This window comes from Lontra canadensis, unplaced genomic scaffold, assembly GCF_010015895.1.
Source record: "Lontra canadensis isolate GAN:19392208 unplaced genomic scaffold, GSC_riverotter_1.0 scaffold18, whole genome shotgun sequence".
Taxonomy (NCBI): Eukaryota; Metazoa; Chordata; class Mammalia; order Carnivora; family Mustelidae; genus Lontra; species Lontra canadensis.
This window is the reverse complement of record NW_022631012.1, coordinates 16,953,858-17,091,260: the sequence shown is the minus strand read 5'-3', so window position 1 is coordinate 17,091,260 and position 137,403 is coordinate 16,953,858. Positions and strand designations below refer to the sequence as shown.

At 36.6% G+C, this 137,403-nt stretch overlaps 2 protein-coding genes across 3 annotated transcripts; one reads left to right on the top strand and one right to left on the bottom strand.

Annotated features, from left to right (window-relative positions):
* Positions 1-30,685: 30,685 nt before the first annotated feature.
* Positions 30,686-109,211, bottom strand: PGAP1 (post-GPI attachment to proteins inositol deacylase 1). Of its 2 annotated transcripts, XM_032860176.1 has the most exons (27): positions 108,935-109,211; positions 102,497-102,650; positions 96,736-96,911; positions 87,227-87,398; positions 84,660-84,817; positions 81,940-81,992; positions 81,030-81,096; positions 77,124-77,229; positions 75,803-75,858; positions 74,159-74,242; positions 70,437-70,483; positions 69,788-69,839; positions 65,319-65,396; positions 56,596-56,671; positions 54,183-54,256; positions 54,020-54,071; positions 53,433-53,499; positions 52,887-52,995; positions 51,004-51,042; positions 41,661-41,754; positions 39,626-39,716; positions 38,571-38,768; positions 37,212-37,347; positions 35,727-35,777; positions 34,874-35,061; positions 33,505-33,609; positions 30,686-32,361 (listed from the first exon to the last, which is right to left on the bottom strand). In XM_032860176.1, exons 1-27 carry the CDS (start codon positions 109,079-109,081, stop codon positions 32,223-32,225), a joined length of 2,769 nt encoding a protein of 922 aa, XP_032716067.1. In that variant the 5' UTR covers positions 109,082-109,211; the 3' UTR covers positions 30,686-32,222. The 2 variants fall into 2 exon arrangements, with proteins under 2 accessions (XP_032716067.1, XP_032716068.1); XM_032860177.1 differs by lacking the exons at positions 30,686-32,361; positions 33,505-33,609; positions 34,874-35,061; positions 35,727-35,777 and having other exon boundaries at positions 37,218-37,347; positions 38,695-38,768; positions 108,935-109,158.
* A 16,677-nt stretch (positions 109,212-125,888) lies between these two features.
* Positions 125,889-126,542, top strand: LOC116869173 (60S ribosomal protein L9-like). Its single transcript, XM_032860175.1, has one exon. It carries the CDS (start codon positions 125,901-125,903, stop codon positions 126,477-126,479), a length of 579 nt encoding a protein of 192 aa, XP_032716066.1. The 5' UTR covers positions 125,889-125,900; the 3' UTR covers positions 126,480-126,542.
* The last annotated feature ends 10,861 nt before the right edge of the window (positions 126,543-137,403 follow it).

Sequence of the window (137,403 nt, the reverse complement as noted above, 5' to 3'; positions counted from 1 at the left end):
ATAACCAGTGGACCGGCTGCAAGTGGGAGTCAATGACGTGAGCAGGGACAATCGAAAAATAATGATTCCATTCTCATGCCTGGCACCAAAGACCCTTGAGATTCATGTCTTCAAGCTTCCTCAGGGTGACAGTGAACTTATATGTCTTATAAATACAGTGGCCACTCCTCTAATCTCTGAACATTTTATGTGGTTTTTTATGAAACACACAAGGCACTTCTACACAGTAAAGTGGCTTTTTACTTTTTCACTCTTAAGGGAAGGGTATACACAGCAGCTGGCAATATGATGATGATTACCCACCTAATAGAAGGCTCCTTTAGAGATACCAGCTTTTTAAATTAACATCATTTTTGAACAGGAAATTCTATTGCAAGAGATAAAATTGTTCTTTGTGACCTACACCTTATAGTTCTTCTGAGAATCTCAAAAAGCATTACAGGTTTTAAATAGCAGCATGGTTTATCATAAAAACCCCTTCAAAATAGAGCAAAAAGAGAGCATGTGTTTCTTGGAAAAAAAGAACAGTTGCTATACCCATTCTTGCTGTATAAATGCCATCCGAAGAAAATGGTAGGGTAGAGAAATGGGATTTGAGTTGCGAGTTGCTTCGGTTGCAATAATTCAGAACAACCCAGGACAAGGTCTTTGTGAGAAGGCTAGTAATCTGGACTAGAAATTAGAATACTCGGCTGTGGTCTGTCTTGCGTATTGACCCTGGGCTAGTCACAATGACCTACATTTGTTCATTCCTTTCTTCATTCATGCAGCAAACTTTTTAAAAAGATTTATTTATTTACTTGAGAGAGAAAGAATGTGAAGTTTGGGTGGGGGGAGGGGCAGAGGGAGAGGGAGAGGGAATCTCAAGGAGACTCCCCGCTGGGCTGAGCACAGAGCCCGATGTGGGGCTTGATCTCAAGACCCTGAGATCATGCATGACCTGAGCTGAAATCAAGAGTCAAACCTTCATCCAATGAACCACTCAGATTCCGCTGGGGAACAAAATTTTATTGAGTGCCTACTATAGGCCAGGCACTGCTTTGAGGATAAAATGTTAGGAATAATAGGTTCTGCCTTCAATAAATTAATAGATTAGTGGGCAAGACAGAGATAAATCAAATCATTATACAACAAAATGTATAAATACAAATGAAGAGAATATCTACGAAGAGAAATTGGGCGCTGTGAGAGGTAGAAGAGGGGGCTTTGATTCCGTCTCAAGAGTCAGGAAAGGCTTCTGTGAAGAAATGACCTTACATCTTTTAGGTGAGGAGGAGTTACCGAGGCAACCTAGGGAGACAGAGGGCGAGAGTTTCAAACAAGGTGAACAGCTGCGCTAGATTCTGTGGCCGAAAGCAGTATGGCACACCAGAGCGACGGAAGATGAATTATTGTGCTGGGAAGAGCGGGGGAGTCTGCTGAGACATGGGGCTGGAGAGGTCGTCAGATTATGATCTGTCTGCTGCGAGCAATGCTGACTGAAGGGTTGTAGTATCCAAGCAGCTTGATCAGACTTGCAGTTTTGAAATACTTTTCTGGTTCCAGTAAGGAGGAGAGATTGAGGTAGGAAAGAGGGATGTAGAGGACCAGTTAGGTGTCTACTGCAGTGATTCAGGCAGGGAGATGGTAAACGGGATGAGGACGGTAACACAGATGTAAAGACGTGGGAAGACCTGAGAGATATTTAGAAGGTCTGAATGCGATGGACTAAATGCTATGGAAGGCCAAGCTGGGCGGAAGAGAATTTCAAGAACAATCCCTGGGTGTCGGGATTGTGCCGCTGAGTGGACGACAGGGCCATCCTCTGAGATGTCCAACACTGGCGTGGAGGGAAGAAGATCACGAGGTCCACTCTGGACGTGCGTTTGAAGAGCCTTTAAGATCTTCATGAGGTGGAGAGTACCTTGTTGGATACACAGTTCTGGAGACCAGAGGGGAGATCTGGGGGGAAAATGTAAATATGGGAATCGTTAGCATGTAAATGGGTGAGATTACCTCAGCAAAGATTAGAAAATGAGAAGAAAATTCGGCCTAGGACTTGAGTTTTGAGACTTTTTACTACGTCATCTCTCCTTAAAACTCCCAGAGTTTGAAGTTCAAGTACTTCACGATAGGAAATATGAAACTGTTAATAAGATTACAGCCAAGTCGTTATACTATAAACTCCTTAGACAGTGCTCAACCTTATACTTCCTGTGCCAAGCACACGGAGCCCAACACATAAATGATACATTCTCTAAAATGGGAAAGACGGAGTAAGTAAGGATAGATTTTCACAGCCATTTATCTGTGAATATTTTCTAACTTTATCCCCATGTATATAAAAAACACAGCTCATTTTTTCCCATTTAAGAGCTCCCCATTTATGAAATATTTATAGGCATACCTCAACGATATTGTGGGTTATGTTCCAGACCTCCTCAATAAAGTGAATACCACAAAAAAGAGAGTCAAACGAATTGTTTGGTTTTCCAGTGCATATAAAAGTTATGGTTGCACTATACTACAGTATAGTAAGTGTGCAAGATCACTGTGTCTAAAAAAAACAAGGTACATACCTTAATTTAAAAATGCTTTGTTACTAAAAGAAAAAAAAGAAAGCTAACCATCAGTGAGCTAACCTCTTTTTGCCGGTGGAAGGTCTTGCTTTGATGTTGATGGCTGCTGACTGTTGGTGGTTGCTGAAGGTTGGGGTGGCTCTGGCAGTTTCTTAAAATAAGATAAGTGAAGTTTATCACATCAATTGACTCTTCCTTTCAGGAACGATTTCTCTGTAGCATGCAATGCCATTTGATAACATTTTACCCACCTCTCAAGTTTTGCCATGAGGTTGCAGCAACTCAATCCCATCTTCAGGGTCCACTTCTAACTCCGGTTCTCATGCTATCTCCATCACATCTGCAGTAATTTCCTCCATCGACATCTTGAACTCCTCAAAGTCATCTACGAGAGTTGGAATCAACTTCTTCTTCCAAACTCTGTGAATGTTGCCATTTTGACCTCTTCCCATGAATCACAAATATTCTTAATGGGATCTAGAACGGTGAATCCTTTCCAGAAAGTTTTCCATGTATTTTGCCGAGATCCATCAGAGAAATCGCAGTCTATGGCAACTATAGCCTTATGAAATGTCTTTCCTTGACCCATGGGCTACAGAATGGATGTCGTGTTTGTAGGCACGAAAACATTAATCTTATTGTACATCTCTATCAGGGCTCTTGGGAGATCAAGTGCATTGCTAATGAGCAGTAATATTTTCAAAAGAATATTTTTTCTGAGGAGTGGGTCTCAACAGTGGGCTTAAAGTATTCAGTAAGTCATGTTATAAACAGATGTGCTCCCATCAGTCTTTGTTGTTCCATTTTTAGAGCACAGGCCGAGTAGATTTAGCATAATTTCTAAAGGCTCTGGGATTTCCAGGACGGTCACTGAGCACTGCTTTCATTTACAGTCACCAGCTGTATTAGCCACTAGCAAGAGAGTCAGCCCGTCCTTGCAACTTTGAAAGCAGGCACTGACTTCTAGGATCGAGTTTGAAAGTCCGGATGGCATCTTCTCCCTATGGAAGGCTGTTTTGTCTACATGGAAAATCCGTTGCTTAGTGTGGCCACCTTGATCAGTTATCTTAGCTGGATCTTCTGGACAATCTGCGGTTTCTACATTAACTCTTGCAGCTGTACTTTGCAGTTTGATGTACTAAAGGTGGCTTCTTCCCTAAAACATCACAAAGTCACCTCTGCAAGCTTCCGACTTCTCATTCAGCTCCCTCACCCATCTCAGCCTACATAAAATTGAAGAGAATTAGGGTCCTGCTCTGGATTAGACTTTGGCTTAAGGGCATGTTGTGGCTGGTTTGATCTTCTATCCAGACCACTAAAACTTTCTCCATATCAGCAACAAGGCTATTTTGCTTTCTTTTCATTTGTGTGTTCACTGGAGTGATAGTTCTGATTTCCTTTGAGAACTTTTCTTTTGCCTTTACAACTTGGCTAACCGGCACATAGCTTTTGGCCAATCTCAGCTTTCAACATGCCTTCTTCACTAACTTAATCATTTTTAGCTTTTGATTTCTCTTCCTTTTTTCCTTCCCTCTCTCCCTCCCTCCCTTCCCTCTTTCACACTTACTTCCTTCCTTCCTTCCTTCCTTCCTTCCTTCCTTCTGGAGAGATAGAGCAAGAGTGAGAGAAAGGGGAGGAGTATAAGGAGAGGGAGAGAGAGACTCTTAAGCAGGCTCCATGCCCAGTGCAGAGCCTGATATGGAGCCGGTTGTAGGGCTTGATCTCACGACCGTGAAATCATGACCTGAGCCAAAAATCAAGAGTCGGTCACTTAACAGACTGGTCACCCAGCCTTTTGATTTAAAGTGAGAAACATGCAACTCTTCCTTTCACTTGAGCACTTAGAAACCATTGCAGGTAATTAATTGGCCTCATTTCAATAGAGTGTCTTGTGGAATAGGGAGGCCTGAGAAAAAGGAGAGAGACGGGAGCAGTCGGAGCACACACAACATTTATTGAATTTTCTGTCTTAAGTGGCTGTGGTTCATGGTGCCCCAAAACAACTACATGGTAACATCAAAGGTCACTGATCACAGATCACCGTAACAGATATAATAATAATGAAAAAGTTTGAAATGTTGTGAGAATTACCAAAATGTGACTCAAAGACATGAAGTGAACAAATGTGTCAGGAAAATGGTGCTGACAGACTAGCTAGATGCAAGGTTGACATGCACCTTCGGTTTATAAAAAATGCAATATCTGTTAATAGAGGGACATACAGTGGAAGAAAGTTTGCCTGTACAGTTTCTCCACAGAGCCACAGACTAACGGTAACACACACCTTACCTGTTCACTGAGACTGCGGTTCCCCTGACTATTGAAAGAAACTATATATTTAAATAAAACAAGATTCTAAATTCTTCTAATTATTTATGAATCTTAAATTTCTGTTTTAAAGAGCAGAATGGATTATTGACAAAGCTGATGATGACATTTTCTTCAGAACGTATCAGCATGGCACTAAGTAGATATTTTGCAAGAATTTGGTCAATGAGTTCCATCAGGAGAAAACAAAAAAACCCAAATAGTTTAGATTCCCAAACCGTTCATTTCAGGTTTAAATGATCCTCTTCGGGCTCTCCGTTAAGCAGAGCCTTTGTGAAAGTAGTGGTTGGGGTATTCTAGGCAAAAAGGCTCTTCCACATGCAGAGGCATATGAATGAGGGTCTTTGATGGTGTTTCTCAATTAAAAATTGAAAAGAAAACAGAGTGCTCGGCTCAAGGCTCCACACGTAAAAGAAACCCAATAAACGAGCTGATTGAATTACAAACTTAGACAATAAATTCGATGTGCCGATAAAGGCTAGGAAAGGATGGTAAATGAAGAGGTATTGTGAGAGGCAGAGAGAGGTTTTAAGACGATCTCTGTCAGACTCTACACCCTTTTCAAGTCCTTCCTGTCTCTATTAGGCAGAAAAAGAGCTGATGATAGCTATTTAGCTGTATTGTGAACAGGGACAAGAATTTAATTTCCTTTTTCTTTAGCCTGTTCCGAATGAGGGAAAGGGGAAATTACTGTCTATCGACTGCTTCCTCAGCCACGATGAGAACTTCAAAGCCGGTGGGAAGAGGGCTCAGACGAGTAGCAGGGCAAGCCAGGCAGCTCTCGGCTCATGGCGACCAGGACTGTTTTTCCTGGTAGCGGGCAGATCGCTGCTTGAAGGTAGTGTAAAGAGAAGAGGGGAGAAGAGGCACATAGGCCTCTTGCCAGACACAGAACAGAAGCCAAGAGCCGTGGCAGTGGCCATGATGCATGAGAGGGGAGAGGCTCACCCCTCATGTCCTGGGGCCCCAGAACAGTTCCAGACCCTGTGAGACCTTGGGGAGGTGTGGGAAGGCTCAGAAACCACTGAAACTGGATTCCTTTCCTCTCCCATTCGGATGGGGGAGATGAAACTAGTTTTTTTAAAAAATCCGACATTCTCGAACACCTCCGCAATATGGTTAACCCTTTGTACACTTTGGCAATACTGACACCACGGAAAGTATCTCCAGTTCTGTGGAGTCGGTCCTCAGAATTCTCTAGTCATTCACCAGGCAGAAATCTCTTGAATTCTTTGCTGGCCTCTGTTTTGTTTAGAATGTCTTTAAAATGTTGAAGGGGTATATTGAAGAAGAAAAAAAGATCTTCCACTTTTTAGAACATTTTACAGCTGTTGATACCTCTTAAGGGCCAGAGTATGAGCCAATTCTAGAAGCCTGAATGTATAAAGGAAGGAGGAAAACAGCCACGTGGACTGACCATCTTTCTCCTTAAGAGCGTTTGCCCTCACTTCCTGGCCTCATCAGGTGTCCCTGGTCACCAGCGGGGGCCTCAGCAGCAGCCTTCCTTTCTCCCAGGGTCCCTCCTCTGGTCACCTTTCGTGCCACCAGCTTTCCTGAGCCACCAATGCTAGTCACAGGGCCAGGGAGCGTGTACTTTTTAATCCTGCCCTAAGTTCAAGCTTGCTGTCCTACAACTAAGCTGAAGGAGTGGAGGCAACACAAGGTAAAAATCACGATAACGATTCTTGATCTGAACCAGCTTGGAGAAACAGCAAGAGAACACAGTGTCTGAGATAAAAAAACCAGACTCTCTCAACCTGGATTTGAGACTCAGGTTCCCAGTTCCCCGTCATGCCGGGCCATCCAAAGTCATAATAAAGGAGTAAAGGATTTTTCCTAATAGATGGCGAGCCAAAACAATACCTCAGGGCTTTGCCACAGCTTTCCTGTAGTCAGTCTCCTTTTGTAGTGGACAGTCTGAGGTGGTTGGCAATACCTTTGGCTTTGCAACTGACCTCGGGACAGAGGCATCAGAAAAACAAGGTCACGCTGATGAAGAAAACCTTACAAGATCACATCCGCCTCTACTGGCTTCTTGGTGCCTGTAAGATAAAGTCTAGGCTCTTGAGCATGACGTAAAGGCTCCCAACAAAACCGGATCCCACCCTTCCCACCCTTTGTCCTCTCCCGCCAACATCACCCACACTTCTACTTAGGTGCCTTCGCATTGGGCTGTTGCTTCTGCCTAGACACCCCTTGCAAGTCCTCAGGGCGTATCCCTGCCCTTCAGGGCTCACCTCAAACGTCACTTCCTCTCAGAAAAGGAAACCATTTAGTCACTTCAACAGCTCTTCGCCTGTCAACTTAGAATGACTCCGTTTGCTTCCACGTGTTTTATTGTTCCCCAGGTGAGCTTCTCGAAGGCGGCAACGCATCCTTTTCATCCCTGCTTCTTCGGGCTTTTTTATCACTGGCACGATGCCTGGTACACAGTAGCAAGCCTACCACAGGTATCTACGGAGTTAATCATTCTTGAGCTAAAAGTTCAGCGTAGATTCTCGTGAGGCTCTTTTGAAACGTGAGCCGTGTTACATATCTATCTTGTTTTGTTAATCTAAAGATTTACAACCTGTTGGGGCGCCTGGGTGGCTCAGTTAGTTAAACATCTGCCTTTGGCTCAGGTCATGATCCCGAGGTCTTGGGATCAAGCCCCGTATAGGTTTCCCCACTGAGCGGGGAGTCTGCTTCCTCTCCCTCTGTCCCTTTCTGCTCTGCTCTCTCTTTCACTCACTGTCTTTCAAATAAATAAATAAAATCTTAAAAAAAAACCTTACATCTGTCATATTTTAATAAAAAGAGATAACTGTAGGTGGCCAATAATGATTTGTTGATTTGACTTGAATATTCAATGGATCAGTAAAGTATAAATTACTATTCACTCTAGCTGTTGCAAGAAAGAAAGAAAGAAAGAAAGAAAGAAAGAAAGAAAGAAAGAAAGGAAGAAAGAAAGAAAAGGAAAGGAAAGTGAAACGGGCAGAGTGTGGCACTGTTATGACCATACACACCGTCCTAGTTAAGTTGTCCTGGAGTTGTGACCAAAATCCAAGGAACGTGGGCAGCCCCCAGAAGCTCAAAGGAGAAAGGAACATTTTTCCCTAGAGTCTCCAGAGGAAGCATACTCCCGTCCACACCTTGATTTTGGTTCAGAGATACTGATTAGAGACTTCTTGCCTCCAAACCTGAGAGAGGATAATGTTTGCTGTTTTAAGCTACTGACATCTTGTCAACGTGTTGCAGTAGCTACAGGAAACAAACACAAGAGGTGTTGAGGTGCTGGGCCAGTCATGAGGGAGGAAGCCACAGAACTCCCTGTGACGACTTCAGCTTCTGCAGGATATAACGGACTACAAACACACCAAGAAGTGGCCTCTAAATTCTCTGTTCCCTTCTGAGAAATGTGGAGCTTGTTGTCGTCCAATCCACAAGACAAAATGGATTTGGATTGAAAGGTCTATCATGAACCTGAGGTTTTGTGTGAGTAAAACTAGACTTTAAAATGGTTGTGGGTTTTTTTTTTAATATAAAAGGGATGAAAAAACTTTCCACCTTAGACTATTAAATTAGATAAGACCCTAAGCCATGAGTCACATAATTTTGTAATGGACCACATATTTTAGTCCATTAATAAAATTATGTGAGTATGTGGAAGAAATGCCATTCTTAAAATATTACTCAAATTTCCAGGCATATATTTCATATGATAAAGGGAGTAGATTCAGAGAAGGCAGAAGTTGAGAACAATTCAGATGGGCATTTCTTTGGATGTTTTTGGGCATAATGGGCAAATGATTCTCTTTCATGGTGCTATTTATCAATTGTGAGCTCTGACATAGAACTAGTGAGCTTTTATTCCATTTTTTAAAAAGTCAACAAACTGCCCTCCCCCCAAACAAAACTAAAACAGCTCCCGCCACAAAAACAATGCTTAGTTCCTAGTATTTCCAGAGCTCTTGAGTACTCTAGGTGTCTAAGATATTATCCAATTATTTTAAACAAAATTGAATAGCAGACCTTTAGCTTCTCACTTCAAAAGTGCATTCGGTAAGTCTGGCCCTGGGAAAATCCACAAGAAATCTCCGCAGCAGAACTGATTTCCCAAGTGGCAGTGCAGACATTCGAAGTTTCTGCTAAACATATTACCTGCTGACCTTTGAAAAAAATTCCATTTATAAAACTTGGGTTATTGGCACCTGTGTGGCTCAGTGGGTTAAAGCCTCTGCCTTCGGCTCAGGGCTCTCAGCTCAGCGGGAGGCCTGCTTCCTCCTCTCTCTCTGCCTCTCTGCTTACTTGTGATCTCTGTCAAATAAATAAATAAATAAATAAATAAATAAATAAATAAAATCTTTTTTAAAAAAGTTGGGTTATTGAGGTTCTATGATTGAGTTATAGAAGTATTTTATATATTCTGAAAACAAACCCATTGTCAGAGGTATGTTTCTGACATCATGGTTTGCCTGTATATTTTCTTAATGATGTCTTTTGATGAGCAGAAGTCTTTAATTGTGATGAAGTATAATATTTTTTTAAAGATTTTATTTAATTATTTGACAAAGAGAGACACAGCAAGAGAGGGAACACAAGCAGGTAGAGGCAAAGGGAGAAACAAGCTTCCACCGAGCAGAGAACCTGGCACAGGGCTTGATCCCAGGACCCCAGGATCATGATCTGAGCCAAAGGCAGATGCTTAACACCTGAGCCACCCAGGGGCACCTGTGATGAAGTATAATTTACCAAACTTTAAATCATGTTGCTTTATTCTTTATTCTGTCAAAGCACCTTTGCTTACCATCATATCACCAAACATTCTCTTATATTTTCTTCTAGAAGCTTTATAGTTTGGTTTTTACATTTAGATTTTATGATTCCCCTCAGATTAGTTTTGTGTTTGATGTGACGAAGGGTCCAGGTTCATGTTTTTCCCCATGTAACTGTCCATTTATTCCAGCATTACATGTTGAAAAGAATTTTTCCCCCACTGGAATGTTTTGGCACCTTTGTCAAAATCAATTGACAATAAAAATGTTTCTTTTTGGGGCTCCTGGGTGGCTCAGTGGGTTAAGCCTCCACCTTGGGCTCAGGTTCATGGTCCCAGGGTCCTGGGATGGAGCCCCACATCTGGCTCTCTGCTCAGTGGGGAGCCTGCTGCCACCCCACCCCCGGCCTGCCTCTCTGTCTACTTATGATCTCTGTCTGTCAAATAAATAAATAAAATCTTTAAAAAAAATTTAAAAAATAGAAAAAAAAAAGTTTCTTTTTGAACACTCTGTTCTCTCCCATTGATGTACATATTTGTCCTTTTGCCAATACCAAACTGCCATGATTAATGGAGTTTTACAGGAAGTCTTGAAATCAAGTAGTGTGAGTCTTTTTCAAAATTGTTGTGACCATTCAAAATTTTGTTTTTCCAGGTAAATTTTAGAATCAGCTTATAGATGAAACAACAACAACCCAAAAAACCAAAAAATAGCTCACTTGGATTTTGACTGAGATTGCATTTACTCTACATATCATTTTGAAGAAAAATAACACCTTAAAAATAGGGAGTCTTCCCATCAATGAAAATTGTATTTCTCTTTATATTAGGGCTTTAAAATTCTCTCTAAAACAGTATTTTGTAGCTGTTGGTGTATAGGGCTCATACATATTTTAATTTATTCCTCTGTATCTTGTTTTTGTGATATATAAATGGCATTTTATAAAAATTATTTTATAATTGAAGATTTTAAAAAATTTTTTAAAGGTTTTATATTTTTAAGTACTTTCTACACCCAGTGTGGGGCTTGAACTCACAACCTCAAGATCAAGAGTTGCATGCTCTACTGACTAACCCAGCCAGGTACCCCTGATGCTTTTAAAATATATATATATATTTATATATATATATTATATATATATACTTGTATTTGTACCTTGTATTCTGTGATCCTGCTACATCAAATTATTAGTCTTAGTAGATGATTTGTACATTCCTGAGGACTTTTTATATATTTCTGCATTTGATTTGGTAGTATTTTTTAAGGACTGTCGCATCTATGTTAACAGGGATGCTGGTCAGTAATTTTTTTTGTCATGCTTTGGAATCAGGCTATGTTTGCCTTATAAAATGATTTGAAAAGTGGCCCCTTCTCTTTCATTTTCTGAAAGAGTTACACAACACCGGTGATACTCAAAGTTCAATAGAATTGAAAGTTGAACATAGTTTACCATTGAAATAATCTAGTCCTGGAGTTTTCTTTGTGGGAAGTTTTGATTTTTATTTTTAGTCAGGTTTATTAATATGTAACTTCTATATCGCTTTTAGTGAACAGTTCCATGAATTTTGACAAATGTTTATAGTTATGTAACTGCCATCACAATCGAGATTTAGAACATTTCTATCACTCCCCAAAATTCCCTTAAGTCCTTTTGGATCAGTCCCCCTATAACCACTCATATGTTTTCTGTTTCTATAGTTTTCCTTTTACTGTCATAAATGTGGAATCATACAGTATGGAATCTTTTACTTAGCATAATGTGTTTGAGATTCATCAACATTATTTCATGTATCAGCTGTTCACTTACTTTTTTTTGGCAAATAATTTTCCATTTTAGTGGATGTGCCCCAATTTTTCTATCCAAGCACCAGGTGACAGATACCTTGGTTACTTCCAGTCTGAGGAAATTATAACAAAGCTGTTATAAATATCTGCATACAGAGCTTCACGTGGACATGGGTTTTCATTTCTTTTTTTTTTTTTTAAAGAAGAGAGTGAGAGAGAGAGAGCAGAGTGAGAGCATGGTAGGGGAGAGGGGCAGAGGGAGAAGGTGAAGCAGACTCTCTGCTGAGCAGGGAGCCTGATGCTGGGCTGGACCCCAGGACCCTGGGATCATGACCTGAGCTGAAGGCAGACACTTAACGACTGAGGCCCTCAGGCGCCCCTGGGTTTTCATTTCTTTCGAGTGAATAGATAGGAATGGTATTGCTCGTTCATATGGTAAATGCATGTTTAACTTTATAAGAAATCACCAAACTGGGGCACCTGGGTGGCTCAGATGGTTAACTGTCTGCTCAGGTCATGATCCCAGGGTCTTGGGATCGAGCCCCATGCCAGGCTCCCAGCTCAGCGAGGAGCCTGCTTCTCCCTCTCCCTCTGCCTCTCTCCCCTGCTCAAGCTCTCTCTCTCTCTCAAATGAATAAATAAAATCTTAAAAAAAAAAAAAAGAAAGAAGTTGCCAAATTATTTTCCCACAGGGACATAACTTTGCATTCTCACCAGCAACGTATAAGAATTTTTGTTGTTTCAGATCTTCACTAGCACTTTGGTATTGTCAGTTTTTGAAACTTTGTATTTTAGTTATTGTGATTATAATTTGCATTTTTCCAATGACTGTGTTGAGCATCTTTTTGTGTGCTTACTTTGTTATCCATTTATTTTCCCTGTGAAGTCTGCTTAAGTATTTTGCTAGGTTTAAATTGGTTTGTTTTCTTATTATTGCATTTTGAGAGTTCTTTATATATTTTGGATACAAGTTCTTTTTTTTTTTTTTTAAAGATTTTATTTACTTATTTGAGGGAGAATGAGTGAGAGAGAGCATGAGAGAGGAGAAGGTCAGAGGGAGAAGCAGACTCCCCAAGGAGCTGGGAGCCCGATGCGGGACTCGATCCTGGAAGTCTGGGATCATGACCTGAGCTGAAGGCAGTTGCTCAACCAACTGAGCCACCCAGGCGCCCTGGATACAAGTTCTTTATCAGATATGTGTTTTTTTCCCCTCACTTGTGAGTTGTCTTTTCATTTTCTTAACATGGCATTTTGAAGAACAGACATTAAGGGTCTGTTTCTTGGTTTGCCTCCTCCCGCTCTTTTTTCCGCACTTTGCTCATTTGTTTTGTTTCTTAAATTCCACATATAAATGAAGTAATATGGTATTTGTCTTTCTTTGACTGACTTATTTCACTTAGAATTATACTTTCTAGGTCCAAATATGTTGTAAATGTCAAGATTTCATTCTTTTTCATGGCTGAGTAATATTCCACTGCATATGCGTGTGTGTGTGTGTGTATACCTAAATAAACTATTCAGAAATAAATTTTAAAAATAATATCTACAAGTTTTTCTAAATGCATTAATCTACTATGAATATAATATTTGCATAATTGATTTTTCTTCATTATGTAAAACTCCAACATATACAAAAGTAAAGAGAACAGAATAATGCAATTCCGTGTACTTATCACTCAGCTTCAATCCTTATCAACACAAGGCAACTGCAACATAATTGATTTTTATTAAATTAGGCTTTTAAAGTATCTTGGGTCATTGTTACTATCATTCATTCAAAAAATATTTAACAAATTCTACCATGTGAAATATGCATTGCCAAGTGTAGGAACACAAAGCCGTGACCTATGGAAAGAGACACAGTCCCTGGCTGTGAGGAGAAGAAAATCTATTTGGAGAAATAGAATGATGTGGTGGAAAGGGTTTCAGAACCAAATTTAACCATGTTTAAAACTGAGCTCTGCCATTCCCGTGGGCAGTTTTTAATATTTCTGCACCTCAATTTCCTTATCTGTGAAGTAATCTCACTTTGCAGTGTTGTCATAAAAATTAGAAATGGTCCATCTAAAGGGCCTAGCACGCGCCTGACCCGTAGATGTTAACTAAGTATCACTATTACGAACCGCAAATGGAAAGCACACAGACAGAATGTGATGACCCTCTTAGGATATGGAACCAGGACAGTAAGAGCCGGAAGCAGAGACAGGTAGATTAGCCCTGCCTGTGGCAGTTGATAATTTTTGTGAAGAAAATTTTGACAACCGGGCTATTGGAAGGAAGTTTTTAAGCGAGGGCAGAAAAGGAGCAACAGGGAGGACAGAATCACAGAAGATTCCGTGTCCCAGCCTGCTTGTGTGCAGACTACTTGTGGCTTCCTTCTATCCTTTTTGCTATGGACTGAGTTGTGTTCCCCCAAATTCATATGTTGAAGCCTTAACCCCTAGTTGATTTTGGACTGTCCAGTCTCCATAACTGTGAGAAATAAATTTCTGTTGTTTAAGCCACCCAGTCTGTGGTGTTTGGTTATGGTAGCAGAACAGGTTAATACATTTTTCTTCTTAGACGTTGTTTGGGGAGGCAACGTAGCCAGCTTAACACTTGTTTCCATAGCCTCCCTTGTATTTCTTAGCGGCCATGTGAGATCACTCTGGCCAGTGGGCTGCAGACAGAAGTCCCTGAGGTAGGAAAGGGTCAAGAGAGGAAGAGCTCTGCTCTTTCCTCTTCAAATGGAAATATCATGTAGCTACCATTTTGTTAAGAAAGCCACACATTAAGGATGGAGAACTAATGGGCTAGAAGGAATTTTAGTTCTTGATGACCTCAGGGAGACTTATCCTGAATTTTTACTTGAAGAATTGATTGTTTCAGCAACTGTCAGGTTTTTTGTTTCTTGCCAACAAATCCTAAATCAAGTAGTTTGTGTGGGGAGGAGATGGGTGTCTTTGGAAAATAGTAGGAGGACTGGAAATGTTGGTTGATCAAGCTGTCAAAAGAAGGAGTTTGAGCTGTATCTTATAGAACATGAAGGAAGACTAGAAGGTTTTGGAAAAGAGAATGATAATATTAATTTGCTGTTTTAAAAAAGATTAATGGTGTGGATGCCATGGTGTCTCAGTCATTAAATGTCTGCCTTTGGCTCAGGTCATGATCCCAGGGTCCTGGGATCGAGCCCTGCATCAGACTCCCTGCTCAGCAGAAAGCCTGCTTCTCCCTCTCTGACTCCCCCTGCTTGTGTTCCTTCTCGCTGTCTCTTTCTGTCAAATAAATAAATAAAATCTTAAAAAAAAAAAGATTAATGGTAAACTCATGTGCAGGATAGAAGTAAAGTGGGTGAGACAAGGGGAGAGATCATTCACGAAGCTGCTGTAAAATGTGGGATGCTACTAATGATGGTCTAAAGTAGGGTGAGGGCCAGAAAGGAGTGTACCAATGTAAGAGTGACCCTAAGGTGCTGGACTGTTTAGGGCTTAGCAACTGATTGCACGTAGTAAGCAAGGGAGAAATTGCTGCATGTGGCAAGAAAGAAATAAATTGTCTAAGTGGATTTTCAATTTGTGTAATTGGGAGGATTTAATAGAAATTTGGAAACTAAGAAGAATTGTTAATTAAGGAGGGAAAGAAACTGTCAGTTGAAATTCCAACAGTGACTTGAAATTGATGCCTAGTTTAGAGAAAACGAGAGATGGGAGAGCTAAGAAGAAAGCACCTATCGTTTCTCAGGCACCTACTACTATGTACATTTGACCTATTATCCCACTTTGTCCTCATGCCAGGTTTACAAGCTAGTATTACTAGCCATAATTTAGGGATGAAGACTTAGTCTCAGGAAGACTAAAAATACTGCCATTGACTCTGAGATACTCAGATACATAGCCGGGGAGGGAGGGAGAGAGAAATGAGTCTATCTGACTTGGTGAATCATCCACCAAAAATATAACATTAGAGTCATAGAGTTAGATGAAATCTCTAAGGAAAAGTAGAGAAAGAGTAACAATGAAGACTGGGGGAAGATCATTGAAAACTTTTTTTTTCAAGGCAAGAGCAATAACTACTATGGTCAGGAAAGATTTTGACAGAGAGTAGGATGTAAACAAATTTAATTATTATTATTATTGGACATCTTCAGTGGAAAGAACTCTATTTCTTAGATAGACAATCTTCTTTGAATTCTACTATGGGCAAATTGTTTAATTTCTCTAATAGTAGGTCCTTTCTTGTAGTGTGGGAACAATAATCTTTCCTCTAAGGGTTTTTAATGGGGAGTGAAATGAGATGCTGAGTGTGAATGTCTGGCATGGATTCTAGTATGATAGGTACTCAATGAATATCTGCTAAAAGGATAAATTGTAGGTGACAAGGCAGTCTGTCTGGAATGTTTCTAGTAAAATAAATTGCTTATTTTCTGCTTTCCTATAATTTTTTTTCTTTTCTTTTACAGTTGACTTACACACACACACACACACACACACACACACACACATTTTTTAAAGTAGGGTCCATGCCTCGTGTGGAACCCAATGCAGGGTTTGAACTCACAACCCTGAGCTCAAGACCTGAGCTGAGCTCAAGAGTTGGATGCTTAACTGACTGAGCCACCCAGGTACCCCATAGCATATATTTCTGAACACGGATTCCAGTTAGTTGTATTCTGGCACCTAAAGAACTTACTGCATTAGGGTGCCTGGGTGTCTCAGTCAGCCAAGCATCTCCCTTCGGTTCCCTGGGATCAGCCCCACATGGGGCTCCCTGCTTTGCAGGGAACCTGCTTCTCCCTCCTCCTGCTCTTGTGCTCTCAGTCACTCTCTCTCCCTCTCAAATAAATAAAATCTCAAAAAAAAAAAAAACCCCACCAAACTTACTGCATTATAGTCTCATTGTAACAATGGGCTTCTTTTTTTTTTAAAGTTAATTTCGAACTGTATGCTATTGCAACAAGACGAAGAAAGAACAAAATGGAGATTCAAAAACCTACTCTCCATTCCCTCCCTTGTAGTTATGGTACCTAAAATCTTAGGAATATTGAAAATTAAGATAGGTCACTGGCTGGCAGCATCTTACCTTTTACTTGTTTTAATGATATCCTGCACATCATGGGAATCAGTCAAATCTAACACAAAAAGAAACTTGCCTACCGCATCTAATTAGTTGCTAAGCCTTAAAAAGTCCATCATTTTAGGGTCGTACTTACATCGGTACCCTCCTTTCTGCTCCCACTCTATTTAGACCACTATTACTAGCATTCCTAATTTTTAAACTTTTTAAAATATATACATTTTTATTAAGTAATCTCTATACCCGACATGGTGCTTGAACTCACTAACCCATTATCAAGAGCACATGCTCTACTGACTGAGCCAGCCAGGCACCTCACTAGCATTCCAAATTTTAGAGTGGATTCAAAAATGATCTGCCTTTCCTTGCCTCATCCACTTCCCTTCTATCCTGCACATTTTATTACCATTAATATTTAAAAAAAACCCCAAAGATCATTTTTTAATTATGTTGTGTTAGTCACCATACAGTACTTCAATAGTTTTTGATGGTAGTGTTCCATGATTCATTGTTTTCCTACAGCCCCCAGTGCTCAAGGCAGTCCGTGCCATAAACGCCAGTGTTAGAAGAGCTCCCCAATTCTGGCTCTGCCGGTTTCTTTCCTACCTATCCTATGAGCAGAGCACAACCGGGGGATCATATGTCATGACGTTTAAGTTGCTCTACTCAATTCATCTAGTCATTCAGTGTTTCTAAGAGTAATGTCAGGAGTGAGAGGGGCATTATTTCTATACCCCATTAAGACTATTGGCACAACAATGCTTCATGGGTATTTTCATGTTTCCGCATGACTTCATGCCTTTGTTTCCCGTGTAAGGAAACTAACATGCTACAAAGATAATTCCTCCTTTTCCCAGAAACATCTACTTTTCAGTGCTCTGTTTCCTCCTGCCTATTTGCCAGAGTCACGCACTTACGTTTTATGGGGATATAAAACCTGGAGCCATCTGCTTACATCCCAAAGAATTGTAAAACATTTGGGGGCAAAGGCTTCTCTTCCTCTCCCAGGAAGTGAAGAAGGCAGCATGTAGCTCATATAAACTCCCAGATTCATAATTTCAAGGTTCCTCTCCCATGGTTCAAAACAAAACAAAAAACCTCTTTCGCACAAATAGGGTTAACCTGGTTCTCCTGACATTTCCCTGATGGAGAAAAAATGGGGCAAGGGGAACCAACTGCTTTATGTAATAATAATCTGTTCACGATCCAGAAATCTTATTTTTGCTTTCAGGAGAATATAAATAAATATAGCTATTAAAGCTTTTTAAAGACAATGCCAAAGGGTTACAAAATGTATTCTAAGTGAAGTTTCTCCAAAGGGGGTTGTGTGCTTTCTAAGTGGTGTGCAAGACAACATATTAGGATGTGTGAGGAAAATGTAATTCATTTTCATCTTTTAATCAGATTAATACAGATTAATACATGAACATTTTACATATGGATTGATAACAATGCTCTCATATACTCAGCCTTTATCAGAGCTGATTACACAATGTGTGTGGGATACAATCTGGGAGAATTCTATAGCGTGTAGGAAGAGGACAGGGCACAGTAACAGTGGTTTCATTTGTTCACTAAGCATTCCGTAACATTGCAGGATACGTGAGCCAGTTAAAGGATTCATGGGTCATGTTATCAAATATTTATTATAGAATCTCATTTTAACTATCACAAATAAGGAGCTTAAAAATATTTATAAGAAACTACAACTTAGATCCAGGCACTCATCAAACCTCAGCCGGTCTCTAACTCTTGATCTCTCAGCCATTCTTTCTTCTATGCTAACTTCATTTTCAAACAACCTATTTTCATGTCAGAACCGCTGAAATTCCAGGTCTATATCTACAGTTGTACATTTTAGTCGAGAGTTCTTACTTGTAACTACAGACTCTGACTCTGAGGATTAAACAGAATGGAAGTTTCTTATTTGTGGGCTACAGAATTGTTGTAAAGGCTGGAGAACTAGACCCACAGCCAAACTTGCAAAAAGAATGGTATAAAGAGACTCCAACACCAGTTATCCCACCACCACCACCAAGACCATCTTCCCTACCCAGGGACCCTCAGAGTAACTGTCCAGGAGTTACTGGCTTAAATATACAGCCAGTTACTATGTGGACCCCAAAGCATAGTTTTTCTCCAGGCTGCAGAGTCAGAATTTTGGTCTGTGTGAACAAAACAACAAGATAGAAGGATGCCTTCCTTTCCAGGACCTTTCCAGCAGACAAGCTATTTTGTACAACTAACACATTGTAAGCTTTTAGAAAAATGTTCTAAATAAAAGCCATGTGAGAAATGAAGTTAACTTGGCTAATAGTCAAAATATAAATTGCAAATGAGTTGATGGCACTTCATAATTTTAAGCTTTGCTTAATTGAAAAATAATTGAGACTTGGCACTATCTCTTACATGAGACTTTAAGAAAAATAATATGCAGACAATATCATCCAAATAGTTTTTAGTTGACAATAAAGTTTCTTTTATACTCTTAAAAAAATAAAGAAGAAACTACAACTTAGAACAAAAAGTTGAAAATAATACTAGTAATGTAAGACAAACCAACAAAAGGAAATATCAGTGCTAACACTTCTACCCTCTTAACAGGCTCATTAGGAATTAAACACAATAATTTAGTAAGATTTGACAAGAAGTTACTCCTTTCTATGAAAGACACCAACTATTCAAGTCAATCTTGAGAAAGAACAAAGCTGGTGTTACCATGCACCTAGATTTCAAACTATACTATAAAGCTATAGTAATCAAAATAATATGGTACCAGCACAAAAACAACACACAGATTAATATAACAGAATAGAGAGCCCAGAAATAAACCTATGCTTATATGGTGAGTTAATCTATGACAAAGGGGGACAAGGATATGCAATGGGGAAAACCAGACATCTACACACAAAAGAATGAAACTGGACCACTTTCTGGCCCCAGATACAAAAATAAGCTCAAATGAAGACTTAAGACCTGAAGACCATAAAATTCCTAGAAGAAAACAGAAGTAGTAAGCTCTTTGACATCAGTCTTAAAAATATTTTCTTGGATTTGTCTCCTCAGGCAAGGATCACAAAAGCAAAATAAATAAATGGAACTACATCAAACTGCAAAGATTTTGGACAGTGAAGTAAGCTATCAACAAAACAAAAAGGCAACCTAGTGAATGGGAAGAGATACTCACAGATGATATATTCAATAAGAAGTTAACATCCAAAATACTTTAAGACCTCATACAATTAAGTATCAAAAAACAAACAATCCATGGGGTGCCTGGGTGGCTCAGTCAGATGAGAACCCAACTCTTGGTTTTAGCTCAGGTCATGATTTCAGGGTCATGAGATTGAGCCCTGCAACAGGCTCTATGCTCAGTGGGGAATCTGCATCTTTCCCTCCCCCTCTACATTCTCCCTGATTGTGTGTTTTTCTAAAATAAACAAATAAATAAGTCTTTTAAGAAATTCCAACTAAAAAATGGGCAGCAGACTTGAATAGACATCTTTCCAAAGAAGATATACAGATTGTGAACAGGTACATGAGAAGATGGTCAACATCACTAATCATCAGGAAAATGCAAATTCAAACCACAGTGAGATATCACCTCACACCTGTCAGAATGGTTATTATAAAAAAGACAAGAATAACAAGTGTTGGTAAGGATGTGGAGTAAAGGGAACCCTTGTGCACTGTTGGTGGGAATGTAAATTGGTTCAACCACTATGTAAAGACAGTATGAAGGTTCCTAAAAAAAATTAAAATAGAACTACCATATGATCCAGCAATTCCACTTCTAAATATTCAAGGAAAACAAAAACCACAAATTTGAAAAGACATTTGCATCCCTATGTTCATTACAGTTTTACTTACAATAGCCAGGATATGGAAGTAGCCTTTATGTCCACTGACAGATGAATAGATAAAGGAGATGTGATATAAACACATGCATGGGACATTTTTTGTTCAGCCTGTTAGTATAAACATCCTTACAGAACTATTTGATACTGAAGAATAAGCTGGTTTACATATATGAATATTCAAATGAGCAAACAGCTCTATAAAACCAGATGCAATCATTTAGATAGTATACTATGATTTAAGCACACTTAGAAAATTTATAAAACTTAACTCTTATTCTGAACAGACTCAAGAGAAGCAGATCAACTAAAAGTATTTCTAAAAGCTCAACTTGATTTTATAGAATTTTCCTTGAGTTAGCATCATTACTCTACCCATACCCAATATAAAATTATCTATTAAGTATAGTAAAATGCTCCAATTTATTTGATAACCTATTTTTCCTTTATCTCAGGATCATGAGTTCAAGCCTTACATTGGGTTCCATGCTGGGCATGGATCCTAATATTTAAAAAGGAAATAAAAACAAAAAACAAGAACAAAACCATCTCTAATCAAAATCTCTCTCACATGTGTGTGTGTGTGTATGTGTGTGTGTGTGTGTGTGCATGTGAAGTAATCCGGGGATAAGAAATTGCTCTTGTCTCTTTTAAAATTCAATCAGGGGCACCTGGGTGGCTTCATCAGTTAGCATGGGACTCAGTTTTGCATCAGGTCAGGTCATGATCTCACAGATCCTGAGATAAAGTCCAGTGTTGGGACTCCATGCTCAGCAGGGAGTCTGCTTGAAGGTTCTCTCCCTCTGCCCTTACCCCACTCACCCTGGGGGTGCGCTCTTTCTTGCAAATATATAAATTTAGAAAAAAATTTCAGTCAGGGCGCCCAGCTGGCTCAGTCAGTTAAGCGTCCGACTCGTTGAGTTCAGCTCAGGTCACGATCTCAGGGTTATGAGATCAAGCCCCAAGTTAGGCTCTGTGCTCAACAGGGAGTCAGCTTGAGATTCTCTCTCTCCTTCCATCTAGAACAGTGCAGGCATGCGTGCTTTCTCTAAAACAAATCTTTTTTTTTTTTTTTTAAAGATTTTTAATTTATTTGTCAGAGAGAGAGAGCACAAGCAGGGGGAGCAGCAGGGAGAGGCAGAGGGAGAAGCTGGCTCTCCACCGAGCAGAGAGCCCGATGCGGAACTCCATCCCAGGACCCTGGGATCATGACCTGAGCTGAAGGCAGACGCTTAACAGAGTGAGCCACCCAGGCATCCGTCTAAAATAAATCTTAAAAAAAATTTAAATCAAAGAATTGAGGGGCTTTTCTTTCATTGAAACATTTTATATTTATCAACTCCTTCAATTAGATCTCTGAAAGAAAATACTACTTAAGTATAGCCATTATGAAAGACTTCAGTTCTGTGATACGCTTGCTAGGCAGACTGCCAAAATGACCCCAAGATTCTCACCCACTAGCGCACCCATCTTGTATCATCCATGCCCCTTGAGTGTGAATGGAATTTGTGACTATGACTGGAACATGATTATGTTCTCTTATTTGGGAAATGGGACTCTGCAGATGTAATTAAGTTGGGTCTCTAGTTAATCAATAAGGGAGGCAGCTCTTTGTGCCCATGGGTTTTTGTCCCTGTGCATTAATAAAACCACCTTTTTTTTTTTTTGCACCAAAACAAAAACAAAACAACCCCCTCCACACAAAAAACAAAAACAAAAGGGAAATTACCTCAGTGGATCTGCTTTCACAAAAGCCCTCTCTAAATCTGTGTCTAAAGGACAATTAAAAAAAAATTCTAGGTCAGAGAGGAAATTTAAGATTCAAAATGTGAAAATAATTCCGTTGATCTTAAAGGAGCAAATTGTCATTTTGTGAAAGGCCACATAACAGGGAGACTGGGAGCTCAGAAAACAGTCCTCTGTCAACAGCTAGCAAAAAAGGAGGAATCTTAGCCCCTAACCTGGATATCGAGGATAGTAGTCCCAGCTGATACCTTGATTTTAGAAATGTGATTCCGAGCCGAAAACCCAGCTGGTCTATGCTCAGATTTCCAACCTACAAAACTGTGAGCAAATAAACAGGTGTTGTTTAGGGATGCCTGGTGGCTCAGTTGGTTAAGTGAGTGCCTTTGGCTCGGGTCATGATCCCAGGGTCCCGGGATTAAGCCCTGCATCGGGCTCCTTGCTCCGCAGAGAGCCTGCCTCTCCCTCTCCCTGCTGTTCTCCCCACTTGTGCGCTCTGCCAAATAAATAAATAAAATGTTTAAAAAAATAAATAGGTGTTGTTTAAACCTGTTAAATTTTTAATTTGCTATACAGCAATTATATGTATAAAATGGAAAGGCAGTGAAGATGAAGTGAGAATTGAAAAAAGCGAGAAAAACTAGTGGGAATGGTCTATGTGGCTTTCATTTGGATAATCCAGTAGCCTCCATATGGGGGTGTTTTCAGGATAATCTTTATGTATCCAAGGAAACTATTAAAAATTCTAGCTGTGTATCTCTTTTTTAAAAATTTACTTCTGGGGGTATGTTCAGTAATAACATGTACAATGTTAATTCATGCAGATGATTCATAAATGATATAGAGATACTAGTTAAAATAGTTTAGAACACACTTCTTATCAGTGTAAGAAGACACCTGTCCCTCAAAAGTTGTCCTGCCCCACTTTATTTTCACCCACTTTATTTTTAATATTTATATAATTTATTTATATATATTTTATTTATTTAATTTATATATAAATATAAATATATAAAATATATTTATTTATAATTTATTAATTCATTTAATATTCATATAATTTATATAATATATAATTTTTAATATTTATTTTTTAATAATAATATTTTATTTATTTAATGGAGAGAGAGAGTGAGAGCGTGCACACACAAGCAGGGAGAACAGCAGGCAGAGCAGGCAGAGGGAGAAGCAGGCTCCCTGCAGAGCAAGAAGCCCAACGCGGACCGGATCCCAGGACCCTAGGAGAGTGACCTGAGCTGAAGGCAGCCACTTAACTGACTGAACCACCCAGGTGTCCCTACTTTCACCCATTCTTAATGAATTTTAGGTCTGTACTAAATTCTCAATTAGGCAGTGTCTCTTTTGGCATCATGTAATCCTAAGGAGTCTTTTTGGATGCTTCTAGGAGCTCTAGCAAATTAATTTTATTAACTAACGCAAAGTTTGAGAATTACTATTTGCGGCACTTGTCAAAACAGAATCCCAGGCTTGCTTTATTTATTTATTTGACAGAGATCACAAGTAAGCAGAGAGGCAGGCAGAGAGAGTTGGGGGGTGGGGGAAGCAGGCTCCCCGCCCAACAGAGAGCCCGACTTGGGCCTTGATCCCAGGACCCTGAGATCATGACCTGAGCTGAAGGCAGAGGCTTAAACCACTGAGCTACCCAGGCGCCCCAGAATCCCAGGTTTCTTCCCTACTGATCAAATTTAGTAGTTCTAGGACGACCTAGATATCTGTTTACAAACTGTTTAAATTAATCTCAATTTCATGTAATTTCAGAAAGTGGGCACAAAAGAATATATACCAAGTTAGCATAAGAAAAGTGGAAAACAAGATCTTTGGGAGAGACCTGTATTTGAAAGAGATAACTACAATTCCTTAAAAATAGAACTTGAACCATGAGGTGTCCATACAAATGTTATAAAATAACCAAGTTGGGAAATACTAGAATTGATCTTGCTTCCAATATTTACATATGATGTGTCATTTTATTACGGGCCATACTTATCAGGCATTCAAGTTTCTGAACTCCAGATGGGCTGTAAAGAAATCATTTTGAAGGTTTTTTTTTTTTCCTGAGATGGTATTGTGAACTGGTAAGCAAGCAACCTCTGCACCACACGCTCTTGTTCACCAAATTTATTGTTGGACGTTCAGAACACCAGATTACAACAGATTAAAAAGAAAGCACCAAAAACTGCTACACATTAATACCTGAGCAAGGACTGAAGGCAAATATTCATCTATGAAATCCCACACCATAATGCTGAAACACAGATAAAAACATACACAACACTCTACAGAGCATAATAAATAGCACTTTTGTGAGTTACAACCAGTTAAACGTCATGTTACTTATATAAAAAATACACACAAAATCACACATGTGTATTTCATACACCATATATTATACAAAGTACTGGAAAGATCATGCATATTTAAATGGAAAAATCTGCAAGGTGACAATCATTTTTCAGTATACGCTACAGGACAAACTCCTTTGCACTAAGTATTGTTACTATGCACTACATTTTCTGGCTGAGAACAAAAATACCAATTTGCAAATAAAGGATTACTGAGTCTATCTCAGCGTAATACATAGTTTGTCCTTTATAAACTTTTAACTGTAATATGAAAATGGATGCAGGTTGACAGCCACGTATTTTATTCCATTTCCTTGTCCTAACTATTTCCATCCTGATTTTGACGTTTTAAGGAAAGACATGTTTTCTTTATACATATTTGTAGAGAAACCTAGATTTTTGTCTTTGGGGGGAATTAGTGGAGGTGAAATAGAAAGAACTATGTTGGGTTTATGGTCAAAACTGAAAAATATACAACACATTCTGAGTACACAGAGATGTGGGCATCTTTTAGCAGAGATCACAATGTCCTATGAATGGAATAATTTGTCTTAATAGAAATTATATTCATTATTTATTTTTAAAATAAGCACAGTAAAAATGCAAGTCTTTACATTAAAAAAAGTAACAACTGAAACCAGTTCTTTTATACCTTAAAAATTACTAGGAAGGAAAAAGAGGAAAAGGGGAAAATAGTGTTTAAAAATACACTGTATGAATCTGAGTTTAATTACTAAAAAATTATTATTGGGTGAACTAACTTTGATATTCAAATTTGAGTGTCAATAATCTGAGGAAAAATTTAGGGAAGAATTCAAATCTTTGATAGATTATTTATTAAAAAGACAAAAAATGGTATTTGAAGATTTTTCCATGTGTAAATAAGTGCAAAACAGAAGCGCCACCTTTTCCTAAAATAAATTGATTTTCAGAAACTTTAGCTGAACTTACTTTTCTACATCTATGAAATCAATTTTAACTCAAAATGAGAATTCTGGAAATTAAGGGGATCCTCTGGAGCAGAAAAAAGAAATATTGGTCAACTTTAAAAGTTTTACTTTACCAACTTCAAAGAAAAAAATTGGGGACCAATTTGAGAAGACCACCCATAATAAAATATACAGTTATAAAAATTGCAGGGCATTCCTTCATTTTAAGGCACAGTCTATTTTATCCTAAAAAACTATAAGGTCGAGGTCACAGTGATAATATTTTATGCATTCAATTTTGGTCTGGTTTCTCATGGGTATGTTGCTACATTTAGTTAGTCATTAAGTTTAAGAAACCGTAATAGAATCACTTTAAAATAATATATTTAAAGTCATTTTTATATTTTTGAAAAGGTAAGTACACAATACAATTTCTTAAATCACATACACTAAAAATTGGGAGATTTTCCCCCCGTAGAGGAGGAAGAAGTTATTTCTACCAACATCCAAAGAATACATATTTGATTATGTAGATAGCATGGTTATAATAAAATACAGGTACCTCCTACATAGGATAAAATTATTTAACACAAAGGAAAAACACATTCCAAAAAACAATGTTAACTGAATTTTTAGGTCTTGTGCATCATCTTTTTACTAATACCCAGTCACTACCAATTATCTGGATAAACGTCACTAAATCACAGTCAAACATTTTAATATTTCATTTTTTCTTGCCTCTTTATTTCTAAGACCACTTTTGCAAATTGCATCAACTTTACTGGACAGAGAAACAATAAGTGACATTAACTGATGGGAAAAACTACATAATACGAGGGACTGAAATTCCCTTTGGGAATTTCTATAGGGGAGAAATTAAAGAATTTCAATCAGATAAACATATTTGTGAACAGTCTATCATTTTTCTATTTCTACTTTTCTCTCATGAGTATATCACCCTTCAACGTTAATTCAGCATTAACACCATTGATTGTTTATATTTTCTGTTAAAATATGCATTTTAAGATGTTTATTTCATTTAGGATCTAGTTAGATAAATTTAGATAAATCATGTTAGGATCTAGTAGATAAATTTCCCCATGGAAACATGTGCTTTATAAAGGGACTAGACAGAAATACATAGGAAACAAAAGAAATTCCACAGTAAAATCTGTATTAAATAAATGAGAGACACCTGTACTAAAAAATAATCTGCACAACACAATTCTAAGTTTTACACAACAGCATGAATCTGTGATGAATGAAAGATTACTTCAACTAACTAACAAAAGATCATTATTGGGTAAATTAACTTTTAAACCCAATAAAATCGAGAACATTATTCCACAATTCAGATAAAATAGAATATACTATGGTATATTATATATATTCAAAGAAAATTTTGGGTATGGAATATGAGTTTTGATGATTTATATATTTAATATTAAGTCCCAGATGAAAAATACTGAAAATATTTTTCCTATAATCCCAATATGTTAAGAAAAATTCATTGGCACAAATATCTGGAGGTATTTTACAGTTTCACTTAGCTTTGGTGGCAGTGTGTTTTGCTAACCATATGAATACAGTTATATTTTTCAATGCAGAGTTTTATGCTAAAAAAGCTCAAATGTGTTTTTTTTCCTGCAAAAGGGATGTAAAAAGTCCAATATGAAACAAAACAAGTGCAACATGAAATATAAAAGATGCCTATAGTTTTGGCTTATGAACAGTTAACGGTTCTATGCTTTGTCTATAAATCTTTTACTAGTAACACTACTAGAATACAAATACTAAAAACAAAAATAACATTAAAAATAGTATACGAACTTTACAAAACTGGCTACTTTTTTAGCCTTCCTAAATTAAGACTAAAATTCAAATATGCAAACAAATTTACACTAACCAAAATACTTTAACAAATACAGTTTTTTACAAGCATTCAAATCTACAATGTACAGAATTGGTACAGAGGAATTTTGACTCATATATATCAAGTCCTATACAAAGTCACCGGAAATTGGTTATTTGGCATTTCAAACCAAAGGCATTTTTGGCAGCATAACACACCAAACACTATTAGAAAGTCCTGTACTTGATTTAAAATTTTCAACCGTAGACAATATAATCAGGATGTAGCTTAGAGTATCATTTAACTTGTGAAAGACACATATTATTGATTTAGGTGTACTGTTACATTTACACTATTAATGAAATAAATTAGTCTATTCTCACTATTTCCAAACTTTCTTCTGTTCTTAAAACTGCTAATATACAAAGTCAGTCTTCTATATTCATAATATAATTCAACACAAAAATGTGAATTCTTAAACACTTACAGTACACATATGCAGATTTGGATTACTGACTTGACTTTTCTTTCCTATTATCCTTATTAAAAGTAAAGTACACAAGTAGTCTCACAGACTCCCTATTTCTTCAGGCTATTGAAACTTACTGTGAAAGAATGCGTGTATTATGTATAAATAAAAGTTCATTGCAGACTTTGAAATGCTGTCCTTTGTACAAAAAGAGTGAGATAAAATTTCAGCTCCTAATCATCTATTTCATAAAAGTATCTTCTACATTACCTTCTGTGGCAAGGAAGTTTTCTTTTTTCTTTTTTTTTAAAAGGTTTTAAGTAATCTTCACACCCAAAGTGGGGCCTGAATTCACAACTCCCAGATCAAGAGTCACATGCTCCATGGACTGAGCCAGCCAGGCGCCCCACGTAATACAAAAATATGTTTACTACTTCGTGGGAGTGCATCATGCCCTCCAAATTGACTCCCTCCCTGAAAAACCTCACATGGTATCTAGTTTCCTATGATATGTAACACTGAGAAAACAAAAAGTGATGACAAAAAAATAATCAACAGATGCCTAGTCATAGAGAGTCATAACATTAAAAAAAAATTTCCCAACTGATTTTAATAATAGGTTACTAAATTTGCAAGTGCAGCACTGTAAAGTTTTACACTAAACTTCCTAATAAAGACATTACACTAATTTAGACCTAATGCCTAATATGAAAATACAGGTCAGCTAAACTATCTGAGGAGTCAGGAATCAACAGCCCTAGTTCATTCCATAATCTTTGTGTTTCTCCCATTTCCCCTCCTTTTACTTCCCCTGGCCACTACGTGTTAAGAGTTGCTAATGAGCAACGAAGTAAAATAAATATACTATGCTATGAATGACAAGTCTGAAGCATTAGGAAGAATGTAGAACTAGATAATGAACAAATCAGATAATCTGCTTCATTTAAGTATGTGTGTATGGTGGAAATGTGTACCATCTGCACGAGTGATAGGATAATCAACAACGAACATTTACTAGGCCTAGTATATTTCTTTATTTTTCTTTACTATATAATCATGTAGATACTATAGTGTAGTTCAGTCAAGAAAAGGTATTCCATTGGATACATGTGAATTTATCTGACCAAAATATGAAAAAAAATTAAAGATTAATCAATACATGATCAATATATACTGAAGAAACTCCAAATCAATGTGAACCAGGCAAGAATGGCTTTTTGGGAACACTGTTTTAAATATTTTCATTCTAGTGACAACCAAGAAAAGAGTTAGCAGAATCTATTTAATTTCTGGCATGAAAAAGATCCAGAAAAAAGCGGTCAATGTTTGCTACCATATTATCAGTTCCAAATTATACTAGTAACTCCAATTGAGGCTTTAGAAACATTAAAATCACTCAGTATTTTTCCTATTGGATCTAATTATCAACAATAGGGTACAAGAGTAATTTTTATAACACAAAACTCACTCAAAATCCAAATGCTAAATAAAAATGTTACAGCACTCGAGCTCAGAAGTTTGTTGAACTCAATAACCTGTAACTGCCAGTAAATAATTTTTAGTAACATTTCTAATAAAGCTGTACTGTTTTGCCAGCTAATAATATAGGTTGCAAGCATGGTAGAAACAATGTATAATTTAAAGACAGAAGGACTATTTTTTTCCCCAAGTGACAGAAACATCAATTTCCCTAATCTTCAGACAGAGCCTACCTTCTCATATCTGGTAGTTATTTGGGCTTCAAGAGCATCAGGATTTGATAAACACCCTGTCAAAATGTGTATGTGTGAGAGTGTGTGTGTGTGTGTGTGTGTGTGTGTATTTGATGGCTAAAGACCCAACCTACTGTTGTTTATTAAATGTTTAATCTGAATCTTTTTTATAGCCCTAAAATGAAATATTCTGTTGGAACAAATGAGACTTTAGGACTTGATAACTACACTCGTATCAAAATTGTTTAGTGAGAATTAGTGTGCCTAGTCTTCTGCTTTAAAAAGCTAATCTCCTACTCACAAATTAGAAATTTAAGCTTGTTACATTTTATTCAAGAGCAGTACTGACTGAACAAGGAGATTTTAAATCATATAAACACAATGAATGTTTTTGCCATGTGTAATGAAATGGATGGAACTGGAGGGTATTATGCTAAGAGAAGTCAATCAGAGAAAGAAAATTATCATATGATCTCTCTGATATGAGGAATTTGAGAAACAAGACAGGATTATAGGGGAAGAGAGGGAAAATGAAACAAGATGAAACCAGAGAGGGAGACAAACCGTAAGAGACTCTTATTAATCTCAGGAAACAAACTGAGGGTTGCTGGAGGGGAGGGGGGATTAGGAGGGATGGGTGGCTGGGTGATGGGCAGTGGGGAGGGTGTGTGCTATGGTGAGCGCTGTGAATCATCTAAGACTGATGAATCACAGACCCGTACCCCTGAAACAAATAATACATTATATGTTAATTAAAAAAACCCAAAATGACTGTGGCTGCCAATAGAAAAGAGAAATTAATTAATTTTCTAAAGTTCTTTCTTTCTGAATATAAACATAAGTTCAGAAAGAGTTAAACGACACATTTAACCTATAACTTAAAAACATAATGATATCAGTGAAAAAAAAACCAAAGATACAATGTATCTAAAACTTAGTTATGAATATATGAATAGGTAAAATTAAGCAGATACGTCATTTAAATACACATGTGGTATGCCATGGGACAAGTGTATAATAAACTCTCTTTCCTTTCATACACTGAACAAATAAGCATTTTGTATTTTATCCTTGTGCTACCTCACTCAAACAAACAAGAACCTGAACTATCTGCCCTGTCTACTGTGAGGTTATTACTCCCCTTTAATGATCTCCATAAGTGTAAATATAAATACTGAACAACAGGCATGAGGCTGAGAGAGACAACAATGGAATTAAACTTTAATTAATTTAAGTTTAATTAATTTTAAAAAATTAAATTAAAAAAATTAAATTAAACCCTCACAGATAACACGGAGATCCTCTTCAACTCCACAAAAGAGCAAGGGCCTGAGGAGTAACTGAGAAGTAAAGTGAGTTAACCCTCTCCAGGCAGTGAAGTGGGGGTAACCCTCCACAAGCAGTAACAGCTGAGAGGTTGTAATGGAATCCAGATGCAATTGCTGAAAAAATGGATCTGGTACCCAAGGACATTCCTGGGTACTAACAAGGACAAAAGTTCACAAGTATTACTGGGATTTATGGGCTTTACTTAAATGGTTTTGGGTATGTAGAGCATATACATCTAAAGGATAAGCCAAGTATACCTCAGCCTGAGTTTATTCTATCTTAAGGCAGATACCTAGCTCTATTACCTATTCTTCTGTAGCTAAAAGTTAGCTGAAGTTTGAAATGAAATAGAAATATTCCTCTCTTTTCTGTCAAACCAAGCTAATCACCGTGGCAACTTAATATGCCATTGTTAAAACTAGTGGCTAAAACCTCCAAATTATTCAAGTATACTGTTTATACTTATGCTATTAATGTGTAACAGTTGGTTATTCCATTAATAGTATAATTTTACATATCAAACGTGGTCCACCACTTGATCATGCTGACTTTTTTTTCCTACAGAAGACAGAAACTGTGCAAACCTAGAGTTTTTTCTGACCACTGGAATTTAGTTATTTTAAAAATACATCATGATCTGAGGCACTTTTGGCAACCATGCAGTCAATGAATTAAATAAAATGGTATATACTGAACAACTGTACTGCTCCAACAACATTAAGTAAATATCTGGGACAATTTTCTTTAAATTTAACAAAAGATTTCTTTAATAGTCTCCTGATATTCACCCAGAATACAAAATAAGATCTGTATTTGAAAAGTAGTGAGAAAATTTCAGTAAGTTTTGAGTTTAAATTATGTTCACCAATCTTGCATTAGTTACCAAGAAAACATGTCTCCTTAAAATTAAAAGTTGTATTTCACAGATGTAAGAAAACAAAAGATCTGCCTTGTTCACTGTGGCTGCCAAAAACTGGCCAAAGACTCTCTGAGGTTATTTCATTTTTGAGAAACCAAAGAGTTGTGAATTTCATTGATCTTTTCCTTTTTCATTCATCTTTTAAGACTGGTTTCTCAATATGCATGCTGTACCAAATACAAAGTAACCAACTTTTCAGAAAAAGTTTGATGAAATGAGGAGAACGCTTGAGTTGAGATTACAAGCAATGCTACATTTACTGAGTATTTAGAAGATCCCCACTATGGTCAATCAAGCAGAATAGCTGATATGCAGAAATCCTCAAAAAAGTGGCCAAGACCCTTTTTTTCCATTTAAAAAAAAATGACTAGTACGTGGATGCCATACCACAAAACAAAACCATGCTTCAACTTTTCTCAAGCATTATAAAACTAATTTCCTATTTTCAATATTGTAAAAATAGACTGGTCTTCTCCAAAGGATCTTCCTGTCCACATTGATGAATCTGTGCATTCCCTCTTCTTACTGACCCTAAATGTATAAATTATTTTTATCATTCCTTAAATTCAGTCTTATATAAAGTTGCATAATGCATGGAGTAAAAGAGGAATGAAAACAAAGCATGGAACCCTGTATAAATGTGCTGACCCAAAAGCAATTATACCAACAGCCAGAGGAAGTGGAAATTGCGAAGTAGTCTTCAACAATTTACTGTAAAGAAACAGAAAAATATACATTATGTAAACTACATTATAGGCAAAACCAGAATATGTTGATTTTTTTACAGTTTTGAGAAGGTGTTCTAAGTAATGTTAGAATTTTTCATATAATGAATTTAACTGTCCATAATTTTTAAAAAGATCAATACAAGCCACATTTTAGCTAGAGAACAATATTTCTATTAAGTAAATAATCAGCTTTGTTTAGTCTTTTAAATTTTGACAACAGAAAAATGTTAGTTGGACTTTCATTCAGCAATTCTACCACTAAAGATTAATCCTTTTAAAAATAATCAATATTTACTAGGACATAGCTACAGAACTATTTTAACCTTACTTGTAATAGCAAAAAAACAAATGAAACAAAACAAAACAAAAATCTTAACCAAATAAAAAAGGAATCCTTAATTCCTAACACGAATAATATTAGAACAAGACACTAAATCTTTCTAAAAGAAAAATGCTATCAGAAAAGACTATTACCTTTTTACTCAAATAGAGAAACTGAGGATAAGAGGGGTTAAGAAATCTGTCTAAGGACATAGAGTTATTAAAAGGCAGAGCCAAGATTCAAAACCCAGGTCTGCTTCATTTTAGAAAATCTGCAAACATCTGCCAAAATCAACTGAAAACAGGTTCCTAGAGCAAACAACCAAACCAGTCAATGAAAAGTCAAATATTATAGAGAACTTTAAACATATATATAAGTGAACTAACAGTATAATGAACTTCATCACCCTACTTCAAAAAGTATCAAATCATGGCCAATCTTACTTCATTTATAATCCTATTCACTTCACTCCTGTACTTTCTGGAGACAAATTTTATTAGTCATCATATCTTGTAAGAGCTAAATTTTAATAAAAAGTTATTCTATCCTAACAAGTAAAACCCACAATTAAGAAAACAAATAAAATATGCTTCCATATAAATTATACCTGCACACAAACCATACTTACTATACAATTACAGCTTTAGCTTTAGGAATATATCTCAAAATATTTAGACATAATATTTAGTCAAATATTTGGACACAGTCAAAATATTGAGATATAAAGAACACATTTCAGACATAAAAGAAGAGCTATTAAGACTAGGAAAAAATGTGAGAAAAACAAAGATTAAACTATTATACCTGGATCTTATTGAAACAGTGTGAGTATTTCCAAGAACTGCCATAGTTGGAATAAGGATAAATGCCAAAGGTTTACATGGATCAGGATTAAGTTTAAAGTAATACCTATACCAAAGAGAAAAAACCCTCCTAAATCAACAAAGCACACCTAATCATTTTAAATACCAGAATCAAATTAATTTCAAAACATTTCGTAGATAGGAGAGCTCTAAATAGCTCATGAAATCTTTGGCAAATAACTTTGCTACAGATCATCTTTATACCTGAAGTTTTATATGGAGAACTATGTTCAGAAACTACTAAAGGAAATGAAAATATCCAATATGGAAGCACTTCCTTTTAATCACAGGTATATGCCTGAAACCTCATGTAGAAATGTTTTTATTAAAACAAATTATTTAAAATACATTAAGTCTGCTCTAGTAAAAAACAAAACAAAACAAAAAACAATGAAAAAAAAATGAAGGTTTACATAAAGCAACTGTCCCTAGTTTTAAAAAATCCACAAATTCTCATCTCTGGCCTTTATGGACAGTGAGGCATCTATAGCTTTTCAGAATCATAAATTCATACTCCTCAAGTAATTTCTCCCCAAACTTGTGAACAAAAATCTGATCTTGACTAAAATGAGGGACAAAGGAAGGATATTAACATCTCATAATCTGTTGATCTAATTTATCAAACTTACTTGGCTTTTGAAAAAAATATTTCCAGTATTTAGATAATTTGAAATTTTTATATTATTTTTGAAAACCATATTGAGTAGGGGATCAGTTATTACTTGGATAAGGTAGGCTTTTTTAAAAATACTTACCAATAACTAAATATTCTAGAAATAATCTTAGAGGGCATTTTCACACTCTGATTTAACCTAAAACAATTATCACGTGATAAGGCAAAAATGGTTTTCAGTGGTAAAATAGCTGGTCATTTATTTTAGTTCAATGTTTGATATTCAAATAGAAAACTACGTCTTTTTTTTTCCATTACTTCTAATCTTTTTAAATGTAAGCATTTTCTTCCTTCCAAATTTAAGAAAACATAAAATTGAAAAATACCTAAGCACTAAGCATTATGAGTACTTTAAGTCAACAAAACAAAATGCACATTTTCACATAATATCTAGACTCACAGAAGATTAAAGGTAAAATAATAAAATACAACTTCCCTCTTTTAGTCAGATTTTGAGGAAGTTTATATTCTCACAATAAGGGAAAAATGTGCATATATTCAAAATAAATTTCAGGAGCTATATATAGCTTCCTATTCTTGAGCAAGTTTTATGGATCATTAGAAATCTGATAAATTTCTACTTACAGATATTTATTGTTTGAAGCATATAAATTACAATTATACAAATAAAACACACCTGAGATTTTTTAACCAATAAATTAAAGATGGCATGCTGAGTAATACAATCCATGTTAATAAGTTAATCACAGTACTGTGCATGCGAAGACTATCTTCGGCATCATTGGCAGATAAACGAAGATGGTGTACTGTAGAGTCTTTATGATGATTTGATTTTTTTTCACTTCTTCTAGAGTGTTTGGGATTCTATAAAGCAATATAGTAAAATTACTAAGATATTAAAATTTAGGTTTATTATTTTATTCAGAATCATACTCAATTATTTAATAGCTAAATAACCACATCTTTCTAACCAAACTGAAATAAAATATTAAATTACCTTGCTCAATGTAATTTAAAGCAGTTATTAGTTATAAAATTTTCATCCCTTGACTTGCTATTTCCATTGCTGAGACTATATCCTCTAAGTAATTACTTAAAATTTAAGAGATAATTTGTAACAATAAACATGACATAAATACTGATAAAGATCAAATTAAAATTAGACAGGGGCACCTGGGTGGCTCAGCTGGTTAAGCACTGCACTCTTTACTTTGGCTCAGGTCATGATCTTAGTGTTGTGAAATCAAGCCCTGCATTGGGGGAGCTGGGGTCTTGAGGCTTGAGATTCTCTCTCCCTTTCCCTTTGCTCCTCCCTTTTACCACTCCCCGCCCCCCCACCACATGCTTACTCTCTTTAACAACAACAACAAAATTAAAATTAGACAATCTAAATAGGTTCAATTTTTTTAAAGTTAACTTAAATTCATGACACCTTTTTTAGACACCGTAAAATCCTAACTTAAAAAAAACTTTATTTCCCCATGTTCTTTTATATTAAAGTGATGTAAAGTTTTGAAAATAAAACTTACCACAGTCTGGCTATTTTTGTACATTGTTAGGCTGGCTTGCAGATGAACAATCTAGGAAAAAAGAAAAAGAATGTTTAATTTCACTTTTACTTTGAAACAAAAAAACAACCATTTTTATTACAACTGAGAAACACTGTCATCTGAAATGTAAAGAAATCTAATTAAAAATATATTTAAATTTTTACAAATATTCTTTCAGGGTGCCTGGGTAGCTCAGTGGGTTAAAGCCTCTGCCTTCAGCTCAGGTCATGATCCCAGGGTCCTTAGATGGAGCCCCGCATTGGGCTCTCTGCTCAGCAGGAAGCCTGCTTCCTCCTCTTTCTCTGCCTGCCTCTCTGCCTGCTTGTGATCTCTGTCAAATAAATAAAATCTTAAAAAACAAACAAACAAATATTCTTTCAGAAAAGGTAAATAATAACTACACAAACTTGCTATTAAGGATTAAAAAACAAAATAATAAAACTTTCAGAGTGTGATATATTATTATACCTTCTAGATTCTGAGAACCTATGTTTAAATATGCTTTGCTCCAATAACTTAGCATCCTGTGAGTAAAATATTTGATTATCTTCAGTATAGTATAAAGAATTAAACATGTCTTATCTATTCTCAATTTTTGAAAATCTGAACTCAATTATATATGGTGAAATGCTTACAAGAACCTCAGAAAATCTTTAGGTTTAATTTGTTAGGTTTGCTTATGGCTAAGTATTTAGCCAGTTTAGTACTTAGACAGTTTTGCTCATTGGGTCAATTATTTGAAATCGCCAATTTAAAAAGCTAAAAATATCATATTTATAAATCAAAGTAGTAAATAGATTTTTCTGATGGACATAAATTCCATTGGAAAAGAGAATGTATGATGTGCATATATTAGTGTTAAAAGCAGATGTAAATAAACCATTGTTTAAAAAAGAAAATGATTATCCATTCTGGTATCAACTGTCTCTACCTAAGTTTAATGTGGAGAGTATGTAGTTGTATAACCTAGATTTTCCTGCTATCAGCCTTCTTGGAAGTTTTTCACTTCCTCAGTAAAATTATTAGGCTATTTATTTTTGTCTCCTGATTCTCTAGCAACATCTGTAACATTCTACATTATGTCAGCACAATTGATAGCTTGATCCCAGTGACATAACTTTTTGTCTATTACCTTGTTCAAAAGAAGGTATGAATAAAAACTGCTCTAGTAAAATGCTTTTTAAAAAGTTGATACTACTTGTAAGAGCAAGAAGCAATGTGAAACAGATTATATATTCTCCCCTTATTTTGTTTTTACTAACTGAACTCAGATTAATAATTTCAGCTCCGTAGTTAACCATATATTTTAAATAACTAAGATGTTTAAAAAAACCTTCTACACTTAAACCTTAAATAACAGGTTACTACAGCTATAGTTAAAATTTTTGTTAACAGCACCTACAGGAAATTCTATGTCTGCCTGTCACAAAGCCTAGTTATTCTGACTTCAGTGATGTGACATACCTTAAACACATAATAAAGATAAGTAAGCAGTATGGCAAAAGCTCCACAAGTTGTCCAACCTACTATGATCAAAACAATTGTCAAAAAGGGCAAATCTGCTGATATCATTTTGATATCTTTAGGAAGTTCAGAGGGCCTGGAAAAAAACAAGAATAAAGCTATTAAAAGAATATTAACAGTTGTTTATACAGTCATATTTAGAAAGAAAATAATACAGTACTCTGCCAGGCTCTCCTGCTTATTAATATGCAAGTATCACAAGGTAAGCAGTAAAATATTTTTTCATAAAGGCAAGGGATGACATATATTCGTATATTCTGTAATACATTGTGACAGCTCCTCTTTCATTTAGATACAGAATGGCTGATATTTGTACTAAGTTAGAAAAAATGCTGCTAAAAATAATCATTAATTATAGGCCCTGTGTCATATATATTTTCTATCTTGATAGGAGGAAAAACAGTTTTCTATTTCTTAAAGTCTCGAGATCACTCAGATTTATGATGCTATTAGTGTCAGAAGCACCTCAGAAGGGTGAAGGAAGAAGCATCACACCACAACCCCTTCTATGACAGTAAATCACGTAACATGTCCAGTGAGGAGCAGAGGCAAGAGAAATTAAGGTCAGTGGTTTATCAGAAAAGCCTACCATTAGCTTCAAACTTTGTCTTTGGATCCAAAATAAAACCCTAGGCAATGTTTTGGAATTTTTTTTGCATTTCATCTAATCTGATCTTAAGTATCTTGACTGGAATTCTCTTGCTCTCAGGTTTGACTGGAAGTCAACATATAAAAGCATTGCCAGAGAAATATTTCTTCCTTCAAAAGATTTACAATCATAAAAATTAAAAATAATTCTGTAATCTGTCACTTTTTAAAGTAATGTCTACTCCCAATGCTGGGCTCAAATTCATGACCCTGAGTTCAAAAGTCAGATGCTCTACTGACTGAGCCAGTAAGGCATCCCTCTGTCAAACGTTTTTGATTAACTCTTGGCATTAACTCAAACAGCATTTAACACGCAATAAATGATTATCTTTTTTTAAATAAAAGTTTTTATTTAATTCAGTAATCTCTATGCCAACGTAGGGCTCAAACTCATGACCCCTAGATCAAGACTTGCACGCTCCTCTGGCTGAGCCAGCCAGGTGCCCCTGAATGATTATCTTCAACAAAGATATAACTTTCAACACTAACCTACGTTTTTCTAGTTTTTCTAGAAGAAGTGAACTTCTTTCCTTTCTAAGGTTTCTTTCCTTAGAAATTAGAGTTTAGTTAAAGCCAACTAATTTTGAGGTTCCCTATCAAAATACACTTTTTTCCTTAAGAGCAATAAGAAAGCTTTCAGTCATTCTTTACCTTTTCAAAGCTAGCCACAATGAAGAAAGGAGTCTCACAGATGCAGAAGACAGTAGGCCACCCCAGTAGGCAGTACATGTTCCAAACAGAAAGAGAATCAAGGATACAAGGGGGAAACACATACTCTGACTAGTTAAAACGATGGCATCTAATTGTGGTAACATTAACACATCCCACAACTCCTTAAACCATTTATATCTGTGGATAAAAGAAAACATACAATAAATACATAAATAATAAAAATCAACAACTGACATTCAAATATTTAATATCTGAGGTATCTGGCCATTCATTAGAGTCCCCTAAGTTTCATGATACTCAATGTGTACTTATACTGAAAAACCAATTTCAATTCCTTGTAGAGAAAAAGTTATTTATCTTCCAAGCAAGTCTACTGATCTTCAAGGATCTGAGCCCTGAGTATCAATGCTGTTCCTTGTAATAAGTAAGTTGTCTTTTTTTTTAAGTTAGAATACCAACAGCTAATTGTAATAACTAACAAAAATAGATCTAATGTATACTGGTTCTAAGCAAAAAACACAAAATAAGAATAAATTAAAAATGGAATGCTAAGTGTGGTAGAGATCCAAAATACACTTTGTATGGGAAGAAAAAGTGATCTGAAGCACTGTTTCACAAATATCCTATAATGGTTTGCACTCATGAATTTGAGATACTCAAAAATTATGGACCATATGTATCTCTTTGCAAATTTAAGAAGTTTGGTATATTTACAGATTAAGTTTCTATAACTGACATATATATATATATATATATATATAAAATATATAAAAATCTATAATTACTTTTGAAATGGTTATAATATCAAAGTAAATGTTGATATACCTGTTAGGACTCTGCCTAAAAATCCCATTTAATAAAATAAGACAATTGCCATATTTGTATGAGTATTTATATATCATTATGGGGCATACTATGCCCCTATATATGTATGCCCCTATTATATATATGAAACATGTTTCATATATATAATTAAACATGTTTCATATATATATAAAATAATTAAAATCATTATCACAGATAATAAAACTTACCCCAACAGAAACTTAATCATAATTACAAAAGGATCAACTTTGTATGGCTTAGCTTCTTTATCCAACATGGTAGCATATTCTAAGCAATGACCTGGTGATTAAAAAAAAAATTATGTGAAGAATTCATAGTAACCATGAGTCATATCATACACTGACTGCATTGTAATAGCAACACACTTCATGTCAGAGAAAGCAAGGGTCACAATTATCATAAAGACTCTCTTCATAGATTAGGAATTACTATAACTCAATAGATCATACGTAAGAGTACACAATCACTTCTGAAACAACTTCAGGAAGGCAAAGCTGGGGTTTCACCATTTGCATTTTCACAAAGCTCCAAACATGATTTTTTTAAAAAAACAACTTAACTGAGATGTAATTCTCATACCACACAATTCATTCAAAGTACACACAATTTAGTGTTGTTTTTTTTTTTAAAGATTTATTTATTTATTTATTTGACAGAGAGAGAGAGAGAGAGATCACAACTAGACAGAGAGGCAGGCAGAGAGAGAGAGAGGGAAGCAGGCTCCCTGCTGAGCAGAGAGCCCGATGCGGGACTCAATCCCAGGAACCTGAGATCATGACCTGAGCCGAAGGCAGCGGCTTAACCCACTGAGCCACCCAGGCGCCCCACAATTTAGTGGTTTTAAGTATATTCAGTTATGCCTTCATCACCACAATCAGTCTCAGAACATTTTCATTACTCCCAAAACAAATTTGTTCTCCTTAACTGTCACCTGCAATGTCTCCCTGCTTCCAGGGAACAACTAATTTACTTTCTGTTTCTACAGACAGGCCTATTCTTAACATTTCCTATAAACAAAATCATATAATGTACAGTCCTTTGTGACTGGCTCCTTTTATTTGGCGTGTTTCCAAGATTCATCCATGTGGTAGCAGGTGTCAGCACACTTTAGTTATGTGTTTATCAGCTGACGGATACTTGGGTTGTTTCTGCTTTTTGGATATGAATAGTGCTTCTGTGAACATGTGTGCACAAGTTTAGTGTGGGTATCTGTTCACATTTTTCTTGGATATATACCTAGGAGTACAGTTCCTGAGTCACAGAGTAACTGCCAACCTACTTTCCAAAGCATCTATACCATTTCACATTCCCAAAAGCAGCATATGAAAGTTAAAATGAATACTAAAGGCAGACTTGAAATTGTAAGTCATCGAAAGGAAATCAGTAGCTGCAGAAGGATTTGGCAAGAGGAAATGATAGGGATATTTTTGGACTATTTTTATGTATTTTGATCCACTGTCTTTTCCTATCTCATCTCCCTTCATTACAACCCAAGCCCAACAATGTGTGAGGGCTTTATAAAGCAGGCTCCTGGGAAACTATTTTCATTGCTATCCTCTAGGAAAGGTTTTGTCCAATGCAGTGTATATTCTAATCTGGATCTCCAGATTCATTCTCCACCCTTACTTTGTTCTGAACTCTGGGAAGCTGACTTAGGTGCAATGAAATGATAGCCACTGATAAGAGGAAATAAGGTTCGTATATGTATTTCCCTGCCTTTTCCCCCTGCTGAGCCACAGCTTGACAGTGGCTACAGCTGTAGTAATGCTGCCCTCCACTACAGCCCTCTAGGCTTGCTCACTCCCTTGCCTGAAAATGAGGAGTATCAGACGGCTCTACTGCTAACCTGGCACTTAATCATTTCTTGTTGGTTTCTCTTAACCCTACCCATACCTTTGAAATAGTCTCTTCATTAAAATAAACTCTCAGTTATTCCATGCAGGACCTAACTGATGTAGTGGAACAAGATCCCCGTCAAGGAGACTCTACCTCTTAAGATATCCTCAGAATAAAGGGAAAAAACTTCAGGCACTAAAGTGTAAAATGGAAAAGCTAAGTAAGGAATCTTCTTGGGGATCTCCTAAAACCAGAGGATCTGAAATGCCTGTGAACTGGAGAGATGGGTCATGAATTCAGCCACATGAGGGACAAATAAGTAGTAATGAAGAACTTTGGAGAAAAGGGGTGGAGAGAGATGGAGAGGAGGAATAGAAACATTCTTACCTGTTGAGAAAAGAGAATATAACTGTCCTCCATAAGCAAGAAGGATACTAGATGTAACATAAGCAGGAAGAGCTCCACCGTGAAATCTAACTACCTAGAAAACAGGCAAATCAAAGGGCAACTTCTGAATATTCATGTTAATGAAATTAATGTACTTTCACATGAAATAAAAGTTTCTTTCTTCACTTTATATTTTCCCTGACATGGCCACAGAGGTACCTCCAGTAATGGGTATCAAAACTGTAAGTAAAATAAATACCAAGAATATACAGTATGTTAGAAACATGTAATCAGAATTTTTCATAAAGGTGCAACAAAAAAAAATATGCAGTAGAGTAGCATATACTACAGACTTTTTTTACAAGGTACGTTTATTGAGCATTTAATACAGTCCAGGCATGATACTAGACATTTTATATGCATTATCTCATTCTCTCCTCCCAAAATCCTTTGAGGTAATTCTTATCCCTATTTTACAGATGAAGAAATTCAGGCACAGGGAGCCCAAAACTTGCACAATTAAAAACCTAATAGACAAGTAGGGGAACCTGGGTGGCTTAGATGGTTAAGCATCCAACTCTTGATTTTGGCTCAGGTCATAATTTCAGGGTGATGTGATCAAGCCCGGTGTCAGGCTCCACGCTTGGCATGGAGCATGACTGAGATTCTCTCTTCCCCTTTCCCTCTGTCCCTTGCATGCATGCACACTCTTAAAAAAAAAAAAAAAAAAAAAGTTAATAGACAAACAAGTTTCTCATTAACTCTTATTGTTCTCATCAGTAAAACGGGGACAATACGGTACTTACCTTATAGGTGATTTTAAAGTTTAAGGATGTTCACTTGTGTAAAGCATTTACAGTATTAAACATGTTCAGCTATCACAAAATATTAGCTGCTATTAAAAGCATACCTCATTTTATTGTTTTTGCTTCACTGCACTTTGGAGATAATTGAATTTTTTACAAATTGAACATTTGTGGCAACTGGCATTGAACAAGTCTATTGGTGCCATTTTTCCAATAGCATCTGCTCACTCTGTGTCATACTTTGAGAATCCTTGCAATATTTCAAGTGTTTTCATTATTGTATTTATTATTATAATCTACAATGACTGATTATGACTCATGGAAAGCTCAAATAATGGTTAGCATTTTTTAGCTATAAAGTTTTAAAAAATTAAATGATACTCAATGCCTGCTAATGACCTGGTAGAAAACATATAGCATACTTTAGTTATCAAGAGTAAAGGAACAGGGGTGCCTGGGTGGCTCGCTGGCTAAGAATCTGATTTTGACTCAGGTCATGATCTCAAGGGTCATGGGGTTGAGGCGAGGTGGAGTCCCTCATGGGGGAAGGATCCCCACTTAGCAGGGAGTCTGCTTGAGGTTCTCTCCTGTGTGTGTATGCGTGCACTGCGCACACTTGCACTCTCAAATAAATCTTAAAAAAGAAAAAAGGAGGGGCGCCTGGGTGGCTCAGTGGGTTAAGCCTCTGCCTTTGGCTCAGGTCATGATCCCAGGGTCCTGGGATCGAGTTCTGCATAGGGCTCTCTGCTCAGCAGGGGGCCTGCTTCTCCCCACTCTCTCTCTGCCTACTTGTGATCTCTGTCAAATAAGTAAATAAAATCTTAAAAAAAAAAAAAAAAGGAGAGGGGGAGGAGAAATGGTAGAGAAGTAGGAGACTTAAATTTCATTTGGTCCCAGGAATTTAGCTAGATAGTTACCAAACCATTCTGAACTACTACAAACTCAACAGGAAGAGTGAAGAAAAGAATAGCAGCAATTCTATGAACAGAAAAGTAGCCACCTTCTAGAAGGTAGGACATGTGGAGAAGTGAATCTGAGGCAATAATTTGGAAGATACACCACAGGGGCAGGGAGCTTCCATCAGCCAGCTACCAGCAAGGGAAAGAGCAGCAGAGCACAAAATCTGAACTTTTAGAAGTCTGCTCCACTAAGGGACGTCGCTCCAGTAGCTAAGCAAGGGGTGGAATCCTCCCTGGGACAGTGTGGTCTCGGTACTCTCAGGGTCACAGAAAGACCGGGCAGAGCTCAGGGACAGAGGTCCCAAGTATCGGAGCAGAGAAGCTGGCTACAAAGATGGAGCTGAAGAGTGGGCTCTCAGCTCAGGGCTGCCTTAAACCACAATCCATGGCACAGCTGGGCCACTATTCTTCAAGCAGGGACCCAACAAGCAGCAGGTCCAGGGAGACTTCCCTTCCTCCCCAGGAGGAGTGGTGCGGGGGTGCCAGAGACAGAAACGCTCGATTGCAGGCCAGGTGAGCATGGAGTGGGGCTGGAAACCAGGGAGACAGGAGTGATTGCTTTTCTCTGAAGGCTCCCTGGGGAGGGGGGCCCTGAGTTCTCAGCTCCTCTGGGACCAGAGATTGGGAGGCCGCCACTTTCGTTCTCATCCTCCAAAGCTGTATGGAAAGCTTTCAGAGGACAAAAGGTACAGAGAGCAAAGCTGAGCAGATTGCTTAGCCTGGCCCCTGGCAAGGGCGGTGCAATTCTGCATCAGGCAAAGACATGTGAGAATCACTGCAACAGGCCCCTCCTCCAGAAGATCAGCAAGAACATTCAGCCAAGACTAAGTTTACCAATCAATGAGAACTGCAAAACTCCAGTGCTAGAGGAATGTAGCACATAGAATTCATGGCTTTTCCCCCATGATTCTTTAGTCTTTCAAAGTTAGTTTTTTTAATTTTCTTTTTTCTTTTTCTATTTTTTAAAATTTTTCTTCTTTTTTCAAACAACATCTTAATCAATTCCCTTTTTAAAATCCATTTTCATTTTCATTTTTACAGTTATATTCTATCCTTTCATTCTATTTAACCTTATTTTTTGTTTATTTAAGTTTTTCTTTCTTTAAAATTTTGGGATACAGTTTCTTCCAACAGACCAAAATATATCCTTTTTTTTTTTTTTTTTAAAAGATTTTACTCATTTATTTGACAGAGAGAGATCACAAGCAGGCAGGGAGGCAGGCAGAGAGAGAGGAGGAGCAGGCTCCCCGCTGAGCAGAGAGCCCGATGCGGGGCTCGATCCCAGGACCCTGAGATCATGACCTGAGCCTAAGGCAAAGGCTTAACCCACTGAGCCACCCAGGCGCCCCCCAAAATATATCCTAAATCTAGTATATGGCTTTGTCCTAGTCTCCAGCTTGATCACATTCTCTCCTTTTTAATCTTTTTTAATCTTTTTTTTTCTTTTTTCAACCAACTTCTTATCACTTCCTTTTATAAAATCTTTAATTTTCATCTTTATAGTCATATTCTATCCCTTCATCATATTTACCCTTATTTTGGTATATATATAAATTTTTTTTTTTTTAATTTTGGGAGGCAGTTTCTTCTAAAGATCAGAATCTAGTGTGTGGCTCTGTTCTATTCACCAGCCTGATCATATTCTTTTTTTTTTTTTTTTTTGCCTTTCTACTCCCACCCCTACCCCCCGCCCTTTCGGGTCTATTCTGATTTGTTTAGTGTATATTTTTCTGGGGGTTGTTTCAGCATTTTGTTCTCTCATTCATCTATTCTTCTCTGGACAAAATGACAAACTGGGAAAACTCACCTCAAAAAAAAGAACAAGAGGCAGTACTAACTGCCAGAGACATAATCAATACGGACATTAGTAAGATGTTGGAACTAGAGTTCAGAATGACGATTATAAAGATACTAGCTGGGCTTGATATAAGCATAGAAGATACCAGAGAATCCCTTTCTGGAGAAATAAAAGAACTAAAATCTAACCAAACTGAAATAAAAAAGGTTATTAATGAGGTACAATAAAAAATGGAGGCTCTAACTGCAAGGATAAATGAGGCAGAAGAGAGAATTAGTGATATAGAAGACCAAATGATGAAGAATAAAGAAGCTGAGAAAAAGAGAGATAAACAACTTCTAGATCACGAGGTGAGAATTTGAGAGATAAATGATACCATAAGACAAAACAATATTAGAATAACTGGGATCCCAGAAGAAGAAAGAGAGAGGGGGCAGAAGGTATACTGGAACAAGTTGTTATGGAAAAAGAATTTTCTAATTTGGGGAAGGAAACAGGCATCAAAATCCAGGAAGCACAGAGAATTCCCCATCAAAATCAATAAAAATAGGTCAACACCCTGTCATCTAATAGTAAAACTTACAAGGCTCAGAGACAAAGAGAAACTCCTGAAAGCAGCTCAGGACAGGAGATCTGTAACCTACAACAGTAGAAATATTAGATTGGCAGCAGACCTATCCACAGAGACCTGGCAGGCCAGAATGGATTGGCATGATATATTCAAGGCACTAAATGAGAAAAATATGCAGCCAAGAAAACTATATCCAGCTAGGCTGTCACTGAAAATAGAAGGAGAAATTAAAAAAAACTTCCAAGACAAACAAAAACTGAAAGAATTTGAAAGAACACAAAACCAGCCCTACAGACAATATTGAAAGGGGTCCTCTAAGCAAAGAAAGAGCCTAAAAGTAACACAGACCAGAAAGGAACAGAGACAATATACAGTAATAGTCAGCTTACAAACAATACAATGGCCCTAAATTCTTATCTTTCAACAGTTACCCTGAATGTAAATGGCTAAATGCCCCAATCAAAAGACACAGGTATCAGATTCAATAAAAAAGCAAGACCCACCAACAGGCTGTCTGCAAGAGACCCATTTTAGACCCAAAGGCACCTCCAGACTTAAAGTGAGGGGGTGGAAAAACATTTACCATTCTAATGGACATCAGAAGAAAGCTGGGTGGCAATCCTTATATCAGACAAATTAGATTTTAAACCAAAGACTATAATAAGAGATGAGGAAGGACACTATATCATACATAATTAAAGGTTCTGTCCAACAAGAAGATCTAACAATTTTAAACATCTGTTTTTAAATATCTATGCCCCTAACATGGGAGCAGCCAATTATATAAATGAATTAATAACAAAATCAAAGAAACACATCAACAGCTATACAGTAATAGTAGGGGACTTTAACACACCCCTCACTGAAATGGACAGATCATCTAAGCAAAAGATCAACAAGGAAATAAAGGCTTTAAATGACACACTGGACCAGATGGACATCACAGATATATTCAGAACATACCATCCCAAAGCAACAGAATACACATTCTTCTCCAGTGCACTTGGAACATTCTCCAGAACAGATCACATCCTGGGTCACAAATCAGGTCTCAAATGGTACCAAAAGACTTGGATCATTCTCTGCATAATTTCAGACCACAATGCTTTGAAACTAGAACTCAATCACAAGAGGAAAGTTGGAAAGAACTCAAATTCATGGAGGCTAAAGAGCATCCTACTAAAGAATGAATGGGTCAACCACGAAATTAAAGAAGAATTAAAAAAATTCATGGAAACAAATGAAAATGAAAACACAACTGTTCAAAATCTTTGGGATGCAGCAAAGGTGGTCCAAGCCTTTCTCAAGAAACAGGAAAGGTCTCAACTCTACAACCTGACCCTACCTACACCTAAAGGAGCTGGAGAAAGAACAGCAAAAAAAGCCTAAACCCAGCAGAAGAAGAGAAACTAAATAAAGAGCAACAGAAATCAATGAAATAGAAACCAAAAGAACAGTAGAACAGATCAACAAAACTAGGAGCTGGTTCTCAAAGAATTTAAGATTGAACGCCTAGCCAGGCCTATCAAAAAGAGAAGAGAAAGAACCCAAATTAATAAAATCATGAATGAAAGAGGAGAGATCACAACCAACACCAAAGAAATTATACAATCATAAGAACATATTATGAGCAACTATATGCCAATGGTCCTGGGAGGCAGGAAAAGAGAGGAAGAAGAGTCAGATTCACAGTGAATTGATATAAGAAAGGCCCTACTTGCCATTGCTGGGTTTGAAGAGGAAGGAAGGGACCACAAGTCAAGAAGTGCAGGCAGCCTATAGAAGCTGGAAATGGCAAACAAACATGATTTCCCAGAGTGTCCAGAAGAAACACAACTCTGGGCACCTGGGTGGTTCAGTCATTAACCATCTGCCTTTGCCTCAGGTCATGATCCCAGGGTCCTGGGACTGAGCCACGCATCGGGCTTCCTGCTCGGCAGGGTGCCTGCTTCTCTCTCTCTCTCACTTCCCCCACTTGCATGCCCTCTCTGTCTCTCTCTCTGTCGAATAAATAATAAAATCTAAAAAAAAAAAAAAAAGAAGAAGAAGAAAGAAAAAAGAAACACAACCCTGCTAAACTAACACCTTTACTAGAAACCCATTTTCAACCTCTGATCTCCAGAACTATAGGATAATGAATTTGTGTAAAAACACTAAGTTTGTGGCAATTTCTTATAGCAGCAACATCAAATTAGTATAATAATAAAGCCATAAATAGTTTCATCATCATCATTTTTAAATGTGTAACATAGATTTCTCAATGTATAACTTAAATTTTTAAGCCTAGAATCTAAAGTAGGGTTTTCCCCCACAACAATTCTGTTTCTGAATTTTGATATGACTATTTTCTTACAGCAAAACTCAATTTAAAAATATTACATTTAAAAATATATTGAATACTATCTAGATATGACATTGTCTAAATAGTTTTATTATATAAGGAAATGTTATCAGAAGCATTACAATTTCTAAATAATTAAAAGAAAAGAAAACCGTATAGAAGTTAAGCAGCATAGCAGGCTTAGAGTCAGCCTTCTGGATTTAGATTACAGCTGTGCCTCTCCCTAGCTCTGTGTCCTTGGACATGTTGCTTTACCCCACCTTCTCCCTGTGCGTTTACTTATAAAATGGAGATAAATAACACTTATCTCACAGGGAGTTTGAGGCTTAAATGTGTTCAGTTGTATAAAGCATTTGGCACAGTAACTGGCACAGGTAGGTGATCAGAAAATAGCTGTTATTATTAACCTTTAATACTCTTCACTGTCTTTGGAAATCTTCTAGGAGTTTCTATATAGTATTCTGAAGATGGCAGTTCCTTGTAATGACTATCACTGTTATGAGTATTAACTGTTCTACTGGGCTACAGCCACAGCTCGTATAACATATGACAAAATCCACAATCATAAACGGGCTACTATGCAACATATTCAAATTGTAGACGCTTGATTTGGTTTAGTATTTGGCATAGTATTTCTTTACATTTCAAATTAGATGCCAACATTAAAAAATTTAAAAAGTTTTATCTAAGACTCTAGATTTCCAGTTTCTCTTAAAATCTACAGATTTAGCAATATTAGTCTTCATTCCTATATAGAAATGACTTACTAGTTTTTATAATTCTCTTGAGAAAGTTAATTTCAGCTATATTCTTTGCCCTCTTTCATTAGAGTAGACTAAAGAACATGTAAATATTTTTCTTTCCTTTTTCTGGAAAAAAAAAAAAAGGAAAGAAAGAAAAACTAATTTGATGGAAAATTAACTAAGCAAAGGCTAAAGATTCTCCCAAGTTGTTTCTCTTTATTCCTATTCTCAGTCTTCTTTGACTGAATCAGCAACATTGAAAATATGTATTACTTTTAAAAGATGAATAATATATACTACATCAATTCATTCTCCCATTCTCAAGCTAAATTTTTAAATAAACATGAAGGAAGAGCATCATATATTTCAGTAATTTGGGAAAGACTTAATTACCACAAATTCTTTGACATTTAAAAAAGTACCCACCTTTGATCCCGTAATACCTATATATCTTTGTTTTTTAGATAAATTTCCATGCCTTAACAAGAATATTAGTATGTCCTTATTTGATGGACATATAATTATGCTTGGCTATCCAGTATCAAGCTAACTTGACTTTTCCTGTCACTACTCTGAATTATGAGCCCTAGGGATGATATGGATAAGACAATATATTTTCAGCCCGTACCACTGTATACAGTAACATGCCTTTTGTACATACTAAAAATACAATAGCATCAATTCTTCCTCTGTATGCCAAGACATAATTTTTCTTTTTTTTTTCCCACCCATCCCCTGTAATTTTTCTTAAAAAAGTTCCCTTAACAAGCTAGAGAATTTATTGTAACTATCCATGGTGCTACTCTTCCAATTTATACCATTTAATCTTCTCTTTCTAATGTAGCACATTTTACATATGAACTTAGAATTTTCTAATGTTCACAGATTTAATAATAATCACAATCTAGTTCTCACCAGATTGTTATGAGAATCAAATGAGATAATGCATATAAAAAATTTCTGGGTTAGGGGCACCTGAGTGGCTCAGTGGGTTAAAGCCCCTGCCTTCAGCTCAGGTCATGATCTCAAGGTCCTGGGATTGAGCCCCACATCGGGTTCTCTGCTCAGCAGGGAGCCTGCTTCCTGTTCTCTCTCTCTCTGCCTGCCTCTCTGCCTACTTGTGATCTCTGTCAAATAAATAAATAAAATCGTTTAAAAAAAAGTATTAAAAAAATTTCTGGGTTAATTTTGATTTGTGAGTTTTATAATTACAGTTAAAGGACTTAAATTTTTAAAATTCTGCTATGCTATGCCACAACAAAAAAATAAAAAATAACAGAAGGCACAATAAAACTTTTGTAAATTTTAAAATGAGTATATAATTTTTGACTAATTAATATTATTATTTATGCCAGGTTATACAATTCCGCAAATTATAATGATGTTGAGTAATAGAGAGCGAGAGAGAGACAGAGCACAAGCAGAGGGAGTAGGAGAAGCAGGTTCCCCGCAGAGCAAGGGAAGCCCCATATGGGACTTGGTCCTAGGACTCTGGGATCATGACTTGATCCAAAGGCAGTGGCTTAACCCACTGCGTCACCCAGGCACCCTCAATAAATTATTTTTATAACACTATTTGCTTATGAACTACAGTAACAGTAAATTTAAAGTATTTCAACTCAAAAAATAGTAAATTTAAAGTATTTCAACATGTTTATTTTTAATAAAATTTACTTTCTATTTTTACAGATTAAGCACATACAACATAAAAAGTTATTTGAAAATATTTGTTTATATGACAGAGCCTATAAATTTTACTGGACTATGAATTATAGCATAGTATGTGCAACATGAAATCTTAATATGACATTCAATTAGCCAAAAACACTAATTTGAGAATCAGGAATCAGCTCTCATCTCTAGGAATGAAAGCATCACCTTAAAGCCAGGCATGGCCAACTAAGATCTATCTGCCAAGAATTGGTGTTGGATTTTATTGAAGTGGGAAAAAGAAGGAAAAGGAGAAAAGTGAAAAAGAAAGAAGCAGCTGCAACAGTTCCAGCAGCAAGAGACCATATTTAGTTTGTTAAAATATTTTATTATCTGGACCTTCCCAGAAAAAAGTCTGCAACCCTTGCCTTATAACATGATTAAGGCAATCCATAATCAAATAGGAATCACTTACCTGTCCAAGTATTTGTGAAAAGGAAGTCTTAACTGTCACCTAGTTTAAAAATAATCATTAAAAAAAAAAAAAGGTTATTTCTCCTAAAGCCTTCTAGCTCACATTTTATTAAACTAAGCACTTCTGCACATCTCTACACATAATCATTAATTTTTTTAATAATGACTGATCTAAATTCATTTATGGTATTATAAGAATCCTCTGAACCACAAATTTTAATTTGTATTAAGTGTAGTTTTATTGTTCAGCATATTTTCCTGGATTCTAATTCTCTGACAACTGGATAAATGCTATGGTAGTAGCCCTTTAACTAACTAGGATATTTGATTAACCAGAATATCTTAGTACCACATGATTCAAGCTAAAGGATTTGACTGAACGACTGAATTCAGAAGCTATACATATGTTTGCTGAACAATTAAACACAAATTAACCTATTACATAACCAGTATTTTAAGTCTCAAACCTACAACTATATAGCACTAAGTATAGTTAAGCTAAGGCAATTCTGAGTAAATTTCACAAAAACAAGTTTTATAGGATACAAGACCAGAAACAGAGCATATTCGGTAAAATTTAAGCCAAAACAATATTTTAAAAAGAAATTAATCAATTATTACCTCTATTACAAATACACTTTTTTGATACTAAGAAGTCTGGAAAAAGGAAATATGTATTTCACACAGAAATTATAAAATGACTTCAAAATATTTACATTTTAAAAACAAAGTACTTATAAAAACATGGACATTTTTGAGTGTGCAGTATTTGTAGCCAAATTAATGGAATTTTTGCTATCACTATTAGAAATATGAAGGCACACATCAACAACCATTATAGCCCTACAAAATCCTTTAGTGTTAAAAACAGAAAGATATTAAAGCATTAATAAATACTATGAAATCCAAAATAAGTCGTAATTGAGGTCCAATGAAACTTGTTGCCAACGTACAGTCTGACCTACCAATTCTAGTCCACCCCAAGTTAATTCTAATGAAGAACCCAAATATTTAAGGTTGTTTAAAGGAACTGAATAGAATGAAGATATTTCACATAAACCAGAAATCACCATTAAAATGTATAATCTCTTAAATCTGTAATCCTTAGAACCTGGGATGTTCTGATACAGAGGGACTCTTTTAGTTCATGAATCCATAAAAGTATGTGTTAGTCAAATTTATCTCCCTTCTCTTGGAGCAGAGACGTACTATGGTAGTAAAACAAACACAGCAGGCATACTACACTGCACATATAAATGACAAACAGAGATTTAAAAAGCTAGTGAAAAGGAAAGAAGAGTCTTACGCTTATCCAGTAGAGGTGGAAACCAACATATATCGTATTAATTACTGCAGTAAAGCCATGTCAGCTGATTTCATGATGTTCTTCAATTTATAGAGAATTTTGAACTTTGGGCCTCCAAACTTAGAAGGTTAATCTATAGTCTCAATTTTATTTTCTATTACTTATTAAGACATATACTTTCAATGGTCCAGCTGAGGAAATACTGAGGTGGTGTTGACAGGCAAAATGGAGAATATTTAAAGCATCATAAAAGTCCATTTCATGTATTTACTGGCTTCCACATTGCCATATATCTATGGTTAATATAAAAATGTATTTCCTGGTGCCTGGGTGGCTCAGTGGGTTAAAGCCTCTGCCTTCGGCTCAGGTCACGATTCCAGGATCCTGGGATCGAGCCCCATATAGGGCTCTCTGCTCAGCAGGGAGCCTGTTCCCCCCCGCCGGTCTCTCTGTCTCTGCCTGCCTCTCTGCCTACTTCTGATCTGTCAAATAAATAAATAAATAAAATCTTAAAAAAAAATGTATTTCCTGTGTATTCTATAACTAAATCTTAAAAGTTAAGCAAACATGCAACTTACTTCGTACTGACAGTCTGAAGATGTATACATTTTTAATAATGCTACATGGCTGTCGTTTTCTGGTTGAGCAATGTGGAGTTTCAGAGAAATTTCTGTGGAAGATGGTACCCTGAAAAGATAACTTAAATATTCATTCTCAAATACAAAATGCTGTTAAATATCCATTGCTAAATCAATCCTTGGACAGCACAATGAAATAATGGAGAGGAAGACAAACGTCAGATACGTTATTATAGATGGACATTTTTTCAATTGTATCACAGTTGTTTGAATGCTCCGTCATCTAGAACAGGCACTGGAGGACAGTCTAGGAAAGGGTCAATGCTCCAAGCAAGTAAAGTTTAAGTTATATATCATTTAGATAAGAATACTACATTGTCTTATAATATTATCTTATGAACACAATGCTACCTAAAGGATAGGAACATTTTATTAAGAGGCACTTAAATAGTTTCATTAAAATTTCACTATGATTTAAATAAACTAAGAAGAATATGTACTATTCAAAATGGCCAAAGTTTAAGATAAATTCTTGCATATACTTACTGCGCAATAGTAAGTGAATCTTCGTAAGACCAAGGAATATGAAGTTTATAGATACTAGTTATTTCTTCTGTGGAAACATAAAGGAAATATGTGTTATAAACCTATACAATACCTAACTACCGGTTCCCCATTCATAAAAAATAACCAGTAAGACTTAGATGATATAAAGAATTACCAAGAATTATTGAATAATGTTTAATTAGACTTACAAAAGATATTAGAGTATATGGAAACTGGTAAACTAGAAAACTAGAGCAGAGTAGGTTAAAAAAAAAAACTAGGTAAACTAGGAAACTAGAGCAAACTAAGAAACTGGTAAAACAGCTAAACTGAATTACTATTAATAATGAGATAGAAAAATATATATAGCATTTTTAAAATGTAGGTATTTAAACTGATACAGTTGAAGATACTTAGTATTAAGAAATACTACGTTAAATCTACGTTAAATCTCTTGGAAATACAGCTTTTCTACTATCATACTCTAATCTTAATTCACATAAATAAATAGATACTATATAAAATTCAAGTGAAGATCTATTGATTCTTCAAATGACCAATACTATTCTTCTCAGAAATACACTTACCTTTGACTCCTGAGCACTTGCTTACTACGTTGATTTTAAAAGCCTGGTATATCTAATAAGAGTTTGGCCACGAAAACAAAAACAAGAAAAATAAAAGTTTATTTTGTTTGCTTAACTAAACAGTGAGGTAAAATCAAATCCTTGTTATAATCAGGATAATTACCTGTCCAAAGTTTAGAAGTTCTATATTATAAAACAGGCCACTTGTATTTAATATCACTTTCCTTGAAGACAGTCCTGTTGAATTGAAAGTACTGTATTACTTAGAATACCAAACAGTTTTTAAAAGAGTACTGATTGCTTAACAGTGTTTAACTAATGCTAATACATTTTTAATATTAAAAAATAATTTATAGGTTTTCATTTCTGTTTATGGAGGGGTGAACTCCTAAAAATCCTACCCTCTTTCAATACACTCCAGACAACATTTATAATATATGTATTTTAAAAAGTCAACTACATATTTTCAATTTCAAACAGGTATGCTTTCTTGGTAGATCTTTCATTTTATAAGTCTTTAATCTCATCTTTTTTTTTTTTCCTAAAGATTTTATTTATTCATTTGACAGAGAGAGAGTGAGATCACAAGCAGGCAGAAGGCAGTCAGAGAGAGGAGGGAAGCAGGCTTCCCACCAAGCAGAGAGCCCAACGGGACTTGATCCTAGGACCCCGAGACCATGACCTGAGCCGAAGGCAGAGGCTCAACCCACTGAGTCACCCAGTCACCCCTTTAATCTCATTTTTAATGAGATAAGTGATTCAGACTTGTCATTTCTGTATTGTTCTGAGTATCTTTCTTATCCCCCGCCAAAAGGTTGGGTGAGGGATAAAAATCTAAAACAGTTTCTGCTCTGAAGTAACAGATTTTTTTCATAAATGGAATATTAAAAAATATATATTTTAAAGATAGGCCATGTCAAAAGAGCAAGGAGCCAACCTAAAATGAGCTCCCAATATCCAAAGCTGGAACAACTTAAGCAAAAAAATGAGATGATAATATTAAATTATAATCCAATGAAAGAATATCCATGAGTCATACAGACATAAATAAAATTTGACTAAGTAAATAAATGGAGAAGGGACAACTTTCCTTTCATAAGAATTCCAACAAATACAGAATACCAGTAATAACTGCCTCAGACTAGAGGAACCAATGGATGCTAAAATTAGTGGGTTATTTTGAAGATAAAAGGGTACTGAAACATTCTCAAAGTAGCTCTCCCAAGACATTTATTCAATACAAACAGGAAACAAATAAATTTACAGGGGAGAAACCTGGAAGACACTACCTTAACCAAGTAATCAAGGTTAACATTATTAGTAATTAGACATAGTGATATCATATGTCCATCCATAGGATACAATGAGAAGTATACATAGCTCTAGTGATATGCTTGCTAAAAATGCACAACCTTAATCTAATCATAAGAAAGCATTAGACAAATCCAAGTATCTGATATTTTACAAAATAGCTTACAAGTACTTTTCAAAATATGTCGAAATTATAAAAGACAAGGAAAAACTGAGGAACTCTCAAAGATTAGAGGAGATTAACAGGACATGACAACTGAATGCAATGTGGGAATGTGGAGAACACTGGTGGAAAAACTGATGAAAACCAAACAAAGCCTGTAATTTAGTTAACAATGTTGTACGAATAATAATTTCTTAGTTTTGACAACTGCATTTTTTACATTAAGGTAAATGAAGGATATAGAACTCCGTGCTCATTCTGTAACTGTTCTGAGTGCTCAAAATTATTTCAAAATAAAATTTAAAGGCATATTTAGTTACATGTATTTTACAACAATAAAAAAAAATGGGGAGGGGGCGCCTGGGTGGCTCAGTGGGTTAAGCCTCTGCCTTCAGCTCAGGTCATGATCTCAGGGTCCTGGGATCGAGCCCCGCATCGGGCTCTGGTCAGCATGGAGCCTACTTCTCACCCCTCCTCTCTGCCTGCCTCTCTGCTTACTTGTGATCTCTGTCAAATAAATAAATAACATCTTAAAAAAAAAAAAGTGGGAAAAATATTTGGAGAAATCTTGAAACTTCCATAGGGCAGACAGCAATTTATACCTTATAATAAACGTTTTATTAAAAGGGCCAACATGCAGTATAAATTCATGGAAGACCACCAAACACAAACACACACACACACACACACACACACACGATTACTTGCAAATGTATATGACCAGGGAGAAAGTTAAATTTCACTTCTCAGAAGATGACCTCTAGCCCACTATTAAAATAACAATCAAACCACTGGAACACATGATATGGTTATTCTAAGAACTATACTTGAAATACACAATATATAAAGTTACAGGCTCTTCATTATTGCAACTGACTGGCAAAATAAATAAGAACTGTGTTAAAAATAAAATTAAATCTTGGGATGCCTGGGTGGCTCAGTCGGTTGACCGTCCAACTGTTACCTCAGCTCAGGTCTTGATTTTGGGGTCCTGAGTTCAAGCCCTGTTCCGGGCTCCATGCTGGGTGTGGAGCCTACTTAAAAAAAAAAAAAAAAAAAAAGAAGAAGAAATTCTTAAGGCTTCTAAAATCAAAGTACTTACCAAAGGAAAAAAGATGAGTTACAGGAAGCTGAATGGATCGTGTCTCTTTTTTAAAGAATTCACAATCTACAACAAACTAAAATATAAAACATTGTTTTTTTAGAAAAAAATAGAATTACATGTATAGTAAAATACCTTCACTTGATGTTTGAGTGGAAAATAAAAATCTATAAATAAACCAGCTTTGGAGAAGTTATTACCTATCACATTCTCACTCTAGCTATACTTAGATGGGAATAATTACTCAAGGAGAGATATTAAGCTAAGAAAATTTGATGAACAAGCTTAACTTAATAAATTATTAGAGGATCATTTTTACAACAGCTGATGTACAGTCCAGTTTCCTTCCAGTTAATTTCAGATGGTTATAGAAGAAGGACTTTAAAGGATGGGTCAAAGCATTAAGAATCAAGGTTAACTCAAGATTAATTAGAGATTTAGATAAAAATCAATATTTTCATAGTAAAAAAGAAATATGATTTTAAATTTTAATTTTTAAAAATCCCATATTAGTTATGTATCTCCAACACTCTAAACTACAAAAGACTTGGAGATGGACATACTGCCATTTATCTACAGATGGCTAAAGTTATTTGTATAAGATTATTTCAAGCCAAACAGTGATTAGAATAAATGGAAAAAAGGTTTACTATGTACGAAGTGTGAAAAAATACTATCTTAAAAAAAGTAAAACTAGGGCGCCTGGGTGGCTCAGAGGGTTAAGCCTCTTGCCTTCGGCTCAGGTCATGATCTCAGGGTCCTGGGATCGAGTCCCGCATCGGGTTCTCTGCTTGGCAGGGAGCCTGCTTCCTCCTCTCTCTCTGCCTGCCTCTCTGCCTACTTGTGATCTCTCTCTGTCAAATAAATAAATAAAATCTTAAAAAAAAAAAATTAAAAAAAAAGAATGGTTTCATCAGAATCATCTCCATAAGGAAACCAAATTGCTTTGACCTATAGGAGCTGAAGAACCAATTAATGTGTTGCCAAATGCAGCTAGCAGGTACACTGCTGTCTAGAGGAAGCAGAAAGCCGATGAGGTTTATCCTAGGTTTTTCCAATAAGTATACCTTGGATTGTGCTTGAAGCAATTGTTATTGTGTTTGCCTCTTGGGTGGATTTTTTGTTTCTGAAAGTCAAAAAAAGATGTGGGAAAATGCTATCTGACTACAGTACACATATTAGGAATAAAAGGAAAAACTTGTTAAGGGGATTTGCTTTTATCCCCCCTTCTATACTTAAAAGGCCAACAATATCATCAGACATTTTCCTTATAGAAAACAGCTGTTACAAAGTTAGAACAATCATCTACTGAACAAGACTATTCATTATATTTTTACAAAGCACTTTTGGGTGAGACATTGCCTGAGACAGAGAATCAATTTTAAATTGCTTTGTATAAGTATTTAAAATAATACAATTTTTATTATTGCTTCAAAAATTTGGCTACTCCCTTTACGGAATAAACCCATACCCAAGAAAAGAATTTGAGGCTCTGTCTCCTTCTAATGGAATTATTTTGTTTTCTGTCATCAAAAAATGCAAGTAATTTCATATTTGCATTTTGAAAACTATATTATGAGTTGACTGCAAAAAATTTTCAAGCTATCTATTTAAATATGTGTATCCTGAGAAACCATTCTACATATATTATAACAGATATGTAGAAATTATAAAAGGCCTAAATTAACATCCTTGTGAGACTGGGTATGCAACAGTAGAGTCAGCAAGTATTACTTTCCAAAGAACATCAAGACATATTAAATATTCATTCGGCTGCTAAGGTTGGCTATTTGTGAAAGGCTCGTTAGTTTCTTGGAATAACGAGACAGGGCCTTTCCAGGTTTGGGAAAGATGTTTAAATTCATTCAAAACCAACTTACCTGACAGAAAAACCCCTAAAGAGAGCTTTTAGAATTGAAGATGCTCAATTACCTTTCACTTGATCTAAGCAAAACAAAACAATGTATTCATTATAAGGTATTTGTAAGATTTAGTCTTTGCGTTAACTCCCAACTACATCCCCTTTTTCCTATGTCTTTAAAATTTTCCTAATGATTTTGCCCTCAAATCTCGACAATTTTCTCATTAAAGAACTATTTTTTTGAGCACTTATATGGTAGTGAGTTGCTAAAGGATGAGGATGCACAGTAGAATAAAATCTATCTGGTCTTAATCCCAAAGAATTCACAATATGGTTATGGTAATAGAGAGATAAACAAATTATAATTCAGCATAATTCCTCCAAGAAGTTATAAACAAAGTGTCATGGAAGTAAGAAGTTATCTGGTTGAGTCATGAAAAGGAGAACAGGAACACTTAGGATAGATACTGAAAGATAAGTTGGTTAGGTAAAATGTGGAAAGGGAAGTAGAAGGTTTTCACCTGTCTTCTTGCTTCCCTCTCCCACAACTTCTCTCAAAAATCAACAACCTTTTATTTCTACTCCCACTTCCCTACTTCAAGCCCTCATAACCCCTTATTCAGCAGCTCGTCTGCTTCTAGTCCATGCACACCATAAACAGATTCATCTTCCAAAATGGCTCTGATCCCACTTCTACTACAGTGAAAATCTTACAGCTGCCAACTAACTCCTGAATTCTATGAAGTCCTAAATCTTCTAATCGAGGTCCTTGAGGGTATGGCCATGAACTACTTTCCCAGACTTTTCTTCCACTATTATCCTTCCCATGGTGGCCATCTTTTCAAAATTTCTATTTACTTATTCACTGTTTCCATACATATCTCACACTTTCACACGTCCATCCTTGGATCTCATGGTGTCTTTGTCCCAGCAGTGCTGGACATTGTAACTTCCTGTAGTGTTCTTACTAATGACCACCTGGAATGTAGCTAATATAACTAAGGAGCTGAATTTTATTAGTTTTAATTGCTTTACATTTAAATAGCCACATGTGCCAGTAGGTCCCATATTGGACAGCACAGGTATACAATGTTTATGCTATGCATAAAACTTTAACTATCCTTTAAGGAAATTTAAAATATCACCTCAAATAAAGCCTTTCCTCATACCACCATTCAGAGATATCTTCCCTTCTTTTATTTTTTTATTTTTTATAAATCTATAATATATTTTTATGCCCAGGGGTACAGGTCTGTGAATCACCAAGTTTACACACTTCACAGCACTCACCATAGCACATACCCTCCCAATGTCCATAACCCCACCTCCCTCTCTCAACAACCCCCCAGCAACCCTCAGTTTGTTTTGTGAGATTAAGAGTCACTTATGGTTTGTCTCCCTCCCAATGCCACCTTGTTTCATTTATTCTTCTCCTACCCCCTTAACACCCCCATGTTGCATCTTCACTTCCTCATATCAGGGAGATCATATGATAGTTGTCTTTCTCCAATTGACTTATTTCGCTAAGCATGATACCCTCTGGTTCCATCCACGTCATCGCAAATGGCAAGATTTCATTTCTTTTGATGGCTGCATAGTATTCCATTGTGTATATATACCACATCTTCTTTATCCACTCATCTGTGGATGGACATCCAGGTTCTTTCAATAGTTTGGCTATTGTAGACATTGCTGCTATAAACATTCGGATGCACGTGCCCCTTCGGATCACTACATTTGTATCTTTTGGGTAAATACCCAGTAGTGCAATTGCTGGGTCATAGGGTAGTTCTATTTTCAACATTTTGAGGAACCTCCATGCTGTTTTCCAGAGTGGTTGCACCAGCGTGCATTCCCACCGACAGTGTAGGAGGGTTCCCCTTTCTCTACATCCTCGCCAGCATCTGTCATTTCCTGACTTGTTAATTTTAGCCATTCTGACTGGTGTGAGGTGATATCTCATTATGGTTTTGATTTGTATTTCCCTGATGCCCAGTGATATGGGAGCACGTTTTCATGTGTCTGTCGGCCATCTGGATGTCTTCTTTGCAGAAATGTCTGTTCATGTCTTCTGCCCATTTCTTGATTGGATTATTTGTTCTTTGGGTGTTGAGTTTGCTAAGTTCTTTATAGATTTTGGACACTAGCCCTTTATCTGATATGTTGTTTGCAAATATCTTCTCCCATTCTGTCAGTTGTCTTTTGGTTTTGTTAACTGTTTCCTTTGCTGTGCAAAAGCTTTTGATCTTGATAAAATCCTAATAGTTCATTTTTGCCCTTGCTTCCCTTGCCTTTGGCGATGTTTCTAGGAAGATGTTGCTGCGGCTGAGGTCGAAGAGGTTGCTGCCTGTGTTCTCCTTGAGGATTTTGATGGATTCCTTTCTCACACTGAGGTCCTTCATCCATTTTGAGTCCATTTTTGTGTGTGGTGTAAGGAAATGATCCAATTTTATTTTTCTGCATGTGGCTGTCCAATTGTCTGAACACCATTTATTGAAGAGGCTGTCTTTTTTCCATTGGACATTCTTTCCTGCTTTGTCGAAGATTAGTTGACCATAGAGTTGAGGGTCTATTTCTGGACTCTATTCTGTTCCATTGATCTATGTGTCTGTTTTTGTGCCAGTACCATGCTGTCTTGATGATGACAGCTTTGTAATAGAGCTTGAAGTCCGGGATTGTGATGCCACCAACTTTGGCTTTCTTTTTCAATATTCCTTTGGCTATTTGCGGTCTTTTCTGGTTCTATATAAATTTTAGGATTATTTGTTCCATTTCTTTGAAAAAAATGGATGGTACTTTGATAGGAATTGCATTAAATGTGTAGATTCCTTTAGGTAGCATAGACATTTTCACAATATTTGTTCTTCCAATCCAGGAGCATGGAACATTTTTCCATTTCTTTGTGTCTTCCTCAATTTCTTTCATGAGTACTTTATAGTTTTCTGAGTATAGATTCTTAGCCTCTTTGGTTAGGTTTATTCCTAGGTATCTTATGGTTTGGGGTACCATCGTAAATGGGATTGACTCCTTAATTTCTCCTTCTTCTGTCTTGTTGTTGGTGTAGAGAAATGCAACTGATTTCTGTGCATTGATTTTATATCCTGACACTTTACTGAATTCCTGTACAAGTTCTAGCAGTTTTGGAGTGGTCTTTTGGGTTTTCCACATATAGTATCATATCATCTGCGAAGAGTGATAGTTTGACTTCTTTGCCGATTTGGATGCCTTTAATTTCCTTTTGTTGTCTGATTGCTGAGGCTAGGACTTCTAGTACTATGTTGAATAGCAGTGATGATAATGGACATCCCTGCCGTGTTCCTGAACTTAACAGAAAAGCTTTCAGTTTTTCTCCATTGAGAATGATATTTGCGGTGGGTTTTTCATAGATGGCTTTGATAATATTGAGGTATGTGCCCTCTATCCCTACACTTTGAAGAGTTTTGATCAGGAAGGGATGCTGTACTTTGTCAAATGCTTTTTCAGCATCTATTGAGAGTATCATATAGTTCTTGTTCTTTCTTTCATTAATGTGTTGTATCACACTGATTGATTTGCGGATGTTGAACCAACCTTGCAGCCCTGGAATAAATCCCACTTGGTCGTGGTGAATAATCCTTTTAATGTACTGTTGAATCATACTGGCTAGTATTTTGGTGAGAATTTTCGCATCTGTGTTCATTAAGGATATTGGTCTGTAGTTCTCTTTTTTGATGGGATCCTTGTCTGGTTTTGGGATCAAGGTGATGCTGGCCTCATAAAATGAGTTTGGAAGTTTTCCTTCCATTTCTATTTTTTGGAACAGTTTCAGGAGAATAGGAATTAGTTCTTCTTTAAATGTTTGGTAGAATTCCCCTGGTAAGCCGTCTGGCCCTGGGCTTTTGTTTGGAGATTTTTGATGACTGTTTCAATCTCCTTACTGGTTATGGGTCTGTTCGGGTTTTCTGTTTCTTCCTGCTTCAGTTGTGGTAGTTTATATCTCTAGGAATGCATCCATTTCTTCCAGATTGTCAAATTTGTTGGCGTAGAGTTGCTCATAGTATGTTCTTATAATTGTTTGTATTTCTTTGGTGTTAGTTGTGATCTCTCCTCTTTCATTCATGATTTTATTTATTTGGGTCCTTTCTCTTTTCTTTTTGATAAGTCTGGCCAGTGGTTTATCAATCTTATTAATTCTTTCAAAGAACCAGACCCTAGTTTCGTTCATTTGCTCTATTGTTTTTTTGGTTTCTATTTCATTGATTTCTGCTCTGATCTTTAGGATTTATCTTCTCCTGCTGGGTTTAGGTTTTCTTCCTTGTTCTTTCTCCAGCTCCTTTAGGTGTAGGGTTAGGTTGTGTACTTGAGACCTTTCTTGTTTCTTGAGAAAGGCTTGTACCTTTATATATTTTCCTCTCAGGACTGCCTCTGCTGTGTCCCACAGATTTTGAACCGTTGTGTTTTCATTTTCATTTGTTTCCATGAATTTTTTCAATTCTTCTTTAATTTCCTGGTTGACTCATTCTTTCTTTAAAAGGATGCTGTTTAGTCTCCATGTATTTGGGTTCTTTCCAAATTTCCTCGTGTGATTGAGTTCTAGCTTCAGAGCATTGTGGTCTGAAAATATGCAGGGAATGATCCCAATCTTTTGATACCGGTTGAGACCTGATTTAGGACCGAGGATGTGATCTATTCTGGAGAATGTTCCATGTGCACTAGAGAAGAATGTGTATTCTGTTGGTTTGGGATAGAATATTCTGAATATATTTGTGATATTCATCTGGTCCAGTGTGTCATTTAAGGCCTTTATTTCCTTGTTGATCTTTTGCTTGGATGATCTGTCCATTTCAGTGAGGGGAGTGTTAAAGTCCCCTACTATTATTGTATTATTGTTGGTGTGTTTCTTTGATTTTGTTATTAATTGGTTTATATAGTTGGCTGCTCCCATGTTAGGGGCATAGATATTTAAAACTGTTAGATCTTCTTGTTGGACAGATCCTTTGAGTATGATATAGTGTCCTTCCTCATCTCTTATTATAGTCTTTGGCTTAAAATCTAATTGATCTGATATTAGGATTGTCACCCTTGCTTTCTTCTGATGTCAATTAGCATGGTAAATTCTTTTCCACCCCCTCACTTTAAATCTGGAGGTGTCTTCCGGTCTAAAATGAGTTTCTTGTTGGCAACATATAGAGGGGTTTTGTTTTTTTATCCATTTTGATACCCTGTGTCTTTTGATTGGGGCATTTAGACCATTAACATTCACGGTAACTATTGAGAGCTATGAATTTAGTGCCATTGTATTGCCTGTAAGATGAGTGTTATTGTATATTGTCTCTGTTCCTTTCTGATCTACTACTTTTAGGCTCTCTCTTTGCTTAGAGGACCCCTTTCAATATTTCCTGTAGAGCTGGTTTGGTGTTTGCAAATTCTTTCAGTTTTTGTTTGTCCTGGAAGCTTTTAATCTCTCCTTCTATTTTCAATGATAGCCTAGCTGGATATAGTATTGTTGGCTGCATGTTTTTCTCGTTTAGTGCTCTGAATATATCATGCCAGTTCTTTCTGGCCTGCCAGGTCTCTGTAGATAAGTCTGCTGCCAATCTAATATTTTTACCATTGTATGTTACAGACTTCTTTTCCCGGGCTGCTTTCAGGATTTTCTCTTTGTCTCTAAGACTTATAAATTTTACTATTAGGTGATGGGGTGTGGACCTATTCTTGTTGATTTTGAGGGGGGTTCTCTGAACCTCCTGGATTTTGATGCTTGTTCCCTTTGCCATATTAGGGAAATTCTCTCCAATATACCTTCTGCTCCCCTCCTTCTTCTTCTTCTGGAATCCCAATTATTCTAATGTTGTTTCGTCTTATGGTGTCACTTATCTCTCAAATTCTGCCCTTGTGGTCCAGTAGCTGTTTGTCCCTCTTTTGCTCAGCTTCGTTTTTCTCTGTCATTTGGTCTTCTATATCACTAATTCTTTCTTCTGCCTCATTTATCCTAGCAGTGAGAGCCTCCAGTTTTGATTGCACCTCATTAATAGCTTTTTAAATTTCAACTTGGTTAGATTTTAGTTCTTTTATTTCTCCAGAAAGGGCTTTTATATCTCCCGAGAGGGTTTCTCTAATATCTTCCATGCCTTTTTCGAGCCCGGCTAGAACCTTGAGAATCGTCATTCTGAATTCTAGATCTGACATATTACCAATGTCTGTATTGATTAGGTCCCTAGCCTTCAGTACTGCCTCTTGTTCTTTTTCTTGTGGTGAATTTTTCCGCCTTGTCATTTTGTCCAGATAAGAGTATATGAAGGAGCAACTAAAATACTAAAAGGGTGGCAAAGACCCCAGGAAAATACGCTTTAACCAAATCAGAAGAGATTCCAAATCATGGCGGGGGGGAGGGGATAAAAAGAGGTTCAGAAAAAAAAAAAAAGAAACAATTAAGAAGATATCTTCTCTTCTTAAACCTTTCATTTATTTGCTATATTCTGATTTGTAGTATATTTTGGGGTACTCTTTTATTCTCACTCTTTCCTCTGCTTCCAAATGCTTCTCCCCCCTACCTAACAATATGTAGTTTTTTGAGAATAGGATTCATGTCCTCCTCATTTGTTTGCCTCCTATAATTCCTGGCACAGAGTCTTGCACATAAAAGGGTACTCAATAATTTTGTAAGATTAATACATAAGTATGTTCCCACTTTGAACACAGAGGCTTGGGTTTATTCTGCTTAGTTCAAGTTAGAGTAGATGATCTTAATGATTTAACAGTCTTCACCAAACTGGTCATTGTTTTAGATAAGCATTATGTCAAAGAATTCATCAAAAAATAACAAAAATTTAGCATGAGTATCCACTAAACATTCTGATAACAACCTTAATCCATTTGTTACCTTACTTCCATGAATAGATGGTACATAAACAACAAGATGAGACAAAGATGGATAGTCTTGAAGTCTTAACATCACAGACTAAAAAAAAAAAAAAGAAAAAAGGACATAAAAAGCTGATTTTATTTCTAACGGTATACAGAACTTAAAACATGTTCAAAGAAATTAAATACTTATTTCTTAATTAATTGGTTATAAAAAACACTGATTTCACACGTTATATTCAGTACCTCATAAAAATACCCATGTTTACATTTTCAGATCAATAATCCTAAACTCAAATTCCTAACATTTTGTAAATATGGACTGCCAAAAATATTCATTGAACTGTATCCCTTCATGTAAAACAAATGACATTTAATACTACATATAATTATTTTACATAATTATTTCCAGATTTGATACCTTTTATGATTTGTCCATTTGCTTTTTACAACATTACAATATGATTTCTATAAATTATTTTGGTAGCTAGCATACAACAAAGAGCATTCAATAGATGATGAATGAATGAATGCTAAAAATAATGGAGAGTTGCAACTTAATCTCAAATGATTCTGATCTAGCTGAAGCAGTAAAGAGTTGCTGTCTAATGATATATATGATTATCATCCCATGGAACTTACTCAGTAAATGACATGAAGACACAATAAAACTAGTAACGCACCTTATCAAATAAAAATCTATCTTTGGGGCGCCTGGGTGGCTCAGTGGGTTAAAGCCTCTGCCTTCAGCTCAGGTCATGATCCCAGGGTCCTGGGATCAAGCCCCGCATCAGGCTCCTTGGGAGCCTGCCTCTCTGCCTACTTGTGATCTCTGTCAAATAAATAAATAAAATCTTAAAAAAATAAAAGTAAAAATAAAAAATAGGGGCACCTGGGTGGCTCAGTGGGTTAAGCCTCTGCCTTCAGCTCAGGTCATGATCTCAGGGTCCTGGGATCGAGCCCCACATCGGCTCTCTGCTCAGTGGGGAACCTGCGTCCCTCCCTCTCTCTGCCTGCCTCTCTGCCTACTTGTGATCTCTCTCTCTGTGTCAAATGAATAAATAAAATCTTTAAAAAAAATAAATAAAAAATAAAAATCTATCTTTAAAATTAAGAACAGATCCCATTGTCTGTATTTTGAGGAATAAGTAGAGAAGAGACTGGTCTATTTAATGAGATGGTACAGCACCAAATACAGTTTTTAAATCCAGGGTTGTTTTTTTTTTCTGGAAGTAGACATGGGGGTGGCAGTAGTTGTATGTGGTAACAATTTGTATGTATTAAGAAATTTATGCAGCGCTTCTGGGTGGCTCAGTCGTTAAGCGTCTGCCTTCAGCTCAGGTCATGATCCCAGGGTCCTGGGAACGAGCCCCACGCTGGTCTTCCTGATTCACCGGGAGTCTGCTTCTCCCTCTCCCATTCCCTCTGCTTGTGTTCCCTCTCTCCCTGTGTGTCTCTCTCTGTCAAATAAATAAATAAAAATCTTAAAAAAAAAAAAAAAAAGGAATTTCTGCAGACAGTTAACTTTCTCCAGTGTTCTTCAGGAACACCTGTGTGGGCAAGGTGAACAGAGGTGCTGAAGCTGAAGAAACACAAGCTAGTGGCTGACAACCTGACCAGATCCACCGGGAGTGTTTTCTAACCTAGGAGGCTTCACCTCAACTTACTTGCCAAACCCTCAGCAACAGACTTAATCCATTCTAATGTAAATTAAAAGGCCTTAAAAGGGCCTCACAAATGACACTGACAGGCAACTGAAACCAACGAACAGACGGTAGACACTATGAAAGATAATTAGAAAGAACCTTGGTTACTCTGTGTGGCTATCCACTCTACTAGCCTTTGTTATTTATTCTCAAAAATACTTTTTTTTCCTCAAGAATTTTTTTGTTAGGATCAGAATACTTTAAAAAGGTTAACAGTGTCAAAAAAAATTTCCTTATAAAGTTCCTATAAGGTTATAATGTCTGTAGGAACTTGACAATATAATCATATACGTGAACTTGTTAGATTGACAGGTAAGATTAATATGAAGTTTGGAAATTTTTCAGTGTTTTAAGGGTAAAATGCCCTTAATGATGAAACAACACACACAGGAAATCAAACACCAGGTTTTGATGCACAGAGCAAAACTATGGTACTAAAATGATTAAGACAAAATGGCAACAAGGTAGTTTTCTCATATCAGTTTTTTTTTTTTTTCAGTTAGTTTTCTTTATAAATTTTTGTTTTCAACAATAAATCCATTTTGGCTTACCAAATTCCTGGCTTGTTGTCCTTTTTGTTTTCAGAAACTTCTTCACAGTACCCATGACAGAAAAATTCCATATGATTGGTATTTAAAAACTGAATTTACAGGTGCTTTGCTGGAGTCTTCTACTTATTAACAGTTCAGTCAACAACAATGCTAAGAGTGATATGAGTGTCACCTGACACTACTTTGTTGCATTGTTATGAATATGAATAAAATTCATAAAATCTTCTCACTTCAATCTTTTCTTTCTCTTCAACTTGATTTCAAAATAACTTTGTGTCCTTTTTAGAAGTGGCTAACACATATAATTTTGATTAAAATGGAGAAATTTATTTATGTTTATTAATTATGATCCTCTTCCACTATGAATACCTAAGATTGCAGAATATTGTAATCCTTATTTTCTAAACCTCTTTCTCCCCTCTTCCCCCCTCTAAATTTCAGTAGGCTTTTAATGCTATCTGGCAACCTCTTTCAGCATTCATTATAAAAAGCAAGCAGCAGGGCGCCTGGGTGGCTCAATGGGTTAAAGCCTCTGCCTTTGGCTTGGGTCAGGATTCCAGGGTCCTGGGATTGCTCTCTGCTCAGAAGGGAGCGTGCGTCCCTTCCTCTCTCTCTGTCTGCCTCTCTGCCTACTTGTGATCTCTGTCAAATAAATAAGTAAAATCTTAAAAAAACAAAACAAAACAAAACAAAAAACCAAGCAGCAGCTGGGTGCCGGGGTGGCTCAGTCAGTTTAGTGTCCAACTTTTGATTTTGGCTCAGGTCATGATCTGCACATCAGACTCTTGGTTTTGACTAGGTCATAATCGCAGGGTCATGAGATCGAGACCTGTATCAGGCTCCCTACTTAGCTGGGAACCTGCTTAAGACTCTCTCTGTCTGAAATAAATAAAATCTTGGAAAAACAAAAGTATAAGCAGCTGGAACAGTTTGTTCTGCTGTTCTGACAGGTGTTTCTTACATTTAGAAGAAATAACACAGGGTCTAGAACTAGTTTAATACACTGCTGAATCTTTGAGATTAAAAATATACATAAGGATTTTATTATTTAAGAGGTAACTTTTTAAAATAGGAGCAAAGTAGCATTCTATCGGGATTTTAATCATTTATTTCTTCCTAACTCTTATAGATTGGATAGGATATACTATCGAAATTGAAATTTAAGGAAAGATTTATGAATGATTATCATTAAGTATATCGTACTACTTTTGTTTGTTTTGCTCCTGCCTAAAAGGCTAGGATAGAATCAGTGACAGACATTAAAAATGCTCATATGAACCTAATCACTTTCCCACAATGTTTATCTCTTGAATACAAAATGAATGAATATACACAAAATAAGGATGACTGAGGTGACAGAAAATGTAACTGCAACCACTCCAGAATCTAGTGTGAAGTAACTTGCAATTATTCATTATATCATCATTCCTCTCTGTGAGTATAGTACAGAGTTGACTATACAGATAAATAACAAATAACTGAACTGGACTGGAAGATGACTGAGACCAACCAGACTGGCTTCACTTTCAAGTTTATGAGACCAGTATTCATCATGAAAAAATATTTGGAGACTGAAAATTATCACTCCTGGTATAAGATTATGAGTTATAATAAATACAACTTGGAAATCAGAACATGTATTTTCCTCAAATTTTAGAACTGATTTATTTTCTCAATGATATTAATGTTTTATAAAAAGACCCACTGACCTATCAGAGTTACTTAAGGAAATCACGAACAATTATTAAATAAATCCCATGGAGTACAGGATAAAGTAGAGTTATCCAAGTATCTGACCACAAAGTGATGTTGAAATAGATCCAGAAAATTACTTTGCTTCTTTCTGAGAGGCTCGCTTTCCTACTGTAGGTCCTCTCCCCCAAACTCAAACTACTACCCTTCTATTTTAAGACAGATCATTCCAAACATACCCTCAAAATAAATTTTAAAAAACTTATCTAGCTCTTGGTATGATGTTATAATATACAGATTAAATTTTATTTAGAGGACTGTTAACTTAGTTATCTCTGCACGTTAAAGAAAAACACTGCATGTTATTCTCCATTAAAATGTATTTCCAGAGAAAATATTTTTAAACTTTATGTTAGTAAATCTCAAGTTCATTTAATACATAAATGAATTAACAAAAGACCATATTTTAAAATACTTATAGACAAGAATTTCTTATTATTTTTTCCCCTGAATATTAGAATTCTAAAGCCATAATTTACCTTGATTGTTGGCAGCAGTTCAGCTTTCCATGATAAATCAATCCCGTGCCGGCTTAAAAGTGAATATGAAATTTAATTAAAGGACAAATGTATTAAAACATTATAAATTATAACTAAGCTTCAGAGGAAAAAGTAACCACCTACAGACCTATCAGAGAAAGTTCTAATGACAAAGTCCAGTAAGTTTAATCCAATACTCTTATCCATACAGTCCTTTTGGATAAAAAAAAAATTGTTTTTCCTAGAAACCATTTCAATGTTTGCAAATAACTACTGATATATTAATTTCCTTTATTTTTCATTCAAAATCAATGCTATTATAATGTAATGTAGCAGCAAAATGAACTTAAGAATGTATGAAGCTTTCTAAAAAGTGTGATTTAGGAGTGCCTGAGTGGCTCAGGCTCTTGATTTTGGTTCAGGTCATGATCTCAGGGTCATGGGATCGAGCCCCATATCAGGCTCTGCGCTCAGCAAGGAGTCTGTTTGAGATTCTCTCCCTCTCCTTCTCCCTTTGCCCCTCCCCATTACCCCTGCTTCCCTCTTTCTCTCTCTCTCTCTAAAATAAATAAATCTTTAATAAGTATGATTTGTATTATTCATATTGAGAAAAATGAACAATTGAGGCCCTTAGGTTCAAAAGACTTACCACATAGAAGTGCTGTTTATGCAGCCAAAAATCCAACTATTTGTATCCTGTTGATTAATAACACAAAGCACACTAAATATTATAGAAAATAATTACGCAAAATAGGCAGCTTAACATTTTACTGTTATATGATAGGGTTAGTGGGCATGATGGAAACATAAAATAGCATTATTTAGAAACATTTGCAAGCTGTTCTCAAAAGTCATATAGGTAAAAAAGTCTAATGTCAGCATAGATAGGTAAAGCAAGTAACGTAGAGCAGAAATAAGAGAAAGAGTGACCTCTCCATAGCATACTGGGTAAGGTATTTTAATTTCTGAACCAATGCCTACAGAGTTCAGCAATGTTCATGCTTTAATTAGGTAGTTACATAGTAAAGTGACTAAATTTTAAGTAAATATAGAAGATGAACACCTAGTAGTCAACTTTTATACAAACAGAAAAAAAAATCCAGAGTCAATTAAAAATAGCAATTAATCTAAGTATATCTTAACGTTTATAATTTGAGTTCTCATTTGATTATCAGGCAAAACTTCTACATAACTGAGAATGTGTTTGGACTGGAGCACAACTGCAAGGGCTCAAGACAAAAGCTAGTTATTACTTTATCAGGGTACCACGGGAATGCCGCAGAGATGGTAGTGGTATTTTAACAATATTACGTATCTATATTCAGTCATTTAAGAGCAGTATGACCAAAGACCTTCACTGCAACTTTTAAGGAAGAAGTAAGAGTGATATTCCAAGATCTGAAGATCCAACTACTAAAACCTTACACCAAGATATAAGAAGGTAAGAAACACTGCTCATATTAGCTACATAAAACTTTCCTTATTAAACAGAGAAGATAATGAAAAAAAAATCAATCCTTTTATCCAACTAATATTTATAAAGTCTATTCTAGAGCCATGTAATTATGCCAAGCCTTCAAGGAAAAAAATGATGAATGAGGCAGACATGGTCTCTGCCCTCATGAATGTTAAATACAACTTGAAGACATTTTCCAAGAATACAGAGAAGAAAGCTGAAAGGAAATAAACGAAAAATAATGTGGAATTTGTCTGTTCTTTATTGCTGGCAAAATACTTGTATGACTTCTATATCAGTTAACTGTGTTTCCCAGAATAATGTGACATTATAAAGCAAGGCAAAAGAAAAGATGTGCATAGCTTAGACAAGGAAAATCTAGTGAGCTCTCAAGTTCCACCCCACTTTTGTAATGGGTTTTGCATAAGGGAGGAAGTCTTCAAGGACAGCCTTTAATATGAAAGGTGTCAATATTTTATACTATTTATACTTCCAAGTATAGGGAATTCTGACTTATTCATCAAAAAATTGAAAAAATATTATTCAAGCCCACCCTAAAACACCATGTTGATATAATCTGTAAGGTGTCAAAAGAACAATTTCAGGTCATCTAGCAAGCATCTCTAACTAATTATAAAAATAGTACTGAAGGGGCACCTGGGCGGCTCAGTGGGTTAAGCCTCTGCCTTTGGCTCAGGTCATGGTCTCAGGGTCCTGGGATTGAGCCACGCATCAGGCTCTCTGCTCAGCAGGGAGCCTGCTTCCCCTCTCTCTCTGCCTGCTGCTCTGCCTACTTGTGATCGCTCTCTCTGTCAAATAAATAAATAAAATCTTTAAAAAAAAAAAAGTACTGAAAATCTTAGAAAAAGTCACTCAAGAATTGCCAACTGATTCTTAAAGTATACAGAAAAGAAAATGCTACTTGGTCATAAAAATTTATATAATAGATCTAAAGAGAAATCTATCTACAGTAAAAAATGATGTCCCTAATAGGTGAAAATCTGATAGCAACTTTATATAGGATAGATCATGCTACCACCACCTGAGTCTACTGCTAAGTCTTTAGGTCTCTAAAGTGGAACAACCAGATACTGTGTATCTCTGGTTAAGTAAACAGTTCTACTTATAAAACATTCTTGTGTCAAAAAAATTAGTGGCAATTAATTTAGTTAAAAAAATTAATCAAGATTCTAAATCTAACAACCAGTTTATAGAAAACATAAGGGATAGAAATACATGTTAAAAGATACCACAAGAGGGGCATCTGGTGGCTCAGTAGGTTAAGTGTCTGCCTTTGGCTCAGGTCATGAACCTGGGGTCCTGGGATCGAGCCCTATTAGGATCCCTGCCCACTGGAGAGTCTGCATCTCCCTCTCCCTCTGCCCCTCACCCCCATGCTCTCTCTCTCCCCATCTTGCATGCATTCTAATACATAAATCTTTTTTTAAAAAGATACCATGAGAATAGTCACCGAAACCCAAAATGTGGGAAATTCTGTAGAGCATATAACCCACTTGCTTGAACAAATAAATGGCATGGAGGAAAAGAGAGGGGGCTGTTATAAAAGAAACTCGGGATCCATGAATCAAATATAACGTGTATACTTTCTGGATTCTGATTCACATAAACTAACTCAGAGAATTTAACTGAACAGAGGGCAACTGAACATGGATTGGATATCACATGATATTAAGGAATTAATAATTAATTTTGTTGGATGAAATAATGATATAGTTAACATGCACAATCCTTATCTGCTAGAAAGTATACTTAAGTATTTAAGGACGAAATGATAAAATGCCTAGAATTTGCTTTAAAAATCTTTCAGTCAAAAAAAGTGAAAAAGGGATAAATAAAAATGGCAGTGTTGATAACTGTTAAAGCTATGTGATAGTTATGTGAGCTTTAATTATTATATTCTATTTTTATATGATTGAAAACTTCTGTAATACAAATTGAAAAGATTTTTAAAACTCACCACATAACTTTCTGCTATTAATACCTATGGACCTTAATTACAGAAAAGGGATCCCCCAATAAGCCAAATGGAGAATCTGAACTTTGGCAAGGATTTTTCTCACTGTAATACTGACATTCTGATTTGGAATTTAGTATTAAGTGAGTTTGGATATTTTAAGCCAACAGTCTAAGGGCCAGATTCTCTTGAGATAAACTGCCCATCCAGATTTTAGGCAGAGAGATGCTAGTCTCTGTGAGAGATGCGAAACTTCGGTCATCCTACTAAAATTAGTATTCATTAGCATCTAGCCCACAATGCCTGTCTAGCATTTCTAAAGACTTTACTATATATCAAATGGCAGATATCTACCAACTAAGTGACAGGTTCTAGTTCTAAAGAATACAAATAACCCAACAAAAGGGAGAAGAAGAAAGAAATTATGAAAAACACAAATACAAAGTGAAGAAACGGGAAAAAAAAAAAAAATCCAGGAAGAGGGAAAAGAACCTAAATGAAGAAACAAGTTCCTGAGAGTAAGAAATGCTGACAAATAATTAAATTATTAAAAAATAAAAGTAAAAAAAAAATTCCAAATATAACAAAGGCATGCTATAGCATGTGACACATTGACACATTTTTTTGACAATACCTGATAGTAGGTATTCATTAAAAAGAAATAAGGATATTTGAACTGAATTCCTTCATCCTAAAGATTGTAAGTAAGGTAGAAAAACAGGGTGAAAGACCTGAACTAGAGCCGAAAGTATAATTTAGAAGTAAATTATCAGTTATAGAAATATTTTGATTAATACTTTTCAATCAAAACTGTTTTAGACAATTATTTTTCAACTTATTAGATTTAATAATAGTTCATAGCTAAAGAAGAGATCTTAGTTATTAGTTGAATCTTAAAAATAGACTTTTAGATTTACATAAAATGTACCAATTATCTTACCAGCATGGTGCTCTGACAATAGACATGAGTGTAGATTTTTCTATGATTTGCAAGAGGAAATGTAAAATATATCTTATCAGATTCCTAAAAAAGAAAAAAAAAAAAGAGGGAAAACATAATAAAACCATTAAGAGTAGATAATTTCATCATTTAAATATACAGATAAAGCAGAAATTATTCTAATGTTATCATTCTTGGTGTTGTTGAGGTATTCTCCAATATTCTAGGAGTGGGAAGAAGATACAGATCTAAGTCAGGGATATCAGGGACCCTGCGGTCCTGAGTATGTCTTAGAAATAGCAGTATAAAGGCATGTTTTTGTTTAGGTTTGAGTTTTGGCCTAATGATCAACATAAAATACATTTCTTAGCTCTGTCCACCGAAAAGGCCTAGAAATGCTAACCCACTAGTCATAAACATCTCTAGTGTCCAAATTATGATTTTTAGACACCATTTCCTAAATAACAGAAAGAACTCCTTAGAGAAAAAGCTGATTCAAGGTCTGGGGCAGGAAATGTACAAAATGAGCTTAAACATCTTCTCATATTAGGTAGTGAAGAAACTATCAAAGAAAGACAACTAAAGAGTAGCTTTACCAAAAGGATTCAGGAGCCTAACTTGAAATGACTTCCACTGGTCAAAGACAGAAGAATTTTAATATTTTAGATAGAAACATGTTTAAAAGATGAGTTCATAATAATACTAGGAAAAAAAAAACCCCAAACTATTTATGATCACCAGTGGAGGAGGTTTGTGAGCCAACTCGCTATTACTGAAAACCAGTAAATACAAAATCCAAAGACCCAAGCAATTTTAATTTTCTCCTTTCCTGCTATGTTCCACTTTTGATAAATTTGGTAGATACGAAATATCCCAATAATGTTTCAGTTAATAAAAAAATAACTGAATTAGAGCACCAATATTTTTGCATCCCCTAAATGAATTAATGACTCTAGGCAGACTTCATCAACAGCTGTTAACATCACAAAAAAAGAGACAGTCTAGCCAGAACAAAAACTGAATCTGATTAAGCAAATGAATCTGATCCAAGTACTAAGTTACAGGAAAAGAGCAGACAAAGGAATATACTAAATGGTACTGAAGGAATGCAATCAGCAAAGTCAAAACTGTATGCGACTCTATAGGACAAATGACTTGTTTTTTCAACAAATAAGCTTCAAGGAAAGAAAAGGGGTAGAGGAAGTATGAGAGATTAAAAGAGCAATAAGAGACATATCAACAAATGACAGTATGTGGATATTATGTGTATTCTCATTTAAAAGTGAGAAAGAAAAAATTTAAGTTATGATAAAACTGGAAAATTGAACATTAACTAGATACTAAGGAATTATCATTGTTTTAATATGGAAAAATATATATAAATATCTTTTTAAAAGAGTCTTTAACTTTTACTTATGTATTTTTTATTATTATTATTTTTTAAGTAGGCTCCATGCCCAGCGAGGAGCCCAATGCAGGGCTTGAGCTCACGACCCTGAGATTAAGACCTGAGTTGAGATCAAAAGTCAGATGTTCAACCAGCTGAGCCACCCAGGTTCCCCAAAACTCTTTAATTTTTTTAAAGATAAATACCAAAATGTTTTTGAAAAAAAAATTTTTTTACTCTATTGATGGTATACTTACATTATAAGCCACATAGGTCCATTTGGATACTTTCACTGGAACCCACATAGATGTACCTAAGATAAAGGAAATGAATTTGGCTTGTTTTTTAAATATTAAACTATTCCTTTTATTGAATGCTCATGAAATACTTCTCAATTACAAAAGGATTTGAAAAAGACGTGATTTCCTGAACAATGGCTATTTTAAAATAAGAGCCTGGTAGTGGGTATCACAAAGGGCACATATTACATGGAACACTGGGTGTGTTACATAAACAATGAATCTTGGAACACTGAAAAAATAAAATTAAATTTAAAAAAAAAGAAAAAATAAGAAACCTACTAAGATGTTGTCTTTGCTTATCACTGCTAGCAGTCACATACTTAAAAAAAAAGTAAAGCTTTTTTATTAAGATTTTATTTATTTGACAGAGAGAAACACAACAAGAGAGGGAACACAAGCAGAAAGAATGGGAGAAGGAGAAGCAAGCTTCCCACCAAGCAGGGAGCCCAATGTGGGGCTCAAACCCAGGACCCTGGGATGGTGACCTGCGCCGAAGGCACACGTTTAACGACTGAGCCACCCAGGCACTCCCCAAGTAAAGAATTTTAAATTTATTTGGTGCCTTTCCTCAAAGGAAGTATCAATAAAAAAGAAATTATTTTCCGAACTGAATATAACAGCTATTATATTAACAGCGAATGATATGCTATTAAACCAAAAGAAGACTGAAAAATGACTGATACTGAAAACTTTAGTCACAAATAATTATAGTATTTTATGTGACTGTCAGGAAATAGCAACAATTAACTCTAATTTTAAAACTTTGTACTTGTCAGGTTATTTTCAGAACAAAATTTTTATCAGCAACATCTTATAAAACTGTTTCTCTCCTTTTTCTCTTCCTTAATCAAGAACCTAAGAAACCACCACAGAAGCATAAGAAATAACACGGAGGACACGGAGGGATGGAGAGGAGAAGGGAGTTGGGGGAAATTGGAGGGGGAGACAAACCATGTGAGAGTGTGGACTCTGAGAAACAATCTGAAGGTTTTGGAGGGGAGAGGGGTGGGAGGTTGGGTGAGCCTGGTGGTGGGTATTATGGAGGGAACGTATTGCATGGAGCACTGGGTGTGGTGCATAAACAATGAATTCTAGAACACTGAAAAGAAGTTAAAAAAAATAAATAAAAATTAAAAAAAAAAGAAACCACCACAGAGAAATTAATAAAACATAATAAAATTATAGTAGCTAAGTACCACAGTTGCAAAGACTTTGCTAATAAATTTACCTAAAAATAAAACTCGATTTAAAATAAAAACATGTTATTACCACCAACCTGTTAAGTCAGAAATTATTGCTGGATTTTCCTCAAAGTGTTTTGATGGGTGTCTTATAAAGTGGTGTTTCAAGACTGACAATTTCTTCTTGGGATTTTGAGTTATCTAGAAAGAATGATACATTTTTGTATCTTTTAGTATCCATTATGATAGTTCAATGAAACTTTGCATCAAGTAATAACATAGTAAGAGACAACAGTTACTTACTCTGGGCCAGGCACTCTTCTAAGTACTGAATATGTTATTAACTCATTTAACCATCACAAGAGCTCTAAGAGATAATAACCCTTTTATTTGTATTTTTGCCAAGAAACTAAAGCACAGAGAAATTAAGGAACTTGCCCAAGGTCATACTCCTACTAACAATCTGGGCCAGGACTCAGGCAGTCTGGCTCCAGAGCCCAGACTAGTACCTCTTAAGTAACAGTTAAGAATAAAACATACAAAGGTGTATAGAGTCAGATGAGAACTTACGAGGTCCTCCAGTCTAGCAACTCCAACACACTACTTTCCAAACTCAGACCCATGCCAATCCCACAGCAAAGAATTAACTGGTCATTAGAGAAAATATGAATTGCCAATTGTACTTCCTTGGAAACCACTTTGCTTTACCCTGTCTTACTTATTCTCATTGTGTCTAAATATCCTTTCTTTCATGAAATGAAAATGAGAGCAGACAATAGGATTTTTTGTTGTCTGTTTTAAAATATCCTAACACAATAAATGTCTGCAACTTTATACCAGTTCCTCCCTTAAAGAAATAAAAAAAAGTCCTCGGGTCTAAAACCCATTCAAAATCTACCACTATTCAACTCTCTAGTTTAAGCACGGAGGAGGCCCTGCAGGTAAGTGATTTTCTCAACAACATAATGAGAGAATGACAAAGAAATGACAGTGAGGACCCAGGTCTAGTAAATCTTTTTAATTCTTTAGGAAGTCACCCAGCATTTGCTTGAACATTTATTTCTAACTTGCTACTGTGAAAGATAATACATTCCAATTTTAACAACTCCTTTGAGGAGAAAGCTCTGCCATATTTAGGGCAAGTATCTGACTCCCCGTTACTTTGATCTATTAAGTTAGGGGCCAGCCCTTCAAGAAATTGAAGACTGTTACAACCCCCATCCAATAAAACATTTCTTTATAGATTAAACTTCAAACATATCAACTGTTGTTCACAGAACTGTTTCAAACTCTTCATCACCCTGACTGCCTTCCCTGGATAAACTCAAGTTTGTTAACGTCCTCCTTATAATACAACATACAAAACAGAATATAGTTCCTTAGATACCATGTAACTATAGTAGAAGGCAATAGAAATTTTATCTTCATTGATACCAACACAATATTTCAATCAACTCAATCTAATACAAAACTAGTTCTTTTTTTTTAAAGTAGCCACATCTGTTCACAATCAATTAAAAGTAAAAGGTCTTTTTTTGCCAAAATTTAGTTAACTTGGGACTCTTCCATCCTTACTCACTCTCTAGGAAATCCATCCACTCATAAGTTTTTCAGCTAAGTCTTTTATGCTGATAACCATCAGAAATTATTCTCTAATTCTGATTCCTTTGTACCACATGTTTGGGACTAATTACGTGGAGTTACAATTTCCCTGTATATATGTTTGCTTCTCTTCCTAATATCTTCTTGAGGGATAGCAATCATAGACTAACTTTTTATTGTCTAATATTTAGTCTAGTTGATTATACATAGTGAGTTTGTGAAACAGAACTCAGTTTTGTATTTTGATTCCTAACAATATTAGTTACCAAAAATTTCTCAGTTGTCACTTAAAATGTGTCAGTAAATTACTTATCTATCCAGAATTATATTTTATTACACACTAGTATTAATAATTTTCTCATCACAGGTTTTAATGGAAAACAAGATTTATTAAAATTAGTTTTATGTAATGTGTCAATTACACCTCAATACAAAAAATTGGCTTTCTGCACAATTTTTAAAGACTATACCTGTCTGTGATGCTACTGTTTGTTTTGTTTTTTTTTTTAAGATTTTATTTATTTATTTGTCAGAGAGAGAGAGAGTGTGCACAAGTAGGCAGAGAGGCAGGCAGAGGTGGAGAGAGAAGCAGGCTCCCCGCCAAGCAAGGAGCCCGATGTGGGACTCGATCCTAGGACTCTGGGATCATGACCCGAGCCGAAGGCAGCGGCTTAACCCGCTGAGCCACCCGGGCATCCCGATACTACTGTTTTTCATGGGCTGAAATGGGTTTTTTCCCTAAGCCTACCAAATGTCATTCCAAACACAAATCTTATAATTTTAATTGATTCTGTTATGCCTAGCTGCACTCTCTCAAACTGAGTAAAAGAACATTGGCCATAGGGAAGACTCATAACTAAAACAAAGTTGAAAAACTAAAAAATGTTTGCATTCCATGACCACATCACAGTGTTAACTCTATAAAGCTGATTTACTTTAATAAATATACTAACCTAAATATGGCATCTTGTGGCTTAAAATGTGGCAAAACATAATAGTTTGGGTCTCTCTCTTTTTGGTGTGTGGGGGGGGTCTCTCTTTTATTGTATTCTTCAGGAGAGAGGAAAGTATCTATGATTCTAACAGTAGTTCCGCAGCTTTCTGAAGGGTTAAGGAAAAAAACAAAAGCACTATCCCACTTCCAAGAGTGAAAAGTCTTATAAAAGGCTTTTCTAAGCTCTAAGACACAATAAGGAAAGCAATACCTAGAGATCTAATGAGAAAGAGGTCACACATACTAATCTCCCCAAAAATTGGAGTCTTCATGGGGAAGAATCCAAAAATATCTGAGCCAAATACTTTTCCATAATGAAGAAAATTACCTAATACACAAGGAATCTTTTCTCCAAAAGGATAAACCATAGCCACAGTTCTCAAAACGTGTTCTATGAAACAGTGAAGAACTACAAGGTGACCTGAGTTTAAAAAAAAAAGGCTGCCTAACATGAAAAATAGCAACCTGTTCCCAAATCACAGAAAAAAATTTAAGTTCATGGATAAAATTCCCTGAATTTTGCTGATTACTAAATATCCGCTGGCAGACATGAAAGAGTAATACGATGTTTATTAATGGCACTAGGATTTCCAGGTGTCCTATTAATTGAATTTGGAAAATCACTGGTTTATAAAGTTTATAAGTGAAATCTCATTACAAAAAACAATTAACTACTGAAGGTACATAATTTAAGTTCTGGAGAGCTTGGGTTAGTTAATTAATGAAGACATTTTGGTCCTACCAGAAAGATAAAGATGCTTTTCTTAAAAAAAATTTTTTTTAATTTTAAAATTTAAAAATTTTTTAAATTAAAAAAAAATTTTTTTAAATTTTAAGCAAAAATGTATATTATGATACATCATGAAGTTTACAACATATTACAAAAAAAGGATAAAACAGCTTGTAGTAAATATCTTCCTTAAGTTAAAAGGATATATATCAAATTTTAAACAACTAAAGGGGAAGAATTGGGGGAAGATTTAAAGCATCTTTTTACTTTCTCATTTTCATTGCATTCTATTAATTATTAATAGTGATCAAAGTATTATCAGATAAAAATATATTTCTATTTTGAAACTAATTACAGTTGATATAACATATTAAGGCTTCTACTTTTGTGGAAGTTAAAAAAAATTTAAATCCACTCCTACTGTAACAAAAGCTTTTACTTTACTGAAGTAATTTTTTTTTAAGATTTTATTTATTTATTTCACAGAGAGAGAGAGAGATCACAAGTAGGCAGGCATAGAGGGGGAGGGAAGCAGGCTCCCTGCTGAGCAGAGAGCCTGATGCCTGGCTTGATCCCAGGACCCTGGGATCATGACCTGAGCCGAAGGCAGAGGCTTAACCCACTGAGTCACCCAGGCACTCCTACTGAAGTTATTTTTAACTTAAAAATACATACTTGTTTAGTATCAGCATCAATAAGATCAAAGAATGCTCGAATTGTAGTCAATTGCAATTGTTTACACCTAAAGAATAAAATGTTATAATGTTATAATGAAACTTTATTTAAAAATATACTTTTGATACAAACATGCACAATTCTATTACTCAATGGAATATCTGAGTCTGCTGGCTCTAAACTCTAGAAGTATTTAAGGAATCATTATAATTAAGCATATATCTTAAAGTTGAACCATATAAAAAATAAAGCAAATTAAATCTTCCGCTTGACAACGTCTGACAATGAACTATCATGGTCCTTCTGTTCTCCCTAAGTCTTTGTCCACCCCAGTTACAGACAACTGTCTGCCCCTTCTTTCTATGCCTAAACTTGTGCTTCTTGCAGACACTGATTGAACAGCCAGAGGAAAGTGAAAAAAAGAATTTTTTTAAAGCCAAAACATATAGTCATAAGATACTAGGGTCTATGTATTTCTTAACCCTTATTTAATCTATTTATATTAAGGTGAATCTAACTCCTACTTGGTTTTTCATGTTCTAGAATAGTAAATGCTATATTAATCAAGTCCCTGAGTTTGGTGACTGGTCAAGAGCTCTGAAGATCCTATTACAAGTATTTTTGATTCTGCCCAACTATGACAAACTCTAAAATTTTGCTATTTGACTAGCTGTATCTGCGATTCGTGCTAGTAGTTCTTCAAGAGATGATTTTATAAGTCATCAAGGGAACGTTGGTCAAATTGAGACAAAAACCAAAGTTAAAGTTCTAAGCCTTTAAGTCAATCTTTCTTCCAAATCTTTGTTACTTACGGATAAAGTGCTAACAAAGCTAACAAACCAATCAATGCACTGATAGGAAAAAAGGACACCATAAACCACCAAAATAACCCTATTACATATTAACTTACCATACAATGGAAAGGTGGTCTGTTGAAACCCAGGTCTTAGGCACTGCTGAGCTCTAAAAGGATAAGAAAAGAAAATCCAACTTAAGAAAACTCCATTTTTTATGCTCCCAAAGTTTTAAAATTCTCATAAGCTAATATTTAGAAACATGTAACATTAGTTTCACTATTTTATGATGCATAGACATATTTAAATGATGCATTCTTAGAAAGGTGATCCAAAAATATTAAGGCAGCTCCTATATAAAATCAGTATCATTACTGCTCAGTTAAGCTTAAATTACCCCTTAAAAATTACCAAAGCATCTACAGATTCCTTACTAGACTTTAATATCTAACTCTTTATTAATCTATTAAGAGGCTGAGTTTGTCACAATTATTTTAGTAATTTTAGTTTTGACTAGACTACCCTTTGATAAATTCCAAGATGATACTTCTTAATCAGGTGTGCCTGAGAAATACCCAGCCCCAGGGAGCTTTTTCAAAATAAATATGCCTGATCACAATTCCAAAGCTATCAAATCAGACTTTTTTTTTTTTTTCTTTAAGAGAGGGAGAGAGAGAATCTTAAGCAGGCCCCAACCTCAAACCAGAGCCTAACACAGGGCGGGATCTCACAACCCTGAGATCATGACCTGAACCGAAATCAAAAGTCAGATGCTTAAAAGACTGAGCCACCCAGGTGCCCCCAAATCAGACACACAAGTATGGTGCAGGGTTACTTATTCTGAAAAAAATCCTAGATTAGGATATATAGTACTAGACACCAAAAGGCTCAAAAAATAAAACTATTTGAAGAAGGCTTCCTAACAATGGCACAACCCCCTTCAAGAATTAGAGACTTCTTTTCATACTAGCTAATGAATTTCCTGGGAATAGTATCTTACATACAACAGGAAACATTAAGTAAATCCGATATTATTTTCAACAGAGTCTCTCTCTCTGCATTCAAGAAAGGGTTGCTAGAGCCTAAGTCCCTTAAAGGGACTCCTTCAAAAACCATCCACCAACTTAAATACATACCTAGGGCAGGTATAGGAGCAAACAAAATGTTTAAGTGCCATTATCTGTATGAATGTATATGACAGCAGTTCAGCCTACCTTACTAATACTAATACGACCTAGGTCTCTAACTTAATTTTTTCTAGTCCTGATGGCTATAAATGTCAATTAATTATTCTTGAGATAATCACCAAAAAATTGTTACTTCTTAATAATTACTTTTCTAAAGTAAACATATATGCAGATATATGAAAGGCTAAACTATTTGAGGGTTAAAATACTAAATAAAACTGAGATAATAACCAGCTTTCAGAAAATTACATTAAGAGGTAAAATATTTTCATCAGAGATACAGAAATATAAGCTGTCTTGAAAGCAACAAATTATCAAATGGATTAGAAAAGAGGGACACACCAGGTGCATGCGTGCACGCGTGCGTGCGTGTGCGTGCACACACACACACACACACACACACAATTAAAGAAACCAAAGTTCTTTAAAAGATAAGCTGCAGAAGGAGCATGAATATAGCAACACGCTCCAGGTCAAGTCTAGAAATAATTACAATCCAATTTTATATGACTAATATCTATGTTTACTAAAGAATTGGTACTTAGTGTTTTGAGGACTTCCAGCAAATATCTGCCCCAAATATTCAACATCAAACAGAACAATACATACCAATAATGAGGTTTGAGAGATTCACCAATTTAGTTTCAAAGCTATTATGGTTATATCACAGCTCCTTCAGTAACACGAAATGGTAGGTTAATACCATTAGCCGTGGTTTAAGCTATGGTTAACCATTAACCATGGCTTAATAATTTTTGTCCTAGTCCTATGTGTGGCAACCATTCAATAATACTTGTTTAATAAATGAACAGTAATGTATAAGTGGGGCAATAAATGAACTAAGCAAGGGCGTATTCATGAAGAGAACAACCACAAAACAAAGGACTAGCTCCTAAAAAGCAAAAGAAATACTGGATTTCTTTTTAGAAATTAGGTTATATTTGGAGATGATGTGCAGTATACACATCTATATATACTACATACAATATCTGCATACTGTGTAGAGTTAAAAAGTTCAGATCTTAACTGAAGACTTCAAGGTTGAAAATATAAGAAATAATTTAAGTCCTAAAAGGAAACTTGAACTCACTTTACAGAGGCTATGTATCCCTGTTAAAGACCAAATACTTGATGTCCTAACAGGGAAGAATAATTAGTAGGAAAATTAGTAGGAAAATTAATCAATCAGGGTTCTGTTATACTAGCAAAGCTAATTTTTAAATTTTAAAATTGGTAAACCTTTATTCAAGTTTAGCACTCAAGAGTCTGATATTCCATTTCTACCATAAATAGCATTCAGATATAAACAGGGGCCCCTGGACTTCAGTCCATACTTTCTTACAATTAAAACTCTCATCAATGGGTAGGTACTTATTTTAAACAAGGAACAACTATTTATTAAGAGTCACTTTCATAAATAAATCATTTTCACAAACTCTCTAAGATCTTTTCCACTTTCTGTGCACCCGTGCCTCTGCCTTCCCAACATAATCATATTCATTCTTTCATATTCTCTCACACGCGTGCACATACACACATAGCGACACTACACCAACTAAGTAGTCATTTTCAAACAACTACATATTTTTCTTTTCATATCCCACTATATCCATTCTGTTTCTATTTCAGTAGAATCTTAAAAAGATTACCACAACGGATAAGGCACTGGTATGATGGCTTAATTTTGGTAGAAAAGTCAGTCCTGAACGAACTTGGTAATCCCGGAATCCTCCAGCTACAGAAAGTGTGGTTAAATTTATGTGTCTAGCATTTAGAATCCAATAGTTGTTTACAGTCATATAAAAATCTGGTAGGAAATAAAGACACATATTAAAAATTAGTCACTCCCTGCAACACTAAGGTATCTATGATACTAATATTAAATTGAATTTCTATTTGAGCCATACTGAATTGTTTATAAACAATGTTATTCACATTTCCCTATCCTGAGTAAAATCAGTATCTTTACAGAGTCTGTTTTCCCCTTAAGTAAGACTACGAATACTAAGAGTTACTTAAGTTATCAATAAAGAAAAAAGATACCCAAACTTTTTTAGTTTTAACAACTCCATACAAAAACAGGTCTCTACATTCCACAAGAATGCTGCTAGATCATGAGCTACACAGCATAGCAAGTAGAAACCCCTAAAATTCTTCCAAAGATACAAGTTCACTATGTTAAAGAATTATAGATCTTCCTAATCACGGCAGTGTGAGAGCTTAGCAGCTCTCTACTGTGGGCAGCCACCACCACACAAAGTACTATGTAAGTTCTTAAAATACAATGAAGACAACAACAATCACTTTAGTCTTGGGACTTAATGCTGCTGTGGAAAATCTAAGGGTTAAGAAGGTTCCACCCATTCAGAGTAAGTAACAGGTAGTTCAATAGGAAGAATATGCAATTTTTCCACTTTATCTATGGAAGATGAGAAAAATACAGCATCAAAGATTTGAGGCAAGGGCAGAGGAATTCTCATTTCCTTTTCTGATTATCAAAACTTAATATACTTTCATCCTGGCATTTGATCCCATAGAGGGCTTCAACATTTTGGAACAGCAACTCCGCCCACTGAAGATCTCAACAGTATTCACTTAGAATGTGATTAAGGATTCCCAATTCCTAACATGCCTAACATCTGCAGGTCCTGGGACAAGAATACCAATGGGGCACACATGGCCTTATGTCTAAATACTTAAAATTAAAAATTTAAATTAAATTTAATTTAATTTAAATTTAAATTAAAGTAAAAATTCCAGCTAACACACTGTTAAATCAAATATATTTTCTCTGCCTACCTTGACAAATATATCATTGAAATAATCTGGAAGGCCAAGTTCAAATTTCAAATTCCAGGACACCTCACAAATGAATACTAGATTATGGCAGCACAGGAAGGGCAGATCTCTGACACATCACTGAACGATCATCTCTTCTTTCCCATCCTGCATTATAAGGATGCAGGATGTCCAAGCTCTATCTGTATCTCATGCAGAGCCATTCCTTAGCCACAATTCAAGCTTACTTATATCCCTGCCCTCAGGTAAGATTCAGGTAGGAAGCCCACACAGGCCATGGAAGAAGTCTGAAGGCCTGGTTACCTAGATCATCTTCCAGAAGTAAAGGCACAACCTACAGGTGGGGAGGCTGCCTGGCCTAAATAATCCTTACCTCGTGGAGAATGGCAATGCCCGAGCAGAGCGCTCTAAAGTGTGGAGCCCAGTGCACAGCTTCCTTCCCCCTATTTAAGGCCAGTATTTCTATCAAGTATAAACAGGGAATGTACTTCAGAAGGTCATACAGGTCTCCTAAAAACGTAGGATCTGCCACCCCTTGAACTTTTGTTTTTTCATTCTGATTCTGGCTTAATGAAAAATGAAATAAATACAGAATAAATAAGAAAGAGGCTTACTGATTACTAGAAAGGTAATCTGACCCTAAGAATTACTTTCAGCCTGAACATTTTAGAGGCAGACCATCGCTACCCTTCAAAAACAATAAAATCAGACTCTCTTGAAGCTCTTTCCTCAAGATAATGCAAATTTTGATAGGGTTAAGAAGTGGCGTAAATTTACTGATCAGGAAAAAACTCTTTGTTTTCAAGGACTTTATTCTATCGTACCACATATCAATAAACAGTGAAGATAATACTTGACTTTCTTTAAACATGCAAATAATGATACCTACCTCAAAGGACTGCTCTAAGCATCAAGTGAAATAATAATATATCATGTAAAGTCCTTAATACAACATCCAAATTACAGTAATAAATATTAGCAATTCTAGCACACCATATAAAGCATTAGTAGATCTATTTATTTAAAAAGAAGCCATTTCTACTGTTTCACTTACATATAAGCTTATTTTGAATAGAGTACTCGAAGAGTTAACAAAACACAGGAATTTTAAACCTACTTTAAGAGACAGAGAGTCATCCCCAAGAGTAATTAAACTGATTCCCAAATGTCTAGGGATTATAAGACACAGCTCTACATGGTGGGACACTATGGACAGAGAAAACTAACAGTTTCAATTATTAGCCTCAGTTGAAAGTCACAAAGAAAGATGCTAAGAAATGGAGGTGTTAATTTGAAACTGAGTTGCTTCACACATGGATACATCTGCAGCACACTCTTCGAGGAGGTAAATGTAGGGATCTGCTTAATCTTAAACAACAATGGAGAGGTCGTTTAGTGTTTATGTAATAGTACTTACCTGTTATGAAACGATCTAATGGCATCACAGGAGCAACATGAGGGGTGGCTTGTGTGATAAGAAGATTTATCAGATCTTGTTTAAAATTTTTCAGTGTAAGCAATGCTCTTGCAACAAGGCCACCCATAGAATGACCAATTATTGCCACACTTTTTGGAGCAAATTCTTGACCCTATTAAAAAAAAAAAAATCACCGAGGCATAGTGAAGTCTTAGTATCATAACAAAAATATTAAACATTTCCCTCTACATATGAGCAATTTTATAGGAAAAAGAAAATTAATACTATTTATATAACTTTGCATAAGATACAGAAATACATTTTCATTTACTTGTAATTAGTCTGTACACACTATTTTGTATTCTGCCAAATATTTTTAATAGCTATGCTTTGGTTTTCTGATCCCAAATCAGAACACCTGGCCTAGTATATCATGTCTTACAATTTGCTATATTGGATACAAGAGTTGTAATTATATTTGGTGTATACCAGAATATTAGATTTTATAGGCTATAAGAAGTAATATAATTTCTTTAAAATTGAAATCACCACAAAAATTCAGAATTATGGTTACCATGGCAATATAGTATCTAATCATATTGATATATCTTACCAAGTTACTTCTCTATGGTGCACTTGGGTTTAAAAAGAGACCAGCATTCCATAACATTTATTCTCCGACAATCACCTATTTTTAAAATAAGCACTGCTTTTTAAAAGTCTTTTGTCTCTATACAGTATCTTCAGTTTCACTACCAAACTTTTGCTTATTGCCCTCCACACTGATCCTTCATCTGTGACTTCTCTCCTATCACTATGAATAAATTGGACCTTATGCAGAATAGCATAGTAAGCCTGACACTGCTAACCTTATAATGGACTGAATATAAGTTGGCTCTGGGCTATAGTCTGGGACCTTAGATTCTGGGATATTCCCATCATTTCCCAAATAGTAAAATTAAAGCTCACTATGTTAAATCTGTTTTTGCAAAAAATATGGTTTATGCTGAATACCTACTGTCCTTCTGGTTGGGTTTTTGGTACATGTTAGGCACAGGGTATCTATGTGGCCAGGCCCCAGTGAAAAATTAGGGGCACTGAATTTCTCATGAGCATTTCTCATAGACAACATTTCAGCCATTAAAACTCATTGCTGTCCAAATTAAATGCATCTGGTGTGACTCCCCTGCAAGAATGTTTAGAAGCTTACACCTGGTTTCCTCTGGATTTCACCCATCTACCTTTTCTTTTCCTCTTTTTTTTTTTTTTTTTTTTAAAGATTTTATTTTTGAGTAATCTCTATACCCAATATGGGGCTCAAACTCACAACCTGAGGTCAAGTGTCAGATCCTCTACCAACTGAGTTGGTTGGGCACCCCACTCCAAGCACCTTCTCTTCACTGATGTTGCTTTATATCCTTTCACTGTAATAAATCATAACCATGAGTACAACTCCTATGAGTCTTTCTGGACAATCATCTGGAAATAGTCTTGGTGATCCCCAACACAGACCTGATCTTAGAAAAAGCCAAACTCTCCATATGTGCTCTGAAACCCTCCCCCTTGGCCTTCTTAAGTACATTACTAAAGCAATTCTTCTCACTTTTTTCTTGCATTGTTATTTCTCCCTCACTACCAAATCATTCTTGCCAGTACGTAAATACAATACTATTTTCCCTTAAAAAAGAAACTACTCCCACTCTGCCCTTAGTGACCACATCTTTCTCTACATATCTATAGCATAACTCATCAGAAAAGCTGCCTATATTACTTGCTGTCCCCAGCTTCTCAACCTCCATACTTTTAAACTCATTCCGATCAGGCTTTCACCTCAACAACACTCCTCCAAAAGTGTTATCAAGTCACCAAGGAATCTAACTGCCAATTCTCAATCCTCATTTTATTCAAACTATCAGCAGGATTTGACATAGATTACTTCTTCTTCTTTAAAATTATTTCTTTTGTTTCCTTGACAATATGATTCTCCTGGCTCTCCTTTTACCTCACTGGCTGCTCCTTTGTAGTTTCCTGCTGTTTCCTTCTCATCTCTCCTCATCTCTTGATACGGGAGTGACTTGGGCCTCAGTCTTTCGGTCTCTTCTTCCACATTTTGACTCCATTATGATCACATCCAATCTCATGGCTTTAAATATATCCATATCCTGTCAACCCTCAAACTGTCATCTCCAGACTGGACCTCTTCTCTTAAGCTCTTACCTTAAACTCCAACTGCACACCAACTATGCAAACCTGTCTAAAACAAAACCTTTTTTTTTTTTTTAAGTAGGCTCCACACCCAATGTGGGGCTTGAATTCATAACCCTGAGATCAAGAATGGCATGCTCTACCTACTGAGCCAGCCAGGCACCCCTAAAACAAAACTCTTAATCTCCTACAAATCTGTTCCTCTTATATTCTCCCCCAACTGAGTTAAAGGCATTTCAATCCTTCTAGTTGTTCACCCAAAAATTCTGGGTCACCCTCAACTTTTTGTTTCACATTATCCCTCCACATCTGATCTGCCAGCAAATCTTGTTGCCTTTAAGATTTATACTAATCTTAGGGGCACCTGGGTGGCTCAGTGGGTTGGGCCTCTGCCTTCAGCTCAGGTCATGATCTCAGGGTCCTGGGATTGAGCCCAGCATGGGGCTCTCTGCTCAATGGGGAGCCTGCTTCCCTCCCTGCTCTGCCTGCCTCTCTGCCTACTTGTGATCTCTCTCTGTGTCAAATAAATAAAATCTTAAAAACAAAACAAAACAACTTGTAATGGCCTTTGTAAGATTATACCAATCTTACCATTTCTTAACACCTCCAATGCTACCAACTTCATCTAAACCATTATCTCTTGCCTGAATTACTGCAATAGCTTAACTGGTCTCTTTAATTCCACTTTCATGTCCCTTCAGTTTACTCTGGAAACCACCCAAAGAATAATATCTTTAAGACCTAAATCAGAACATGTCACTCATTTGCTCAAAAATCTCAGCAGTGGCTTTCCATATCATTTCAAATAAAAGAAAAAATTTTTAGACTTGCCTACAAAACTCTATAATTTGCCCTCCCCACCAACTTTTCCTTTACTAACTTATTGTATCTGCTTCAGCCATATTAGTCTCCTTGGTTTTATTTTCCAGTATAGCACATGTGTGCTTGCTTCATATTTTTGTTTCCTCTTTTCGGAGTACTCTTTTCCTAGATACTTTCAGGTCCTTTAATTTATATTAAATTGTCTCCTTCTCAACAGTCTTTGCTGGGCATCCTTATTTATAATTGTAGTCCTCTACCCTTTGCTCCTTATGCCCCGTTCCTGTTTTATTTTTTTTCCTACTATTTATCAATATATAAGATATATATTATCTTATTTAGATAAGATAGTATATATTTTAGATATTAGATAAGATATAAGATAAGATAGTATGTATTTTTTTATTTATGCTGTTCACTCTTTGCCTCTCCCCACTAGAACATGAGATCCATGAGGGCTTGGATTTCTGTTTTATTCACTGCTATAGCTGCATGCAGATTCATGTGATGAATAAATGAGGTTTTCTCCATCTATGTCCTCTCACTTTCCCACACTCAAATCCTGTCCATTCCACAAGATTCTTGAACAAGTTGTCTTGAACTCCTATCGTACCTGGTTGTGATTGTAAAGGAACCTTACTTTCTAAAAGCCTCAATTTAAAATAAATTTTAGGGCGCCTGGGTGGCTCAGTGGGTTAAGCCGCTGCCTTCGGCTCAGGTCATGATCTCGGGGTCCTGGGATCGAGTCCCGCATCGGGCTCTCTGCTCATCAGGGAGCCTGCTTCCCTCTCTCTCTCTGCCTGCCTCTCTGTCTACTTGTGATCTCTGTCTGTCAAATAAATAAATAAAATCTTTAAAAAAAAAAAAAAAATTTTAGTAGTTTTATTATAAATTGAATACGCAGTCACTAGGGAAAACAAAAAATACAGAAGGGAATGATATTTATGGAGATATATCTCACTTTGTAATGACATCATATTTATCTAATAAATATCAGATACATAAAAGGTGCTGTACCTAATTGGGCTTGTCTCCTCCTACAGTATTTAGTACAGACTTAAGCTCAAAAATTACTTGCTATTGAAGTAACTTTTAAATTCTGGCTAATGCAAAGAATCATGCCTAAAGTTTGTTTTCAAGATGCATGGGAATATCACACTGCCTGGATTACTATAGCTACACAGTTACGCTCTCTGCTCAGCAGGGAGCCTGCTTCCCCCTCTCTCTCTCTCTGCCTGCCTCTCTGCCTACTTGTAATTTCTGTCTGTCAAATAAATAAATAAAATCTTAAAAAAAACCCTCACTTTCCATTTGTTCACTGGTTTTTGAATATTGACCATTTTCCCTGTGAACTGGCTAAATTCAGTCATGAATTCTAATAGTTTTCTGTAAATTCCTTTAAATATTTCTGTATATTTATGTCATTTGTTAATATAGACAACTTTCAATCCTTTTTTATCTTTATTAATTTTATTTCTTTTCCTGCCCTTACTGTACCAACTAGGACCCTCTGTCCTAAGGGATGATAGAAATAGAAAGAAGCTGAAAAATGAAGAAAAAAAACTAGCTAGTATGAAGCGTTAAAGGTATTTATTGTGAATAACATGGAAATTTCACTTTGTGATCACATCTTATTTATCCTATTCAGTAAGTATCTTATCTGATACAGAAACAATTCTTAACCTTTGTATCTATTCCTAATGAGCTGAGTTTTTGCTGTTTTTATCTTAAATCATGAATGGATGCTGCATGTAGCCGAATGAGCTTCCTTCATCTATTGAGACAATCCTATGATGAATTACAGTGATTGATATTTGAATATTGAACCAACTTTCCATTCCTGGGATAAATCCTATCAAGTCATATTATACTTTAAAATATTACTGGATATTGGGGCACCTGGGTGGCTCAGTTGGTTAAGCGGCTGCCTTTGGTTCAGGTCATAATTCCATGATCCTGGGATCAAGTCCCACATCGGGCTCCCTGCTTGACAGAGAGCCTGCTTCTCCCTCTCTCTCTGCCTACTGCTCTGCCTACTTGTGCTTTTTCTCTCTCTCTCTGTCAAACAAAGAAATAAAATCTTTTTAAAAATTAAATAAATAAAATACTACTGGATTTATAGCCTAATTTTTGGTTGAGGATCTTACATCTATGTTCATGAGGAATACTGGGTCTATTTTCTTTTTAAACAATGTCAATGTCTGACTTTGATAATCTGGGTTTGCAGATTTCTTAAAATGAACTTATACATATTGTCTTTTTTTCTATTTTCTGAGTTTGTATAAGATGGGTATTATTTCTTCCTTAAATGTGTCACAGAATTCACCACTGAAGTCATTTAGCTCTAGAGTTTTCTTGGCAGTAAGATTTTTAGTTACAAACTCAAAAAATTTTGAACAGATACAGGCTAGACAGACATTCTATTTCTTCTTGTGCCTGTTTTATAATTTATGTTTCAAGGGATTTGAGAATACCATTTGAGTTGTCAAATATATTGGCATAATGTTGTTCACAATAATCCTTTAATAGCTTCTTAGTATCTGTAGGCTCTGTAAATTTGTATTTCCCCCTTTTTTCTTAATCAACCTAGATATGGGTTTACCAATTTTTAGATCTCTTAGAGAAATCAGCCATTGGTATCACTTTTTCCCCCTCTACTTTTCTGTTTCCTTGATTTCTATTCTCATGTTTGTTTCCTTACATCTACTCTGAGTTTATTTTGTTCTCCTTTCTCTAAGATTCTTATTTTGAAAGACTGGATTAGGGGCACTTAGGTGGCTCAGTTGGTTAAGCATCTGCCTTTGGCTTAGGTCATGATCCCAGAGTCCTGGGATCAAGCCCAGCTTCCTAGGGTACTGGGATAGAGTCCCATGTCGGGCTCTCTGCTCAGCGGGGAGCCTGCTTCTCCCTATCCCTCTGCCTGCTTCTCCCCCTGCTTGTGCTTTCTGTCAAATAAATAAATAAAATCTTAAAAATAATAATAATAATTTAAAAAAGGAAAGGTTGGATCATTGTTTTTAAACCTTGTTCTTCTCTAAGGTGAGCATTTTGGACTACAGTATTTCTTCTAACCACTACTTTTATTTTACAAATTCTGATGATGTGTTTTTGTTTTCATTTTATTTTTGTTTCAAGTTTTTATTTAAATTCTAGTTAACATATAGAATGATTTTGATTTCAGGAGTAGAAACTAGTGATTCATCACTTAAATATCACACCGAGTGCTCTTTTATTTCCTTCTACCTATTAATGACAAGAATGAACTACTGAGACATCATCAAGATAAAAAGCTTCTGCACAGCAAAGGAAGCAACAAAACAAAAAACCAATCTATGGAATGGGAGAAGATATTTGCAAATGACATGTCTGATAAAGCGTTAGGATCCAAAATCTATAAAGAACTCACTAAACTCAATATCCAAAAATATAAACAGTTAAGAATGAGTGTTAAGAAGACATGAACAGAAATTTTTCCAAAGAAGACATACAGATGGCCGATAGACACACAAAAAGATGCTCTACATCACTTATCATCAGGGAAATACAAATCAAAACCATGATGAGCTACCCCCTCACACCTGTGCGAATGGCTAAAATTAACAACATAGGAAACAACGAATGTTGGCAAGGATACAGAGAAAGGGGAAACCTCTTACACTCTTGGTAGGAATGGAAACTGGTGCAGCAACTCTGGAAAACAGTATGGAAGTTCCTGAAAAAGTTTAAAATAGAACTATCCTACAACCCAGCAATTGCACTATTAGGTATTTACCCAAAGGATACAAAAACTTGATCTGAAGGGGCACACATACCCCAATGTTTACAGCAGCACTATCAACAATAGCTAAACTATGAAAAGAGCCCAAATGTCCATCGAATGAATAAATGGATAAAGAAGATGGGGTGTGTGTGTGTGTGTGTGTCTGTGTAGTGCCACAATAATGCCACAGAAATTATGCTGCACCTTCTCAATGCATCGTGTCAAGGAGGTTTATGTCAGTATGTCTTATAACTGGTGATGTTGATCTTCTTTAAGATGATGTCTGTCAGGGGCGCCTGGGTGGCTCAGTGGGTTAAAACCTCTGCCTTCGGCTCAGGTCATGATCCCGGTTTCATGGGATTGAGTCCTGCATCGGGCTCTCTGCTCGTTGGGGAGCCTGTTTCCTCCTCTCTCTCTGCCTGCCTCTCTGCCTACTTGTGATCTCTGTCAAATAAATAAATAAAATCTTCAAAAAAAAAAAAAAAAAGACCATATCTGCCAAGTTTCTCCACCATAAAGTTATTCTTTCCCTTTGTAGTTAATGAGTAGTTCAGAAAAGATACTTTGAGACCATGTGAATATCTTTGTCCTCCTCAAACTTTCACCCGCAGATCAATCTTGCCTACGGCAACTATTACTGTGTTCACCTGATGGTATTCTTTTATTTCCTTCTGTCTACTAATGACAAACTGCCAGTTTTTCTAACTCTACAGTATCTTTATTTGCCCTCACTTTGGAAGGATATTTTTGCTGGGTATGCAATTTTACATTGAGAGTACCCTTCCTAACCCCATCCCCAAGACCTTTCAGATGTTCTCTTGTTGTTTTTGGCTTTCCCTATTTCTGATGTAAGAGCCGTGGTATTTTTTCTTGTTTACCCTGTTATGTAGGTAAAGGATCTTTTTCCTTTGGATGCTTTTAAGATTTTTCTCTTTACTTTAGTTTGCAACAACTTGACTATGATATACATAAGTGTGATTTTGTGTTTATCCTGCTTGACATTCACTGGGCTTCTTGGATCTGTGGGTTGAAAATTTTGAATCAAAATTGGAAAATTGGAGGCCATTAGTTCTTTAAATATTCTTTTCTCTACTATTTCTTTCTCTTCTCGTAGAGTTACAATTACATAAACGTTAGGCTGCTTGGTTACTGCGGCTCTATCGTTTTCATTCCTTTGTCCTATGTTTTATCTCAGAGAGTTTCTCTTGTCCGATCTTCAAACTCACTGATCTCTTGTTCTTTTGTGTTCAATCTGCCTGAAGCCTACCTACTGAACTCTTCATGCTTGAGGGAGAGAGGCAGTGAGAGACTCTTAAGCAGGCTCTATGCCCAGCACCGATCCCAACATGGGGCTCAATCTCGCAACCCTGAGATCATGACCTTAGCAGAAACTAAGAGTCGGATGCTTAACTGAGCTACCCAGGCAACCTCTGAATCTTTCATCTCTGATATATATTGTTTCAGTTCTAGATTTTTCTTTTTGCTCTTTTACAGTTCCGATGTCTCTGCTGAGATTCTCCTCCACCTGTTCTCTTGTTAAGCATATCATAAACATAATTTATGATCAGTTATGTTCAGATAAATCCATAACTTCAGTATTTTTGAGGCTTATGGTTAAGCATGAGGTGGATCCCAGAAGAGCTCCTGAGAGCTAAAGCAGTCTTATATCTAAATTGCATCCTTTCTGGGATCTCAAATGATGTCCTATGTGTTCTGATAAATCTTTCTGTCCTAGCTGATCAGAACTGCTGTTTCCCAGCACATGTGACTTCTGGAATCTCAATTCAGGTCGTAATAATCCAGTAGCTTTCTTCTGCCAGGAGTTTCACTGCAGCATACCGTGGGAGGCAGTGGCTCACCTCAGTAGGTGGTATAGTAGTATTTTATCCCTGATACTATTTCAAATGGTTGGCACAGAATGATTTTTGGACTGTTACGCCACTCTTTTTTAAATTTCTCTAAAGATATTGCCCTTTATTCCTTGCACCTGAGGTAGACCCACCCCCATCACCTCTTCCCTGGTTTATTGCCTTATAGCTTCTTACCCTGTGTATATGCAGCACTTCATTCAAAGCTGAAAGATGCATATTTCTAGAGCTTCTATCTCGGCCTAGTTCTCCTTTTTCTCATATCCTGCCCACAAATCTAACCACTCCAGTAGCCCCAAATGCTGAGTTCTGCTTTCCTCAGTTCAGTTACATCAATGTACTCTGCCTGACCTCCACCTACTTATCCCATGGTCTGGGAAATGCTTTCAGGCAGAAAATCACAACAAGCATGAAGCTCATCTCACATGTTTTCCTTCTTTCAGGGATCATGGTCCTTTACTACTTGGTTGTCCAATACCTGAAAACATGTGCTTCAGATATTTTGATTAGTTTTCTAATTGCTTACATATGGACGCGGTCTACCCTAATACAAGTTATTCATAACTAGAGGCAGAAACCCACACTAATAGTTTTTAAAAAATTCAATGTGCTTCTAATTTATAAGTTAAAAAAATATTCTTCCCCTAAATTCACAAGAGGTTTCTTTTAAATTCAATTTAAACTTCAAGAACCATGGAGTTCAAAACAACAGCCTCACACACACAAACAAACAATAAAAAAACTCTGTTTTATCTGCACTTCAACTTCCATATAAACAAATAAATGATTTAAAATATGGTGAATCCCTTAAAAATGCTAATAGTTGATGACTATTGATTTGCATGTCTATCTCTTACCTTATAGAGTTTGAGAATTGTTTTAATGCATTCATGTACAAACTTGGTCTGTCTCTGAAGACTTCCACCATACAGTGCCACCAGTTCTTCATTGAAATTCACACTAAAGAAGTCAAAGTGGTACTTGAAGTCAATATCTTCTGCTTTTCTAAGTGCAATAGAACCAACAGAACGAACTGCAGAGGAAAAGTGCAAAGGGTACATTAAGCAAAATTTTTAAAAGTTGCAACCATTCTTGCTTCAAAGTCTCTTAACGAATAACTTTACCCCACACTCTGAATCTAAACAACCTACCTCAGGGTGACATCCTTCAATATCAATTTAGAAGAACAAACCGTTGTCTGTATTGTGTGTCTTTTGCCCTAAATGTTTTTTTTTAATTTAAATTAAATAAAAAGTAAACAGGTCTTTCATTCTTTACCCACTTCCATTTGATTAGGGAAAATAACTAAGGGGAGGAGAATACTTTGAAGAATAAAAAATGTTAGCCATCATCACACTTGAGGATTTTAAGAATGAGAAAATTCCTACAAGAAATGTATGCTTGGGGCACCTGGGTGGTTCAGTGGGTTAAAGCCTCTGCCTTCGGCTCAGGTCATGATCTCAGGGTCCTGGGAACGAGCCCCGCATTGGGCTCTCTGCTCAGCGGGGAGCCTGCTTCCCCCCTCTCTCTCTGCCTGCTTCTCTGCCTGCTTGTGATCTCTCTCTGTCAAATAAATAAGTAAAATCGTAAAAAAAATAAGTAAATAAAAATTAAAAAAAAAAAGAAACGTATGCTCATCACTTGGTTAAGATATTTATGCTTGATCTGTTTTTTTTTTTTTTTACACATGACCTCCAATCCATCAGTAAATCTTATCATCCTCCACTTTCTAAATATATCCCCAATCAACATTTCTCACCACTTCCACCATCTTCTTAATCTAAGCACCATCATCTCTTGCCTTAACTACCCTAATAGTTTCTTCACTGGTCTACCTGCTTCCAGTCTTAGGTTTTGCTCTATAAACCCTTCCACAAAATTTGTAAATTGACTGCATTAATTGGTATTAAAAGTTGCAGTGTATGGCAACTTTTTGCCATTCCATTTTTTTAACACATACAACTCACATTCTATACAACTTATGTAAAAAGTACAATTCAATGACTTTTAGTATATTCACAAAATTCTACTAATCTAGCAACCAAAATACCTTTTTGCCATTCCATTTTTTTAACACATACAATTCACATTCTATACAACTTATGTAAAAAGTACAATTCAATGACTTTTAGTATATTCACAAAATTCTACTAATCTAACTTTATTTTTTAATTACCCCAAAAAGAAAACCCCATACTCATTAGCAGTCATTTCTCATTCCTCATTTCTCATTCCTCATCCTGGAAAATACTAATTTACTTTCTGTTCCTATGGATTTGCCTATTCTAGACATTTCTTTTTCTTTTAAGATTTTATTTATTTATTTGACAGAGAGAGACACAGCGAGAGAGGGAACAGAAGCAGGGGGAGTGGGAGAAGTAGGCTTCCTGATAAGCAGGGAGCCAGATGTGGGGCTCAAGTCCAGGACCCTGGGATCATTACCTGAGCCAAAGACAGATGCTTAACGACTGAGCCACCCAGGTGCCCCTATTCTGGACATTTCTATAAATGGGATCATATATATGGGTTTTTTGGGGGGGTTTTTTGTTTTTTTTTTTATAGCTTTTTATTTACTTATTTGACAGATCACAAGTAGGCAGAGAGGCAGGCAGAGAGAGGAGGAAGCAGGCTCCCCACTGAGCAGAGAGCCCGATGTGGGACTCGATCCCAGGGCTCTGGGATCATGACCTGAGCCGAAGGCAGAGGCTTTAACCCACTGAGCCACCCAGGTGCCCCCATATATATGGGTTTTTAAGACCAGCTTCTTTCACTTATGTTTTCAAGGTTTATCCACATTGTACCAGGTAACTCATGTCATCAGTTAATTAATTCCTTTTTATTATATAAGCTTCAGGTGTGCCGTTTTATAACTCAGCACCTGTATACACTACAAAGTCATCATCCCCACAAATCTATTTACCATCCATCACATACTACTAGTTCCCTTCACTCATTTTGTTCACTCCCAACCCCCTTACCCATTGGTAACCAGCAGTTTGTTCTCTTTATCTCTGAGTTTTTTTATTTACTTTTTTAAAATTCCAAATTTCAGTGAAATCATATGGTACTCATCTTTTGGTCTGATTCATTTCACTTAGCATAATACCCTCAAGGTCCATCCATGTTATTGCAAATGGCAAGATTTCATTCCTGTTATTTGCCTGAGAGTACTAGATCCTTGTCGGTAGTAGTCTAACAAGTATAAGATGATATGTAGTTTTGATTTGCTTTTCCCTGTTAGTGATATTATCTTTTTATGTGCCTGTTAGTGACCTGTATGTCTTCTTTAGAACAATGTCTATTCAATGTCTATTTATTTTTCAATCGGGCTGTTTTTTGTTGAGTTATGTAAGTTCTTAATATATTTTGGAATATTAACCCCCTATTGTATATATGGTTTATGAATATCTTATCCCATTGAGTAACCTGCCTTTTCATTTTAATGGTTTCCTTTGCTGTATGGAAGCTTTTTAGTTTGATGTAGTACCATTTATTTTTACGTTTGTTTTCTGTGCTTCAGAGCTTCAGAGTGAGATCCACGAAGATGTTGCTAAGACCCATGTCAAGGAGCTTACTACATATATATATATATATATATTTTTTTTTTAAGATTTTTATTTATTTGACAGAGAGACAGCAAGAGAGGGAACACAAGCAGGGGAAGTGGGAGACGGAGAAGCAGGCTTCCCTCTGAGCAGGGAGCCCAATGTAGGGCTAAATCCCAGGACCCTGGGATCACTACCTGAGCCAAAGGCAGACGCTTAACGACTGAGCCACCCAAGCGCCCCACTGTCTATATTTTCTTCTAGCAGTTATAAGGACTCAGGTCTTATACACAAGCCTTTAATCCACTTTGTGTTAATTTTTGTGTATAGTGGAAGATAGTGGCCTAGTTTCATTCTTTTGCTTATGGCTATCCAGTTTTCCGAAAACTATTTATAGAAGAGACTGTCCTTTCTCCATTGTATGTTCTTCACTTTTTTATCAGAGATAAATTGACCATATATGTGTGGGTTTACTTCTGGGCTCTCAATTCTCTTCCACTGATTTGTGTATGGTTTGTTGTTGTTGTTGTTTTTATCAATACTGCACTGTTTTGATTACTACAGCTCTGTAGTACAGTTTGAAATCAGGAAGTGAGATACTTCTAGCTTTGTTCTTTCTCAAGACTGCTCTGGCTATTTGGGATCTTCTGTGGCTCCATACAAATTTTAGAATTATTTGTTTTACTTCTATGAAGTACACCATCAGAATTTTGATAGGTGTTACACAGAATCTGTAGATTGCTTTTGGCAGTATGGACATTTTAACAGAATTAATGTTTCCACCCATAAGCACAGAATAGTTTTCCATTTATTTTTCTTTTCTTTCATTGGTGTCTTAAAGTTTTCAGTGTAGAGATCTTTCGCGTCCTTTGTTAAATTTATTCCTAGGTATTTACTCTTTTCAATGCAATTGTAAATGAGATTGTTTTCTTAATTTCTCATTATTTATTAGAAACACCATAGATTTCTGTATATTGATTTTGTATCCTACATTTCACTAAACTCATTTATTAATTCTAACAGCTTTTTTTTGAGTCTTGAGGATTTTCTATATATGTCATCTGCAAATAGTGACTATTTTACTTCTTCCTTTCCAATTTGGATAGCTTTTTACAATTTTTCTTGCCTTACTGCTGTGGCCTGGACTTCCAATACTATGCTGAATAAAAGTGGTGAGAGTGGGCATCCTTGTCTTGTTCCTAGAATTAGAGGAAAAGCTTTCAGCTTCTCACCACTGAGCATAACATTAGCTGTAGGACTGTCATATATGGCCTTTATTATGTTGAGGTACAGTCCCTCTATACCCACTATTTTGAATTTTTATCATAAATGAATATTGAATGTTGTCAAAGGCTTTTGTTACATCTATTAAGATGATCATATAATTTTCATCTTTCATTGTATTAATGTAATTGTACCATATTGATTGATTTGTGGATAGTGAACCTTCTTCCATCTCTGGAATAAATCCCACTTGATCATGTATGGTCGGATTTGGTTTGCTAATACTTTGCTAAGGATTTCTGCATCAAGGCTCATCCAGGATATTGGCCTATAATTTTCTTCTTTCATCATTCATTCCTTTTTACTGCTGAATAATATTCCATTGTATGTATGTATTTATCCATTCTTTAGTTGATGTTGGGTTGTTTCTCCATTTTAGTTATTTTGAATAGTATTGCTGTGAACATTTGTAAACAAGTTTTCGTGTGAAAGTACATTTTCATTTTTCTCGGGTAGATACCTATAGTGGAATTGCTAAGCATAAAACTCTATGTTTAACGTTCTGAATAACTGCCAAACTGTTTTTCCAAAGTGGCTCTGCCATTTTATATTCCCACCAACAATGGATAAGGGTTTTAATTTCTTCACATCCTCAATGACCCTTGATACTATCTTTTAGATTATAGCTACCCTGGTGGGTATGAAATTACATCTATCCTTATGGTTTTGATTTGCATTTCCCTGATGATTAATGATGTTATCTTTCCTTCTTTCACTCTTGCCCCTTTACAGCATATTCTCTACACAGCAAAGCCAGAGTAATAATTTTTTAAAAATAAATCACACCTACTATACTGTATAGAATTTAAAAATCTGACAATTCTAATGCTGTCAAGGATGTGAAGCAAAGGGAAGTATAATGTAGTATTTCTGGGAGTATAAATTAGCACAGCCAGTAAAAATAGAAGGATACATATAACCTGTGACATGAGTTACATTATAGCATACATCTTACAGAAACATGTGCTTATGTGATCCAAAGTAAGAAAAATGTCCTTTACTTGTACTTACCAATAAATATAAATAACATTAGTATCCAAAGACAGAATATTTAAACTATGGTATAGCCATATAATGGGATAACATAGAGTGAAAAAAATAAATGAATCACAGCTCATACAACAACTTGAATTTTTTTTTTTGTTAAATATTTTATTTATTAGAAAGTGAGAGAGAGAGAGAGAGAGAGAGAAAGAACGAGCAGGGGGAGAAGCGGACTCACTGCTGAGTAAGGAGCTGTATATGGGACTTGATCCCAGGACCCTGGAATAATGATGAGCTTAACCAACTGAGCCACCCAGACATCCCCGATTACTTGATTGATATGCCAGAAATAACTGCTATTATCTCCAGGCCAACATTCAACTTGGAATCTATACATAAAGCTTCCCTATCTTCCCCTTTCTGTGTTCCCATCAGTATTTCTAGATCTGATTTAAATAGCTCCAAAAGAAAGAAACCAACCTTTTCTCTTGTTTAGCAAAACATAAACCAATTTACTTCTCTAATCAGTATTCTAGGTTATGTTTTCTGTACCTTCCATTTTCAACATAACCTTTCTTCTGCTAATTCCCAGATCCCACTTATCCTACCTACTCCATCCTGTTCTTTTTCTCTGTCTTACGTTGTCTAAGTGGTCTTCAACTATTCTTTGTACTCACATTTTTTTCCTGGAGACAATATGTCAAATATCTGTGTCTCCCATATGCCTAGCATAGTACCTAGAATATGTATCTGGTAAATTCTTCGATTGAATTTTATAGCTTTCAAAATTACTTCCAAGACTTACCTTGCTTATAACTTCCAGCATTACCAGGAAGAAAGAGAACTGGAATACCAGTCAAAGGGAGAATTTTGTGTTCTTCAGCATAGGATCCTTCTCCATAAAGATATAATTCATATGCAGGATAGCGTTTTGCCAGTTTCTTTGGAAGTTCTATTTTCTGCAGGGGGGAAAAAAAGGCAATTCCACTTTAATCAGTTGTATTAATACAATTCAGTCTACTGTGCCCAATTCTGAATTATACACATTTGAAACAGTGTAAAAATATTACTGATAATAAAACTGCACTTTTACTTTTATTCATATGTAGAACACATCTTGAATTACGTGAGTTTTGAACCATGCAGTCTTCAGGAATACATAAAATGGAACTACCTGGGGGCACCTAGGTGGCTCAACTGGTTAAGCCACTGCCTTCAGCTCAAGTCATGATTCCGGAATCCCAGCATCGAGTCCTGCATCGGGCTCCCAGTTCCGTGGGGAGTCTGCTTCTCCCTCTCACCTCCCCCCTCATGCTCTCTCTGTGTGTCTCTCTCTCTCAAATAAATAAAAATTTTTTAAAAAATTGAACTACTTGAAACTGTAATATAAATTACTCAAAATAGTCATTGACAAAAGAAAAACACTGGGGTATGTCAGCAAATTATTTGTAAATATAATTGGAAATGTACTTAATATAGTATCAGTATCAATTATCCTTAGAAATGATGAAGGCTTTCCATTATCAAATCAATTCTTTTTTGCTATTTTAAACTGTTTTGTAATGCCTCTCCTTTTACGTAGGCTCAACTGCATCATCCAGTTGTTACATCACTCAAAGGAAAGTAAGCTTGTTTTACAATGCCGCTTTCTGACCTCTCAACTTAATATGCTTTGACCTGCAATGTGCTTTACAAATTAATATGAACCTTACAGCCATGTTTTGGGTCAAGACATGCATACTCTCCTCACCGTAAACATTCCAATGAGTTAGAATCTGTTTTGGTTTTCGTGGACCAGGTGTATGGTTTGTCAGCAAGACTTAGACTACTCTGCAATTTATATTATTTTATAACATTTATTTATATTATTTTATAACAAATAAGCCAGTAATTCATGTAACATCATCCCCAAAAGGTAGGAATCTATAAAAGTGGTGGTAAAGTACACTCCCTTCTTCTGCTCCTTTTTAAACTATAGAAACCATTAAAAATGAAGCCAGTTACATTGAGCAGTAGATTTTATTTAAGCAGACATCAATAGATTTAATGATCTAACAGTGCTGTACATGTGCTTGATAAAAATTTTAAGTACTGAATGAATTTTAAATTTTAAAGCCTGTAAATAGTAGTAACACTGAAAAACCTCACTGTTCTAAAAAGCAGAATTCTGATCATTCATGCACATTCCTGAATATTCCTTTAAAAAAATCAACATAAACAATGTGTTAATAACAACTGAAAATATCTTTAGAAATTGTGAGCTTACTGTTTAAGATATTAGCAATTTTACCCCTCCAAATACATATATATATATCTCACATATATGGACTTCAAAGTTGTCCCAATATTGACTATGCACAATATATAATCAAAATGAAAATGGTGCAATATTTTAAGCACACATTAAGCAAAAAGAAAACATGTGAGAATAAGTAAACCATTACTCTCCAACTCCTCCCAATTTAGTACACCTTTGGATATGACAGTAAATGAGTATTAGATCATTCTTTTTAGTACATTAGCTAAACAAAGTTTTGAACTAGTTGAAAATTAACGCAGAAAAAATAGGCAACTATTAGCAAATAGCAAAATTGCATTCCAGAGTACAAGTTGGGAGTGGCAGGAAGAAACAAGAAGGGCTGTGACCAGATTGAAGACAGAAAAAGTACAGGCATATGGAAAGGATGCTGATGAAGAAAAAGAGGGTCAAGGGATTTAAAAAGAAAACTTTTATAGCAAAAGATCCCATATATTTTAAATTATTTTATATAGATTACTTTAAAAGAGAACCCCTCCCCAAAACAGACCTTTAATCAAAATCAAATTACCTTTATACTTAAATATCTCCACAATCCTGCCTCTGCTGTTCATCCTCTCTTGACTTTGCCTTAGTACAGTTCCTTTTAATCTTTAACCCAGAGCCCTTTCAAAAGACAAAAATTCTAACGAGTTCCCAAGTACTAGAAAAATACTGATTCAAGAAACTATTGTCTTTATGATATATATTTTACTAGTAAATTAAAACTGGAAAATTAAAATTTGAGCCCCATAATTAATAAAAAAGAAAAAAAGATTTTGATTAAAATGAATATAGTTTTAAAGATCTTACAAAGAACTCTTCTCAGCCCTTTCCCCATTCCACCCCTAAGGACTCCAGCTTAATAAAAAGACCTAGGGAGAGGTGAATCTTTCAGAATGGTCATAACCTCCCTACTCCAATCCGTAGTCCATACTGCTGTCAAGAAATACCTTGTGAGGCACCTGCGTGGCTCAGTTAATTAAGCATCCGCTCTGGTCAGGATCTCAAAGTCCTGAGAGAGAGCCCTGAGTTGGCCTTCAGGCTGAGTATAAAGCCTACTTAAGCTCTTCTCTCTCTCCTCTTCCCTCTCGCCCTTCCATCCCAATCCACCCCTCAAATAACATAAAATAAAATATAATTAGAAATATCGTGTTAAAACATACACCTCCTATGTTTCCTGATTATATTAATATATGATAAAGGCCTGAGAGACCCTCTAAAATCTGCCTTCAATTTTTCTTACCATTCTTTTAATTTATACATGCTAAATTTTAAAAATTTTAATATGCTTCAAAATTCAAGACTCAAAGGATGTATAATGAAAAGGCTTTTTCCTACCCCTAGTACTTTAGCCATCTAATTCCCTAACCAGAAGGCAACCAATGTTAGCAGTTTATATACTATCCATACCACTTATACAATGTGTCCTGGCGCCTTCCTACCTTCACAAATGCTGTTCTTTATTCCTGTAGTTTTCTTGTTTCTGTGCTTCATGAACTGTGTGTGTGTGTGTGTGTGTGTGTGTGTATATCCTCTAATTAACCACATCTTCTCTACAACCTTTGACTACCAAAGATGAACTTGGATGCTTTCTTCTGTGAAGACCCTCATATGCACTTACAGTGAAATTATCATTTAGCACACTATATTTTAACTATCCATTACATCCTATCTCCCCCTCTGTATTATAAAGACATAAAAATTATAAAGACATAAAGGCACAAGGTCTGATTCATCTCTAATTCCCTCACCCATACCCAGTATCTAGAGTTATTCAATAAGCTATTTGCTAAGTAAACATCACACTTAATAACAAAAGCATGATTTGTGTTTTCCAATATCAACATTTTCTTTCAGACAAGAACAATTAGATCACATATCTGAGGACAGCCAAATAGATTGCTGTATAGGAGAAAACAACACAGATGTTTCTTCTCCAATTCTACAATTTGCCTAAGACTGTCTGCTACCACATAAAAGCTTTGCCTTGCATCATAATAAAGCAAGAAGCTTTAAAGGATAATGTGTATTTTGCCTGGTAGGTTTGTGAGATGTTCAGTTAACTCTGAACAAGCAAATTTTGGAAATCCAAGGGTAGAAAATATTCAAATACTCAAAACAACTTTTTTGTTTTTTTAAGATTTTATTTAATTTTTTGAGAGAGAGAGAGAGAGAACAAGCAGTGGGGAGGGGCAGAGGGGGAGAGAGAGAGAGAGTCAATCAGACTCTGCTGAGCAGGAAGTCCAGTGCTGGGGCTCTGATCCCAGGAGCCCCCACATCACCACCTGAGGCAAAAGTAGACATTTAACAGATTGAGCCTCCCAGGCACCCCTAGTCAAACAATTTTAAAATCAACACTTCATTTTTACAAATAAGCTCAAATTTCTGCCTCACCTTTAATTTTGAAAATGGGGAATAAAGTTGAGTGTTTCAACTACCTTTCATTTCCTCTAACATTCGGCTCAAGAATATGTAAATAAGCAGTAAAAAAAGAAAAAGGCATCAAGGAGAAAACCCAACAACTATGTCATCTCAAATGCTGGAATCACTCTGTGAACAATTAGAAAGCTTACTATAAAACGTAACTAAAAATAAACAATACATATAAAATATATTTAGAATATATATTCATTAAAAACCACTGGTTCTTAATAGAATTACCTCAGTTTTCCAGAAATCTCACTACATTTCAAAGTGACTCATTTCTATAGACAGGTTTTAACTGTATTTCTAAAATAACATGACCTGGGGGCACCTGGGTGGCTCAGTGGGTTAAGCCTCTGCCTTTGGCTCAGGTCATGATCCTGGGGTCCTGGGATTGAGCCCCGCATAGGGCTCTCTGCTCAGCAGGGAGCCTGCTTCCTTTCCTCTCTCTCTGCTTGCCTCTCTGCCTGCGATCTCTGTCAAATAAATAAATAAAAATCTTTAAATAAAATAAAATAAAATAAAATAAAATAACATGACCTGGTCTGCACAATAAAAGGTCTAAGAATCAAGTATAAATACTGTAATTAATTAACAGAGCTTTTTACATCATAAAAATAAAAATCTACTGAAAAATGCGTATCAGAAACTCCAGCCGCTGTAATTATTACTGTACTGACAAATTATTAACAGTAACTTCAAAAAGGGAATCTAAATCAAAATAACTAAATACAGACTGCTCAACAATTTAAAAAAAAAAAAAAGCCAAATAGCTCTTTTGCACTAGCTAATTTTCTGTCTTTCCAGTTAACTTTGAGGCAAGAAATGGATCTATGAGTCCATGTGCTTTGTTCTCAAAACACTAAGCGATTTCTACTACCGCAGATATTAAAATAGCTTCAATAAAATAGCTTCAATAATTGTAGACAATCTCAAAATAAATGGGCATTAGTTCTGTATTGTTCCAGATAATTTTGTTTTAATCAAACTCTTCAACACAATTCAAAACTAAAGTGACCTACTTCAACCTGTTGAGAGTTTCCCAATTATTAAACCACAGAAAAATTAATACAAGGGCTCTATTTTCAGTTAAAAAAAAAAAAACACTAAACTAAAAGCCCACGTACTTAACTCTGCATAGCCTCAGAAACATAAACCAGCATATGTGCTTAGAAACCGAGACAACAGTAACACATTAAAATCTCCTGCAATAGCATCTGATAGCAAGTTCTTCCACTCCCTTATAAGCATTGATGCAAAACCGCGATAAAGAGCTCGAAACAGATGAAATCTAAACTAGAATTTTGCCCTCGGGGAAAAGACGTTCTTCAGCAATCTAAACCTTAGGTAGTTTTAGGATCTAAATAATAGCATTAATCAAGTAATCTGCTCCTCCATAATGACCTTTACACAGAGGCAATCACGATCTGCATTCTTCACCTTAAAAAATATTATTTTTAAAGTATATTTAAAATGCGTTTTATCAGTAACATATTCCAGTACATGTACTTTTTATGGTAGGGAGTTACCATGTGACACGTATTCAGTAACTGGGGGATGCGTTTACAAGTAGGAGAATCATTCAGGAGAAATTTCTTTGGACACTTGTGTAACTTATCACGACAGGGGGTCATGAATGAAATTCTAGACTCCACTGGGCTGACCTGACGAAGCAACCGGGATTGAAAATAGTCAAAACAGAACTGACGAGGTGGGGGGCGGCGCGCAAGTGCGCGCTCCGGGAAGGCCGGCTCTCTCCTAAATTGCAAACACGGTGAGAAAACAAAAACACTCCGAAACGGATTCTGGATGAACCGCTCAGAGACGACGTGCAGAAACACGGGCATGTACGCACACGCACGGACCCACAACCTACCGAACCGGAGGCTCCGCGAACTTTACGGGAGGGAGACTCAGTAGTTCTCCACTTAACTCCTTATCAGGTGAGCCTCTCCCACGGGAGTAAAACCCGGAGTCGCAAAGGCAGTTTTGGGATCCGGCCACTGCACACTCCGCAGCAGCTCAGCCCCTTTCCAGAAAGGCGAAAGCTGACGTGCAAATCACGGCGCGGGATGGTGAGAATTTAGGCGCGTGGAAGGCAGAGGGGGGTCTGGGGCACCTGTTAAGGCAGGAACGCAGGGAAAATGGGGTCTGGGTTTAGGGAAAGGGGCTGAGGTTGCGTGTCTAGGAATGGGGGTGGGGTGGGCCCGGGCAGTCGGAAGAATCTGTACCTGGGGTTTGGGACCGGGAACGGAGCGGAGGGACAGGGGAGAACTACGAGGGGGGCCGGGAGGATGCTTCGGGGAACCATCTACCTGACACCCCACTGTTGAGAGGACACAAAGGGTAGATGAGGGTAGCGGGTGGGGTGGGGGTGGTCTGCAGAGTCTTCAGGAGCGAAAGAAAACCAGAGACGAGGTTGGCATAAGGGAACCGGAGAGGCGCGGGAGCCCAAGTGGGGAGAAACCCGCAGGAGGGGCCCGAGTCTCAGAGCGCCCAGGTGAGACAGCCGAACCTCACCTGATACTCCGGGTACTCAAACATATAGCTCATACTGCACTTGTTCTCCTCGAAGCCGAAGAAGACGTCCCACAGCCCCAGGGTTGCCATGAAAACCATAAGGGCATAAAACGCCAGATTCCAGAAACTGACTGACTGAAGAAACATGGTGCCGCCGCCGGCGCGCGGCCCCAAGCCCGACTGAAGCAGCCGAAGAACTCCTAGCGGCCGGCGCGGGAGCGAAGCCGGAGCAGCGCGCGCCTGCGCAGACGCCCCGCCTGCCCAGGCGCCCGCCGCGCAGTGCGCGTGCGCGCAGTCGGCCCGCCGCGCCTCCCGTCTGGCATCTGGTTGAGAGAAGAGGTGGCGCTTGCGGCGGGAGCGCGAGTCTGGGGGGGGGAAAGAGAAGGGGGGCGAAGCGGGTTGGGCTGCGCGACAGACGGAGGGGGAAGAAGAGGGGTGGGTGAGGAGAAGGGAAAGGAGGAAGGGGGAGGGAAAGAAGAGGCGGGCGCAGGAGGCGCAGGAGCCTCAGGAGAGGGAAGGGCTGGGGGCAGGGAGGGTGGGCGTGTGGGGGGTTAACCTGGAGGAGGGGAGGCGGTTCCCGGTGCGGAGCCGACCCAGCCCTGGCGGGAGGCCATTAGGGCCGGGAGCCATCGGCTGTCGCGTTGGAAACCTCTCTCCCTGCGCAGTTTAAAAACCCTTCCCCCTCAGTTCTGAAACGCCTCAGGCCTTTGCCATTTCGGTTCTCCCAGCGGTCCCCGAGCGCACCCACAGCCCCCTGGACCAGTTAGCGTGAGGAGGGACAAGTGTGTTTTCCTCCTCTTGGGCCGCAGACGTTACCCCGTAGGCGACCGCGCTTCAGAGCCGCGGCACCTAAAAAAATCACCAGCAGGTCGACAACGTTCGGTTCTCGGTGTAAGATGAAAGCCTGAGTCACAGAAAGCCTCGCTGGTCTTGAAAACGCTACATTAAAGTTTCCGTGACCCCTGACGCTTCCAGCAGATGTCGGGGGACCGGTTCGGCGCTGTCCTGTCTTGCTCCCGGGAACCCCTCTTTGGAAACCGGTTCCACGTCAGTGCGAGGAGGCGGTGTCGCTCGAGCTTCCACTCGGACTCTCAAGTGACTTAATTCGTTTAGAAGAATTAAGTTTGGTTTTGCACAAAGAAGAGGAGAAAAATCAGTTCAAAAACCATAATCACGAATAGCGACTTTAAAACACTCAAATGTTATGAGAAGAAAGACGGTGGGTCATTCTTTAAATCTGACCCAAGAGCAGATGGGTGTGTGTGTGTGTGTGTGTGTGTGTGTGTGTGTGTAGCTAATTGCAAAATTTTCCTTAGAATTACTTCTCGCACTGACTAGATTTCATTTCAGTTCGGTTTTACTGATTTTCATGTATTTTTTTCTATGTGGAGGAGGTTTAGCTGATAAAATCAAAGAATTTTAAAACTGAAAGGAAGCTTATGGTTTCTTCTGCAATTCGGTAACATTCAGATATAAGAGCACCGGGGGTGTGGGGGGAATTAGGGAGGAGTTAGTGTACAAGATGAGAAATCATTTGGAAAAGGATTGAAGTTATGCATAAAAAAGGTAATAAATTCATCGAGTCTGGGAGCTCAGAATGCCTCTTGCTTCCAGCATATCACAACCAGCACACATAAACCAAAGGTGAATCTACACTCTTTCTATCCCAGTCCTTCTTAAATTTAATGTGACAAGAATCACTTGGAGATTTTTTTTTTAACTTAACATATAATGTATTATTTGTTTCAGGGATACAGGCCTGCGATTCATCAGTCGTACACAATTCAGAGCACTCACCATAGCCACATACCCTCTCCAATGTCTATCACCCAGCCTCCCCATCCCTCAGACCCTCCTCCCTTTCAGCAACCCTCAGTTTGTTTCCTGAGATTGAGTCTCTTATGGTTTGTCTCCCTCTCTGGTTTCCTCTTGTTTCAGTTTTCCCTCTCTTCCCCTATGATCCTGTCTTGTTTCTCAAATTCCTCATATCAGAGAGATCATATGGTAATTCTTTCTCTGATTGACTTCTCTTAGCATAGTACCCTCTAGTTCCATCCATGTCATTGCAAATGGCAAGATTTCATTTTTGATGGCTACATATATCACATCTTCTTCATCCTTTCATCTATCGATAGACATCTAGGCTCTTTCCATAGTTTGGCTATCATGGACATTGCTGCTATAAACATTAGGGTGCACCTGCCCCCTTTGAATCACTACATTTGTATCTTTGGGGTAAATACCCAGGAGTGCTATTGCTGAGTCCTAGGGCAGCTCTTCTCAACCTTTTGAGGAACCTCTGTACTGTTTTCCAGAGTGGCGGTACCAGCTTGCCTTCCCACCAACAGTGTAGGAGGGTTCCCCTTTCTCTGCATCTTCACCAACATCTATTATTTCCTGACTTGTTAATTTTACACATTCTGACTGGTGTGGTGTGAGGTGGTATCTCACTGAGGTTTTGATTTGAATTCCCAGATGCCCAGTGATGTTGAGCACTTTTTCACCTGTGTCCGTTGGCCATTTGGATGTCTTCTTTGCAGAAATGTCTATTCATGTCTTCTGCCCTTTTTTTTTTTTTTTTTTTTTTTGGACAGATCACAAGTAGGCAGAGAGGCAGGCCGAGAGAGAAAAGGGGAAGCAGGCTCCCTACTGAGCAGACAGCCCGATGTGGGGCTCAATCCCAGGACCCTGAGATCATGACCTGAGCTGAAGGCAGAGGCTTATCCCACTGAGCCACCCAGGCACCCCATCTTCTGCCCATTTCTTAATTGGATTATTTGTTCTTTGGATGTTAAGTTTGATAAGTTCTTTATAGATTTTAGATACCAGCCCTTTATCTGATAAGTCATTTATAAATATCTTCTCCCATTCTGTCTGTTGCCCCTTGGTTTTGTTGACTGTTTCCTTTGCTGTGCAAAAGCTTTTTATCTCAAAGTCCCAATAGTTCATTTTTGCCCTTGCTTTTCTTGCCTTTGATGATGTCTATAGGAAGAGGTTGCTGTGGTTGAGGTCAAAGAGGTCACTGCCTGTGTTCTCCTCAAGAATTTTAATGGATTCCTGTCTCATATTTAGATCTTTCATCCATTTTGAGTCTATTTTTGTGTGTGATGTAAGGAAATGGTCCAGTTTCATTCTGCATGTGGCTGTCCAATTTTCCCAACAACATCTGTTGAAGGGACTGTCTTTTTTCCACTGGACATTCTTTCTTGCTTTGTCAAAGATTAGTTGACCACAGAGTTGAGGCTCCATTTCTGGGCTCTCTGTTCTGTTCGATTGATCTGTGTGTCTGTGTTTGTGACAGTATCATACTGTCTTGGTAATTACAGCTTTGTAATTAGAGCTTTGTAATAGTCCAGAATTGTGATGCTACCGATTTGCTTTTCTTTTTCAACATTCTGCTGGCTATTTGGGATCTTTTTTGGTTCTGTACAAGTTTTAGGAAAGATCCTATCAAAAAGAATTACAGACCAATATCCCTGATGAACACAGACGCAAAAATTCTCACCAAAACACAAGCTGGCATGATCCAACAGTACATTAAAAGGATTATTCACCACCATCAAGTGGGATTTGTTCCTAGGCTGCAAGGTTGGTTCAACATCTGCAAATCAATCAATGTGATACAATACATTAATAAAAGAAAGGAGAAGAATCATATGATATTCTCAAAAGATGCAGAAAAAGCATTTGACAAAGTACAGCATCCTTTCTTGATCAAAACTCTTCACAGTGTAGGGATAGAGAATATTTACCTCAATATCATCAAAGCCATCTATGAAAAACCCACAGCAAATATCATTCTCGATGGGGAAAAACTGAAAGCTTTTCCCCTAAGATCAGGAACATGGCAGGGATGTCCACTGTCACCACTGCTATTCAACATGGTACTGGAACTTTTTCACCTGTGTGAAAAAGCCTCAGCTTCTCCTAGCCTCAGCAATCAGACAACAAAAAGAAATTAAAGGCATCTGAATTGGCAAAAAAGTCAAACTCTCACTCTTTGCAGATGATATGATATTTTATGTGGAAAAATCAAAAGACGCCACTCCAAAACAGAACTCATATAGGAATTAAGTAAAGTGTCAGGATATAAAATCAATGCACAGAAATCAGTTGCATTTCTATACACCAACAGTAAGACAGAAGAAAGAGAAATTAAGGAGTCAATCCCATTTACAATTGTACTCCAAACCATAAGATACCTAGGAATAAACCTAACTAAAGAGGCAAAGAATCTGTATTCAGAAGACTGTAGAATACTCATGAGAAAAATTGAGGAAGACACAAAGAGATGGAAAAACATCCCATGCTCATGGATTGGAAGAAAAAATATTGTGAAAAATATTGTGAAAATGCTCTACTTAGAGCAATCTACACATTTAATGCAATCCCTATCAAAATACCAACTCTTTTCACAGAAATGGAACAAGCATCTTCATTTTAAAGACCATTTATGTATTCCATAGAATTCCTCATTATATATATATGTGTGTATATATATATATATATATATTCCTCATTCCATATATAATATATGCTGTCTCTCATGATGTCAGATTTCTTCAACTACTTTGTAATTTTGGTTTGTAAACTCATTCTTACCCTGCATCATATACTTCAGCATCCTGTGCCTCTCCTAGATTGTAGAGACATTTCTATGGATTAATTTCTTGGCTTCCTGCCCCACCCCCGCCAGTTTCTGCATAATGAAAATGGTATGAATCATTAGAATCACCCCCAGAAATTTTGTGGTCTGGGATGCTGTATTTTTATTATTATCATTTTTAATCCTGTTCAGTGATCACTGTAAGCTATAGAGTTTCCATACTTTTATGGATTTCTCTCTATAGAATTTAAAGACTTTCATTTCTTTCTATAGCACTCAATCATGTAGTAAAATATCTAGAATTTCTTTATGTTTAGAATGAGGGCAGGTAAAGGGTGTAGGTGACAAGTTTCTTTGAATTAGTTTTTTTGGGTAATATTACCTAGCACTCCTTGTACAAAAATTTTTTTAAAGTTTTTATTTATTTATTTGACAGTAGGCAAATTTATTTATTTGACAAGTAGGCAGAGAGGCAGGCAGAGAGAGAGGGAAGCAGTCTTAACCCACTGAGTCACCCAGGTGCCCCTCCTTGTACCAATTTTAAATCAAAAGGAAAAGCCACTTCAAGAATGTTATTTCACTTGAGTAGTGAGGAGAAAAGGTAGATTAAATTATTTTAAGAAAAAATTAGTGGAAGAAAATAGAGTCTGTAAATACAGGTAATTCTTCCTGCCTTTTCATATATATATGAAAGTAGTTTAAATAGTATGTTCATTAAAATTTTTTTAGACTAGAAAGACACCAAAATACATTTTAAAATGGATAAATGAGAGCTAGTAAATAATGACCTTAGGAGTCTCTGGGTGCTCATCCAACTCTTGATTTTAGCTCAAATCATGATCTCACAGATGTGAGATCAAGCCACACACTGGACTCCACAATGGGTGTGGAGCTTGTTTAATAATCTCTCCTTCTCCCTCTGCCCTTTCCCTGCCTCCAAAAAAGAGAATGATCTTAAATGAAGAGGAGAAGGGAAATCTACCTTGAGAAGAAGAAAATATGAAGAAACATGAGGAAAGAAAATACTGAGATGGAGAAGATTAAGACAAGGAAACTCCCATTGGATGATCTTAATCTTTGTATAGAAACAAAACCCATTGGGTAGAAATAAGGGATTGGAGCAAGGTGATGCCTAAAGAGAGTGGAAATACTTGGGAATTACTGTTTTAAGAAATGAATTTGGCAGGGGGGCCTGGGTAGCTCAGTCAGTTCTTGGTTTCAGCATGGGACATTGTCTTCGGGTCATTGGACCACGATCTGTGTGGCGTCTGTTTGTCCCCGTCCTTCTGCTCCTCCCCCTCCTCTCTCTCTCTCAACTAAATAAATTTTATAAGTCTTAATAAAGAAAGAAAGAAAGAACTGAACTTGGCAGTTAGCAAGAGGTGACCGATAGTGAGGACCTAGTCAACAATGTTTTACACCCTTGCTCTCCAATTTTCCTGGTCTTCTCAGCTAATATAGATCTCTTGCTTTCCTGTATCTCTCTCATCAAGGGAAAAAAAAATAGATATTATCTAGTGGTGAGACATTTAATTGACTATTATGTGCCAAGCTCCACAACAGAGATTAGAAAAAAGAGTTAAATGAGACCACCCAATTCTGATTTGTAAGAGAAAAATGAGTCACTGATATCAAGGAGTCTAAAAGTAAGTACCTAATATAATTGTACTCTAGTATGGTAAGTATTACAGGGATAGGAACATGGAGTATTGGAGGGCAAAAGAGGAGTATTTAATTGTTTAGTGGGAAAGGGATCCAAGACAAAAATGATTTATATACATAATAGGGACTCAAAGAGTGCTCATTGAATTACTGAGTAATTGAGTTAATAGATGGCTAGATGCCATGATTAGAAGAATTAAGAAGGTGGGCTTCCCACAAGTCAAAGTAAGAAGGGGCTTTTTGATCATTCTGATAAAGTCTACTTCTGACACTTTCTGAAAAGCATATAGCTTCATAGTTCACTCAGAACTTAAATGTGGCTGTTAAGTTCACATTTATTGATTCTTTCATTTGAATATAGATGTTTATATAGTACTTTTATTTCTTTTTTTCATTTTTCATTTATTTATTTATTTGACTCGCAGAGATCACAAGTAGGCAGAGAGGCAGGCAGAGAGAGGAGGAAACAGGCACCCTGCTGAGCAGAGAGCCTGATGCGGGGGCTCGATCCCAGGACCCTGAGATCATGACCTGAGCCAAAGGAGAGGCTTAACCCACTGAGCCACCCAGGCGCCCCAGTACTTTTATTTCTTATGGTGCGTATGTTGTGTTTAACAATAGATGAGTTGCTAAAAATTGTGTAAAATTAAACATTTGCAAAATGAAACCTCAAAGAGCTTTATTATTAATAGAGCACTATAAAGAACACTGGTAATCAGGATATCTGAGTTCTAGAACTTCCAGTTCTGCCACCCAGGTATGATTTAGGGGAAGTGTCTTCCATCTCCTTAGACCTCTCTCTTTCTTATGTAAAATGAAGGTATTTGACAAGTGATCTCTGAAAGCTTATGATATTTTAATTGAATTAAGGCTTTTAAAACTTAAATTAATGCAAATAGGAAACGACCATATTATAATCATTCGGCAGTCACCCCTCAACTGAATATTTAGTAAATTCATAAATATATCAGTTTCTCAGAAAACATTTTAGATTTATTTAAGTTCCCCTTAGTTTTTGTTTGTTTTATTTCCTGGAAGCAAAAACTGTTTTCTCAAGACATGGTAACCACCCTCATGTTACCCAGCTATATTGTACACAGGAAGATAGAATCATGCTGTCTGGTGTGGGAATCTAGTTGTCTTCTAAAATTAATTTCACTAACTAGTCATAGTGTATTACTCTCATACTATAGGTTTTTTTTTTTTTAAATAATGTCTATTTCTTCCCTCTTTTTCTTAAAACCAAAACCCAAATATATAATAGACTGGCTCTTAGAAGCTAAAATTTATTCCACTCAATTGGTTTAAAGCTCTTTCTCATACTCGTTAGTTTTACCTCTTTTACATTATATGTAGTAGGCATTCAATATATATTTATTTTTAATTTATTTGAAATTAAGTCAGAGTCTACAGATTATAGCCATAAAACTTCACCTTCCCTTGGATGTTTCAAAGCCTGAAAAGAAAAGAAAACATAATGCCAGCAATTCTGTGGCTCCCAGCTCTGTTTCCAAGGAAACAGAGAGTAGATCATCAGAAACAAAATAAGGATTTTCAACCTGATTACCCTTTTCTCACCAGTTCAGTCTTCATCACTGCAAAATGAAAGGGAACATAACCTTGGCCTTGCAATCCAGATTTTCCATCCTGTTTGTGCTCTCACTATTAAAACCAGGCAAAATCTTTTGGGTTATGTTGGTTTTCTTATAGAGAGAATTAAACTCATCCACAAGGGTAAAGAATACCTTTTGAATATAAAGCACTATGTACATTTGCTGAATAACCTGGTATGTTTTAACCTTAGAACTCTCAAGTGTTTAAATTACTGAATCTCAGATTTAACATTTTTGGGGAATAATAGAAGGAAGTATTGGGAATTTATAAGAAAAGGATAAAGATATCTAGAATGAAATGTTTTATTTAAAGAAATAAGGAGAGAGGGGACAGGATGAAAAAACAGTAGGAGTCAAGGGGAAAATCATTGGATTCCCATTCAAAAGAGCAAAATCACCATTGTAACATTGTTGGTTTGTTCCACAGATTTGTATCTACCATGAATAAAATCATTATCCTGATTTAAAAAAAAAACTACAGGCAACAAAAGCTTGCTTTAGCAGTATGATATTACCTAGTGAGGCTACGTGTTTTATAAAAGCAGTATTCCTCTCAAACCAACACACTGTATACCTTAAACTTACAAAATGTTATGTGTCAATTATATTTCAATAAAGCCGGGAAAAAAATCCAGTATTCCTGTATTTTAAAAATGTAGTTAAAGCCAGAGGGTCTCTCCAGGGTGAAGGGAACAATAGAAATTTGCTTTAATGGATGTACAGTTGAAGATTTAGATGGCATATTAATATGTTCAGATAATGAATACTGAAATTCAAGTAACTTTAATGGGAAGGAATGAATATTGGGGCTTCCTTGTAACCATTTTCTGCATGTATGCCTATTTTCCCCCAAAGGATTCTAGCTTTTTAAAGGCACAAGCTGTAAGAGGTCTTGGTCATTTTTAATATGTAGCCCCAGTATAGGACCTTGCATTGGAGGCATTCAACCATTTTTCTTGAATAAATGTTTTTTATTTCTCCAGCACAGGCATACCGTTTTTATGGGCCACCCAGGCGCACCCACGCATCATTCATTTTAAATCACAAGCCAGAAATGATTAAGCTTAGGGAGGAGGGCATGTTCAAAGTTGAGATAGGCCAAAAGCCAAGCCTCATGTGCTGGCTAGCCAAACTGTAAACCCAAAGGAAAAAGTGAACACATGAATGATAAGAAACAAAATAGCCTTGTTACTGATATGGAGAAAGTTTTAGTGGTCTGGATAGAAGATCAAACCAGCCGCAACATTCCCTTAAACCAAAGCCTAATCTAGAGTAAGACACTAATTCTCTTTAATTTTATGTAAGCTGAGAAAGGTGAGGGTGATGAATAAGAAATTTGAAGCTAGGGGCGCCTGGGTGGGTCCTGGGATTGAGCCCCATATCAGGCTCTCTGCTCAGCGGGGAGCCTGCTTCCTCCTCTCTCTCTGCCTGCCTCTCTGCCTATTTGTGCTGTCTGTCAAATAAATAAATAAAATCTTAAAAAAAAAAAGAAAGAAATTTGAAGCTAGTAGAGATTACTTCTGGAGGTTTTAGGGAAGAAACCATCTCTAGTACTTAAAAGGGCAAAATGAAGCAGCAAGGGCTGATGTAGAAACTATGCAAATTGTCCAGAAGATCCAGCTAAGATAATTGATTAAGGTGACCACACTAAACAATAGATTTTCAATGTAGACAAAACAGCCTTCCATAGGAAGATCATCTGGGATTTTCATAGGTAGATACTAGTTTCAAAGTTTCAAGAGACAGGCTGACTCTCCTATTAGGGTTTAATGCAGCTGGTGATTTTAAGTTGAAGCCAGTGCTCATTGGCCATTTTAAAAATCTGAGGGTCTTGGGGTGCCTGGGTGGCTCAGTGGGTTAAAGCTTCTGCCTTTGGCTCGGGTCATGGTCTCAAGGTCCTGGGATCGAGCCCCGCATCAGGCTCTCTGCTTGGCGGGGAGCCTGCTTCCTCCTCTCTCTCTGCCCTCCTCTTTGCCTACTTCTGATCTCTCTCTCTCTCTCTGTCAGATAAATACATAGATGTCTTAAAAAAAAATCTGAGGGTCATTAAGATTTACACAAAATCTCCTCTGCCTGTGCTGTATAAATGGAACAACAAATTTGATGACAGCACATCTGTTTACAACATGGCTTCCTGAATATTTTAAGCCCATTGTTGAGACCTACTTCTCAGAAAAAAAGATTCCTTTCAAAACATTTCTGCTCATCAGCAATGTACTTGGTCTCCCAAGAGCTCTGATAGAGATGTACAATAAGATTAATGTTTTCATGCCTATAAACACAACATCCATTCTGCGGCCCATGGGTCAAGGAAATACATTTCATAAGGTTATAGCTGCCATAGACAGTGATTTTTCTGATGGATCTGGGCAAAATAAATGGAAAATCTTTTGGAAAGGATTCACCATTCTAGATGCCATTAAGAACATTTTGATTCATGGCAAGAGGTCATAACGTCAACATTCACAGAGTTTGGAAGAAGAAGTTGATTCCAACTCTCAGATGACGTTGAGGGGTTCAAGACTTCAGTGGAGGAAATTACTGCAAATGTGGTAGAAATAGCAAGAGAATTAGAATTAGAAGTGGATCTTGAAAATAGGACTGATTTGCAATCTCATGATAAAACTTGAGAAGTGAGTAAAATGCTATCAAATGGCATTGCATATTACAGAGAAATCATTCATGAAAGGAAGAGTGAATTGATGTGATAAACTCCATTTTTGTCTTATTTTAAGAAACTGCCACTGCCACCCAAACCTTCAGCAACCACCACCCTGATCAGTGAGTAGCCATCAACATCAAGGCAAGACCTTCCACCAGCAAAAGAATGATGACTTGCAGAAAGCTCAGATAATGCTCAGCATTTTACAGAATATTTTAAAATTAAGATATATGCACATTTTTAGATATAAAGCTATTATATACTTAATATGCTACAGTATGTTATAAACATAACTTTTATATACACTGGGAAGCCAAAAAATTCATTTGACTTGCTTAATTGCAATAGTTGCTTTACTGTGGTGGTTTGGAACTGAACCCTCAATATGTCTCTGAGATATGCCTGTAATATTCTATATTTTAATTAAAGCTTTTTGCTAGCTTTGGGCCTTTTACTATGAAATGCTAAACCTGTGACATTTGAACATATTTCCATTGTAAAGACTAATGGCCAAGATAGATTATTTATTGTAAAACAACTCTTAATATTTGAAAAAGGTTTTGAAAAAGATGTGAGAATAAAATATTCAGAAAATTAGCTAACACAAAACACTTTCTGTTAAAAGAGAATATGAATAATATGTGTGACAAATATGTACCTGTCTTTAAGGCATATAGGAAAATATGGTGAGTTTTGGCTAAAGAACACATTTATATATTTAACAAAGCATAACACTTATTAAGACTTATGAAAATATTATCAAAGGATCTGGAAATAAGTCCTCATTGGGACACCTGGGTGGCTTAGTCAATGAGTGTCTGACTCTTGATTTCAGCTTAGGTCATGGTCTCAGAGTCCTGGAATCAAGCCCTGTGTCAAGGAGTCTTCTCAAAGATTCTCTCCTTCTGCCCCTCCCTGCACTCACTGTCTCTGTCTCTCTTTCTCTATCAAATATATAAATCCTAAAAAAGAAAAAAGAAAAAAAAGAAAAGGTACTTATCTATATATTGAGAAGATTGAACTAAATGAGGAGTTAGCAAACTTTTTGTAAAGGACCACGTAATTAGTATTTCAGCCTTGTGAGCCATAAGGTCTCTGTTACAACCACTCAGCTCTGCTGTTGTAATATGAAAGACACTATAGACAATAGGTAAATAAGTGTGGTGGTATTCCAATAAAGCATTATTTATGAGAATAGACAGATTTGACCTGTCACCCATAGTCTGCTTACCCCTATACTAGGAGATCCCTTATTTAATATTCCAGCCTCAAAAGTCTGTATCTGTGAGTATTAACATTAGCCAACATGGATTTTCTGATTTTTCAAACTCAGATACTGGCCAAGAAACTTAGGCTTTTAGTGTAATTCAAACTTTTTCTATTTAGTAACACTGTACATAAATAAGAAATAGTGTCACATTATCTCAGGTAGTATTATGACTAGTTTTATTAGTGATCCATTTTAAATAACTAATATATTTTATTAAGGATATCCAAACATATACGGACAAAGGAAATATCTCTAAGAACTTTTAGGCAAAATAAATTTTGTTAATTTTTGTTTATTTGTTTGTTTGGGGCAATTTTGTTAACTTATGAGAATCTTCAGTTTTCTCTTAAAGGGCTAGGGACCAAAGTAATAGTTACTCATATGTTAGGATATTTATGAAGCGATACCAGAAAGCCAAGCGTGCACAATGTTCTACAGTCGCCTTTATTATCACAAGTGTCTCACTTAGAAAATTATTAATGTGTGTCATCCCTAATCCTGGTGCTAGGCTAGGCTAGAAAAAACCAAATTAGGTTTAAACTTTTATTATGCTAAAAACAGGGTTAGCAGAGGGTTTCTATTGTGTTTGAGGAACAAATGCCTGTTTAAGGCATAGTCTCAGTAAAAGTGGGATGATGGTAGAAGCAAACTGACATTTCTAGAAAGAATTATTATGGGCATCTTGTTTTCACTGATTAATTAGCTTTTTAACGTCGAATTACCTATGACTTGGTAAAAAGCAGAGTGAGTTTCCAAGGAGTTCCAACTCCAAAATGAACTTTTCTCAACAAATAGCATAATATAAGAAGACCTGTTTCATTTTTTAACCTCTAACTCACTACTTTTATGACTTGGGAAATTATTTAATATCTTTGAGTCTTGGTTTCCTTATCTTCAAAATAGGAAGAATAATTCTACCCTGGTGATCGCTGGGGAGATGATCGGTAACCTGTGTAAAATGCCTGACATGTAATAGGCACTTAAAAAATGTAGCTGGGGCATCTGGGTGGCTCAGTGGGTTGAACCTTTGCCTTCGGCTCAGGTCATAGGCTCGGGGTCCTGGGATCAAGCCCCTCATCGGGCTCTCTGCTCAGCAGGGAGCCTGCTTCCCGCTCACTCTCTCTCTCTCTCTCTCTGCCTGCCTCTCTGCCTACTTGTGATCTCTGTCTGTCAAATAAATAAAAAAATCTTAAAAAAAAAATGAAAAGTACCTATTATTACCAAGAGCTTCATAGCACTTGGCTATTTAGAAAAACTAGCCCTTGCCCCCAGTAGAGTTAAAGAGCCTGTCCTGGTACCAGCAGGGAAAGAAAAAGGAAAGATGAAAGTTTATTGAACACAAGGAGCATCATCTTTCTATCTGTCAAAGAGGCTAACATGATTTATTGCCCAAAACTGACATTCAGAAATACGGACTTAAAAAATGAAGGTGGGAAGTTCTTGAGAGGGGAGATTAGTAAACTTAGAGCCAGCACAAAGATGGCAGAAATTTTTTTTGCTTGTTTTCGTTTTTAAGGACTAAGGAATCCCTCCAAGGGAAGCCCATTTCAGTGAAGACAAAGCTTCTGTGGACAGTTGGTTTTGAATCCCCGTCACACCTATGGTCTGACGCAGCTGTTCAGCATGTTTCTGTTAACTGTGGCTCTTCCTAAAGCTGTGCGACACGTCCCCCTGCTACCACAAGGCCTACTGCAAACCTCCAGCTGCTGTTACCTTTCGCAGGCCTCTCTCCCAGGCAGTTGCATGCTGCGAAATCACCGCCTCAAAGCCCCCAAGAAATGAAACAGATGGGAAGATTTCAGGGTCACATTGCATACGCCAATGCCAAGATGGGGACACAGGAAGATCCCTGGCTCTGTCTCAAAACCCTCCATCTAATGAGTCCTATTATAAAGGCTCTAGGAACTCCCTCTCCTCTGAGAGTTCTGCATGACAACACTCATTTGGTTCTTTGAGAGAGGTAGAGCAGACAGAATCCATCTGAGTCAGCCTGATTTTCAACCTATTATTTCTTTTCCTGTGTCTTGTGTGTTTGTGTGTGTGTGGGGGGGTCACATGCCATGGGTATGTGCTGGTGCCCATGTCTGTTCAGTCTAACACAATAGCTCCTACCCCAGTAATCCTGATTTACTCTGATGCCTGGCGGGAGGGAGGATGATGGATCCTCCTTCTTCCTCATAACTGGTGAGCAGTCAGTGAAAAGAATCTGAAACATAGTGACTAGATTGAGGTCGGAAACTGAGGAGGTGACAAGTTGCCAGAGTTCAGTCAATGAAAACAGAGTGAGGAGCAGAATAAAATCAGGAGCTAGGACAACAACAAGAGATTCTGAGTCTTGAACAAAAGAAAAAGCGAGAGTAAAAGTCTAAGTAACAAACGAAGGTGATTGCTAGGGGGTGCTGGCAGAGAGATAAGATCAAGGAAACTGAAAATACACTTGTAGTTAGATTGGTTATAGAACATTCCACTTATTAGTGTTGAATATTATTCAGCCTGAAAAAGGAAGGAGATTTTGACACATGCTACAGCATAGATGAACATTGAGGACATTAAGTGAATAACATTAAGTCACAAAAAGATAAATACTATATGAATCCATTTACATGAGATGCCTAGAGTAGTCAAATTCATAGAGACAGAAAATAGAATGGTGGTTGCTGGAGCACCTGGGTGGCTCAGTGGGTTGAGCCTCTGCCTTTGGCTGGGGTCGTGACCTCAGGGTCCTGGAATCGAGCCCCGTGTCCAGCTCTTTGCTTGGCGGGGAGCCTGCTTCCGCCTCTCTCTCTGCCTGCCCCCCTGCCTACTTGTGATCTCTCTCTCTGTCAAATAAATAAATAAATAAATAAATCTATCTTAAAAAAAAAAAAGAATGGTGGTTGCCAGGCACCAAAGGAAAGTGTAAGAAATTATTTTTTAACGAGTACCACATTTCTGTTTCAGCAGGAGAAAGAATTCTGGAGACGAATGGTGGTGATGGTTAGACCACAATATCAATGTACTTAGTGTCACTGAACTGTACACTAAAAAAATGGTTAAAATGGTAAATTTTATGTTCTATGTATTTTGCCACAATTTTTTAAAAAGAGGGTGTTTGCCTTGGGGACTGTCACTCTTCATAGCACAAGTCCTATCCTCAAAACATTTTAGTTTCATGATAAATCCAATGGTTCTTCTCAGGAAAAAGAAAGTATATAAAAGTATTTAGGAATTACTTACAAGTGGAAGTGTTTTCCTTTTGGCACCATCAAGAAGCCAGTACTCTTGTGCCAAAATTATAGTTTCCTGAAGAGTAATTAATAGTCCATCCTATGAGAGGAAAAGGTTGTAGGTTAGGACAGGGTGTCATGCAGAGCAGTGTGCTGAGGAAAAATCTGGAAAGAAAAATAGACAAAAGGGGGAAATGGAGTTAACAGAAGTGAAAAGTAGAAAGCAACGTAAAATTGGAGAAAAAGAACAAAATGTAGCAGTAGCTCTCTGCTAAATTCTGTGAACCCCCAGCAGTTAAGTATTAGCCATGAGGACTACGAAACTTTAAGACACAATAATCTGTCTGCTGAAATGCTCAGTGGAGAAGGCACTGTGGAACAAAACAGGACTAGAGAGAAAAACTGAGCCTGCATCTCAGCCACCCCTGAACTCTGAGTTTATGTAATCCTCCGGAGGAGAAAGGAAGTCTAACCAACGTATAGGTACTCTCTCTAGGATAGTGCTTCTTCCACTTTTGTGTGCATCACAATGTTCTGCGGGCCATTTGTGTGTGTGTGTGTGTGTGTGTGTGTGTGTGTATGCGGCAATTTTAAAACAATCTGTAATTTTTAATGGAAACAACCTGACTTAAAATCTTTCACAGAATTTTGAGACCCATTAAAATAAAATTTAAAAAGAAAAAAATTCTGTTATCCAGCCTGATCTATTAGAAGCCTGATCAAAGAACAAAGGAACATGAGGAATCTTCTGAGTGATGGATAACTTAATTCTCTTGATTGTGCATGGTGTCATGGGCATTTATAGATACTACAACTTGTCAAATTATGTACTTTAAATATGTACAGTTTATTATCTATCAACTATATCTCAAAGATAATTTTTTCTGGCTACAATGCAATGAAGTTAGAAATTAATAATAAAAAGAAAGGACAATCCATTAAAATATTCCTAAAAATTCATGAGTGAAAGAAAAATATTATGATAAAAATTTTAAATTCTTTAGAATTAAACAGTGAAAACACTATAGAGAAAACTTTATGAGATGCAGCTAAAGTGTTACTGATTATTGTCTTAAATGCTTACAAAAGAAAATGAAGACTTGATATTATAATCTAAGTTGAAAAAACAAATTAATGAAATAGAAAATATACACATAAGAGGAAAGATCAGGAAGCAAGAGTTGGTTCCTTAAGATGACTAATTAGACAAACCTCTGACAAGTTTAATCAAGGGGAGAGAAGAGGAAAAATAAAAAAATGAAAAAGGAAACAAGATGCTGCAGATATTAAAAATATAAAAGGATATTATGATCCACTCTGGCCAAGATGAAGTAACAGGGACGAGATTTATCATCCTTCCTAAAACAAGCAAAAAACAAAAACAAAAACAAATACCACACAGACAAATCATATAAAAGAAAGTTTACAAGACACTGGACATCAAAGAAAAAAGAGCAATGGTTCCTAAAAGACAGAAAACAGTAGACAGAACAGAGATGACAGATGACAGAAATGAGAAGAGCCCTATGATAGCCCCAATTTACTATCTTGAGAGTTTTCAGGCCATGAAGCGGGTAGGGGGTTGGTGGCGGGGATCAAGATGGAGCCCAGCAGATTCTCTGAGTTGCTGAGTTGATTCTTCAAGAATACAGAGCTGAGAGTCCTGGGAGAACACAGAAGCTAGAGTTTACAGGACAGAGTGTCTGGCTCAAGAGAGCTTCACAGAGAGAGAACCTAGAATGTCTGGACATGCATGAGAGGAAACCACCTGAGGCCAGAGAAAGGGACATCTGGAGGCATTTAAGGAAAAAGCCCCTGGAGCTCACAAAGGCATAGTGCCTGTGGCCACTAGATGGTTTAGAAAAAAAAATCTCATAATTCACAGGCACTGGGTGGAGTACTCTGAAAGGATTACAAAAGAACATGTAGGCCGCATCAACTGCGAGGATGAAGACCATTCTCAGCAATCAGACGGTCGACATCCCGGAGAATGTCGACATCACCCTGAAGGGACGCACGGTGATCGTGAAGGGCCCCAGAGGAACCCTGCGAAGGGACTTCAATCACATCAACGTAGAACTTAGTCTTCTCAGAAAGAAAAAGAAGAGGCTCCGAGTTGACAAATGGTGGGGGAACAGAAAAGAGCTGGCTACCGTTCGCACCATCTGCAGTCACGTGCAGAACATGATCAAGGGCGTTACACTGGGCTTCCGATACAAGATGAGGTCTGTGTATGCTCACTTCCCCATCAACGTTGTTATTCAGGAGAATGGTTCTCTTGTTGAAATCCGAAATTTCTTGGGTGAAAAATATATCCGCAGGGTTCGGATGAGGCCAGGTGTTGCTTGTTCTGTATCTCAAGCCCAAAAAGATGAGTTAATTCTTGAAGGAAATGACATTGAACTTGTATCAAACTCAGCTGCTTTGATTCAGCAAGCCACAACTGTTAAAAACAAGGATATCAGAAAATTTTTGGATGGTATCTATGTTTCTGAAAAAGGAACAGTTCAGCAGGCTGATGAATAAGATCTGAGTTGTCCATCTGCAGAAACAGCGAGAAGCCGGATGATTTTTCAGACTTATTTGTGATATTTTAAAGATGCAATAAAAGATATACTGATTAAAAAAAAAAAGAACATGTAAAAACTTCTGGGGGTAATGCATAGTGTTCACTATCTTGATTGTGGTGATGGTCTCAGGGATGTTTGCAAATATAAAACTTATCAAACAGGAAAAAAAATTATACTTTTATATGTGCAGTTTGTTAATTATTGTAAGATGAACTCACAATGAAACACCATTGAACATCTACCCTACTGATAAACATGTGGCTTATATCTGTGAGCAATATTGAACTCCAGAATTAGACTGACTCACTCAGGCATGGACCATCACTGGTGGCCTACAGGTAACACTGTGGCTTGGAGATAGGGGTGCTTCCTGTGGCCAGCTGGCCCCAGAGAGGAACAAAGGAAGAAGGTTGGGGTTCTGATTGTCCGATTTCTGCTCCTAAATTCATGATCAGGTAGGTCACGTCTCTGTCCTAGGATACAGTATGGGGATAGAGAAGACTCAGAAGGATTATGTTAACTGACCCCCCTTCAACTAGAAGAAAACTCCAGGAGAGGGAATAAATGTTCCTACTAGAGATAGCCATGCTATAGTTAAGGCAAAACAAGTCATCCTCAGGGCGCCTGGGTGGCTCAGTTAAGTGGCTGCCTTTGGCTCAGGTCATGATCCCAGGGTCCTGGGATCAAGCCCTGCAGTTTTATTTTCCCTCTCCTTCCACTCTCAGCTCTACCTACTTGTGCTCTCTCTTCTCTGTGTCAAATAAATAAATAAATAAAACATTTAAAAAACAAAAACAAAACGTTATCCCACAATGGTATAGTTGTTTTTACAGGGATGGTAGCCACCATGTAGAGTAATTTTACAGCAACATAGACTACTTGAGGTTTATCAGTACCATAACCAAGTACCATCAAGTTCAACAGAATACAGACAGACACCACAATTTAAAGAAACAATATATATTCACTTGCACTTTAGAGAAATGTTCTAAATATATAATTTGTCTGTTACTTTTAATAATTTTTAAATGAAGAACTCTTACTATGGGAATAATGATCACCACACACGTGGTACAAAATTCAAAGGGTATAAAGTGTGTAGAGTGAAGTCTTTTTCCTGCCCCAGCAATTATTCCTAAGAGTTGTTTTTCTAAATATATGTCATCAGAGATGTGTTTTATTTCATTTGCTCTTTCCTCTTGATTTGATGAACACAGAGTCCTCAATTTACAAATGAACTTTTGGAGCATAATTTGTTTTTAAGGCTTTTGGAATTTAGACTACATAGTAAATTTCTGTTTCTAGTTCCTTTAAGGAGGCTCACTAGCATTTAGTTACACCTCAAATGTAGAATATGAAATACTCTAACACCTAATGCATTTAATCCCATGGTTTCTATATGAAATTGTGTTCCAATAGCATTGTGGGCACAGGAGACACAGCACTCATCAGTCCCACAAGCTGTAATTTGGTTCTGAAGTATAAGGTCAGAAGTAGCAATGGCTGTCGTGCATATAAGTATCTTTAACTTACAGACAATGGAAAACATTGACGATCCGTTAATCACATACAAATGGTTCCTTTCATACCTCTTAATTTTAATGGACACAACTTGAAATGGAAGTATTTTTCATAGTCTTTTTTTTTTAACTTTTCTTCAAAGTATGAAAATTTCTTTTATAGGGGCGCCTGGGTGGCTCAGTTATTAAGCTTCTGCCTTTGGCTCAGGTCATGATCCCAGCATCCTGGGATCGAGCCCCACTTCGGGCTCTCTGCTCAGCGGGAAGCCTGCTTCTCCTTCTCTCTCTGCCTACCTCTCTGCCTACTTGTGCTCTCTCTGTCGGATAAATAAATGAAATCTTAAAAAAAAAAAAAAGAAAGAAAATTTCTTTTATAGTATATTTCAAAGCCAACTCACCATCGTGATGTAAGACAACTGTTTTGGCTAGGAAATCCAGAGTAGACATATTTACAGTCTCTTACTCCAGAAATTGAGATAGAACTGTCAAGTAACTAAGTCAAACATTTTCTTTTCTCACTCAAATGTGTTGACCAGATACAAGAGGCCAGGGAATATGCTTAGAGAGCAGTCCAATAGTCTGTTGCAATGAAGCAGACATGGAAATGAGCAAGGTCTGCAGAGTGATACAAAGAAGGAAGCAGCAAATTCTATCTGAGCTGGGAGTGGAGGTTGGAAAGAGGAAGGCACTCAAGAGACTTTAGTGAGTGCGACACTTGAAACAACCTTCTCTCTCCTGCAAAGAGCAGGTCATGCACAGAGCAAAGGGACAGGGCTTTGCCAGGAAACTACATTTAGGTCGGGCTTCCCTGGCATAAGGGATGTATGATGGAATGTGGCATGAGGTGAGTCAGGAGGCTCCAGACCACCCAGATATATATGCTAATGCCTTGATAGTATCTTGTCCATCACACTCCTCTGGAAATTTTTTTTTTTTTTAAGATTTTATGTATTCATTTGACAGAGATCACAGTAGGCAGAGAGGCAGGCAGAGAGAAAGGGGGAAGCAGGCTCCCCGAGGAGCAGAGAGCTCGATGTGGGGCTCGATCCCAGGACCCTGAGACCATGACCTGAGCCTAAGGCAGAGGCTTAACCCACTGAGCCACCCAGGTGCCCCTGGAAATCTTTTAAAAAACACACACACATTGTTAGTTATTGTTATTCCTCTTACTAACACATTTTTAAAAAGCTTTATAAACATTGTTAGTAAATCAAACAGAAGGTTGTAAGATATAAAGTCAAAAGTTGCTCTCTCCTCCTTCATACGTAAACTGAGTCCTGCTCGCTTGTGAAATATTTTTTCATTGGTAGAATATATTATAAGATCTTAGAAACACCAAGATATATAGGTATCAACTACTTCTTTAGAACTGACTTGAGATTTGGAAAATCAGAAACAGATCTGTCTTATAGCTTCAATAATCTGGTAATTTTTTCCTTTATACATATAATACATACACGTAATTTATCAATTATCGAAGGTGGTGTTTTTAAAAATCTCGTTTTATGGAATTTTTCAAACCCGCACAAAAGTGGAGATAATAATATAGTGAACTTCTAAATTCTTTTTTTTTTAAACATCTTTAAAAAGATTTTATTTATTTGAGAGAGAGAGAGCAAGAGAGAGAGCATGAGCAGGGGGGGAAGGATAGAGGGAGCCTGATCAGCAAAGGAGCCTGATGCAGAACTTAATCTCAGGACTCTGGGATCAGACCTGAGCCAAAGGCAGACGCTTAACCAACTGAGCCACCCAGGTGCCCTAAACTACTAAATTCTAATCATCCAGCTACAATGAAGAGTAATATTTTCCTTTCTTAATTCTACACTTTATACCTCCCATTTTTTCCTAGAGTTTTAAACACTGATTTCAATTTATATCTTTAATTTACATCTTTCAAAAATAAATGATAAGTACTAATAAGTACTTCAACTTCTATCTTTCACAGATAAATATTTTAAATACATTTACAATACCACTCTCATACACAGCAAAATTAACATTTATTATCATATAATATTTATTCTGTGTGCATTATTCTTACCATTAACTCAAAAATGTCTTTTACATTGATTTGTTTGGATTAGGATCCAAATAAAATCTACATATTGCATTGATTTGAGACACAACTTGCATCATTTATTAATTTTCTATCTTCACTTACATCTTTTTCTGGATTTGTTTCTCATTTACATGGTCTTTCTATTTAATCATGTACCAGTGTAACACTGTTTTGATTATGCAGATTTATAATATGTTTGCATACTTAGTAGTACTTTTCCACCCTCAATTCTTTTCTTAGGGCTTTTCTGACTATTCTTTTTACTTGAAATTTCAGATAAATTTTGTAATCAACTCATCTAGATTCAGAAAAAATCTGATGGTAATTTTATTAAATTTATAAATTAACTTAGGGAAAATATACATCTTTATGATATAAGGCTTCCTGTCCATGAACATAATATTTCTTTTTACTTTTTCAAATCTATTTTTGTGTCATCAGGAGTATTTCATCATTTTTCTTATATAGATTTGATCTATTTCTTATTAAATTTATGCCCCAGTATTATATATTTGCTCTTTGAAATAGGGTTACTCTTCCATTATTTCTTCTATCTGCTTGTCCTTTGTTTATAAGAAGCTACTGACTTATTTATGTTAATTTTATATGCTACTTCTTTACTAAATTCTTATAATTTCTATTAATTTTTCTATTTATTTTTTGTTTTCCAGACATATAATCAAGTTACCTGCAAAAAGAGGTAGGTTTTGTGTGTGTGTGTGTGTGTGTGTGTATGTGTGTGTTTTGTCTTCCTTCCAGTTCTTGTGCGATTAAATACCTTCTCTTATCTAATTGCATTGGCTAGTATCTCTGTTTTCAATGATAAATACTAATGGATATAGTGGCCATCTTTGTCTTCTTTCTACTTTTAGGAATGTTTTCCCATTAAGTAAGAAGCTGGCTACTAGGCTGAAATATCCCTCAGTTCCTAGTTAATTAAATATTTTTAATATGAGTGAATATTAAATTTTATTAAATATCTTTTTTAGCATTTATGAATGTAATAATATGATTTTTCTCCTACCTTTATTAATACGATGAGTCAGACGAACTGATGTCCTATTACAGAAAAACTCTTGTATCCCTGGAAATGCACTTTGTAAATATATATTATTTAAAAATATGCTGTTGGTTCTCTGTGCTAACACTTAAGATTTTTTTTTTACCTTTCAAAAGTGGGATTGGTTTTCTTTCTTCTACACTCTGGACTGGATTAAATAGCATTGGGGTGATCTCATTTTTTATGCTTTGATAAAATTTCCCTGTGAATCTTTTTTTTTTTTTTTTTATATTAGATTCTTCAGCTCTGCCTCAGTTCTCCAGAGTGTGGGATCCAGAGTGTGGGCTCTCTTCTTGTACACCTATTGTCAGTGATACTCACCCATGAGTTTTGCATTTTGGAACCACTATAGGATAGGGATGATGAATCTTCCAAGAATTGAGTATAATATTAATACCAAACCTGACAAAGATCACACAAAAAGAAAATTATAGACCAATCTCATTTATTCTGTGAATATACTAAAAATCATTGAATTGTATACTTTAAATAGATGAATTTTATGTGAATTAAATCTCAATAAGGCTTTTTAAAATTTTTTTTTTAAGAAAAAGATTACTATAGCATGATTCCTAAATATCTCACTTAGGGAACTGAATGGATGATAGCGCCACTTCCTATACAAGGAGCAAAGAAAGATGAATAGGTTTGGAAGGAAAGCTACTGAATTCAGCTTCAGACAGGCTGTAAATTGTAACTGAAGCTATGGAAGGGATAAAGTTACAAAGATGGAGACAAGCCCATAAAGTAGAGTCAAGGCCATATTCACTTGCCTGCATATAATCCTGAAATTCTAAATGAAAATAAATTGAGTTTCCAAGTTTTTTTTAATACTAGCTGAAACGTCCCTTTGCTTTCTACTTTATTGTTAAAAGATATGTGATTAGTTTATCACAACCAATACTCAATGGAAGGTTAATTTGAATTTAATATAATGGTCATTACCAGATACTAAGAGAGTAACAAAGTCTAACTATTTTCAAACTTTTATCTGGAAATTAATGTTAATGAGTCACCTTCGGACACCAGTGACAGAAAAAAAAAAACTCTATGACTGTCTTCCCTCTGAGGGCTTATGGAAGGTTGACCTATTTGTAGGAGAATGGATGTGATTGAATAAGGTGTCCATTAAGATGAGTGAGTTTAAAATTAAGTTAAAACTTCAACCGCACAGTGAGTCTGGCAAACAATGGAGGATAACTTGTTTCGTGGAGATGAAGGTTTTGTTGTTTTTGTTGGTTAAGGCTTCACATTGACTTCTCACAAGGAGGCTGCAAGCAGATTCTCCAGCAAATTGGCATCCTGGGGAGAGCCAGGTACTCTGAAAATTTCTAATTAGGAGAAGTTAAAGGTTATATAAACCCAGCTACCAAACTGACTGCCTAACCTTAACAGCCAAATGGATTTACCATTCTTTCCTTTCTTCTTCTCCTTATCAGAGAACTGGTCTGGAAATAAATCTGTGAGAAATCAGGTCTGAGTAGTAGAGGGGAGCTTGTTAGGGTTTAACAGATGCTGTAACTCATGCAAGACTTTATATCTAAACACTCAAATTCACAGGTAGCCTGATTGTGGCTTTGGTGTTAACTAATCCAGAGAGAGGACAAAAACATGCAGCAGGCTGTCTTGTGCCAACAGAACTTCTGTCGCTTAAGCGTATTCACATTTCTGAAAGCAGGATAATTTCAGTCTGGAGTCACAGATCTTGCTGCCTATAAAAAAACCTAATTAGGACCACCACTATGGATACTGCCCAATTTTAGAAATAATTATCCTTGGGGGAAAAAAAGCCTCTAATCATCTGTTTAGTAAAAGTTAGTTCAGCAGTTGTGATTCAGAAGATATTCCTAACCCAATTTTCACCTGTCTTTTACCAGCCTGGCGATCATACTATAGTTATTCATAAATTACAATGGATCCAAATTCTATCCTTTTTAAACAGGAGCTATTTTGCTCCAAAATGATCCTGGTTATTTCTAGGAGTCTCCAAACAGGTGTTTTTTCCCATATTAAAAACAGATCTTTCAGCTTTCACCACTATATGGTACCATTAATTAATTAACTAATTAATTAATTAATATATACTGAGCGCTTCCTGTGTGAGGGGTTTTGGCAGAGTCTTACAGATAGCTCAGTCCTGGCCCTCTTGGGGCATTCATAGTATTTTTCTTGGAGAATTCCAGTTATCATTTGTCAGCATTGATTGCCAGCAAGCAGCTGGATGGAATTTTTATCACTGTCTCTGCTGAGGACGTCCCCTGTGAAACACTTGACCAAGAATACATGAAGAATGCTACCGTTCAGTGTTCCAAAGTCTCCAATCTTGAGTGGTGGAGTGAGGCTGGATTCCTTGAAGAGGTGGAGAAAATATCCTTCCTCAATTCTGTGCTCTTTTCTGACATCAGTTTCCAAATCAGGGCTGCTTCTTCATGAAAAAAATTTTCTGTAGCTTTTGGGGCTCAAAACCTGTCCTAGAGGCTCAGTGTCATGTTTTCATGACATGTTACCATCCCTTTGTCTGACCCAAACCCAGTTACTGAACTATGGCACGTCAATGATCATGACCAAATTATTTTCAAGGTGTTTGTAGTTGTGCTTATATTAGGAGTGTCTGGACCCCAGCTGAAATGGCCTGTTGGATTATGTAGCATAATTCAAATGCTTGCCCAGCAATTTAGCATATAAAATGTAACCACTTAAAGATTTTTCCCAGAGCTATAGCAAAAATTCATCTAGAGCTAGGTGTGTTATTGGGTTGAGAGTGGCAACAAATTCTTGGAGGAATTGACAAGAGTTTGGTATGGTTACCTCTAGAAGATCCAAAGCAAAGTGGGAAATGTGGTCAGGAAAAGGAGTCTGGCCTGAAATACTGAGAAATCATGTTGTCAGGAAGAATGCATGACAACCTATAAGGACCAAAAAAAAAAAAAAAAAAAAAGACAAAGAAAACCAACCAACCAACCAATTAAAAACAGACAGAACCAATCAAGCAGTCAGCCCAGTAAACACTAAGGATAAAATAAAGTAAAATTCAATCAGTACCATGTCTGACCTGTTTCATGGGTATCCACTCTCGCCTTGCATGTTTTAAGAATGGTCTTATTCGGGGCGCCTGGTTGGCTCAGTGGGTTAAGCCTTTACCTTCGGTTCAGGTCATGATCTCAAGGCTCTGGGATCGAGCCCCACATCGGGCTCTCTCCTCAGCGGGGAGCCTGCTTCCCCCTCTCTCTCTCTGCCTGCCTCTCTCCCTACTTGTGATCTCTCTCTCTCTGTCAAATAAATTAAAAAAAAAAAAAAGTCTTATTCAGGACACCTGGGTGGCTCAGTCAGTTAAGCATCTGTCTTCAGCTCAGGTCATGATCCCAGGGTTCTGGGATCGAGCCCCCCTATCCAGCTCCCTGCTCAGCAGAGAACCTGCTTCTTCCTCTCCTTCTGCCCTCCCTGCCCCTCCACCCCACTCACTCTTCTCTCTCTCACGCTCTCTGACTCTCTCTATCAAATAAATAAATAAAATCTTAAAAAAAAAAAAAGAATAGTCTTATTCAAAAGTATCTAAACTACACTAAAAAAGAATCCAAATGGGGCTATGATGTAGCATGTGTAACACCTGATACCAGATATTATATATTATTGGATAGTGGATCAGGTAGCTCAGATTTTGAAATTTTTGGTGTTCTGCTTGGTGTCGTTCCTTCCACCATTGAAATTACTGGAAATATTTATAATTATTAAACTTTTCTAGGACTCAAGAGCAGGTAAATTTTCAGCCTAGGACTTGAAAAAGCAGCAATTAATTATTGTTTTTACTTTAAAAATGTTTACATTAGAAGGTAATATGTATTTTTATAAATAATTTTTTAAAACATGGAAGTAAATTTACAAAATAAAAAAAAAGTGTCTTCCTGTCCTACTGTAATTCCCACTTACCAGAGGTAGGCACTGATGAATTTGGAGTGTATCTTTCTTGTCTTTCTCTTTTGCATATACGTCTTCTTCTTAGACCAGGGACTCATACTACATAAACTGTTCTACAGTTTGGCTTTCGTCACTAAATAATTTAAATTGGGTATCTTTGCCTGTCAGTAAATAAAGGGCTATATCCTTTTATCTTAAGGATAAAAATATATCATCTTCCACTATATTGATGTAACATTATTTATTTATCCAATCCCCTTTTGATGGACATTTGGATTATTTCCAATTTTTTATTATGACCAATAGTGCTGCAGTAAACATCTTTATACATTGATATCTATGTACTTACCCAAGCATTTTGGGAGATAAATTCCTGGAAATAGAATTGCTTGGTCAGATGGTATTGGCATTTAGCATTTTGATAAATATCCCCCAAATTACCTCTAGAATGTTTGCAACAATTTACACTCCCACGATGATGACTAAGTGTGCCTGTTTCCCTACCTACTCTTACTCTGTATCCAAGCCCTGACTGGGGAACTAGAGAATGTGTCTCTTGCTTCAGAAAGACATGGTGCTAAAGACCTTGCCTCAAGCTCTTATCTTCTTTTATTTTCTCTTTACTTTTCATAACTGAGGTTTAATTCTAGGACAGGAAAAAAGAAATATGCCTGTTTGGTTTTCAGGAAGTTCCTCAAAGATCCAGGCATTCTGCAAATTATGAGCACGTAAATTACAGATAAACCGTTCATTTAGTCCCAAAAGGTAACTGCTCTGAGGCAGGAAGATGCTTCCTTTCAGACCCTAGAGATGGAAACATCCATTCCCCACACTTCCGTATGAACTGCTCCTTTGCTCATGTGTACATGAATCTGTGCGTTGTTCCTGCTTGCAGGCCGGCATTCACCAACATTTACTCTAAGTTTGCTCATTTCTGGGTATTGTGCTAACCCCTGTGGCTATGGGAATGAAATGCAGTTTCTGCCTTCAAGAAGACCACAGTCTAGCTTCACGGAAAAACAGATGAGGAAACCCACAGGTGTAATCGAGGGGAGAAGCGCTGCTTTCACATCAGTGCAGGGTGCCCCAAGAGTGATGGAATGGGGTGAGTGCCCACCGGAGGGGAATGGCTACAGAAAAGACCAGGAATATGGGTCTGGGAGGCCCAGGCAACTACCACATCTAAGCCAGTCAGGGAGGAAGTGAGGAAAAAGCTGGGGACTGGGCACCCTGAAGGGTAATCTTTGACCAGCAGCTCTGTTAGAGGCAGGAAGGTACATTTCGTAAACATAGTTTTGTTTTACTCTTAGTTTTTTAATGAAAATTTTTGAGTGAAAAAATTCTCAACCTTGTCTTTGCTGAACAAAGAGAAGCTGGAAAAGATAAGGAGATTATGATGTCATCTATCAAAATTGGCAAGACTCGGTACCTCTGTCCCTGTGGGCTGGCAGCTGAGATGTTTCACTTTTTTGACCTATAGGAACCTTGTGGAGATGGGGTGGGTAAAGGATGCCAGGAGGGTGAGAGTCAGAGTCCGCTCTAGAATGAACAGTAACCCATTTTGTTATTTTTATCCTAGTTCAGAGCTGTGGACAAATGCATTTATTGATAATTCACGAGAATCAAATTTGGAAACAGCCTAAATGTCCACACACAGGAGATAAATTAAGTAATACATGGTGGTAAGTCCATGAAATAGAATAATATAAAACCATTACTGTATTAAATCATAATGTATCATCTTCCATTAAAATCTTATTTCCAAAAACCATATGGTAAGGTGGGGAAATATTTATAATAATGCCTTAAGTCAAAAAGGGAATATATAAAATAGATGCATATTATAAACCCACCTTCATAATAGCAAATAAATTTTATATTTTTTGTATGTTTTTCTTTCTGTGCACATACACACACACACACGTAGTTGAATTTACATACACGTAGTTGAATTTACATACACATACATGTAGTTATCTATCTTTTATGTTGGTCAGGGTAAGCTAATTTATCCTGCATTAAGAATGTGAAAATCTGGGGTGCCTGGGTGGCTCGGTGGGTTAAAGCCTCTGCCTTCGGCTCAGGTAGTGATCCCAGGGTTCTGGGATCGAGCCCCACATCGGGCTCTCTGCTCGGCGGGGAGCCTGCTTCCTCCTCTTTCTCTGCCTGCCTCTCTGTCTACTTGTGATCTCTATCTGTCAAATAAATAAATAAAATCTTTAAAAAAAAAAAAAGAATGTGAAAATCTGGGGCGCCTGGGTAGTTCAGTGGGTTAAAGCTTCTGCCTTCGGCTCGGGTCATAATCCCAGGGTCCTGGGATCGAGCC

Excerpts from the sequence above, each read along its gene's own strand:
- PGAP1 (XM_032860176.1), bottom strand. The coding sequence starts at position 109,081 with ATGTTTCTTCAGTCAGTCAGTTTCTGGAATCTGGCGTTTTATGCCCTT. Across the intron at positions 96,912-102,496 it reads TGCTGGAAGTTATAAGCAAG|TTCGTTCTGTTGGTTCTATT; the intron begins GTAAGTCTTGGA and ends TTTCCTCTGCAG. Across the intron at positions 81,993-84,659 it reads CCAGTGCCTTATCCGTTGTG|AGCTCAGCAGTGCCTAAGAC; the intron begins GTAATCTTTTTA and ends TTATCCTTTTAG.
- LOC116869173 (XM_032860175.1), top strand. The coding sequence starts at position 125,901 with ATGAAGACCATTCTCAGCAATCAGACGGTCGACATCCCGGAGAATGTC.